The 137786-nt window shown below is 40.6% G+C and overlaps 3 protein-coding genes across 10 annotated transcripts; 2 read left to right on the top strand and 1 right to left on the bottom strand.

Moving 5' to 3' along the window:
- Nucleotides 1-26059: 26059 nt before the first annotated feature.
- On the top strand, nucleotides 26060-100489 carry UBE2E1 (ubiquitin conjugating enzyme E2 E1). Its single transcript, XM_005600899.4, has 6 exons — nucleotides 26060-26272; nucleotides 27404-27588; nucleotides 31718-31768; nucleotides 97115-97247; nucleotides 98589-98736; nucleotides 99701-100489. Exons 2-6 carry the CDS (start codon nucleotides 27437-27439, stop codon nucleotides 99796-99798), a joined length of 582 nt encoding a protein of 193 aa, XP_005600956.1. The 5' UTR covers nucleotides 26060-26272; nucleotides 27404-27436; the 3' UTR covers nucleotides 99799-100489.
- Nucleotides 100490-101436: 947 nt separating this feature from the next.
- Nucleotides 101437-122523, bottom strand: NKIRAS1 (NFKB inhibitor interacting Ras like 1). 5 transcript variants are annotated; one of them, XR_011427340.1, is made up of 5 exons: nucleotides 122231-122372; nucleotides 115947-116057; nucleotides 107954-108195; nucleotides 107605-107813; nucleotides 101437-102414 (listed from the first exon to the last, which is right to left on the bottom strand). XR_011427340.1 is itself a non-coding variant. In XM_070239051.1 (5 exons), the coding sequence occupies exons 4-5, from the start codon at nucleotides 108191-108193 to the stop codon at nucleotides 102172-102174; spliced, it is 483 nt and encodes a 160-aa protein (XP_070095152.1). In that variant the 5' UTR covers nucleotides 108194-108195; nucleotides 113835-113966; nucleotides 115947-116057; nucleotides 122231-122372; the 3' UTR covers nucleotides 101437-102171. The 5 variants fall into 5 exon arrangements, 4 of the variants coding, with proteins under 4 accessions (XP_070095152.1, XP_005600958.1, XP_001917748.1 ...); XM_070239051.1 differs by lacking the exon at nucleotides 107605-107813 and adding an exon at nucleotides 113835-113966; XM_005600901.4 differs by lacking the exons at nucleotides 107605-107813; nucleotides 122231-122372 and adding an exon at nucleotides 122384-122523.
- On the top strand, nucleotides 122377-125647 carry RPL15 (ribosomal protein L15). 4 transcript variants are annotated; one of them, XM_001494613.6, is made up of 4 exons: nucleotides 122377-122628; nucleotides 123272-123453; nucleotides 123892-124028; nucleotides 124842-125647. In XM_001494613.6, exons 2-4 carry the CDS (start codon nucleotides 123282-123284, stop codon nucleotides 125145-125147), a joined length of 615 nt encoding a protein of 204 aa, XP_001494663.1. In that variant the 5' UTR covers nucleotides 122377-122628; nucleotides 123272-123281; the 3' UTR covers nucleotides 125148-125647. The 4 variants fall into 4 exon arrangements, with proteins under 4 accessions (XP_001494663.1, XP_070095149.1, XP_070095151.1 ...); XM_070239048.1 differs by having other exon boundaries at nucleotides 122568-122628; nucleotides 123256-123453; XM_070239050.1 differs by having other exon boundaries at nucleotides 122617-122758.
- Nucleotides 125648-137786: the final 12139 nt, after the last annotated feature.

The raw sequence follows: 137786 nt of genomic DNA, 5'->3' as shown, positions 1-137786 counted from the left end.
CTTGATTTGCATAATTTCAGATTGATTGAAATTACCTGTTTTACTGCAAAAAAAAATTTTTTTAATCACCTAAGAGAATAGAGGCTCAGTTTGTAACAATTTCACAGCAGCTTGGAATAAACGCACTGGTCCAGTCATGTTTTCAGTGCCTTTTTCTAGAAAAGAACTTCATCCTGGCCACCATGTACCTGACAAAAACCCATGAGTAAGCAGCCCAAGGAAGGTGGTCAATGGGTGTTTTCCGTCATTGCTTTTCAAATTTAAAAAAAAAAATTCTTATTTGCTTTCAATCTGCCTTTCCTTAGATCTAGTTACATTTCTAGATCTGTCAGCTGTGATGTAGTTTCAAAAAAAGTTATTATTTTGTACTATTTAGGTCATACATACTCAGCCTAGAAAAGGTAGAATACAGTACAATAAAAATTACTCTTAATTCCTACCCACGAATAATTATATATAATAATTGTATATATGACACTTTTAAGGTATATTGTGTCCCCTTTCATATGGTGAAATAGACATATGTGTAATACACACACACAGTTGATATTTAAGCCACAGCTTTGTAACTGTGCTGTGAAGAAACCAGCAATACCCACAGCAAACGTAAAGCCCACCTTTATCCTGCTTCCATCCTTCCCCAGGCCACACCTCTGTGCAGGTTCTCTGAAGCCCAGCAGTGACGCAGGCTCTTGTTTGGCAGCAAGGACAACTTTTTCTACCTTTTGGTCTCCCAGTGTGTGGATAAGGGGCTGTTCCCTCTGGCCGGTAAGTAGCATCCTCCTTCGACTCAGCCGCTGGGCAAGGGGAAGGGGTACCAGGCAGAAGCCACTGCTTGCTGGTTGCTACCCTGCATTTTTGACTTGCTGCATCTCAATTCAACAAGGTGACAGTGGTATCTTCAAATTTTGGAAACAAAAAACAAGGCACCCGTCCCTCTCTTTAAAGATTTTATTTTTTCCTTTTTCTCCCCAAAGCCCCCTGGTACATAGTTGTATATTCTTCGTTGTGGGTTCTTCTAGTTGTGGCATGTGGGACACCACCTCAGCATGGTCTGATGAGCAGTGCCATGTCTGCGCCCAGGATTCGAACTAACGAAACACTGGGCCGCCTGCAGCGGAGCACGCGAACTTAACCACTCGGCCACGGGGCCAGCCCCCCGTCCCTCTCTTTAGACCCACACGTTTGTGCTGGGGCACAAAGGCTCAGGGACTCCCAAGGAAATAAAAGAAAAGATGGAACTGGAACCAAATATCAGGGCAAAACCTGCTAAGCTGAGTGGTCCCAGTAATAATGGCCAACATTTGACAAGCACTGTAACGGGCCGCTCGTTATGCTAAGAACCTAACATTTTATTTCATCCTTCCTACAAGATAAAAGCTATGATTGCTCTTACTTTTCAAAATAGAACATGAGGCTTAGAGGGAATAGCAGATGCTGCCATTGCTCCACCCATATCCCCTTACCATTTTGGTGTACCCCAGCCTGGCTCCCAATGGCCAGCCCCTGCATCTTTGTGAGAGCTGCCTTTGGGCTGTTGCCATCTACTTAGCCCATGAACATGACAGGCCCGAAATGCCTGGAGTTAACTGCCCCCTTAAGAGGCCTTTAACGTGTGCCTGCCATGTGTGGGGTATAAAGACCTCAGCTCCCTCACCTCTTGGCCGGGATGATTGTGAGCTGTGTGTTCTATGCCGCTTTCTGGAGTTTCCCTGCAGGGTCTTCACCTTCAACCTTCAGTTGCCCACTGTGGTACCTGGTGTAATGCCCCCTTATTGGCTGCTGCTATAGACTAAACGTTCATGTCGCCCCCCAGATTGGTATATTGAAACTTCATCCCCAATATGATGATATTTGGAGGTAGGACCTTTAGGAGGTGATTAGGTCATGAGAGTGGAGCCCTCATGAATGGGATTAGTGCCCTTATAAAAGAGGTCCTAGATGCAAACTTCCAGTTATAAGATGAGAAAGTCATGGGGATATAATGCACATCTTGGTGGCTATTGTTAACACCACCATATTGTATAGTTGGAAGTTGCTAACAGAGTGGATCTTAAAAGTTCTCATCACAAGAAAAAAAAATTGTTACTATGTGTGGTGATGGATATTAACTAAACTTATTGTGGTAATCATTTTGCAATATATACATATATCAAATCATTATGTGGTACACCAAAAACTAATACAATTTTATTGTAATTTGTATCATAGTTTGTTATTGACTACACAATGTCAATTACATCTCAATTTAAAAAAAAAAAAAGAGGCCCTAGAGAGCTCCCTCATGCCTTCTGCCATACGAGGACACAGCCAGAAGACGGCCGTCTGTGAACCAGGAGCAGGCTCTCACAGACACCGAATCTGCAGGTGCCTTGATCTTGGACTTCCTAGCCTCCAGAACTGTGAGAAATAAGTTTCTGGTGTTTATAAGTCACCCAGCCTATGGTGTTCTGTTATAGCAGCCTGAATGGACTGAGACAGCTGCTTTTCCTCCCTTTCCCTTGCCTGTCCCTGTCCCTTCCAATAACTAACTGCCCTGACTCTGCGTCTTAGGGTGGGCATCTGTCAGGGAGTCAACTAAAAGAAAGGTCAAGCAACTTGCCCAAGGCTGCACGGGTAGTAAACAACAGAGCCAAGACTGGAACTGTGAGGTCTCTCCAGAGCCAACTCTCATAACTTCTAAGATGAATTGCTACTCCAACTTGGGGACCCCCAGGGGATCATGAACTTTGGGCTAGCAGGGATCAAAGTGGTGGGCGGAGGAGGTAGCTTTCTCAGGCACTGTTACAAAGGTCCCATTGCTCAGCTCACAAAACTCGCCACCACCTTCAAGGTTACCCCAGCAAAGAAGCCATTCCTCGTCAACCCCATATCACACACTTCTCAGACCACACATTGTCCTTGTCTGTCAAACAAAGCTGCCAGTACTGGCCTTTCTAACCCCACTCCACTGTACATAAATGCCCGGAGTCAGGCAGCCAGAGGGCGTGTGGTGGCCTGAGGCTCACACCTAGGCAGCTCGCCCGCTGCTTGGGACAGGAGCAATGGCTGTCTTTGTTCCCAAACAGCGTTCCTGTTGCCTCAGGCTGGCAGAAGCCAGGGCTTTGCCCTCCATGTGGCAGATGGGCAGAAAGTTTGGGCAGTCTGCACGCCTGGCACGGAGCCCCAAAGGACACACAAATGTCTTTGTGGAGGATGCCAGGGCTGAACTGTGCCACAGAGAGCCATGTGATGTCCTTTAGAAAAGATGAGGCATCTTTCGCTTCAAAGAAAAACCCATGTTTCAGAACCACTGGGGAGTAAGTAGCCAGACAACATGAAATCATTATCCTTTGTCCCTCTGGGACTGAGTATGAGGTTGCAAATTTCCCAAGGAAAGCATGTGATTCCTTTCTGCAAGGCACGATTCATTCCAGAAAAGTCCACTTTGTTCTCCTAGTGACAGGGAATTAGAATCAGTATCTTGAACACACAAACTGGAACAGCATCCCCTATTATCACATAACCAAAAGAATCCAGTTCTGCAAGACTCTGTGAAGTAGGCAGAATAATTGTGTTTAGAGTTTCTTGAACATTACTCTCTCAGATTGTAGGAAGAACAATTTTATGTAAAAATCTCTACATTAAAATCTACTTTAGCCCTCACCCACGGGTCATTACCTGAAATCTGCAGTGCAAGCATGAGCCTGATGGGAGCAGAAGGTAGCTTCACGTGTTCTTCACAGAGGCTCATCTGGATTTGCAGGAAGGACCAGGTCTGCGTGGGGCAGTAGGCTGCCCTCCACTCAGAAGCCAGCATGCCAGGCTGGGCAGTTCTAAGTCCAACCCTCTTCAGGATAACCTTTGCTCAAGGGTACCCAGGCCTTCCCTCTGAGAACAGGCCATCTCTCCTTTACCTCGTCCCCAGGTCCCAATAACTAGACACTTTCCTTTCTTCTCGCCCCCAGCTCCATCCTCTCTAGCTCTTGACGGCTCCTCGCCTCTCAAGCCCAGCGCTGCCTCGCCAGCTTCCCTTTCCTTCTTGCCCCTGTAGTAAAGCCCACGAACCCTGTTCACAGAATGCTTTCACCACTAATTGCAGGGAGAGTGACTAGGAGAAAGAATAGCAACAAATCAGGGAAAGAAGATTTTTGTAAACAATCATAAAATTGCAGAACGGCTATTGTGAGGATTAAACGAGATCATGTAGAAAAAGCACCCAACTCAAGGAAGTAAAAGAAATGGTAGACTTGCAAAGTCCTGACATGGGACATGGTAAGCTGAGCCGTCTCAGTAATAACGGCCACCTCTTAATGTGCTCACGCTAAGGGTCTAACTCAGAGCCGGCCACTAGAAATATAATGCAAACCACATATGTAATAAAATTTCTAGCAGCCAGGTTAAAGAAAAGTAAAAAGAAATAGGTAAAATTAATTTTAATAGCATATTTTTAACCAAATATGACAATTTAAATATGTAATCAATATGAGAAGTTAATGAGACAGTTAAATAATACCATCTTTTTTTTTCATACAAAGTCTAGGAAACCTGGAATGTATTTTAAACTTAGCATGTCTCAATTCGGACCAGCCTCATTTCAAGCTTTGCATGGCCACGTGTGGATGGTGGCCGTCATGTTGGACGGCTTAGGTCTAACATGTCTTATTTTATTTCATTCTCTCTGCAACATGAGAACTACTATTATTCCCATTTTACAAACGAGGAAACTGAGGTAAAGAGTTGTTTGGTAATTTGTCAAAGTGATCCGCAATGAACGGTGGTTTTATTATTAAACAGAATCCTCTTCGAATCCTGGTTGTGCCACCACCTGCTTCCATGACCTCTGGCAGCCTGCTTGAAGTCTCCCAGCCTCAAATTCCGCATAACTGGGGTAAAAGAGAAAAAATAATACCTACTAATAAAATAATGCCAACTGCTATAAAATAATACCTACTATTGCAAGGATTAGAGATCATGTATGTGGAGCCCTATCAGGTGGCTAGCACAGAAAAAAGGCTTAATAAATGTTAGCTATTCTGATAGAAAGGACTCGGCAGAACATCTCTGCTCAGAGTAAGTGAAAAACTGCTTCCCTGGGTCTGTGAGCTAAAGTGGGCACCTCCTCCTCTTGTCAGTCTTATCCTGAGCCCAGCACCTCATGCAACCCCTTGGCTGCCACAGACCCAGACTGTCCAGCCCACCAGTTTCTGCCTCCCAGGCAGCCCCACCTTCCTCCTCTCGGACCTCAGAATCTCTCCTCCATCCTTGTCTTTTTCCCTGTGAGACTTGTTCCTACTGGGTAACTGTTAAGCTACTGGAATCTCAGTATGTCTATTCTAGTTATCTATGACTGCATAAAAATGACTATAGGGGCCGGCCCAGTGGCTCATCAGTTAAGTTCACATGTTCCCCTTCAGTGGCCTGGGGTCGCCGGTTCGGATCCCGGGTGCGGACTTATGCATCACTTGTCAAGCCATCCTGTGGCAGGTGTCCCACATACAAAGTAGAGGAAGATGGGCACGGATGTTAGCTCAGAGCTAACTTTCCCCCAAAAAAAAAAAAAAATGACTGTAAAACTTACTGGCCTGAAACATTTATTCTGCTCATAAATCTGCAACTTGGGCATAAATACAACTGCCAAATTTGAGAGGGGTTTTGTGTAGCTAGTCAGTGCCAGGCTCTAGGCAGGTTCTGTGGACATAGAAACGAATCTGATTGAGTCCCCGCCTCTCAGGAAGCCCAGAATCTGGTAGAAGTCCTTCCGCAGGGGTGCCTGCCTCCTCCCCCTACGTCAGCCATTCTACTTCTCAGGGAGGTCACGACTCAGGAATTCCTGGTCGATTTGCGGGGTGGAAGTTTCAGTCCAGGTAGCATCCGTGTCTGTACTTCCAGAGATCTGTGGACCCATGGTGGGGCAGGGAGGCATACAATGTAGACAAGGGTTTAGGTGGGACATCTGTTTGGGAAATGTGCCAAAAGGGATTGCCACTGAGTAATTTCATTTTAATCCTGAAGCTGGAATTCTTTTTTGTGTGTGTGCTTTTTTCTCCCCAAATCCCCCCAGTACATAGTTATACCTTCTAGTTATGGGTCCTTCTAGTTGTGCTATGTGGGACGCCACCTCAACGTGGCCTGACGAGCAGTACCACGTCTGTGCCTGGGATCCGAACCAGCAAAACCCTGGCCCACCGAAGCAGAGTGAGCGAACTTAACCACTCGGCCATGGGGCCGGCCCCCTGGAATTCTTTTCTTACTTAGGAAAACTTGACTGTGCTTAGACTTTTCCAAAGTACATTTAAGTACTTTTAAATGCTTCCTATTCTACTTTAAATAAAAACAGTTAATTTTAAAAGTTCAACATCTTCTAGGGACTTTCGGTTCATGACAGCTGACTAAGCATGTGTTGAGATCTCTTCCCTAGCTGAGTCCCACTGAAGTAGTAGAAGAAGTATAACAATCCTATAAAGCTGTTGGTGTTGGGAGCTGGGTGGGATGCCACCAAGAGATGAGAGCAGTGAGGAATTCGGAGGTGAGATGAACAGCAACATCTCGTGAAACTGAAGGGCTCAGGCCTATATAACTCAAAGAAAGTGTCTTCCTCTAAAGTGGAACTTGCCAGAATAATCATGGAAAACCCCTAAGAACAGAGGCATGAGAGCTGGAGAAAGGAGTGGGCAATGGGTGCTCAACTTGATAATTAATTAAAGAGCAGCAAAACTAGGCCCTGCTTGTCAGAAGCTGACTCTGGAATTTTCCCCTCAGGGAACCCTGTGAGAACCTGGTAATAAAAAAGGAGGGTTCTCTTCAGGACGCCCCCTGAGTGGGCACTGGACCCACTCCTTCTTGGGTAGTGGTAACCTTGGCCACAGCGAGGAACAGCGAGCCCCATATCTAGAAGACATTGGAAAGGAAAGGCCACTGGCCGCATGGGCTACCTCCTGTTCCTCTCAGAGTTCTTGGAGCGAGAATTTACCTTGTCAGAACATGCGCTGGCTGGCAGGTGTACAAGGGGTGTCCTGTTCAATCCAGACTATCGCGTACAAATATAAACGAAGGACCAAACATTATCAGATACTTGAGGAAAATCAATACCATGGAAGAAAATCATCTAAATTCATACAAGAAGCAGAAGAAAGCCTTAAATTATAGATTGCAAGTCTCCTCAGAGAGAGACAAAGTCAACAGACCAATAATAGACTAGGAGAAAATATTTGAAAGTTATTTAAGAAAGGATTATTATCCATAGTATGCAAAGAGATTCTACAAATCAACAAATGAACAACAAACATCCTAATAGAAAAATGGGCAAAGAATAAGAATAGGCCATTCATTTAAAAAAAAAATACAAGTGGTCTATAAGTGGGAATGCCTAGTTTCATTGGTAAACAGGGGAATACAAATTAAGTGAGATATATTTTTACTAATAAATTGGTAAATTTGAAAGGTTGATAAAATACCTTTTTGGTGAAGATGTGCGTAAGCAGGAACTCTCACGTGTTGTTGATGGTATAAAGTGGAAAAGCTCTTGCTGGAAAGGAATTTGGCAATACCTATCAAAATTTTAAATACTCATAGCCTCTGACCTAGCAATTCTACTTCAAGTAATCTGATCTACAGAAATATTTGCATATATGCACAGAGATACATGTAGAAGGAAGTTTATTGCATCAGTCTTTTTAATAGTAAAAAACAAAAGAATAGAAACAACTCAAATGTCCCACCATACAGCCCTGATTAAGTACATGTGGTACATACATGTACAGTGTCCATGTACAATGCAGGCATATTTTTTAAAGTGGCAGGTCTAATTCTGACATGGGAATATCTCTAAACTGCATTTACTAAAAAATTAAAAAGTCACAAATAAATATACCAAGTGTGATCCCATTTCTTTCATTCATTCAAAAAATGTGTTGATCAGTGGTTATATGGGGACCCTGGAATGGAGGCTTGGGATTCAGCAGTGAAGGTAATATTCTGGTGGGAGTGCTAGACAATAAACAAATACATGAATATATAACGAGACAATTACAGATTGTAATGAGCTCTTTGAAAGAATAAAGTGAGTGAGGAAAGAGAGTGATTGGGGAAAGGAAGCCTTCTCTGAAGAGGTGACATTTCTAAGAGACGCTGAAGGATGAGAATAATCCAGCTAAGGGGGAGCTGTAAGAAGACCCTCTTGGGCAGAGGAAAAATAAGTGCAAAGACCCGGAAGAGGGAAAGGCTTAGTATTTTCAAGCAAGAGAAAGAAGCAACAGAGTGAAAGGAAGCATGGTGTGAGAGCAGGCTGGAGACGACCAGAGATGTTGGTCCCAGAGTAGTATGTTTGAGATTGACATTTAGTGCAATGAGTGGGGCTGCCAAGTCAAGGCTGCAAGCAAGGGAGTGGATACTGGGCAGGGTAGACAAGTTACTGACAGGCTGGGGTACTGAGAGACCCCTGATATGGGTGTTGACCATACCAAGAACGAGGATAGGAGTCAAATGGACAAGAAGACAGTAAACCGGGAGAGAAATCCTCAACAAATAAAGTTCAGCAAGAAGTCAGCTGGTTGATGGCTGCATGGAGTGATGCCAAGGGGTCGAGTGAGCTGTCAAGAACTTCCAAAGTCATTTGGGTCTTTAAGAGAGAAAAAAGGTGAAATGGTTTGCCGGTAGCTCTGGGGAGCAAAGTGGACATCCATTCCCCTTCCTGGCCTTAATGGGTGTTTTTTGTTAATACAGAGAAAATGGACTGGAATGATGTGCACCAATCTAGAAACGTGGCTACTTTGGTTGTGGAACTAGAATTGGGACAGGATTGAAGGGGATTTTCTTTTTCTACTCATATACTTCTGTTTGGTTTGCTTGTTTGTTTTTAACAATGGGTACATATGCATGATTCACCTATTTTTAAAACAATGAAAATAGAGGATAGGATTAGTTGGGAGGTGAGGGGGAGGAAGGAAGCCAGTATACCCATTATACCACCGCCATCACAACTATTAACAGAATAAATTTCACAGACAATAACGGGTCTCAGGGTATACAGGCTGGCATCGCCAGGTTTCCCCAGATCCTATAAAATCAGCCACTAGACTTCTCTGATGGAGGAGCTACACTCGTCTTCCTAGTCATTGTTCTAATACCAGCAATGAGCAGTAGGAAACCATTATGGGTCCAGAGGGGCCATTATAATTGATTGGGTAGTCCTAGATAGTCTCAAATTTTAAAAGGAGTTGTCATTATGAATCTATCATCCTAAAACTTATCTTGACAAGGTTAAGAAATTATCTTTTGAAGCCGATATTCAGAAAAGGAGAGTTTGTGAAATGTCGGATGCTTTCAAGTCAGTCTCTATTAAAGTGCAATGTGTTTGGGGGTCTGCTTCTTCTCAGTCCCCTATCTGTCCTTCTTTCTGGGGACATTCCTTTGTTGGATCCCAGGAGAACATTCCAGGAGAAAAGACTGTCTCCACGCCAAAATCTTTAAGGAGCCATCTCCCTGTGCAGAGCCGCCTCAAAGGCAGCGTTTGTGGTTTGGGCTGGGTGTGGTTCTGGCCTGCAGGTGGTTCGCAATCTAGCAGTGTTTCTCAGCAGGGGCCATGTCACCCCCCTCCCCCCGCCTCCCCCCTCCCAGAGCACCAGCTTTACAAGGCAGCTCTTGGCCTCTCCCCAAATGTAAGGAATCAGGATGTCTGCGGGTAGAGCCTGGGAATCTACACTTTTATCAAGATTCCTCAGGCGATTTTTCTGCAAAGTAAAGTTTGAGAAAATATTGACTTAGGGGCTTGACTGAGGTTGTGAAGGGTCGTTTCAGAGGCATAACTATCAGCATGTGGGCAGCTCATGAAACGCCTTCTTTCCTTCTTGGGTATGTCACTTGACAAATCCATCCGTTAAATTAAATTGCATACTTAAATATAAAGATGTAAAGGAAATTATAGCATTGTCATTGAAGTTAGACAATTTTTTTTTAAGTAAGCTAAACTGAAAGATGGCATATCTGTTATCTTGAGTTTTACATCAAATTAGGGATTTTCAAATATTTTTGAAAAGCTAAGAAAAGCCATCTCTCAAATCCTGGAATGTTCTGAACTCTGACATTTAACCTTTGGAGCCTTGTAACCTGTCCCAAAGTCCAGTGGCCATCGTGAAAAAACAATGCCAGATGTTCTCCTATACACACACTTATGAAATTTGGCCCTCAAAATAAACCAGGAAACTCAGGCACATGAGGCAGAATCAAATCTCGGCTGTTACATCGTCTTGTTTGTGGAGTAAATGAAAAAATCATTGCATGTTTTATTACACTTCAGAATCTATTTACAACTGCTAGTCATTTGAGCTTGGATTTCCCTTTGAAATGAAAAGGCCTGTAATAAAAAAATAATAGAGAGGGATACTGTATTGGAAGAACGGTAATGAAACTGTAAAAAAAAAATAATCAAAATAAATTATACCATTGTTCTTTAAGATTTATTCAATATTCACTTTTTCAAAAAAAGTTAGGATTCAGGCAACATTCTTAGGGATTTGATGGCAGCAGTAAATGAAACTAAACAAGCATCCTTGTTCTCATGGGGCTTTTATTCTAGTTGGGAAGGAGATAAATAAACAAATACATAGAATATCATGTGGGGAGAGATGATCTGAAGAAAAATAAAGCAGGTTAGCGGGTAGAGAGTAGGGGCAGGTTTCTGAGGGGAGGGGAGAGAGTGTTACTCTTTTAGATGGGTCAGTCGCAGGAGGCCAAGGTGACAGTTGACACAGACCTGAAGGAGTCAGGGAGTGAGGCCAGCAGCTAGAGAGGCAGGTGAGGAGGCTGGGGGTGGAAGAGTGTGGATCTGTTCAGGCAGAGAGATCAGCAAGGGCAAAGGCCGTGAGGCAGAAGTGGGTGCATTTAAGGAACAATTAGGAGGCCAGTGTGACTGGAGTAGAGTCCACAAGGGGAAAAGTAACAGATAACATCAGAAAGGTGGCAGGGAATGCCAGCTCCTATAGGGCCTTGGAGATTCAGATTTAGATTTTGCTCAGAGCTGGAAAGCCACTGTGGGGTTTTGAGCTGGGAAGTGACCTGATCTGACTTAGGATTTGTAGATACAGAACAGTAGGGGGCCACAGTGGGAAGCACAGAGGCTGATTAGGAGGCCATGCAGGACTCTAGGCGAGAGGTGATGACAGTTGGACGGGGAGGGTAGCTGTGAAGGTGGTGAGACGTGGTGGACCCCTCTCTTGCTTCCTCTTGATTGTCAACTAAAGAGCTGACTAAGAAAACACTTCTCTGTAAAGACACGGTCTGGAGCAAGCCCACGTTTACTGAGTCACCTTTCTGTTCTGGTGTGACCTCTGCCCCGCTCCATTCTGCTCTTCACTAGCCCTTCCAAAAGAAAAGTCTCCCAATTGTGGGGGTCACATTCTTTCCCATCCCCATTTGGTAAAAATAATTTATTTATACATACACACTTATGTCTAGAGAAAATACTGGAAGGAAATGCAACTAAATGTTTCCAAATTTATCTTAGGATAGTGGAGTTATGGGAGAGATTTTATGTTTTCTTCATTTTCCAAATTTCCTATCCTGAGTGTGTATTACTTCTATTATCATTCAAAAGTAACTTTTTGAAAACCAATTTTTAATCATTGCTATCATTTATATAGTACTATTTACTAAGACTTCAAGAAAGCTCCAGAAAGACATTGAGAAAGCTGCTAAGTTCCACTGAATTCTCAAGGACAATCTTGAGCACATCTTCATTTTATAGACAAGAACTGTGCCTCAGAAAGGTAAAAAACAGGTTCCATGAGGATTAGAACAAGAACAGGTGCTCAGAGCTGCTGCATCCTTCACGATAAAGAGCGGCACTGGGATGTGTACACCAATCGCCCGGGGGCCTTATTAAAATGCAGATTCTAAACAGCCCCTGGTCCACGGAACCACACAGGAGCAGCAAGGGCCTGGAGTCAGAGGCCAGTGTTAGGATCCCGGCTGTAAGACCCATTAGCTGGGAGACATTAGATCCCTTACCTCTCCGTGTTTCGGGGTCCTCGTCTGTAAGTCAGGAATATTAGTTTCTACCTCACGGGGTGGTTGTGAAGATACAATGAGAAGGTGATATCCGTAGAGGCTTCCTGGTCCACATGAGTGCTCAACAAATGGTAGACGTTTTTCACAAACCCAGTACTCTCTCCCCGGGTTACACCACACTCACTCTTCAATATCCGCCAGCCTTACTGGAATCTCTCAATGCCTCTCTTATTCCAAGTGCCCCAAGCACAGTCTCAACTCACCCACACGTAGATGTAAATATTGTCTAAGAGGCCTCTGTTTGCAAGAAGGCCCAGGAAAATACTAGGTCTTTCTTTGCTGCAGAAATTTACTTTGCACTTTTTAAAAAATGTAAGGGATCTTTGGTTGAAATGTTTGCTTGGGGGCTGAGAATTAAAATTTATGTTCCTGAACCCACCAAAACAATTTTCTGTGAAAATTTCAGTTTTAAAAATTAGTGCAAAGAACCTTGGAGGAAGAAAAGAAGAAAGTGGGTATTTTCTTGTGTCACAGACACTTCAAAGGGTTTCCTCCTACCCAGATGGAAGGAGAGGGTGGTGACAGGGAGCAGAGGGGGAGGACAGAGACAGAGGAAGTGAAGAAGACCCAGGGGAGAGGTGCCATTTATTTACAAACTTTCTGGCTCGCTGTGTCGTCCTCTAAGATCAGCTGTTGGAGGAACAGTGTATCCTGTGCAAATGCTAATTGTCTCACTTGTCCAGGTAAATCCCAACAAGGAGGAAGAAACAAGTTAGGATGGATCAAAGACAATTCCCCTGAGTTCTGTTTTCCCCTTTTTTGCCTCAGTAAAGGACGGATGGGCCGGGGAAGGTGGGACGCTGCCTCCTGGTGATTACTGGAACGTGCCCACCTGGACAGGTGCTGAGACTCAAGCCCAGCATCCTTCTCAGTGATGACTGTCTCCAGGGGCATGGCACGGCTTCATTACACAATCTGGTTGTTAGCTGTCAGTCTAGACAGACTCTTGACTGAAGAGCGGTTATGGTGGAGATTGAGACGAGGAAGAACAAGGAGATTTCAAAGGTTTCTGGGGCTTCCAGGGGCCCTTTCTCAAATTCCCTCAAGGTGTGGCCTGGCTGCTGGTCCTCCTGGCTCCAAGGATGCACTGACAGAATCCAGGCTTCACAAAAGTCCTTCTCTGGCTACAGTTTGTTCTGTTCCAGGAAGTGGCATGAGGGCCCCCTGAATTCTCTCCCCAACGCCACCCTTCTTGTGCAATGCATTTAGGTCCCTCCAATTACATGCACAAAGGCTACAAATAGCAGGATGCCCAAAAATGCGTGATGATGACAGCAGGAGAAGGGACTGAACGGTTTACAGAGTGCCACCCCGTGTGACCTTATTTGATCTTTAGGACGACCTGTGAAGTGTGACTTACTAGCATCATTTTATAACTGAGAAAACAAGGTTCAGAGATTAAGTGACTGGACCCCATCACACAGAAAGTGAAGTGTTGAATAATATTGAGGCAACCAAGTATGAAATGTGAAGTAAATAATATGATATCTAATACAGAATAAATAAATAGTCCCCAACTTAACATGAGGTTTGTTGAAATTTATACTCTGGTCAGCCTGAAGCTATTTTAGGCAAACAGCTTACTATTTATGCACCTCTGTGTACTTTTCCATCTGTGACTGGTTTGACAGCTGTTTGCTCATTCACTCATTCATTTATTCATTCAACAAATATTTATTGATTGGCTGCTAGATGAAACCGGAGAGGATGGGAAAGAAGACACACTGCCTGCCAGAACTTCAACAAGGAGGTAGAAAGGTGAGGGGTGCCAGCGCAGCTGCCGACACCAGGGTGGCTGTGCGGCTTCATGAAGAACGCCCACAGGCTGCTCAGGAAGGTGGGGAGCAGAGGGGACCCCGGGAGTGGCGAGAGCCCTCTTCCGCTGCTAGTACAGGAAATGTGAGTAATGTGAGTCTGAGTTCCAGCTTTTTAAAGGTGCATTTTGCAACTGGATTCCCCGTGTTGAGTTGTTCTGGGTTCAACACAAGGCATTCTACTCAGTTATAAGTTTGCATATTCTTAGGGTTTGGAATTCAGGTGATGAAAATTGTAGTCATTATTTATTGTCATCTATGGGCACCCTGGGCTGGTTGAGCTCAGGAGTCAGTCCTGAGTTTGAATTCTGTCTCTGCCTGCTAACAGCTATGTGACTGTTCAAGTCACTTAACCTCTCTAAGCCTAAGAGTTCTCATCTGTAAACTGGGGATAATAAACGCAGCTACCTTACAGGGCTGTTGTAAAGATTAGGACACAGTAAGCAATACATCTCAGCTAGTATTAATAACACTGTGCCATACCCCCGCGCCAAAGATCATTTTTAGGAGCTTTAGAGTGGAAATAGGCTTTGTGAAATTTTCAAGAAACCATTTTTTTCTTTTTATAACCATCCAGGCGTGATAAAAGATAATTATAATTTCTCAATTTTGTGATATAGTTACCTTACCGCAGCTTGCCGAGATTTTGCTGTTCCTTCCCCATATTGGGTTGATGTATGTAGTTTAAAATCTATTTCAAAGATCTCACTGGCTTTTATATAAGTTATAATAAATATTTCCAGGGTTCAGATTATTACAATTACCAAATTAAACATTTTATATTTCTGATATTTGAAGCAACATGGCAAGGCAGGGGAAAAAACCTGGTGACCTCAGTGGCAAAGATCTTTTGAGGAATGCACACAGTTTTTACAGCTATTGTTACTGTGTGTGGAAATAAAATGTGATGGCTGAGGGTTCTGGGGGTTTAAATGTCATTTGCCAAGTATGATTTCCCACCTTGGAGACGACACATGCTCCACTGAGGGGTTTAACCCAGAGGACCCACCGATGCCCGCGCTTCTTTAGATTGCCTTAACCACAGCCTTTAAAAAAGAAATCACATGGTTCTCATGTTTGGGTATGACGGACCAACTCTCTTGATTCAAAAATCCTGAAAAAAAAACACAACACCCAAAACATCTTTTACAGAAACAGCTGAACAGATCCTTCCAGAAATCACATGGTCTGTTAATATTGTTTTAGGACCAAGCGAAGCTATTTGGAAATCAATATTTAAACATTTTTATGAAGTGAGCCATATGTCAAATAAAACAGGACAAAAGGAGCAGGATTGTGAAGAAGAAAACACAGAATATCTGTTTATGGTGCCACTTCATATGGCTGTTTCCCCCAGGCAAAGTTTTTTTATTATTGTTGATGTGATTCCTTTTATTCTGTTGTCAGTACCATTAGAGCAGGTAAGCAATAAATGATTCTGATTATTATTTTATATCCATATTGTATGTCTTCCCCCGTAAATACCTATTCATTTTGCCATTATTAAGTAATAAAATAACATCAGTGAAAGTCTGAAAAAGAAAAATAAAGAAACAAAAACCATCCTCTCAATCCCCTAAGACAGCAACCGGTATTTCTGTCTCAATACTTCGCTTTCGTATGATACTTACGAAGATTTCCTGCACAGGCTCTGCAATCAGGCTGGCTGAGTTCACATTCCGTCTCTCTCTCTTACCAGCTGTTTGACCTCAGCCAAATTGCTTAAACTCTCTGTGTCTCAGTTTCTCATCTGTACAATGGAGATGCTAAGAATAGTACCTCTCTCTCATGGTTAGTGTGAGGATTAACTGAAAGAGTAAATGGAAAGCTCTTGCATAGGGCTTGACGTAGTGATTGCTCAATAAATGGTAGTTATTGGTGGTGTTACAATTATTTTTTCCTGTGGTCCTTTACCACAACCCTGTGAAGTTACAGAGGTTAGTACTGGTTTTGTCTCTCACAAGAAAACTGAGGATCGGAGAGGTTAAATGACATTCATGGTTCTGGCTTCATGTTCAGTGGTGTTTTTTAAGACAAATGAGAAATGGTACATGTTTCTGCTTCTCAAGAGATGCCTTTTAAGGGGCAAAAAGTCATTGCCTCCTGATGTGATGTAATGAGAAGCACACAGTGTCACCTATGACTCAACTGTCTTCCAAAAATGTTTAACTGGAATGAATCACGCCTGTCTATGAAACCTCAAATTTACAGGACATAGAAAGGATAGAGGGGTCATGTTAAATGGTTCTAGAAGGAAAAACAAGCAAATCCAGAGGGTGGGACATTTTGCAATACAAACTGGCTACGTCTCTTCAACAAGTCAACGCCACAATTAAAAGAAAAGCAGGAGGCACGGGCCCCATGGCCGAGTGGTTAAGTTTGCGCGCTCTGCTTCAGTGGCCCAGGGTTTCCAGAAGGACCCACAACTAAAAATACACAACTATGAACTGGGGGGTGCTTTGGAGAGAAAAAGGAAAAATAAAATCTTTAAAAAAAAAAAAAGAAAAGCAGGAGAGGTGGAATAGTTGGAGGACTGTTCCACATTAAAAGAGACAAAACCAACAAAAGCCGTATGCATAGTTTCTAACAGAATTGTGATTTTTTTTAAGGTATGCTTTTTTTTTTTTTGGTAAGGAAGATTGGCCCTGAGCTAACATCTGTTGCCAATCTTCCTGTTTGGTTTTTTTTCCCCCAAAGCTCCAGCACATAGTCGTACATCGTAGTTGTAAGTTATTCTAGTTCTTCTATGTGGTATGCCACCACAGCATGGCTTGATGAGCGGTGTATAGGTCCATGCCCAGGATCTGAACCAGTGAACCCCAGGCTGCCAAAGCGGACCAGGCAAACTTAACCACTCAGGCATTGGGCCAGCCCCTAGAATTCTGATTTAAATCTAAAAGAAAATTAGAGAATTGACTGTTTAGAAAATACTTAGACAATACTAGGGAACTATTGCTAGTTTTGTCAGGTGTGATTATGGTATACGGTTATTTTTTGAAGAAGCATGTTGAAGAATTTAGGAGTAAGTTTTCTTGATGTCTGTAATTTACTTTAAAATGATTTAGCAAAAAAAAAGATAAAGCAAATATAACAAATATCAATTCTTGAATGTAGGTGGTAGGGTAAATACATGGGGATCCTCATGCTAGTCTTTCTACTTTAAGAAGGTTTGAAATTTTTCATAATAAAGAGTAAACAAACAAACAAACAAGGACCTTTTAAGAAGGCAGAAGCTGTGTATTGATGTTCCAGAGATAGCCTAGCACAGTACCATGCCCAAATGTCCACTCAATGATGGTGACCCACAGCACAGCTCTGCCTTCCACATCTTATACAAGTGGGAGTTTCATGTATGTTTCATAAAGGGAGGACACAAAAATCCTATATTAAAAACAAAACTAAACTAAAACACCTTATGCTCCTAAGGAAAACCTCTCTAGCCATCTTATAAAGGGCCAAACTTTAATTATCTATCTGTGTAGCATTTAGATGTGCAATAAGTAAACAATGGGATTGTATCAATAATAATATGTGTTTATAATGTAAACACATGGGCGCTGTAAGCAATTTTTTTTTTCTGGTGAAGAAGATTGGCTCTGAGCTAACATCTGTGCCAATCTTCCTCTATTTTGTACATGGGACACCACCACATCATGGCTTGATGAGCGGTGTGTAGGTTCATGCCTGGGATCCAAACCCATGAACCCCAGGCCACGGAAGTGGAGCACACAAACTTAATTACCATGCCACCGGGCCAGCTCCTGCAATTTTTTTTTTTTTTAGTAAGAGGATGGTTGATGATTTTGGTAAAGATTGATTCATAAGCAGGGACAGAGCTAAGAAAAATCTATAGAATTTGAATTCCCAATTCCGGACTTTGCTCTAAGCCATTCATTTACAAGTGAGAAAGTTTTGAGGAGAGTAAATGTATTCACCTCCAAGTTCACAAAATCTTTATTTTACTTTCAAGCCAAGTTCAAGGAAAATCACAAGTTTTCATTTCATTCTATTGCAGTTTCCAAAAATAACATCTTAAATATATACCTCTTAGACCAACCCACCACCCAAAGGATTTATTTTAAGCTAAGACACAACTGAAACCAAATAAACTCTGAATATTGGAACATAAATCTCAGCGTTAGACAGGATCGTTCTAATCTCCCCACTGATATCACTCAAGGATATATGAGTGCCATAGAGTGACCTGGAGTTGTGGGTGACTGTCTTTTTCACTATTTGAGGGCTTATTGATATAAATCTTTATATAATCATATGAAAAAATCTGTTTTTGAAGAAAAGCTGTGGCTCTCAACCTCTGAATAGAGTAAAAATTTAGAAGTCTAAGATGAGGACAAATATCCCCCCCACATAATTCAGTTCTAAATCTCTTAGATTGGACATAAGAACCTGAATAGCTCATAGATGTTGCAGAAAATGACCTTTTCAAACAAAAAGTGCTAATTATGCTGGTTTTATTGCTTCTGGGAATCCAATGTGCGAATCTTATAGAGGAGAACAAGTGTGTTAAGGAACCCAAACAGTTTCACCAACATTTTCCACCACTTGCCCATATTGTGATTGACAAATTTCCCAGAGAAGCTCCTGGTGTTTTAAACTTCTTTGAAAATCCCAACTTGCCCAGAGCCAGTTTTTGTTTAGAATTCTTGATTTAACACTTTTAAGAGGTTAGACTAACATTCCGTCTAAAGAGAAAGAGAATTAATTCCATGTAATAGACACAAATCCTCTGAAACGATCCTTCACCTGTTAGTTTTCTAAACAATTTAAGTGGAAGTGTCACATACTTGGGCCGGTCTGACTCACTCATTTAGAGAGGAATATTTCTGGGCAAACTCCACATGTTTTCTGACTTACCTGTTTGTTCATGCTCTTTCAGAGGCTCTTGCCGCTGTAACAATCAATCAACAGGTGGTTACTCAGCTCCATGAGATTGTCGTTGGGCTGGAGCTGGTAGAGCGCAGGGGTCCTCCCCCTCCCTTTGCTTGCAATTGCTCAACCGACACGAAGCAACCCAAAATAGCATATAAGCAAGGTTTGGCTGGATGCACTATTCTAATTTATTAACTCTGGAACAGCCAAAGAAAGTCTGAGGTCGCTGAAGTAAGTCTTGAAAAACACATTAGGCCAGGATAAGGTGTTAGATTCTAATGATGATAGCGACCACCTATTGGGCACTCAGGCCATGCTTGGCACTGGACTAAGCATTTTACAGACATTTCTCATTTAACCTTCAAAAAATCTTATGAAGTGAGTTTTATTATCCCAGTTTTACATATGCAGCAACAGAGGTTCAGCAGGTTGAAGAACTTTCCTGAGGTCACTGCTAGTCAGAGGCAGTACGGGTATGGAAACAGGTCTGTTCATTCTCTTAACTGCCCTGAACTATGCTCTTCCCTAAGATGGAGGAGTGGGGAAGAATGAGGCAGTGGGAAAAGGGGGCACGGATACTCCCCAGCTTTCTGCCCCTCTCACTCTGAGGGGAACCCAGTGGTGATGTGAGTAACCTCAGCCACAAAGCCAACTGGTCATGCCCCACCATTTTCCGTCTTCATCAAGATCTAAAAGACTTCTCAAGGTGACTAAACTCAGAGATGAAGAAAGGGATATAGGAATCTTTACCTCTATCCTCAGTCACATTGGGAAAATATCTGTCCCCACTTCATTGTGAGATTTAGGATTGCTTTAAATTCAGTGAGTGTAACTCAGGAAGCAGGGAGTGTGTGTGTGTGTGTGTGTTTGTGTGTTTGAGTAGTGAATCCGTGCCTAACCTAATGCCCACTGCTTAGGGGATATCAAAGACCATGACACAGTCCCGCTCCTTGGAAAGCAGTGCTCGGTGCATAGACCAAGAGCATTTCTGCCTCCATGGAGGTTACCTCTGGCTTCTGTAGGCCCTGGCTGTCGCTCCATATTTGAGGCGTAGAGACGGGGATTCACAAGTCCCCATAAGTCCCCTTTGATTCCTCCGAGGGAAAGGTCTTGGTTCTGCTGCTAACTAGTTGCCTGACCTCAGAAAACGCATCTTGCATCTCTGGACCTCAGCTTCCTCGTCTGTTAATAGAACAGGGTACATTTGATGACTTCTAGACCCCTTCCAATTTGGAATTCTGTAACTCTGATGTCAAAGCTGGGATTCCTTTCCATGCTAGGGTGGCTGGGAGTCATTTCAGGCCTTATCTTGGGGTCTGAAGATACCCCCTAGGTATCTTCCCCTAGGAATAGCATGATTCCCCTAGGAATAGCAACACAGACCCCACACATCCCTTGTCAACCGATTGATGGTGTAATCATGTATATGTACACGACAGACCATCAGAGGAGATGGGAAAGGGTTAAATAGTACTATTAAAGACAAGGATGGTTTTCCTCCCTTACCTTCGTTAATTTTTCATTGCGTGCCTACTAAGTGCCAAGCACTGCTCTAAAATAGTTAGAGGTAAACGTATTCTCTGCTTTCATGGGACTTAAATTACTACAGCTTCAGCATTAAACAGTGATTGATTAAAATAAGCGTGGAGAATTAGGAATTAGGAGCTACTTCCCTAAGCCTGGACTCCTCAATGGCTGCCTCCAGGTTTCCTTGACTTCTTTCTCTCCTTTCCGGCTTTTCTATCCAAGTAATCTTCTTAAAGTACCCTTTAGATGAAAACGCCTCTAATGTCTTTTCCTTGTACCTTTTATCCCATAATGAAATCCAGGTTCCTCAGGTGACCTGGAGCCCCTCTGAAAACTCGAGGTACCTACTTTTCATCCTTCTGTCCATCCACTCACTTTACTGAGTACTTCAGCCAAACTAGTCTATTCGTGGTCTCCCCAGTCACTTCCTGAATTTTTCTGTTAACGTATTTTTTTTCGTTCTTTAAAGATTTAGAGGTTAGATTTTTAAAACGTACTAAAGTAACACACACATTTTAAGAAGTGAAACAACACAGAGGTATGTAATGAGTAAGCAATCTCTCCTTCATTCTCCTCTATTTCATGCCCTCTAAGGTAACTACATTTTTTTCCCTCCAAATTTATAGGAAAGTCACAAAAATGATACAGAGAACATTCCTACTCCCTTTATCCAGATTCACCAATTTATAACATTTTGGCACAATTGTTTCTACATACACACATATTGTTAGTTATTTTTCTGAGCTATTTAAATAGTTTCATACATCGTGCCTTTTTACCCTTAATATTTCAAAGTGTATTTCCTAAAAACAAGAATATTTTCAGTATAGTTATCAACTTCAGGAAATTTAATGTTGATACAATACTTTTGTCTAATCTAATTTCCATACTCTAGTTTTTTTCAGTTGACCCAATTATATCCTTTATAAATTTTTTTTCCATCCGGTACAGGATCTGGTCCAGAATCATATATTATATTTAAATCTCATGCTTCTTTAATCTCCTTTAATCTGGAACTTCAATTTTTCTTCCTATTCCATGCCAGCGACATTTTTGAAGAATAAAGGCCAGTTTCTTTCTTTCAGTTTTTAATAATAAAGCAGTTTATAATTTATATACATATACATTTATATTTTAATAATAAAGTATTTTGAATTGTCTGGTGTTTTTCCATATCTTTTTTAACGTCATTTCAATGCCTGGGAATGCCTCTCCATCTTCCCAAGTCCTCCTTGTCCTTCTAGGCTCAGTTACAAGTCTTTCTGCCCTGGCTCTTGCTGGAGGCCAGAGTTCCTCTGCGATTCCTTTACGTCTGCCACGGCCCCCAGCCCTGTGCTTAGCACACACAGGGCAATTAATAAGTGTTTGTTGATTAATTGATTTGGGGCCGAGACATGAGTACTCTCTGCTGTAAAGACAGAACTCGTCATATAGGCTTAGCAAGTCAAGATCAGTATCTTTGCTGCCAATTGCTTCTGGGGTTTGCAATTATTGAGGTAAATTTTGGATTCAGAACTGGATGCTTGACGGTAGATTGGGCACACCGTGGTACTGTGGGGAAGTTGATATTTAAGACAAAGTTTCACAATGAATTAAGAGTGTGAAATAAAAGTAATTTTTCCCGACTATGTCATTCTTTCAAATTTCAGTACACTGAAGAAGTGTTAAACTCAAGAAAAGGTTTCAGAGACTAACAAACCAAACTGTTGGAACGGCAATCCAGGAGATTCTGATACGGTGTCCTCAGGTTCTCAATGTATAGGAGGCTGAAGAAGGCTAGTTTGTTTAGAGAATAGGCCCTACAGAGGAGATGCAGAAGCGTAAATTGAGAAGAACGTTTTCATACTAAGCACTATCCATTTGTCGACATCAACGAACCTTTTTGCCCTTGCCTGAGAAAGCATTAGACTTATCAAGTCTTGGTAAATTTTGAAAATCACGTGGTTGTTCAATGCCTCCATGTGGCAGAAAAAATAATTTAGCTCCGTCCTAACTTCCTGTGATAGCAACTTTCAGGACCAAGAATGTCTGACAATGCTTAGGGTCCTTCAAAGGGATCAGTGTTTTTTTAAAAAAGGCCTATGGAATAATGACCAAATCGCAGATAAAAGCCCCAGATCTCATTAGGCTTCATAGAATTGACCGTTCTTTGCAAACCTTCCTTATCCTTCTGTAGAAGGAATGAATTTTCCAGGCAAAAGAGCATCAGAAAATAAAACAAGCGGATTGAAATCCACAGTGAGTCCATCTCTTCACAAAACCTTTATAGAAATTCTTTTCTAAATTCCAAACATAAGAAATTTTTTTCTTTTGACAGAAAAAGGAAATCCTTTCTATCTAGCCATAAGGTAAGTTTAAAAACCCCTAACAAATGTTAATTTGTGTGACAATTCTTTGGATGTGAAATTGGCGAAAGAGAATGGTCGCCTTTACGAACTATTTGAAGTTCAGTGTAAGCAAGAAGCCAAAAATAGGAGTGCTCAAAAGTTAGGCAGGGTCTCTTTCTTTTGAATCAACTGTATCATTTCACCTAGGGATCAGTCAGCACCTTGATCTTCAAGTGCTTCTACTTAAAAGGACTTGATACTCTAAAGATGGCTTGAAGAAGAGAGTTGGATCATTCTGAGATCAGGAATAGGTATTAGTAAAAACTGAAGCCCACTTTCTCAAAGCCCACAGATATCACAGTGCTGCACCGCTTGGGCTTCTGTGACCAAATGCATCTTTTAAATGTAAATTGAGCATTCCTATCAAAGCGTCCCGTGTCTATGGATGCATTTGCTTGTGCATGCATAGACTACCACAGAGTTCGGGGGAGGGGCAGAGGGAGATCTTCGTAGCTTAATCTATTCTCTTTAGGATCACATAGCACGAGAATTACCTATTTAAATTATATCCATAAATACGAAATAAATAGCGAGGAACAGTCTCAGAATGGGGTGTAGGGAACTTCAATATCTCTCATCAATTGGTTCAAGTAAATGTTATCAAATCACTTATTCCCTTAACTTGCTTCCATTTTTCCACTTTCCCAACTGCCTTGATTGTTCATATGTTCTTGAAAATATGACCAGAATTCTTTTATATTTAATATACTTCTCTTTAATGTAACTGATGCTCTTCCCCACCCCCTGAATACTGCCAAAACTGACAAAATCGTCTGTGGGCAGCATGGGCTACAGCCACAATTTTGCCACCGATTTACTGCATGACCTTGGACAAGACACACTGACTTTCTTTGCCTTAATTTCTTCATCTGTAACATAAGGAGTTTGAACTCTAAGATATCTTAGGCCCCTTCAAGTAAATAAAATCCTACGATTCCTTGATTCTATCTTTCTCCTAGGAGGGTTCTTATACTTGTCATCAATTCTAAGTCATAACGACCCCGTGTCCTAACAAAATTCCTGAGAAGTAGGATCAGGGTGGGATTATTAATAATTTATTTTGCACAACAGTTAATTAACCATTTTATTGGAGATACACATTTGATCCTTCTAACAGCTCTGCCAGTCAATACAGTGCAGGTATTTTTGCTCCTTATAGAGGAGGAGACTGAGGGTCAGAGAGGTCAGTTTAGCTCCTCAGGCCTTGTAGCTAATAAGCAGAAGAGCTGGAAGGCTGCAAGTGAATTTTTGCTTTTTGATGACTCAGACAACTGTATATTTAAAGAAATCTGACAGAAAGATTAGTCTTTTTAGAGCAGTGGATTCTTTTCTAACCATTTTGAGGTTTTTATTCCCCCTCAGTAGATCATTCCCAAACCAGAAAGCACTAACCAGGGTTAGAGACAAGAAGGACTAGCACACAAGAGGCCGGTATCCTTCCAGACTGGTGGTTGGGCAAGCACTTCCCTATGGAGGAGGAGTCCTTGGATTACAGGATTTACTTCCCCAGGGACCAGTCCAACCCAAGCATCAGCAATGAAATACAAAATATCATGTTCAGTTTTTTTAAAAAAAAATTATTACAGTTAGTATCCAAGTATATGATTTATGCAAAACAAAATTAAAAACTCACCCACCGTCCTAGTCACATCAGCCGTCAAACCTTTTATTTTCCTGTATTCTCTGCCAGCTCTCATCTTTATACATATCTGACTTTTTACTGGTTGTACTCATACTGTAGACATGTATGTTAAAGTATCAGAAACCCAAATTTTCGTAACAGGAAGTTTCCATTTTAATAACTGTCTTTATTTTCATCTCAACTAGTTTATTTCAAGTTTGCTTATTGTTTTCTCTCGAATTTGTATCTTTTCATCAGAAGTACAAAACGTATACAACCTGGTTTTAAGGAGATTGTCGTTTTCCCATAACACGCATCAGGGAATGTCATTATTTTTATATCCTCTACCAGGACTCCTGAAACCAAACACTTATGTCTGGGGATCTTTTCAAAATTTCCATGCATTTGAGTGACTGAGGGATAGCTCTGTCTGGAGGTAGGAGGCTGGAGGCTGAAATGATGACCTTTAAGGTTTTTTCCAGCTTTTGGACTCCTTGATTCTATGACAATTCCTGGTAGATAAAAAGTTCCTGCTAAGAACCGAGCAAGCATCGTGCACAATTACTTTGTGAGTCTTGATAAAGCTGGAGTTTCATGTTGAGGTCTAGAAGGGGTTTAGGTGGGTGGTAAGAACGTTTGTTTTCCTGGTTAGTGGATATGCCATGGGCTTTATGTCTTGTGTTGTCCTGTGGTAACTGAAGCCACTGTTTCCATGGAAAAGGATGGCAATTTGAATGAGATAATTTAGAGTGGCCCATGAAAATCTGACTGGGCGGGCTCCTAAATGTGCCAGATGTTGTATGTGGGACATTACATGTGTCTCTTTAGTTTCCTTCAACCAAAATGCAAGTAAGTGAGAAATTACAATTTGATGGCTTAATCTTAAAAAATATTAGTCTTGACAAAAATGCTAAATAAGGAACAATTCAGAAGAATTACTGAGTGATTAAGCTAAAAATATTATGATTACTTGAATAGTATTTATTTTGTAGTTGAAGAAGGTACAAGAGTCCCCCAAACTTTTAATCAGTTTCCAAAAATCAAACTTTCTTTCTAAAGTAAGTTGACACCAAAAATTCTGAATCCTGTATAATTCAGTAGTACAAGGTTTATTCCCAGTGATTTCCCACATTTGTAAGGCTGTTACACGTTGGCTTTACCTGTCACGAAATCTTTTGTATAACTTTTATAAAACACCACCACTTTCTATTTTAAAAAGTGACTGGAAGAATCTAAAATTGTAAAATTGCACGTGCCTGGCAGCAAAGTCCTAGTTTGGGATTTTCTCACAGGCTGCCTAAACCGACCTCTACTCCTAGCAGGTAAATCGCCAGAGGGAGAAGCCAGTGTCAACCCAAAGGAAAACCCAGTTGTGGGATTTTTTTTCCCCTTAAGCTGATCACTGCTAAAAGGAGTTCCCGCCGCATTCTCTAGTCCAAAGTCCTTGCCACCAGATTACCATCTTTTCGCCCAATCTACCAATCCCCCCCTTTCCAAAAGCCCTTATGGGAAAGAACTTCTTCTCGTGACCCCCTATTCCATACAGTTCCAATCGCTCCCAGCGCCCCCCATCTTGGAACGGCTTCCCTTCTCCAGTCCAGGATCCAGGTCCCCAAACCACTTGAGAGAAAATTCACAGCCCTGGCCCCCTTCCCTGGCGTCCCGGGGAGGCGCTGGGGTCGGGGTGTGGGTGGGGAGGGGGCGGGGGTCCCCGGGGTCCCCCTCGCGCCCCCCCGGAGGTGTGCAGGGGGAGGGGAGCGCGGGTGGGTGGGACCGGGCGGGTGGGGGAGGGGTGAGGGCGAGGAGGAGGAGGAGGAGGAGTGTGTGTGCGAGCGTGTGTGGCTGGGGGAAGCCATTGCCTGTTTAATAGTTGCTGTTGCTGCACTTCCGCTTCTCTCCCAGCGAGAGAGAGACACGAGTGGCCAGGCCCAGCCGCAGCCGCAGCAGCAGCCGCCGCGGCGGCACGGAGGAGCCAGACACAAAGAGAGGTACGGGGATCCCCCCGCCGCCCGCCGCCCCCCGGCCGCGTCGCCGGGCCTCGGGGACACCCCTCGTCGCCTCCCCCGATCCGCGCCGCCCGGGCCGCCGGGCACGGGGCTGCGGGGGGGCGGAGACGGGCCAGGGAGCCCCAGGGGTCCGGGGCCCGCCCGCGGGGGGTGGGCAGGGACCCCGGGCCGCGTGGGGTGCGGGGACCGCCCGTGTCGTGGCCGGGGGGGCCATTGTGGCTCGAACTGTCAGCGCTGCCCCGGGAGCCCCCCACTGGCCGCCCAGGGGGCCGGGAGCGGGGGAGGGGGAGCCAGGGGAGCCCCGTGTCCCCCCGGGCGGGGGCCCGCGGGGATTAACCCCTCCGGGGCGGACGGGCTCATTGTTATTCCTTCGCGGAGGAGGCCGAGGCCCCCCCCCTCGCACCCCCACTCCCAATCGGGGTGGCAATCGGGCGTGTGCCCGGGACCCCCGCCCCGGCCGCGCAGCCCCAGCCGGGCGGCCGAGGGGCAGGCCGGCCGGGAGGGGCGTCGGGGCGCGGCGCTGGGGGGCCTCGGCCTCGTCGCCCCTGCCCCCCCTCCGGCCTCTCCCTTCCCCCACCCGGGCACCCGCTCCTCGCCTCCGTCCCCCCGTTTCGGCTTCCTCTCCTACTCCTCTCTGCCCTCCTCGCTTCCCGACCTCGCCAAACTCCGCGCCTGAGCCCCGCAGTGTGGCCCCGGCCACCCGCCCCCCCGCGACCCCCGGAAAGCCGACACAAACAGCCCCGAGGCCGGCCGCTGGCCGGGACCTTCCCTCCCTGGCCCGTCGAGGCGCCCCGCGCCCCCGCCCTGCCCTCCGCCCCCGCCGCTCGGCGGGTCCCCTCCCTGCCCCGAGGGGAGCCCCGGGGGGCGAGGGAGGGGCCGCTCGCTTTGCTCAAGACTGTTTTCCCACCGCGTCCCCCACCTGGGGCCAGAAATAAACAAACAAGCAGCGTCCGATTGCAAAAGCCTTAATGGGCCTGAAGACTTTGAAAAGCGAGTGGAGGGCGGTGGGCGGCGGGGGTACTCTGGTCAAAGCCCTCCTGACAGCGCCCGAGTTCCGTATTTACACTGGCTGCATGGTTGATGTCTTTCTGTTTTGTTTCTCTCCCCTTGCAGGGGCTGTTTGCGGGGTGGGGTGGGGGGTTCGCTATGTCGGATGACGATTCGAGGGCCAGCACCAGCTCCTCCTCATCTTCGTCCTCCAACCAGCAAACCGAGAAAGAAACAAACACCCCCAAGAAGAAGGAGAGTAAAGTCAGCATGAGCAAAAGCTCCAAACTCCTCTCCACCAGCGCCAAGAGGTACCGTACTCTCTCTCTCTCTCTTTTTTCCGCAGGCTTCCTATTTTCCGAACTGCTGCTTGCTGCATTTGGTCGGCCTCCCAAAGAGGGTAGCTTAAGGAGCACCTCATGGTTTATGTGTTCTTAAAAATGAAAAAAGGGCCTTGAAAGCCCTAATTATTTTTCTCTATTGCTTCTTCTGTTTTTTCTTTTAATCATCGTCCACATGCGGCTGTGGTGACTTGCCTCTTTCCATTTCTTGCTGAAGTTTGTACAAATCCTCATTACTTTTATTAGTGACCCCCAAATCTGATTTCAAATTTCTTGTCCTATTAATCACTAGTCTGTGACCTTTCCCAAGGCTGTCATCCCGCCTAATTACTAATTCCTGCCCAGACAACTCTGTCAAAATGAATTCTATAACCATCCGACTTCCTCCTCACCTGTTGCACAGACATCTTTTTTGAACAGCTTTCTTGACAAATTGCATAAGGAATTACTCATGTTAGCTGGGTGAAAAATTTAATAGGTGGAAAGAGATGTTTTTGGATGGAATTTAAAGAGATGTTTCTGATTTGAAGAGTTGAAGCAAATGAATCAATAAATGATGTAAAATGGTTATTCTAGGTTATTTTGGGGATTCTTTCTTGTTCTCCTTAAGAACTTCAATTTAACAAATTTCAAGGAGATTCAGATTGTTTTCATGCTATTTCCTCTTATGCTGTAAAAATGTTATTTTTTTCAAGTTGAATTCAAGCAGTGGCTCTTTTTCTTTACTCCTTCCCTCTTCTGTCTCTGGAAGAAGCTGCTTTTTATCTCTATTGTCCTTCAGTAATATCCTCGGATCCCCTTGACCCTTAAAATAATCTATAGCAGATTCCTGGGAACCCCCAAACCCTTTCTTAAGTCCTTCTGCTCTAAGGTGGACGGCCGTTAAACTTTGAAGTGGCAAACCAGAAAGACACTAAGGAGTCCAAATGGTGGGTTAGAGAGGGATATCTTTCTAAAAAGAATGTAAAATAAAATGGAACATGAGGCCTTAGAGCTCTTCCACTGAGTTGTGAGCCTGGAACTAGGAGTTTGAAAGTTTGTTCTGTCATTCTCCCTGACTTGAAATTTGAAAAGTTGGTAAAGTGCTTTGGTGACCTAACCATGGGTAGATGGAGTGACTTTAGCTTATTTGAAATAGTGTAGAGGTCTAGAGTTAAGTGGCAAGATGCCTTGACAAGATTTTCAGAGGTTTGGTTTGATTGTGTATCAGCTTCCCAGGAGCTCTCCCAGCCCTCATTGATTAGCCCTATGCTGGTTATCCCAGAGCCTGGCATCTACCCTGCCCACTTTGGATGGGCCTTCCTTAATCTGCCTCCTCTGGTCTCTGTGATCCACAGTGGGTCAACTTTTGGCCTTACCTGACTAAGGCAGGATACTTGCTTTAGCTCGTTGGTGTTTTTGTATTTTGCTGGATATCCCTGGTGTACATGAATATATTAGAGAGGGTAGAGACAGGTGTCAGAATAGTCTGCTTTGAGTCAGCAAATTACAGAGAGGGATTTTTCATTAGAGACAATTTGTCCTTTTATGCTAAGTACGTTAAAAACTTCTTTGGAAATGCCTGGAAAAGAGATGGTAGGTGTAAAAATATAAAAGGTGGGGGCTGGCCCCGTGGCTGAGTGGTTAAGTTCGCGCGCTCTGCTGCAGGCGGCCCAGTGCTTTGTTGGTTCGAATCCTGGGCGCCGACAAGGCACTGCTCATCAAACCACGCTGAGGCAGCGTCCCACATGCCACAACTAGAAGGACTCACAAGGAAGAATATACAACTATGTACCGGGGGGGCTTTGGGGAGAAAAAGGAAAAAAATTTAAAAATCTTTAAAAAAAAAAAATAAATAAACGGTGGGAAGCTAAAATAGTAATTTTACCTGTAAAGTTAACATTAGTTTTAGCTCCCTATCTTGCTGAAAGAGTGGCTGTCAGTGTTAAAGCAGAGCTAAGGTTAATAGTAAAGATAAAAAATGGAGAGGGACAGTGTATCTAGGAAAGAATAACGGGAAAATTGATGTTAGTGGTACCCTGTAGAAGCTGCTCTGTGAAATATATTGATTTGGAGGGTAGGCGTTGCCTACAAAATTGGAAGGGGCATGTATACCAGGAGATAGAATGAAGAAGAAGCCTGAATTGGCAGACAGAAGGTTACGTAACCGCATATTGGAAAGTGATTTCTAGTCCACAGTAGAGGAAAGCCCCCATTAAGAGTGATCTGGGCTAGAATTACTCTATGGAACATAGATATGAGTTACTTTTATAAATCTTTTGCCAGTGCTCTGGAAATGGTGCAGATGTTTGTTGGAGAGATGAAGTGGATAAAGCTGTGTGGTATGACACTTCTTAGGTATTAAAGAAGCAACTACTGTTTCAGGGGATATTTTATAGTAGAGGTTGGGTTGGCAAGAAGTGAAGTCACTATGTATTTTTATACAAGTGTGCTCAGGGGGAGGATATTTTTGCCTATGTACATAGGTCTGAACATGCAGTCATTCTAATAGATACGGGTAAAGAATCAGGAAACCAAGGTTCCAAACTTTTAGTCTAACGTACAATAATGAGGCAACCTGCAGGGCTGTGAATGTCCCAGAACTGAAATGCTTCGTATTGGTAGTGACAGAATTTAGCAGAACACAGACAAGTAGATGTCAGTAGAGATTGTGAGCAAACCCCTTTCTAAGATTGACCAGATTTGTAGGGGACAGGAAATGTCCTCCAGTGGGAAGATTTAAAGAACTTCCCCAATCACCAGCCTTAATTTCTCTTTACTTATATATGGAAAAAACAACGCCTTCCAAAACCTATGCCCCATCGCAGCCGGCCAGCCTATCTTCCTAGCCTCAGAAAACTTTTGGAAAGAGAAAAGCATCCATTGTGATTCAGATTGCCTTTAGAATGTGTGTGTTAGTTTTTTACTACTGTGCTGCCTCGGTGAGATTTTTAAGTTGTAACTTAGCCCTTTAGGGCTTTATATGATAGGAGCAGGAAAGGTTATAAAAATAGAAGGCACCGTTTAGAAGGTTGAATAGGCTTAAAGGCCTTAAACTTTGTAGTAATTGATGCTCCAAGCGCCTAGGTAAGCAGAAGACAAAGGCCGGGGCTTGGTGTGAACTGCCTGGTGGCGTCGGCCTAGGAGTGGGGGAGGGGGCTCTTTGTGAAGTCGTGGGTTGGTGCGGAGATAGAAAACTGGGGTGGGGGTCCGGGGTTCTGTGTCAGTGAGGGATGGAGAAGGAAGGGGACAGACCCAAAGGAAGGGAGAGGAGGTCCGGGAGAAGCCGGTCCGGAAAGGTGGGCCGAGGGTCCGAGCGAGCGTGCGGGACCGAGGCTGGCCGGGTGCACCTGTGCGGGCCGCGGCCGCCTGCCGGAGGCCGGCCTCGCCGGAGGGGCGGGCAGCGGGCCGCAGGTTCCGGGGCGCGGGCGAGGCCGCTGGGGAGCCACCAGCGTCCCGGCCCGGACTCGACCCGCGCGGCCGGCGTGCGCGGCCCGAGCCGTCGGGCGCGCGCGGGGAGGGCACCCGCGGGCGGCGGGGTCCACCTTGGGCCTGCGCCACCCGGCACCCCGACGGCAAGCAGGGCAGCCTGGGCCCGAGGGGCCTCGCGGGGAGCGGCCATGTTGGCTTCGTCACGGAGGACGCGGGGCGGCCCCGGGTGGGCGTGAGGACATCGGAGGTGCTGGGGTGACCCCGGCGGCCCCGAGGGGCGGAGACTGGGGCGCGTCCTTCGCTCCCGGCCGATGGGGAAGATGACGGTGTCCCGACACTTTCTAATACGGTGCAGAAAAGTAGTCCGCGAGTGAGAGGCTTTAAAATTATTTCCGAAATGGAAAACACCGAGAAATAGAAGTGGCTTAGGGTGCGAGGCAAGATTCGAACCCAAACCTGAGACATGATAACAAGAGACCCCGGAGCGGCAACTCACCGCGTCGGTGAAAAAAGTTTTCCCTGAACTACAGACCTGCGGCTTTTGATGTGTAGACTCCTGCTTCCTCGGTAGAAGCCAGTTCTCCTGGCCGGCGGTTAGGTTTGTCTGCCAGACTTAGACACTGCAGGTGGGAGGCTCCCAGCGCCTTAATGTTTCTTGTGTTTCTCTCTCTCTCTTCCCTGCCTCCAGGATTCAGAAGGAACTGGCAGACATCACTTTAGACCCTCCACCTAATTGCAGGTGAGCTTCTTTTCAAATTTTTTTCTTCTTCAAGTTCTTTTAACCTTTAGCTTTTTTTTTCTTTTTATTATTATAAACTTTTGCTTTTATTCTTTCGTTAATGCTTGTTTTGGTGCTCACATCAAATAACAGCTGAAATTAATTACCCTGAGTATGTTTTGATGCGCCTCTGACAATTTCAGTACTGTGTTGAAGAGAAGTAATGGATTTGGAGTGGACAGTTTTGCTTATATGAAACAAAACTGTAAAATGAATTTCAAGATGCACGCTTGCTTATTCGCGGATCTTTGATATTTCGATAAGGATGATGTAAAACGTTTTAGATGCTCGGGTAGATTTTGGTTTAGAAAATTGCTTTGCTATCTTAATCTGTTCTTCAGGCTCTCTACTGAGCTAATAGAGCATAGAGTTAAATCAAATACTCGGTCCTCAAACTTACTTCATTATATGTAAAGTTTGTGTTGGACTTTTGGCAGGCTAATTCAGGAAATAATTGGTGACTTTGATAAAAAGATTTTTGTTTTAAATTATTTTATAGATTTAAACTCTTCCAAAGGGGTGTTTTTCTTGGAGGGTGGTTTACTCAGACTGTATGGATTTTTCAGTTTGAAAACAATTTGATATCAGCTTGTGAAGGGTTTGTTGATCACTTGATTTATTTAGAATAGCCATTTTGTTACTGTTGAGTCAAGGTGGAATACTTGATTTTACTAAATCAACAGTGGAGTGAGGAAGGACTTAGTATATGTTATAATAGAGCCATTTATTTAAGGGAGATTAATTGTTAGGTTCTGTTACTCCCCTAGTTTAAAAATTAAGTGTAGCGTTTAACCTGATTCTCACTTCTCAGGATCAACATTGGAATGACCTGTGAGATTTCAGAAGGGTGCTACATTTATGGGTAGAGGTAGAAGACGTTATTGAGAAGAAAATACTCAGTGGCATTTTGCTTATTAACACTGAACTTTCTAAACTGTGGTTAATGGATTAAATGGAAACGTTAATATTGCCATTTTGGTTACATATGTTCTTAATGTTGGTCAGGTGGGGGATGATCTTTGGTAAAATGTCCTATTTTGTGAGGAAAGTCATTTTGAGTTTGAAATGCTCTTAAGCTGTGGTTTGTAACTGTACTGCTTAATCATTCTTGAGGATTTCTCTCATGGCTATTAAGAATCTTTTCAGACAGTTGACAAAGTGGAGAAATGGATATGGCTTAGAGCTGTGATATTTGCCGTTTTTATTTTACTGGAGTCGTTGTTCACATGGAAGCCTGTAGCTTCCCTTGGTTGGCTGTGTTGAACGCGTGGGTATTCCCCCTGGTGGATTTGTGCTACGTAGTTATTGCTCCGGTTTGGTCTCCTTTCTCTTCCATGTGTGTCTTTTGTGAGTGCAGACAGCTTTAGTTGATCAAATTATAAAGTTTTTTAAAGCATGGTTTTAAAACTGATAACATTTATCAAAACGTAAATGGCTTTCTTGTGAATAAGTGCAGGTTTAAAATTGTAGACAGTTTGAAGGTTTTCATGGGGTTAATCACTTTTAAAAAACAGGATAAGTACACTTTAGTTTCACACCATTTTAGCTGAATTTACGTGTGAGAGATTTATGCTGCTGAGCATACAGACCTTTTTTTCCTTGGAGAACTCTCATAATTACCCCTCCAAGGTGAAACCTTTGAACATTACCTGTGGTCAGGTGAAGCACCCAGATGGATGGCTATTGGGTAGTTTGTGGTAAGAAGACAAACTTTGACATACTTAAGCATTTTGAAAAAATATCTCCTTGATTTCAAAGAAAACACCAGTCATCTTTATTTTGCAAGAGAATGTATATTATGTTGACTTGTGAAAATAAAGACTGGTTTATTTTCTGAAGACATTTTCTACTAGGGCTGCTTAAGTAATATGAATTACAATTCCTACTTTAGGTTGGCTTACTAGTATTACTGACTTAATGGTATACAGTAGTCCCAATATTCAGCTAACTTAAATGAGTTTGGTTTTATGTTTTGTGTTGGTATCTTATGGGATTGAATTTTTAAATATTGTAACTTACATTATTGTTTGAGATGGAAATGGATCATTTAGTTTGGGGACACTTTTTGAAGTCAGCATCCAATTCAAATGTATGAATTAAATGATAATACTGAGTGCATGCGTGTTTATTTTTTATAATTTTTAAAATATTACTCAGCATGCGAGCTCTATAGCTTCGTTCTTAGGAAATTGCAGTTTCATCAACTATCACTTATATTTTGAATGAGTTAATTGGCTTTCAATTAATGTATCTTGTGTAGTAATCCCTTGTTGGACTGCCCTTCTTCAATTCGTATCCAGTGTATGGTTTTAAATTTAAGCACATTACTAAAATGTAGCAGTTGGCACATAGTGACCTCTCAATAAACAGTTGATTATTGCAAATCAGTGGGAGAATCACTTCTCTTGAAGGTTCACTGCTTGTGTTCAGTAATTTTACCACTTTACTTGGCAAAAATATTTGGATTCGAAGTTACTGAGCTTCAAAACTTGGTGAAATGCAATTGTTAAATATGTTATTATGTATGAGCACATAAAGTTAAATCCTCAATGTTGTATATTATGTTGAGTCGATTTCTTTAGAACAAAACGCAGTTTATATTCAATGACCAGGTCAAGAGTATTTTAAGTGAATATTTTTAAATTGCCATGTAAATCAAATTCTTTGGTGTCTCTGAACTATTTGGTTATGTGTATATACACAGATGAAATAGTCTCCCACCTCACATACTGTGCATTTGGTTAGGCTTTTTCCCCTGCCTTTTGGCTCTATTCATTTGGGAGAAAAATACTCTCTCAACTATTGTAATGATTTCTTAAAGCTTGCCCTGTCTTGGATTGTAAAATTATGCCTTTTAGATAGCTAGTGAACTCTGGGCCACTAGAGTCAGTTTTGCAGCTGTTATTTATAGCCTAGGCCTGAAGCTTTGCTAAATTGACTAGTTATAGCTATGTAACTAATCTGCAGACATAAAGGCCTGTAGTCAGTATGTCTGCACATAATAAATGACATATTTTGCCCAAGTCTTTTAATCTTCAGGTTTTACTTAATGGATATATTAATATTATGAATAAACTCCTCATATGGTGACTTGAAACCCACAAATTCAGATTTTGGGGGAGTGCTGTTTTAGGATAAAATGTCTTTGAGAAGTCTGTAGACATTTCAAGCATGGGGGAAAATAATAAATTTTCCTTTTATGTGACTTTATTACATTTTGACCATTATTTTTCTGTTTCCTAAATATGTAAACCCAACTAAGTCACTGCTTTTTTTTATTCTTCTGGGAGAGCTGTTATGTAATCAGATACAGTTGGTTTTAAAGTTTTACAGCTAAATCATACCTTTTTTGAAGATGATTTAAAGGCTAAAATGAAAAACATTTTAAAAAAATGTAATGCATTTGTCTAAGAAGTTAAGTTTTCTTAACCTTCTTTTCCTCATTTACTAAAAGGGCCATATACCTGGCTTACCTACCACATAGTGTTGTAAAGTTCAAATGAGATTAGAGTTTTCTGTATGTGTTAGATGGTGATATTATTAGAATTGCCCATTTAGCTCCCTTTAATAGCTCATCTTTTTTACTAACATTGCCTTTTATTGCTTAAATTTTAAATACACTTTTAAGCTATTACACAGTAATGTAAGAATGCATATTTTTGAAAAGTTGAAATGCAAAAGTTGTGGAGTAAAAAGTGAAAGATCCCCCTCGTGGCCGCTTCTGATCCTGCCCCTGCACAGAGATGCTCCAGGTTAGCCCTTTGTGTGTATCCTTCCAGGTAGTTGCTGTGAATTTACATTTTTACAAAACCTTCTGGAAATTGGTGGTAATAGTAATGATAACGTCAGTTTAGAAATCCCAGGCTGCTAACCTTGGCATGAAAAAGAGCTCCTTTCCATGCAACAGTAAAGGCTTATACATCTTGTCCAAGTTTAGTGTGTTTTAAATGGTTGTTTGGGTATAAGAAATGAGTTCAACAGAAGTCATCCTTTACAAAATCCTATATTATCTTACTTTCTGAAAAATATCCTTCCTTTTATGTATCTTCCTTCATCTGATGTTATTAAATGCCTTAAGGATATAAATTTGACTTCAATATCTGAATGATGCTTAGTCTCATCCTTTTCATTTGGAGAGTTTCCACTGCAGTGTTGCCTTTCTTTATGTGTGTAAAGGCAGGGTTGAAGCATAGTGAGAACCGCGATACAGGAGTGTCAATACAATCAAAATAGCACCCAAAGCAGGGTCGGGTTCCTCGAAACTAGATCATCACCTGGGGCCTGAGTGGGTAGGAAGGAAGGAAATCTATCCAGAAGCACATTGTTTGCTAAAGGAGATTCTTGTGGCTGTTGTGTTCACCAAACGACCACGCATCTGGATTTTAAAACTATACTGCTATTGTTCCTCAAAAAGCTAAACAGAATTACTATATGAGCCAGCAGTTCCACTCCTAGGTATACACCCAAAAGGATTGAAAACAGGGACTCAAACAAATACTTGTCAGTGTTCATAGCTATTCATGATAGCCAAAAAGTGGAAGCAACGCAAGTATCCCTCAACAGATGAATGGATAAACCAAATGTGGTATATACACAGTGGAGTATTATTCAGCCATGAAAAGAAATGACGTTCTGATACATGCTACAATATGACTGAACCTTGAATATGTTACACTAAGTAGAATAAGCCAGACACAAAAGACAAATATTGTATGATTCCACTTACATGAAATATCTAGAATATGCAATTTTTTTTTTCTCTGAGGAAGATTAGCCCTAAGCTAACATCTGTGCCAGTCTTCCTCCACTTTATATGTGGGTGGCTGCCACAGCATGGCTGATGAGTGGTATAGGTCCGTGCCCAGGATCCCAACCTGTGAACCCCGATGGCCAAAGCAGAGCAAGCCAAACTTAACGACTACACTCTGGGGCTGGTCCCATAGAATATGCAGAATTATAGAGACAGAAAGAAGAGGTCCAGGGACTTGGGGGAGGGGAGAATGGGGAGTTACTTCTCAATGGGTACAGAATCTCTGTTTGGGGTGATGAAAATTTTGGAAACAGATAGTGGTAATGGTTGCACAACATTGGGAATGTAATTAAAGGCACTGAATTTTACGCTTAAAAAATGGTTAAAATGGCTAATTTTATGTTATATATTTTACCACAAAAAAGGTTTTAAAAAAACTATACCACTGTTAAAATGTTATCAGTATTTTGAGGAAAAATCCTTGTAGCTTAGGAGGCAACATTTCAGTTTGTACGGATTCTTGTAAAGATACTAATGTTAAATTCCTGTCGCAAACCGTGAGTGCCTGTTACACATGAAAAGTCAGTGCCTCCAAGGAGTTCATTGTTTAGTAGGGGTGGTAAGAAATGTACGCACACGTTTTGGATAGTACTTGGAAGCATGATTATTTGGAAAGTGATAAACGCACATACCATGTCATAAAGGTTCAGAGGAGTGAGAGATTACTTTGACCTGGGTGTGAGGGGTTGTGGCTGGAGCACTTCGTGATCTGGGAAGGCTTGATGGAGGAAATGAGAAGTGGGGTGGGGAAGAGTAAGGGCCACCTGCAGAAGAGTAACAGTGTAAGCACAGACATACCAGAGGAAAGGCAGACAGGCCCCTGTTGGGCAATAGTGAGTAAACCTGTGGCTGAAGAGTAAGAACGAGTGGGAGAATAAACAGAAGGAGAAAACTCGTGTTCCTCAGGCTCTGAGTTTCATGGTATAGATACTGGAGAGTCATTGATACCTTCTGGAGCTGGGACTGTGATCTAATTAGAGCCGAGTATCTGGACTCAGACAAAGCCAGGGCTGAGCGGAGCTGGGGGGAACCAGGAGGCTTGGAAATTACTACAGTAGTCCAGGTGCGACGCCAGGTGGGCCTTGGGGACAGGTGGCAGCCATCAAAGAGAGAAAAGAGGCAGAAAGCAACAGGATCCAGAGAGCTTGCCCACTGATTTAGATATGGAGTCCTTGAAAGGAGTCGGAGGTTGTTTGGGTGTTGGGGAAGATGGTGGTGACATTAACAGAAGTAGATGAGGCAGGAAGATGAAGTGGCTTGAGGGAGGCAGAGAGATTAGCTCCTCCTCCCAAGGTTTAATTATTTGCTTTGTTGACCACGTACAATGCTTCGTATATTGCTGCCACTTAGTAGGCCCTCAGTAAATATTTGCAGTTTGATTATATATTTAAGTTTATTATTCATCAGTCATTGAACTCCCAGATCTACCTGGCCTACTTTTAGATTAGATTAGACAATTAAATAGATTATAAACTCCCTAAAAGGCAGGAACCATGATTGCTATCTTTGGTTCTGATCCTACGTCTTTGTTCTCCCAGCTTTTTTGGTCTGAAAAATTTCAGAGCTGCAGAAGAGTTGAAAGAATAATGCAGGGATCACCCATCTTTCACCCTGAGGCATCAGCTGTTAAAAGTTCACCATATTTGCCTTGTCTGTCTCTTATCTCTATGTATTTCTTTTGCGGAACCATTTGAAAGTGAGCTGCAGGCAGCACGGGGCTTCCGTGGTTTAGGTTTGTGTGCATTAACTCTGAGCTGGGCTGGCAGGGGTGCTGAGGCCAGAACTGGCTTTGGGAGTCCACGTTAGATTTGAACGTTTGAATGATAAAGTACAGCTGTTTGCTAAGGGGAGGAGGAAGATTGAGAATTGTGCTCTGACGGATGTCCAAATAAAGGATGGGAAAATGAAGAGGACCTGGAGAAAAGGGAGCGGAGTAGGAGAGCTGCAGGCCCTAGGGGAGGTCAAGGGAGTTTCCTCTTTGGGCTTTAAAGTGTAAAGCTGAGTATGCTTTGTAGGCTGGAGGGAAGAGGCAAGTACAGAGGAGAAAGTAAAAATGCTTGTGTGAGGGAGGGCAATGTATTGTTTTGCACATAAAATTGTAGAGAAGGTGATAGAATATGGAACTGATGTCATAAGTAGAGAGTGTATATTGAGAAAGTCTGGTAGCCTGGAACTTTATCTGTGATGAAGTGACAGTTTCTAGAGGGCTGGAAGTGTTTTTGGTCCTTGAGTAACACTCCAGCTGCTTGAGTAGAACTGAAAAGCAGCAGCATCTGTCCTCAGTGTTACTTGGTTGGTTCTTTCCCGGGTAGACTTTAAGTTCCTTGAGAGCAGGGATTATGTCTTTGCACCCCTGCATTGTCCAAGAAAGAGTGGATACACAATACATGTTTGTTAAATTAAAACACAAACACAAAAACCTAATTTCGGTCTGATGGTTTAATGGAACGTCTTCATTACCCTCTTCAGAAAATAACAGAAAGAGCTGGGTTTGCCGTCCCATTTTACAGCTGTCCATTGCTGGCATTCTTTCTGAGTTGTCACCCAAGCAGTTCTGGCAATTTTTACCTTCCCGGAATCATAGAGGAGCTCTTGGCTGCAGTGTGATAAAAAGACGGGGTCAGTGCTGCAGGCTAGGTTGAGAAGATGTATAAAGAAACTATCAATACCTTTGATTTGCATGTTTTGACTTTACAAGATTATTGTTTGCCAACAAGTGAGTGTGGGTTTAGGGGTGGTAACTAAATTGAGCTTCCTAGAGATGTCCTCCCAAATCCTAAAGCTATTCCTGATAGTTGGTTATGTTAGAGATGCTGGCACCCGCCTGAGACATCTGACACATTCCCCATCATCAGTGGGGTGGAACAGGGTTTCATAATAAGCCCATTCTTAGTCAGCCTCTTATGCAGCCATGCTCTGAAGTGAAACAAAAGACCTGGTAACTGGTGTCAGAATAGGCTTCTAATCCTCTGGGAAACTTCCTACTCTATAGGCTAAGAAGCTCATCAAAGCTCCTTGCTTGAGGGGCTGGCCCCGTGGCCGAGTGGTTAAGTTCGCGCGCTCTGCTGCAGGCGGCCCAGTGTTTCGTTGGTTCGAATCCTGGGCGCGGACATGGCACTGCTCATCAGACCACGCTGAGGCAGCGTCCCACATGCCACAACTAGAAGGACCCACAACGAAATATACAACTATGTACCGGGGGGCTTTGGGGAGAAAAATAAAATCTTTAAAAAAAAAAAAAAAAAAAAAAAGCTCCTTGCTTGAGAACTGTAATCCAGGACCTGCTGTATGCTAATGGTTCTTTTCTTGAAACTTAGGCAAATGATTATGGATTCCTTCATAGAGTCCTTGCTACACTACATAGATAATAACCCTGTGGAAGGCCAAGGTGATGTCTCACCCTCGTCAGGAAAGTCCTGTAAAGCCAACAGTTTTCATATGCACAACGTAATTGCAAGTTGTGACTGCATTTTGCTACCTAGGGCAGCATACTGTTCACTAATACTTTAACAAAATAGTCAAAACTGAATTCTGTCTGCTTCCTGAAGACTCTGAACGTGATAAAGTGAAATGCCAGGCCAAAATAAAGGGACTTGATTATCCAGCTCTTACATGGCATTCAACAGTACATTTGCCACAGGTGTCACATTTGACTTGTCTATAGTGACCTGTGTCAGTACTAAAGTTTGAATAGTAGTAATCAATGGAGAGGTTCCAGTGGGGCCTACCAGCATTGAAATGACGATCATTATGTGTAATCCCGGGACATTCGGTGTTTGTATCTATTTAAGTTGATAGATGGGAAATTGATGTGAGATGGACCCTAATAAGTTCTATAGAAAAAGATATTGAAGTACATTTTCAAATAGCAATAGATAGAGCAGCTTGGAATGATTATACTTACTGAAAAATTTTAGATGGGATACAGCTCAGAAAGTCAGGATTATAATCAAGAAGCAGTGTTGTACAAGATTGATAGCAGCATGAGTAAATCAGATCATAATCATTTAAAGTATTGGAGTGTCCTCTGTGTGCTAGGTTCTGTAAGTAACTAAAACAGACCTGGCTTCTGGCTTGTGGAACTTAAATTTTAGTAGGCAATACAGACAGCAACCCAGTAAAAGGATTAGTAACTACAGGTTGTGTTGGCGAGTAGGAGAGAAATTAACGGTGCAGTGATGGAGAATAATTGAGGCGGGGAGTTACTTAGAGAAGGCTTAAAAAGACATTAGGCAAAGACCTGAAAGATGAGAAGAAAGGAGATAGCCTTGTGAAAAGTCCATGAGAACATCCCAGACTGAGGGATGCAGGAACACAGAGGCCCTGAAGTGGGGAGAGCCGCGTGATGCAGGATGATGGAAACTGTGGTAGAGAGTTTGGATTTCATTCTAAGAACAGTGGGAAGCCATTCAGGCTTTTGAAGCAAGGAAGTGACATTTCAATGATGGTTTAAAAGTCTTTTCCCCGCTCTCCTTGCTGTGTGGAAAATAGCTGGGAGGAAGGCACGAGTGGAAGAGGGGAGACCAGGAAGGAGAGTATTGTTGTCTTCCAGGCAACTGGTGATGGTAGCTGGGATTGAGGTCGTGGCAGTGGAGATGGGGTTAGAACACCTGGACCTGTTTATCGATTGCAGTGGGAGATGAGAGAGGACCAAGAATGGCTCCAAGTTTCTGTGGTTTTAGCAATTAGGTAGATGATGGCAACATTTTGCTGATAGGGAGGAGACTGGAATAGGGCCTGAGTGGGTCTGTGCTTTGGGATGAGGGCAGCATTGAAATTGCGTCCTTTTTGGATATGTTAGATTTGAGATAGATGCCAATGAGGCATCCAAATGAAGGTGTCAAATAGAAGTTAGATACAGGTAATTGGAGCATAGAGGAATATTTTGCACGCAAGTACATGTAAGCTTGAGATACATGTGCATTTGGGAGACATCACTATATAGAGGCTCTTGAGTGTCTGGAGGATACCTCTAGCTCACCTAGAGAGGAAAGGTGTAGCGAGAAGAGGGCCCAGGATGGAGACTTGGGCATGTTGCAGTTTGAGGTTGTGTGGTCTGAAGGAGAAATTAGCAAAGGAGACTGAGAGAAGGAAAATCAAGAGAGTGTGGTGTCAGAAAGAGCGAGTGCAAAGTGTTTTGAGGTAGTGTGATCATCAACTCTGAAATAATACCATGAGGTGGATAAAGATAAGACCAGCAAGTAACTGTTGGGTTTTACAACTTCAAATTTGTTTTTGACTTTCATAAGACTAATCCAATGTAGAGGAGATGATGCGAAACGGGATGATTTTCAAGAAGGGGAACATGGTTATTTGTATTACTTGTCCCAAATAGAAAATTTCATTGAGTTTATCCAGGGAGGTGATTTAGTATCATCAGATTCTTATATTTTTAGGACAGAATTTCTCAGCATTGTGTATCGTACTTTTCTCGCAAGAGGCTTTATCATTTTCAGTGGCTTCTCAAAGGATTTGCGTCTCCCCCCACCAGAAGAAGTGAACTTCTGCCTTACTGGATTCAAGTCCTTTGTGATCTTTGTGGCTACCATTGTAGTATGGATGCCATATGTAAGTAGTGCTAGGTTCATGTATTACATCTTGATAAGTTCTTTTTGCATGGCTTAGTTTGAAAATAGTAGGCAGTGAGTAAATTAAAGTCAGTCAATTGCTGCTGCCATCCTTAACGTTTTTTTACATGCTTTGATTTGCATCGACCTTTTGTACTCTTCCTACTTGTGAATGCACTAGAATGAGTGGGTACATGGGTTTACTTTTAACACTGCATAAGTTACTCATCATATTCAACTTTTTGATCCTTTTAAGATTGGCTATCATGTTAATGTTTTACGTTGACCGTACCTGGAACTCTTGAAGCCTCATGTAAACATCTTTCCAGTCATCTAACGATCACATTTTATTAATTTGTTTCAGATTATCCTAGGTACTCTTGGTCCTGTGTAACTTGATGATTGAGATTGTCTTCTGATTCTGAGATTGGTCTTCTCAAGACACATACATGTAAATTATACACAGTAAGCCAAGGGGCAGTAAGATACAGAGTAATTGCTGAATGCAGTTAATAGTTTTATAGAAGAAAATGTCCTATGATGCAGATGTTTATCTTAGCACTTCCCATCAGAGCAGTATGTGTACATAGCTGCTTGTGTATAAAAATGCAGATGCCAGATTCCCATTCAAATCTGGCGCATAGGGGGCTTGGAGGAAGTGCTGCACAAACATCCTAAGTGACCCTACTGGTGTCTTTTTAGTTATATCACCAAAGTTATCAGTTTTAGTCTCAAAACTATGGTATACTTGACGTTACCTTTGTTTAAAAGTAGGTTCTTTGGGTTATGATTGATATTTTTTACATTTTCAAACAATTAGAGGTTTTCTTTCAATATCCCCTTACATTAAATAAGTATTTGGAGGAGAAACTATTTATGGTATCTCTTAAGCAAATAACTTTGAAAGACTTCTGAATTAAAATTGATGACAGAGAGAAATTGTTTTTCTTTGTATAATGTGAAGCTTCAGACTTGAATCCTCGTGCCAGAGGTCGCTGGGTGAGATGGAGGCAGCCAGTGGATGGTGTTGCTTGAGTAAGTCGGTGACTCACTGTCTGGTAAAGGGATAGCAGAGTTCTGGGAGCGCTGAGGGTAGAATTAAGAAATGTTCAGGGCTGGGAGACATTCTTCTAGTTCTGAGTGTTAATTGGAATCACAAAAGCATTAGGTGCTGCCAGAGGGAAGCAAATGATAACATGTGGAACCACAAGTGTTGTGGCTACATAGGAACTTTGCTCCCCAGAAATATAAATTTCTCCTACCGCCACTTGTAACCTTTCCTCCTCTTTGGGAATCCATCTCAGTTTTTTAAGGTAATTTATTCGAATTGTCCTTATAAAATTTTATTTCTTAGCAGACTTTGCTAGAACGCATTTATCCTAAAGAAAAGGAGATTGTTGAATTGGTGTACAAAGACTCTAAAATAAAAGATTTGTTTTATAACAAGCACCCAGGAGGATTTTTGATAAACGTGAAAGATAACTTTCCTCTAGCCTAAGTAAATATTTCAAAACAAATGTATGTTTGTGATAATAGTAATGTGTGAGCAGAGACTGGCAGTAAAGATATCACTATCATATATTACTTAATAGTATATGATGCTGCTTTGCCTTGGTCCTTCTTCTGAGTAATCCTTTCTGTGGAAGTCCTCAGAGTGCTAGCTTCATTCTTCAGCTAGCCTGGCGGCCCTCCGAAACTGTTGCTTCTTTGTAGCTTGGGATCCTGAGATGTTTTCACATCCAAAGTGTGTTTATTACATGGTAAACATTGTTGAGTCATATGGACCAGTCCTAAAATAATCCATATGTCGAGGACACAATTCTTGTTAGAACTGAAATTTGAAATTGGTTTCCATTCTGTCTGGCCATACTACTGGATTGTGTGTAGACTTAGGGATTTTACTGTAACTATTTACATTGTATATATTGGGAGGGAATTCTATATTGTAGTACCTGTGAGTTGAAACACGTGATTGTGAAAAAAAGTAAGAAGCTGTTAAGATCTTGGAGCCCAAATTAGTTTTTATGATGGAAATTTTGCATCTAGACGGAGTGGATGCTCCATTCTCTGTGTTCTCTTCTCTGTCTCCATGTCCTATTTTTATGAGGTGTATATTGACAGGTGAATTTTTATCCATTCTCCATTCTGCCCCCAGATGACTGGTGCTGTGTTCTCTTTCTTGTTTTCTAGAGCCAGTCTTGAAACCTTTCTACGTTTCATGCTTTATTATAGTCCAACTCTTTGTTTTCCAAAGATTTAAACTTCCCAACCTGGTAAATAGCCCCTCCGGAGCAGTCGTCTTCCAGTTCTGAAGCTTCTCTCCTGTCCCCCAAGCCCCTCATGCAGTGCAGGTTTGGGGAGGATGACATTTACTGATTGTCATTTGGCCTGGAGGTGCATAAAAAGAAATGCCGTCTCCTTGTTTAATGGGCTAAGTCAAATCGCAGGACACCTCATGACATTCCTGCAGGCTTACTTTGTGTTTCCCATTCTGGTGGAAATCCTCATCAGTTCATGCTTGCATTTCTGGCTTTCTCACACCCTGGGGTGTTCCCTCCCCGTTTTGTCCTCTCAAGAAAAAAAAGGTTAGCGCTTTGGGTGAAGTTTTCTCAGAAATTTCTTCTGGACACGCTCACTTGAGCCAGAAAACAATTTGTGACACTTTTCAAGGAAGAGATAGAGATAGGATTGTGTGTATCCAGCCTGTATATGTGCGTTGTTATTGGCCTAAACTTTGAAGGTGTGATCGAGTCCCCAACAGGTATTCACCAAGCCCAGTAGTGTAGTACTTCTGTTCCTTGAATGAGTTTTTAACATATATAACATAGTGAACACACGTCATTTGCATCGTGAGAATTGTCTGTATTAATAACAGATTTTTGTTTGTTCCAGTTAGATCTTATTGCTAGTTTTGCAAGTGGACTGAGGCTCGGCAGGATTGTCTGTGACTCGGCTGGGGTGAGTGGGGCAGTCTCCTCCCTGCCCCGCCTGTGTCCTCTGCCTGTGACCCAGGCTAGCAGTACAAACCATTGACAACAGTGCCAATACTTTGGTCAGGCCTGCCCTGGCTACTCCATTGTGTGGCCCTTCGACTGATAGAGCTGTTACCAGCTGCTTCTCACCAGTCAGTCACTCAGGCTAACGTTTTTTGGGCCTTTCCTGTTGTGACTGGTACTGAACATAGAGCAGTGAGAAAGACAATGTCCCTGCTCTCATGGAGCTTATGTTCATGGGGATGGAGGCACAATTAAAAAAAAAAATGTACTAAGTAATTTCAGGTAACAATACTAAGAAATTAAAATGAGGTAATGGCATCGTGAGTGATAGCAAGTTGGGGTGTTGGTAGATGCCATTTTGGGGAGATGGCTCTGAATGATTCAATGACAAGGACCCAGCCATGAGAACGGCATTTTAGGCCAAAAGACGGAAAATAGAAAGGTGCTGCATGGGGAAGGCCTCCGTGGCTGGGCATTGTGAGTGAGGATGAGAGAGGTAGGAGATGACATAGGCGGGCGTCAGATTTTATTAATTTCAGTAGAAAGCCATTGGAGAGTTTTAAGTAGAGGAATGGTATATCACCACGCTTGGCCTTTTCTTGAATATCTCACATAAAATTTCTGACGTGTAAAAGTAGAGTTTATGGACATACTCTTTGTAAACAGCTTTCTTTTTGCCTTATGAACAGATTCACTGACATTTCTTTATATAGCATTTCTGTTGTATCTAGATATAATAGATATATCTATCATACCTGTGCTTTATATCTAGATATGTGTCTATTTTATCTAGAAATTTTATAAAAATTAATGACATGCTACCCCGAATTTGTGTGTGAACCTGTGCAGGGAAGTCTAACAGCGCTCACCTGGTCTTGACATATGGTGGGTGCAAGTGCGAGTGCTTTGAAATGCGTCTGTCTGCCTTCACAGCTGTGGAGACAACTTCGTTGTCTTTCTGGTCTGCTCGCCTGGCTTCCTGACTGCCCACCTGAAGTGAAGACAGCCTGAGCCGGCCAGTGTGGAAGCATCGAGAGTTTAGCCTTCTCCCTCTTCAGAGCAGGAGCAGCAGATGTGGAGGGACCCTCAGGGGTCTGGGAGGCAGCTTGCTGGATCTCCTCCCAGCCCTTACTTGTTTGCCTGTGATATTTAACAGATTTACCTAGAGTGTGAAGCCCCAAATCTGTGTGATATGACTGTATAGGGAGAGGGCTTTCCAGTTTTCTCGATTTGGTAGATGCTTCGCTAGAGTAATACCTTTGCCATAACTTTTAGTTATGGTAGCTGAAATATTTGGACTAAAAGGGACGTGTAGGTCAAACACAGATTGGAGTAGTGATATTATCATTCTTAGGTGTATATTTGAAACTTTAGTTAGTAAAACTTCGTTGATTTGTTTTTTATGCTATAGTGACGACTTATAAAATGAAATGTAATTCCAGCATATCTTAAACGATTACAGGGTTTGCATTGATAAGAAATTACATCATTTCTTACTGAAAGGTAATTTTTTTTATTGAAGGGCCAGTTTCTCATGATTTTTTTCCCCCTAAGCTAATAATAAACAGCTAAGAATGGGACTCCTAGGAAAAATTATTTTCACTTATCTCTTACAGAAAAAATTGTAAATCATTCAAAATTCTTAAGGGGACAGAATTTCAGTGCAAACATAACATGGGTATTTGCCCAAAGGGAAACACCACCAATAATACAAAATAATCAAAGTACAGAGAACCTTCAAGTAATTTATATTTGACTTTGAAATGAATTTTGGTAATTATATTGTAAAATGACATGAATGTGTCCAATATTCTGGATATTCAACTTTATACAAAATAATGAAGGAACAGTGGAAAGCCTGATTTATGGTATTCTGGACAGCTCTTTAGACTTAACATACAATCTTAGCTTCTTTTTGCTTCATATTCTCTGCTGTGGAGATTTTTAAGATAGAATAAAACTTAAAGTTAGCTACTATCATTACTATCTATGCCCGTATGATTGTTATTCTCATTTTACAGATGAGGAAAGAGAAGCTAAAATGGTTAAGTAGCTTGCCCCAGGTGGCTCGGCTCTGAGATGGTGAGGCTGGCGCTGAGCCCTGGCCTCCAGAGCCTGCGTGCCTCACCGTGCTCTGCTGCCCCTTGGAGTAGCTCTGCGAATTGCAGACCTCGCTTCAAGCCACTGCCTGTTAAATTTTACTCGGTAAAACTGTATTTAAATTCTGAAAGACAGGCTTCTTTCACAACTTAGCTATATTGTTTCATCAGACTGGCCGTTTACTTCTGTATGTTCTCCAACGTAGGTCTGATCATCATGGCATTCGTCTTTTAAAAATCTAAGGCCTCCAATTGCTCTAGAATTGAGTGCCCCACGTTCTTTATATGACATATGAATCCCTTGCAACCTGATTCCAGTCCGCTATATCCCCATCTTGTTATTGTTTCCCCCATAACTTACTATAGTCTGTTCCCTAGAATGTTCTCTCTCCCAATTTCTATCCTTACTATTCTTTAAAGCTCAGATGAAAATGATTCACCTCACACAGCTGTCTCCTGTGTCCCCTGGCATTTCATACATACGTCTTTACAACATTTCTCACATTAAGTTATGATCATTTGTGTTTGTCACTCCAACACACTAAGTTCTTTAAAATCTGATTGTTTTATTTTTAATTCTTGTGCCTAAAAAGTTTGAATAGCCACTGAAACAAATGACAGCATTTGATTAGTAGGCGTTGTGTAAGTGTTAGCAGTGCATTTGTTTAGATGTTGACATTAGTCACGGGGAGACTATAGTCAAGTTGAAGTGATTAAACCACAAATAAAGTCAGTTTTAATCTTTTGTTGGTAACAAAACAAAAAAATTTCTGCTATTTTATGTGAATGTAATATTTATCCTTAAGATTTTAAGTATAGGCTTAACTTTAAAGAAAATATACAATAGACCTAGTGATTTAAAATTTAGATAAGTTTTCAGATCATTACCAACGCTAGTTGAAGTATTTGCTCGTAAAGGTGTTGCAGCTGTTGAATTATGGATAGATGTAAGTTACTTTTGCAATAAAATATTAGAGTAACATCCACTAGCAGAAAAAAAGGCTGAAAAATTTTATTTGACTGAAATTGTAAGCTGAGCATTTGTGTGTGTCTGTGTGTGTGCATAGCACCGAATTTGATTGTGTGCAGATACAGAAGTGTGATAGATGCTCTCAACATAAAATGCCGTGAAACAGGTCGTGAACAAGACACTGTGTTTCATAAGTCACCTAAGATTTAAATTTATGATTTTTATCATAATTCCCTTTCATCTAAACCTTAGGTCATGTGACGGCCGTGATTTCCAGTCCTTGCCCGGTCCTGGCACACCTGAGGCAGAGAGAAGCCCGTGTGTAGCTGGGGCTTCCTCTCAGTGATGGGGTAGAGGAGAAGAAAGGTTGGCAGGTTTCCCTGGGGGCTGGGGAAGGGGGCACCAAAGCCCTCCATCGATTCTGATAAGCCTGGATTGGGGTTGGTAGTAGCCTGAGGGGCAGAACCTCTCTCTTTTCTTCCTTGAGGTGAAATGGGGGAAGAAGTGCTGAAGTGGGAGGGTGTACAGGTTTAGGGAGTAGAAGGGAGGGGAAGAGGCCTTTCAAAGATGGGAACTGATGTGATGTGAGAAGATGAAGAAGGGAAAGGGGGCTAGAAGAGAGAGTGTGGATTTCTGGAGGTTAGAAATGGGTCTTGTTTGTTTTTTGCCCACAGGCTTAATTTGCTACTTTGTACAAATAAGAAAATCTGAAAGAGAAGCAGAAAAAAGGAGAAAACTCCTCCAGAGTTTGTGACAATTTGCATGGACTGATTGGCCCTGCTGCACCTGAGTTTCTAGGAGAAGGAGCCCCCAAGTTTGCCATTATTTCAGAATTTCTGTAGAGAAGCCTTGGCATTATAAGAATACGGACATGCTACGTGTTTCCCTTCATCCTCCTCTCCCCCCCGCTTTTTTTTTTGGGGGTGAGGAAGATTGGCCCTGAGCTAACATCTCTTGCCAGTCTTCCTCCATTTTATGTGGAATGGCACCACTGCCTGGCTTTAGGAGTGGTGCTAGGTCTGCATCCAGGATCCAAACCTGCAAACCCCAGTCTGCTGAAGCAGAGTGCATGAACTTAACACTATGCCACTGAGCCAGCCCCTCTCCTCTCCTTTTTGTTGCCCTGCTAGCTACACGCCTGGAATTTTGGCTCTAAACAATGTAAAAAATATTTTTTTTGCCAAGAAAATATCTTTGGAAAAAATCATGTATTACATGATTTTTTAAAAAATACTTCCTGGCCCTTTGGAAATCTATTTCTTTTCTTCTCTTTTGAGGTATAATTGGTACACAACATTATATTAGTTTCAGATGTACAACATAGTGATTTGATATTTGCATATATATTTCAGAATGATCACCACAGTAAGTCTAGTTAACATTCGTCACCATATATGGTTAGAGAATTTTTTTCTTGTGATGAGAACTTTTAAGATTTACTCTCAGCAACTTTCAAACATGCAGTACAGTATTATTAACTACAGTTGCCATGCTGTACATTACATCCTCATGATTTTATTTATTTCATAAGTGGAAGTTTGTACCTTTTTTTTTTTTGAGGACGATTAGCCCTGAGCTAATATCTGCTGCCAGTCCTCTTTTTGCTGAAGAAGACTGGCCCTGAGCTAACATCCATGCCCATCTTCCTCTATTTTATATGTGGGACGCCTGCCACCACATGGCTTGACAAGCGGTGTGGAGGTCCGCCCCCGGGATCCAAACCGGGAGACCCTGGGCCGCCAAAGCGAAACCTGCAAACTTGACTGCTGCGCCACCAGGCAGGCCCCTGGAAGTTTGTGCCTTTTGACTCCCTTCACCCATTTTACCCACACCTCTACCTCTGGCGACTACCAATCGGTTCTCTGTATCTATGAGCTCTGTTTTTTTTAGGTTTCACATGTAAGTGAGATCATACATTATTTGTCTTTCTCTCTCTGACTTTTTTCACTTAGCAGAATGCCCTCACGGTCCATCCATGTTGTCACAAATGGCAAGATTTCATTCTTTTTTTTTTAAAAGATTGGCACCTGAGCTAACAACCGTTGCCAATCTTCTCTTTTTTTTTTTTGTGCTTTTTCTCCCCAAAGACCCCCAGTACATAGTTGTATATTATAGTTGTGGGTCCTTCTAGTTGTGGCACGTGGGACGCCGCTTCAGCATGGCCTGATGAGCGGTGCTGTGTCCGTGCCCAGGATCTGAACTGGCGAAACCCCAGGCCTCCAAAGCTGAGCATTCGAACTTAACCACTCGGCCACGGGGCCGGCCTCAGATTTCATTCGTTTTTTATGGCTAAATAATATTCCTCTGTGCCTGTGTGTGTGTGTGTGTCTCTGTGTGTCTGTCTGTCTGTATATCACATTTTCTTTACCCATTCATCCATTGATGGATACTTGGGTTGTTTCTGTATCTTGGCTATTGTAAGTAATGCTGCGATGAATATGGAGGTGTGTATATCTTTTTGAATTAGTGTTTTCATTTTCTTTAGATAAATAGCCAGAAGTGGAAACCCTGAATCATATGGTAGTTCTATTTTTAATTTTTTGAGGAATCTTGATACTGTTTTCCATGGTGGCTGTACCAATTTACATTCCTACCAACAGTGCACAAGGTCGAACCCTCTATTTCTTAAATGCAGGTGCTTGATCTGGGCTGTATTTAGTCCTAGTCAGTGAGCCTTTCAGGGTGGTGGTCAAAATTTATTCTAAATCCATTACATGAAGTCTTCTAATTTCCCCTTGAGAGGACTATCAGTGGGTGTAGGGAGTCTTGGTCCTTACATATTATAAATAGATTTAGGGTTCACAAATGTCAGCAGCCTTCTTGCCTAATCCCCATTACACACAAAAATAAAAATCACAAATAGTGAAGAATTGTAAGGTTTATACCAGTAACGAGTAATGTTTTTGGCAAGCTGAAATCATCTGTTGAATCTAAAAACATGTAAAAATCTTTAGGTTTAGAAAATGACCAGAAGACAGCAGTGTAACTAAATCCTGGAGTGGGGGCAATTTGGGGCTTTGGCTGTGCAGAAGCTCCTTATGAGCAAACAGTGCGATGCCTGGAGCCGTGCATTACCCCGCACTGCCTTTTTTCTCTCCCTTCCCTTATTACTGTTCTCCATTCACTTGGATGCGGAACTACCCCTGCTCGAGAGTGGCTTTGCCTTTGCCCCCTCCCTGTCACACCGTGGGGAACGTGGAGCCAGATGACTGGTCATATAGTTGGAGCATCAGCAAATCACAGGATTAGATCCCCCGCCAAGGTGTTGGTAATGGAACAGCAAAAGCAATAATAGCTAACTCTTGTTAGGCCATTATTATGGGGCAAGCTTTGTTCTGAGGTTTTTAAATGTAGAAACTCACTTAAAATTTAAACCATCCCTATTGATGGGTACTGTTACCCTCAGTTTACAGATGACGAAATCAAGGCATAGGTGCTATATAGCTAATAAGTGGAGGAGCCCAGGCTGGCTCCAGGGCCCGTGCTCTCAGCCACTCCACTTTGGGGAGAGTTGGGGAGTTTCACTCTGATACCATTTAGTTAAGACTGTTGATGTTGCATGTAACAAAGTCTAATTCTAACTAATTTAAATTAAGAAGTGATATTATTATAAGGATATGTGAGTGTGTGATTGATAACTCAAGAAGTGAAATGTTCTGTGTAACAAACAGCAGAAGCCAGGGGTTCCTCCCACCTCTCATCTCTGCTGCCGTCTGCAAGTGTGCTTTATTTTTTCTCAGTTGCAGACTGCTGCTGGCTGCCCCACAGCCTGCCTTGAGGGATGTGACCACAGACACCCAGACAGAAACTGACTTTTTTTTTCCAGTTCTTACTCCTAGGTGAGGGGCTAGTTAGTGCAGCTCGATTGACTTCTGGACCAACCAGCTAGTTTGGTAATTAAAGTGAGAGGGTCCGAATGACACTAATGTGGATAGTTCATTTAACAAAATGAAGATTGGTGTCTAAAGGAAGAAACCTTCTTCCTTTAGCTTTTAATAACCGGCCATTTGAGTTTCTTCAGTACTCTGAGCTCTGCGAGAATAGGGACCATGCCAGCCCCCTAGCACAGTGCTTGGAAAATGGTAACTGCTCAAAAGTTTACTGAATAAATGAAGGAATAAATGAATAATTTTCCTGAAAAAGGAACACTTATAAAAATAGAATTCAGTTTTCTGATTGTTGCCCAGGGCATGGGATAACTACAAATAGTCTCTTGGAACAGAACAAACATTTTTAGCAAGGGAGAAGGGACTCTGTTTTTCCTGGGCTATGGAGACCTATAAGGAAAAATACAAAATTTTAAAGTTTATTTAAACTATAGAGCACCACATCTCCTTTTGTCTTTTTTACTGCTTTTCTTTTTTCTCCCCTTTTTCCTCAGTGTCTGTATGTTTTGTCTCTCACCACTTCTGTTTATCCTCTGTGATGTTTTTAAATCTCTCAGCAAAGTATAAAATGGAGATATTTATTTTTTATTTTGTATTTTTTAAACAAAAGTTTTGTGCTGCCTGTTCCTAACCTAAAAAATGAGTGGTGTGGGGCTGGCCCCGTTGCCGAGTGGTTAAGTTTGCGCACTCCGCTGCAGGCGGCCCAGTGTTTCGTTGGTTCGAATCCTGGGCGCGGACATGGCACTGCTCATCAAACCACGCTGAGGCAGCGTCCCACATGCCACAACTAGAAGGACCCACAATGAAGAATATACAACTATGTACTGGGGGGCTTTGGGGAGAAAAAGGAAAAAAAATAAAATCTTTAAAAAAAAAAAAAAATGAGTGGTGTATGGAGCCAGCCCTGATGGCCTAGTGGTTAAAGTTTGGCACTCTCCACCTCGGTGGCCTGGGTTCGGTTGCTGGACGAGGAACCACACCACCTGTCTATCAGCAGCCCTGCTGTGGCGGCAGCTCACATAGAAGAACCAGAATGACTTACAACTGGGACATACAGCCATGCACTGGGACTCGGGAGAGAAGGGGGAAAAAAAAAAAAGAGGGAGATTGGCAACAGAATCCTTTCCTGCCAAAGAAAAAAACAGTGGTGTATGGTATGTGCCTCCCTTGAAAGTGAACTATTTGATAGTCATATATAAAAAAGTAGGAATTACAGACTGTCCCACTGGGGAAGATTTGTTTCCTAGGCACATTGGGAAGCAGCTACGTCAATGAATTTAATTTGGCTTACTATTTTAGATAATAAATTGTTTTCTCCCATTTTTAGAATATTAATAGAGAGTTAGGTTGGAAGATACAAATAAGCGTGATTCAGAAAGCCACATGTGGTCTGAAAGCCATCCTGAAGCAGTAGTTAAAGTATTAAATTTAATGCAGTAGAGAAGGATGTTGGAAAGCAGTGGCAACGTTAGCAAAGCCACAGGGAGAGTAATTTCTTGTGTTTTAAAGCAACTTTTGTTGTCTGTATAAAGCAGTTGTAGGGGCGATGTGAAGAAAGAGGCTGATTCAAGATGCCAAAAGTTTTATATCAGAAAAGTTCACCTTTTGGTAGATGACTTAACAGGTTACCTCTTGGTCCACATGCAGAATTGTTGGAAATGTCTTCGGGCAAGCCCTTTACAGCTCATTTATGAGCCCACACAGCTTCATTACTGTGTGGCCATGCAGTTACCTTTGCTGTAATAAAAGCTTGGTTTTGAGTCTCACAGATGTGAATTCAAATCTTAACTCTGCTTCTTACTAGTGCTTGAACCTTGGACAGGTCACTTAACCTCTCACAACTTTATTTCCTCACCTATAAATTGGGGATAATAACTCCTATCACGTTCTCCTTCAGAGGGCAAGTATTTGTCACCATTTAGGGCAGTTTTTCTAAAACATGTCAGATTATTTTACTTTCTCACTAAAAATTCTTCCTAGCCACTTTAGAAACCTCTGTAACTCTTCTGTATTCACCACTAACCTTCCTTCCTCCAAGTCGGCCGTTCACTTTGAAATTAGATAATTTTTTTTCTTACAGTTTTATTTTACAAATGTTTTAAGTTAAAATATTTATATAATGGAAGAATTCAGTTTGGGGAAAATTTCTTTAAATGTGATAATATCTGGATGCACACTAAATATAATGCCCACAGCTTTCTGGTTGTGAGTCAGTGTGTCTTTACCTAATATGTAAGTAGAAAAACAGGCCAGGGACTGTAGCTGTTTCTTTTCTAACTGTGTAGTATTTGAGGAGGACATATTTAAAACACACAGTTTTGAGGGGTAACTTACATGGTGTAGTTCGCCGGCTTTGGGTTTCCTAAAGACTTCAACTTCCGCCCAGTCTCTTAGGAGCTTTAAAAAGGAGACACCTGCTCATCCCCTTTCCCTTCCCTTAAGTTAATGGAATTTCTTTTTACAATTCAAGTGAGTGTATATTGAATTTTGTTTTAAGGCTTGTGGTGTTCCCTGGAATGCATACAAATCAGTGTGTGGAATCACTGCTCCAATTGATAATATTTAAAATTTACAAAAGGAACATAGAAAAAGATCCTGGGCTGGTTGTACAATGTTTCACCATTTTCAGATTTTGCATATTGAGGTACTTACTTGAAGCACTCACTTAAGCAGTGAAGCATTAAGTGTCGTATGCTTAGGGCAGTGGTTCTCAGCCCTGGCTGCTGCCTCAGGTATAGACAGATTTTTAAAAAGGACAGATGCCAGGGCCCGCCCCACTGAGTCATCACCTCCAGGGGGAGGCTCAGGCATGTGCCTTAAAACAAAATGCAGACGCCACGGGTGAGAACCAGGGGAGTGCTGCATACTTTGCACACAGTGTACCTCTGCTCTGAATTTCTGTTTTTATGACATGACCATAAATTATTAAGCAAAACAAAATAGAAAGATGGTCATTCAACTTTAGAAACTTTTTTTTTTCATTTTTCAGACTTTTAGAAGGAAAACCTTGGGGTAAAGATGACTACTTTTATCAATTCATAAATTATTGTTTGAAGAACCCTGGTGAATTGAGACTGCATTAAATTTCAGTGTGTTATTCTGTGCATAATCTACAGAAATAATCCTTGGAATAAAAGGTTCATTTCAACATGTAATAGCTTTATACTTAAAGGCATTCGGAAGCAGGGGAAAGGCTTCAGCATCTGTTTGCTCTGAGTCGTAAGCTATTTCTAATAACCTCTTTTCAGCTGCTGCTTTTATCGTCTTGTAGCACAGACAAGATATTTCAAAAAAAAGTTTTGAGCTTTTACTGCTGATGTTAAGATTACTTTTTGTGTTACGTGGGCGTTTGGGGCACAAAAGCTGTTTAGGGTATACACTGGTGAAATATATTGAAACAGCAAGAACTACAGCGTTGTAAAGTCTTCTTAGTAAGTCTTTAGAGCACAGTTTTTGTAACTGTGATTAGAAATACCTAAAATGAATATTCAGCTAATAAAATTAGCCATCCATTTATGGAATTTAGGCAACAACTGATTTAGAGTGCTATATAAAAAGTACTTTCTCGTTTCACTTATTGCTCACAAGTTTTCACCTATATGCATTCACTCATTAAACACCTGCCGTCTTCCATGTGTCACGTACTGGACTGAGGGAGTGCATGTAAACGGGACAGACTGGGTCCAGGCTCTCCTGGAACTCTCAGGCTGGGGGAGCAAGGGATTTTGAACAGGAAATAAAACTGTTACCCTGAAAACTGCAAGGTGTTTTGATTCTACTGGTCAGAGGCAACTCTCTTGTTCTTTCTCCAAAAGAGCAATATAGGCTTTTCTTAGAAATTTTACAGCTGAAAGGGAACTTAGATCTCGTTCAGTTCCTTGTTTTACAAATGAGAACACGTAGGTCTAGGGAGGTGATGTGACTTTTCTAAAATGGCAGAGCTGAGGACCAGTATGGTTGAGGATAGAAAACCAGTCTTCTGAGTCCTAGCCATGTGCGGGTAAGTGACATATGACGAACAGCATCATGCCCAGACTCTGCTCATTCAGCAGACTTTCATTGATCTGCTTTATGCTCTCTTTGTGCTAGATGCTGGGATTACTCACAATGAAAAAGATAGAGGCCAGCCTGGTGGCACAGTGGTTAAGTTTGCATGCTCCACTTTGGCATTCCGGGGTTTGTGTGTTCAGATCCCAGGTGCAGACCTACACTCTGTTGATCAAACCATGCTGTGGCAGCATCCCACATACAAAATAGAGGAAGATTGGTGCAGATCTTAGCTCAAGGGCAATCTTCCTCACCAAAAAGAAAAAGAAAAAAGATAAAGCTCTTATTGTTAAGTAGTTCAAGACAAGCAATTGTGAAAAAAATCTGTAAAGGAGTTACTTGTTTAGCATGTTGATTAAGATGATAGGTTCTGGAATCAGACTGAGTTGAAATCCTAGCACGCTACTTTGTAGATACATAGATTTGGAGGAACATAAATCTATCTACTTCAGTTTAGTTATCTGTAAAATGGAGATAAGAATACTTACCTCAAAGGTTTTTAGGATTGAAAAATATGTTGTATGTAAAGCACTTGGAACAGTGCCCTGTTCATAGTTAGCACTGAATACCATAATAGCTATTATTACTATAAAAAACATTCTTTGAAAAAAGTTACACTGTTCTTTTTTCCCGGTTTTACAGATGAGGAAGTTGAAACATAAAGAAGTTAAGTAACTTGCCCGTAATTAACACAGCTAGAAAGTTTGGGAGCCAGGATGTGAAAATGGGGAGTCTAACCAAGCGCTCTGTTCAGATGGAGGGCCTGGGCCGGAGGTGTGTTCTAACCCTCCACCAACAGTAGAAAAGCGCTCCAAATGCTAAGCATCCCAGGATATTGGGGTCACGAAAAGACAGTACTGTGTTACCTGTGACGTATTTAGTGATGCATGTGCTTTCTTCTGAGGAGAGCAGGGACTAGATTTGGGGCATGTTGCCCACTCCATCCAAGTCCACTTGGCGTGTATTTTTATTTTTAGCTGTTGGCTGATGCCAACTTGAAATTCCAGGGTTTCGTGATGTATTAAAAATCACAGGTGTCTTGCTACATTTGTAAAGCATTGGACGTGGTGTTTGGTTGGTTGGTTGGTTTTGGTTTTGGCTTTTGTTTTGTTTTTAGTTAGAGGAGTAGCCTATATCTGAATTGCGGGAGAATGGTTTGTTTGATAAGTAGCATTTTTGCCAACCTCAACCTTTTGAGGAAATTTTGACGTATAGAGAATTAAACAATATGTGGTATATACTTTCGATAGAAGACAGACTCTGGTAATATGGAGAATGTTATTCTGTTGAAAATTTCCCTTTCGTTCTACCTCATTTAAGTTCCTGCAGGAGAAGCTCTTCATATTGATGATGACAATGTCTAATAAGTGGTAGCTGGTATATGACTTTTTAAATATTTAATATGGGTTTCTTTTAGTTGGGACATGCTTCTCCTCCAGTCTGACAATCTTGGCTTTTAAATTGGAACGTATAGACCCTTTATATTTACTGTTATTGTTGATGTGATTGGGTTTATATCTAGTGTCTTACTCTTTGTTTTATATTTGTCCCATCTGTTCTTTATTCCATTTCCTTTTTTCCTGCTTTCTTTTGCGTTGAGTTGAGTTGAGTTTTGCATTAATCATCAACTTTTTGTTGGATTACTAGCTAATTTTGTTTTTTAGCGGTTGTTTTAGAGTTTATAGAATTTATCATAGTCTATCTTCAAGTGATATTATACCCTTTATATAGTATAAGATGCTTCAACATTTCTTCCTCCCAGCCGATGTGCTATTTTGTTGTCATAAATTTTATTTCTACATGTTATAAACCCCTCAGTATGTTGTTACTATTTTTGCTTTAAACGCTTATCTTTTAAAGAAATTTAAGAAATAAGAAATTTGTATTTTCCACAATTTTGTTACCTTTTCTGTTGTCCTTTATTTCTTTGTGTAATTCCAGATATACACCTATTACCATTTCCTTCCACCTGAGAGATCGCCTTTAACATTTCTTACAGTCAAGTCTGCTGGTGATGAATCCTTTCAGTTTTTATATGTCAGAAGAAAAATCTTGATTTTACCTTTGTCTTTGAAACATTTGTGCAGGGTATAGAATTCTGGGGTGACAGCTTTTTCTCTTTCAGTACTTAAGGATATTGCTCAATTTTCTCTTGCTTGCACTGTTTCCTTTAAGAAGTCTGCCATAATCCTTATCTTTTTTCCATTTGGCTGTTTTTAACATTTACTCTTTATCACTGGTTTTACACAATTTGATTATGATCTGCCTTGGTGTAGTTTTCTTCATGTTTCTTGTGCTTGGGGATTGTTGGGGTTTTTAGATCTATGAGTTTATAGTTTTTGTCAGATTTGGAAAATTTTTTGGCGATTAATTTCTTCAGATCTTTTTTCTGCCCCTTCCTCTTTTATATATTAGGCTATTTGAAGTTGTTCCACAGTTCACTGATGCTCTGTTCAAAGTCTTTTTTTTTTATCTGTTTCATTTTGAATAATTTCTATTGCTTGCTTTCAAGTTTGTTCATCTTTTCTTTTGCAATATCTAACATACTGTTAATCCTACCCAGTGTATTTTTTTCATCTCAGACTTTGGGGTTTTTTTTTGTGAGGAAGATTGGCCCTGAGCTAATATGTGTTGCTGATCTTCCTCTTTTTGCTTGAGGAAGATTGCCATTGAGCTAACATCTGTGCCAGTCTTCCTCTATTTTATGTGGGATGCTGGGTCCATGCCCGGGACCTGAACCTGTGAACTCCAGGCCACCAAAATGGAGCGCACGAACTTAACCACTACAGCACTGGGCCTGCCTCTCAGGGTTTTTTTTTGTATATCTAGAAGTTTGATTTGGGTCTTTTTATAATATCTGTGACTCCACCTAGCACACTCTGGCATTCATCTATCATTTTGAACTTACAGAATAGTTGTAACAACAGTTTACTGTCTTTGTCCATTAATTTTATTATCTGTGTCATTTCTGGATCTGTTTCTGTTGATTGGTTTGTTTCTCCTCATATTTTCAACTCCTTTCCATATCTCGTAGTTTTTTATTAAATACCAGACATAGTGAGTTTTACCTTTTTGAGTGCTGGATATTTTTGTATTCTTAAATAGAGTCTTGAGCTTTGCAGTTAAGTTACTTAGAAGTAGTCTGGTCCTTTCGAGACCTGCTTAAGCTATGTTAAGAGTAATCAGAACAGCTATTAAGGCTAACTTTCCCCTCTGCTAAGGCAATACCATTCTGAGTATTTTACGCAATGCCCTAGGAATTAGAGATTTTTCTTCTCTAACTAGTGGGAACACAAACTGTTCCTAACCCTGAGGAAGCCCAGGAGATTGTTCCCTCTGTTCCTTCTGCATGTTCTTTCCCTTGCATTGGGAATGTTGTGTCCAGTTATGCAAGTGCTGATCAGTACTCAGCCAGGGACTTGAGGGGGACCGTCCACAGACCTCTGGAGCTCTCTCCTTGTGCAGCTTTTTCTTTTCTAGTCCTTATGAGCTCTGGCTGCCTGGGTTCTCTCTCCCTGCACCACAGGGACGGTTGTACCTCTCCCTCGATTCATTTTTTTCTTTCTCAGGAATCACTGCCTTGAGCTGCCTGATGCTCAGTGTTTAGATACTATTGGTTTGTGTGTGTGTGTGTGTGTGTGTGTGTATATATATATGTATAAATGATATAATGTGTATATATATTTTTTTCAGTTGTTTTAAGGTGATGGGGTAAATTTGGTCCCTGTTATGCCATCTTGGCCAGAAGCCGAAGTGACTTACAAGGCCCATAACTTTTTTTTGTATGTAAAAGTTAATCATTAGAAAACAGTACTTTTATGTTATTCCAGCTTTTATACATTATAATGATAATATTTACTTTTAGAAATGTAGGTGAACTATTTGCATTGTTACAGATTACATTTCTACTTTCCACAAATTTCTGTTGGATTTGCAAATGAAATATTTTAAGTCTAATAGGGAGAAAATGTAAGTGTCATATATTCATCTCTCATACTTTTTCATTTTTAAAAATTGCCTTTTCTAAACCAGTGCCATTCAGTTCTGGGATTCTGGAGCCACGCAGGTAGTCACCATTAACCGGAAAAACCACATGACTACTCCCTTTGAACACAGCATCGTGCTCTCGTATTCTGGCACAAATGTGAACTCGTGTGGGTTGGTGAGTGAAAGAGCCACGTGCAGCTGAGAGTCCCAGTTTTATATCATTGTCCTAGATCTTTCTGTTTTGTGGAAGTGTGTCTGGGTGGTAGTGGTTTGGAGTTCTGGTGGGAGAAGGTGAAGGCATTCTGCTGGGGGGTGAGGGAGTAACTGCTGTTGGAGGACAAAAAAGCAGAGTCCCTTTTTAAAGACTTTGGGCACACCATTTAGTGGTGTGATTATTCTAGTGATAGTTACACTGGATCAGAAAATTACCTGGAAACATTTGTAACTAGATAAAAGTAAATATGATATAACTTTTAGTTTGTAATGGGTGATAAATCTCAGATTTAATAGTCTTTATGTAGGATCAGGTAAGTAGGTAGGTTTAACTATTTCATGCCCCGTTGAGGGGTTTTTTTGGTTTTGGGGTGTCTTTTAGAATAAACCTCTTCATTTCAGTATCTTACACCTGCTTTAAATATTACTAAACTTTGTCATCTTGAGTTGAAATAGTGAGGCAAAAGATATTTTAGCCCTCCTTTTCTTATATAAACTGAATTCAGAGCTTAAGGAAATAAATCTGAGTCTCTTCTTATGTGCACTTCTGTGTCAAAACTTAGTAGTTTTTGTGACACGAAATCTTATTACCATAAGTTACAAGTATATTTTAGATTTTTAAAATTTTTACCCTTGAAGTCATACATAAGATTTTATATTTATTGAGGGGATGAAGATTCCTCATTGTAGAGGAATATGGAATAGACACTAAATGGAATAGATGTTTACAACTTATTCAGACTCTTCAATTTTTCCTTATTTGGTATCTTACTATGACCTCTGAGGAGAGCAATGGCTTGTTTTATTTAAATAAAGAACCCTATCGCAGTATAGTTATATCATAACATAAAGTGTTACCATGTATTACTATAATATAGTATATATACCATACATATAAAAATATGCACAAATATATACATAAATATACTATATGTATAACACTATTTACTACTATAATACACCATATTATATATCTATATATATAACATATAAACATATATTATAGTAGTATATAGTATGGCATAAAGCTGTTTTTCTGGCAAGAACATAGTTTGAGGACAACTTCCTTCAGATTTCTAAGATTAAAATTGACTTTCTTTGGAAAGCCATCTATTACCCCCAACCAGGTTTTGTTGGGAGTGAAGAGGGGTCAGAGAGGAGCTGTTAGGTGACCATAATACCTTGACTTAGTTGCTGTAATTATGAGGTTAACGCTGGCCTTGTTCACCACAGGCTGTGCAATTCCTAACACAGTACCTAGCACATAACAGGTCTTAAATATTTATTGACTGACATTCTGAACTGTGCATAGTATTTGCTCTTAATAAAAACAAGTCAGGGCCACTGAATTGCACTACTGTATGGAGCACCATTCACATAATGACACTCTCGATTTTCTCAGTTCTGTGTTTGCAGAAATTTGTGTTAAATCTTTGGTGTCTACTGCCATTAGAGCAGAATATGATGGTGTTTGAACACAAAGTTGTGTATTTAGTTTCTAATATACATAGTTAACTTTCAATAAATGAGAGCTGTAATAGTTTACTCCCTGCCTTCTCTACTCTCACCTTCCACAGTCATTTCCCCCTCTGCTTCCTAATGGTTTATTTTGTTTTAAACCAGGACATTTCCACTTTGCCCAGAGCATCCGTATCACCAGCACCATGTAGATCTTCATGCCACAGTCAGCTTCAATAACTGTGGCAGTTAGAACAATGGACAATCCACGTTACTCTCGTTATCTCCAGCCATCCTTGACTGCCCTCTGGAGTCAGTGTTTTCTGCCAAACACTGGAACTTAACAAAACATGTCAGAAACCTAATGCTTTTCTTGTATTTCTTTATCTCTTTAATAGTATCATATTTTTTACCCAAGTTACATTGCCATCTTTATCTTGCATTCTCGTTGTAACAATTCAAGATGCCGTCTTGATATTTCTTTCACCATTTATAATTTTTTATGTGTAGGGCTCCTTTAATGAAGGCCTGTTATATGTAAAACTGGAGTATGTAAAAATAATCAGTGGTGGAGCTGTGTGTGTGTGTGTGTAGGCTGTAGTAGCTAGCATGGTGTTTGTTAGCATTCCCCCCACCAAAAAAAAAATTGGGACTGATAAACGAGGTTTCTTTTTCTCCTCTTTCCTACTTGCTTGTTTATTCCATTTTTTTTAAACAATTTTTTTTTTCCTGCTTTATCTCCCCAAACCCCCCCATACGTAGTTGTATTTCTTAGTTGCAGGTTCTGGTTGTGGCATGTGGGATGCTGCCTCAATGTGGCCTGATGAGCAGTGCCATGTCCACGCCCAAGATCCGAACCGGCGAAACCCTGGGCCGCCGCAGTGGAGTGCGCAAACTTAACCACTCAGCCATGGGGCCGGCCCCTGTTTATTCCATTTTATCCTCACTTTCCACTGCTATTAACTCCCAAAGCACCCATTCTAATGTGTTTCAAAATATTTGTATGTGTTCTTGCTGGTGTATTGTGTGTTTGTATTTTTGTCTTACATGAATGATGTTAGCTTGTTTTGTTAACTAATTTTTTACTAAGCACAGTGTTTTAAGCTCTCTCCCTGCAGAGGTCTAGTTCATTGCTTTGAACTGCTACATCGTATTCCATGGGGTATATCCATTCTATCTGCAGACGCCCAGGTTGCTTCCACCTTTCCGTCACCACTGGCAGAGCAACAGCGAGCATTCTAGTGTATATATTTTTATGGACTTCAGTAAGAATTTAGCCAAATTGCAGGGGATCATTGGGTTTGCTTAAGTTTAATTTGACTTAAGTTGTGCCAGAGAGCTCTCCAAAATGTCTCTACCCCTTCTCCATGCCCACCAGTGGCAGAGCATGAGAGTTCTTAGATCCGTGTGGCCCCTTGGCGTGTTCTGATTTGCTAATTTTTGCCGGTTCATAGGTGTAAAGTGGTACTTTGTAATTTGATTTTCATTTCTTAGATTATGCCACTTGTTAGCCTCATCATATACTTGTTACAATTTTGTGTATCTTATTCTGTATATTGCCTAATCATATATCATTTACCTGCTTTTCTATTGGATACATTAGATATTAAACCTTTCTTTGTTCTAGATTTTGCAGATATCTTCTCTGTCTCTGACCATTGTCTGTTAACTTTTTAGTGTAAAGATGTTAATTCTCCTCGTTATAAATTTAATTCAATCCTAATCTAAATTCCGGTTGGACTTTTCTTTTTTGAGGCAACTGTGTAAACTTATTCTAGACTCACGTATGGGGTTTATGTCCACGACTAGCCATGTCAGTCTTAGAAAAAGAATAGGTTTGGGTTCGGGTCTTCTTGCTTTACCAGATGAAGATGTGCCCCAGTACACACTGTGTTTATTGCCCTGGTCTTGTGATAAGGTAAACCAACCAGTGAAGTAGATTTATAATGCTCAGAGATAGATACATGTACACATAGGATTTTACTCCAGAAAAACAGCGGGGGAAAGGATGCATTGTTTAATAGATGGTGTAGGGAAAACTGACTCACCATACGTAGGTAAATAAAACTGGGTTCCTGCCTAATACCATATATGAAGAAAGATCTAGATGGATTAAAGGCCTATGTGTGAAAGGTAAAACTGTAAAGTTAAAAAAGAAAATGTGATCCATAGACTGACAAGGACTTTTTAAACACAACCTACAGAAAAGCACAAATCTTAAGGTAAAATGAAATTAAAGTGTTCTGTTTAATGGACTTTTTTATTTTTTATCTCAGGATCTAAATGTCTGGCAGTGTGTGTTGGGTGCTCTTGAGGGGAGGGGAGGCGAGTATGGCAGTGCATGTATGTACTGTTTTGGCAGAAGGAAGGAAGCCTGTGTACTAAGTTGCTCCTGTCTTACTCAGCTACGAAATTAGAAGCTTCCACATGACAAGTCTCCCTTTTCCCGAGCATCTGTAGAGGAACAGAGTCTAGATCAGTGTTTTCAGGATATGCTGTCTACAACAGAATTACTTGGGATTGTTGTTAAAAATGGAAACTGCTCTTTTCTCTCTCTCTCCCTCCCCCATTGTTTCAGTATCTGGAGTGGAGCGGGATCTGCCTTTTTCTGAAGGCCTCGGGAGCAGGGGTTGGCAGGCTCTTTCAGTAATGGTCCAGTAGGCTTCGCAGGCCGTGTGGTCTCTATGACAGCTATTCAAGTCTGCCTATAATACAAAAGCAGCCACAGACAATACACAAATGAAGGAGCATGGTGGTGCCAATGAAAGTTTACTTATGGACCCTGATAAAATATTAATGTCACAAAATATTATTTTGTTTTTTCAGTTATTTAAAAAATGTAAAATTTACCATTCTTAGCTTGCAGACTGAACAAAATGGGCAGTGGGCCTTAGGCAACTGAAGTTTGAAAACCAGTGCTCTAGATTATCTGATATAATTGTTATTCTTTATATTATTTGGGGAAATTTCTTGTTTCATACTAACAAGAACTTCCAGTATCTATGGGGAAAGTAGTTCTTGATGCTCAGGAAGGACTGACTGAACAAATGCCTTACAGTCTAAGGGGACGTTTGATTTTTTTTTTTATTGCTTCTTAAACATGTTCAAGAATGGATAATGGAAAGGGAAACTAGTATGTTTAATCTGTATTTACTACGTCCTGAAGTATACCATTCAAGATAGAACTGTTAGAGATGAGAAATAGAAACAGCCTTTTATTTCCTTGTTTGCTATCTAAAGTACTGATAGAGATCTAGCAATTTTTTTTCCTTTTAAATTGATTTATCAGGATGAATAAATAACTGCTACTTTGAAATATTCTAAGGGCAGGGAACAGGTGTGCTGTGAGAGATCAAAATGTTAATCATGTTGTTACACCCTTCTGGAAACTTCCAAAAGAGGAATTTACTATACAACAATGTCATAATTTCTTGCATAAGTTGGTGGGTTGGTCTTTCTGATTGACGTTACAAGAAGACTAAACATCTTTTTCCTTTGGTTCGTCAGTAGGATGACCAAAAATTCTCATCAGTAATGATGTCAGTGCAGTAGGTGTGTACCAGGATCACTCTGGGCAAACCAGGATGTGCAGCGACCTTGTTCACCAGGCACATGCAGTACAGTTACAATAAAGGATGGTCAGACTTTCAGCTTCTTAGGTGAAAAGAAGACATCCGTTAATGTCACGTTTGAGTAGAACATGATGTCGTCAAAATGAGCACTTTCTTTGAAAAGAAAGTAAGGGTGGTGATAAATATTAGTAAGATAACTACAAGTGAAATACAGTTTATTTTTATCCCCAAGGGTAGAAATACTCTGTGGTATTAATATTTTTTTTAAAGATTTTATTTTTCCTTTTTCTCCCCAAAGCCCCCCAGTACATAGTTGTATATTCTTCGTTGTGGGTCCTTCTAGTTGTGGCATGTGGGACGCCGCCTCAGCGTGGTTTGATGAGCAGTGCCATGTCTGCGCCCAGGATTCGAACCAACGAAACGCTGGGCTGCCTGCAGCGGAGTGCGTGAACTTAACCACTTGGCCATGGGGCCAGCCCCTGGTATTAATATTTTTAAAAGCATATTTCATCTATCTGTGTATGTGTGGGTGTGAACACATAATTTTTTTTATTTTGGAGGTAATGAATGCACATGATAGACAATTTAAACAGTAGAAAAGGGTATATAGAAAAAGTAAGTTTTCCCTTTTCCATCCACAAAGGCAGTTGCTGTTGCCAGCTTCCTGTGAATCCTGTGCACGTTACTTTAGGTATATTTAATCTATAGAAACACACACACATCACCTACCTCCATTTTTTATAAACATAAATGGTAATATCTTACACACTGTTCCATACCTTGCTTTTTTTACTTAAAGATATTTTGGATTTTTCCCACTACATTCACAACAGACCTTTATAGTAGTATCCTGATTTATAAGTGAAGAAACTCAGGCTTAGAGTTTAAAACTTGTTTTAAGGTAATGTGTATTAAGTATTTAGCTAAGCCGTTCCTTCATAAATGTTAAGTCCCATCATGTTCCCTTGCCCAAATATGTCCTTGTCCTTAAGGAGCTTGGAGGAAGATAATCACAGCACAACTTCAGGAAAAGTAATAAGAGTAATTAATTAAATGTCCAAATATGTGATATAATCAGTAACTGCCCGGGAAGGTCAGACATGGGAGAAATCAAAATGTAGTAGGGGAATACTTTATAAATGAATGTAGGGAGATTGGAGAAGTATCTAAACAGAAGGCCAAAAGGGGTAGGACAGTTAAGAAGGGAAGAGAGGGTGGCACCAGCAAGAAAGTCCTAACTGGAGCCAGTTGGGGGAGGTGTCGGTAAGATAGGGGGTCTAATAAGCAGTGGAGTGCCATGAATGTTCATGTGGATTTTTTGTGACTGGTTTCTTTCACTTAGCACAAAGTTCATCCATGTTTTGGCATGTATCAGTACTTACTTTATTCCTTTTTAATAGCTGGATAATATTCCACTGTAGGGATAAATACTACATTTTGTTTATCCATTCATCATTTGACAGATATCTGGGCTATTTCTACCTTTGACTGTTATGAATAATGTTGCTATGAATATTCATGTGCAAGTTTTTGTGTGGACATACGTTTGATTTCTCTTGTTTATATACCTAGAAGTGTAACTCGTGGGTCAAATGGTAACTATGTTTAACATTTGGAGGAACTGCAAAACTGTTTTAGAAACTGGCTGCACTTTGTATAGCCAGTATTCCCATCTAACCAACACTTATTATTATCTTTGTTTTATCAGAGCCAACCTAGTGGGGGTGAAGTGGTATCTCATTATGGCTTTGATTTGCATTTTTCTAATAGCTAATGATGTTGAGCATCTTTTCATATGCTTATTGGCCATTTGTATATCTTCCTTGGAGAAATGTCTGTATGAGATACTTGGCTCATTTAAATATTTGGTTCGTCTTTTTATGACTGAGATTTAAGAGTTTTTTATATTCCAGATCAAAGTCCCTTATCAGATACGTGATTTGCAAATATTTTCTCCCATTTTGTAGGTTGTCTTTTCATTTTCTTGTTGGTATTGTTTACAGTACAGAAGTTGTAATTTCAATGGAGTACAGTTTATCTGTTTTTTTGTTTGTTGCATGTACTTTTGGAGTTGTATCTAAGAAACCGCTGTCTAACCTAAAGTCACAAATATTTATTCATTTATTTCTTCTAAGAGTTTTGTAGTTTTCGTTCGTACATTTTGGGTCAGTGATCTGTTTTTGAGTTAATTTTTGTATATGGTCTGAGGAAGGGATCTAGCTTCATTGTTTGGCTTATGGCTATCCCGTTGTCCCAGCACTATTTGGTAAAAAGACTGTTCTTTCCTCATTGAGTGGTCTTGGCATTCTTGTTGAAAATCACTTCACCATAAATGTAAGGGTTTATTTGTGGACTCTCAATTCTGTCCCATTGATCTGTATGTCTGTCCTTAGGCCAGTACCACACTGTCTTAATTTCTGTAGCTTTGTAGTAAGTTTTGAAATTGAGAAATGTGAGTCCTCAACCTTATTTTTTTTTCCAAGATTATTTGGGCAATTCTGGGTCCCTTGCATTTTCATATGAATTTTAGGATCAGCTTGTCAATTTCTGTAAAAGATCCAGCTGGAATTTTTATAGGGATTGCATTGACTATGTAGAACAATTTGGGAAATATATTTATCTTCCTGTTAAATTTCAATCTGTGAACATGAGATGTCTTTTCTATTTATTTAGGTCTTGTTTAATTTCTTTCAATGATGTTTTATAGTTTCCAGTATATGTATTTTGCACTTCTCATATTTTTTCTTAAGTATTTTATTCTTTTTGATGCTATTATAAATCGAATTTTAAAAAATTTTATTTTCCGGGACTGGCCCTGTGGCCGAGTGGTTAAGTCAAGTCCATGCGCTCCACTGCAGGCGGCCCAGTGTTTCGTTGGTTCAAATCCTGGGCACGGACATGGCACTGCTCATCAAACCACGCTGAGGCAGCGTCCCACATGCTGTAACTAGAAGGACCCACAACGAAGAATATACAACTATGTACTGGGGGGCTTTGGGGAGAAAAAGGAAAAAATAAAATCTTTAAAAAAAAATTTTATTTTCTGATTTCATTGGTAGTGAATATAGAAATACAGTTGATTTTTGTATATTGATTTTATACATTGCAGCCTTGCTCAGCTCATTTATTAGTTCCAGTAGTTTTTTAGTGGATTCCTTAGGGATTTTCTCTATATGAGATCATGTCATCTGCAAATAGAGATGGTTTTACTACTTCTTTTCCAATCTGGATGCCTTTTCTTTTTCCTTTCCTAACTGCCCTGGCTAGAACTTGCAGTACAACATTGAGTAGAAGTAGTGACAGTGGACATGTTTGTCTTGTTCCTGATCTTAGGGGGAAAGCATCCAGTCTCTTAGCATTGAATATGACGTTAGCTGTGGGTTTTTCAAGTCTTTTTTTTTTTCTTTTAAAGATTGGCCCCCGAGCTAACGTCTGTTGCCAATCATTTTTTTTCCCTTCTTCTTCTTCTTTTTTTCCCCAAAGTCCCCCAGTACATAGTTGTATATTCTAGTTGTAGGTCCTTCTCGTTGTGGCATGTGGGGTGCCACCTCAATGTGGCCTGATGAGTGGTGCCATGTCCACGCCCAGGATCCGAACCAGTGAAACCCTGGGCTGCCGAAGTGGGGTGCGCTAACTTAACCACTTGGCCATGGGGCCAGCCCCTTCAGTAGTCTTTTTAAGAGCTAAACTTTTTTATTTTCCTGAAGTCCAGTTTGTCAGTTTTTTCTTGTATGGTTCATGCTTTTCATGTCCTGGGAATTCTTTGCCTACCCCAGGATTATAAAGATTTTCTCCTATGCTTTCTTCTAGAAGTTTTATAGTTTTAACTGTTAAATTTAGGTCTGTTACTCATTTCTGTTCGTGATTCATTTTTAAGATTAAATGCATATAGCAGACTTGGCAGGGGAAGGGAGGCACTTGCCGCTAATTACTTGTTTCTTGGTAATGAGTAAATTGATGAGAATAACTATATGTAAACCTGTTGCCCTGCTTTGTACAATTTTTGCATTTGATGGTCTGCCAGTGCTCCTCAAAAACCCAGGTGGTGGTTTTTTTTGTTTTTTGTTTTTTTAAGATTTTATTTTTTTCCTTTTTCTCCCCAAAGCCCCCTGGTACATAGTTGTATATTCTTAGTTGTGGGTCCTTCTAGTTGTGGCATGTGGGATGCCGCCTCAGCATGGCCTGGTGAGCGGTGCCATGTCCGTGCCCAGGATTCGAACTGGCGAAACCCTGGGTCACTGCAGTGGAGCACGTGAACTTAACCACTTGGCCACTGGGCTGGCCCCCCAGGTGGTGGTTTTAGAGGAACACTACCCTATGACCATCTATGATGGTCATATGTTATTTGTTCACCTAACATCCCCTCAGGGTACCAACACTCGTTTTATAATCATCCTTTCCATTCCATCAGGAGTCTGCCCTTACCCCCCAGGAGTGGTACATGATTCAAGCCCAGCCACTGGAGTTCTGCATCCTCCGAGCAGCAGCGATTGTTTCAGAGCAGGGTATTTGGCCTGGTCTGAACTGGCTGAAGCTGTGGCAAAAGTACTGGGGAGGACTGTTTTAAAAGGTTATCCCTTTTCCTGAGGCAGCGGTTAGTTGGATGTGAGTTTTAAGCTTCTAATATCCATCTGTCTTTTCCAAGCCATCATGTGTGGAGAGCCTGTCTCAAAATGAAGTCAACTCTGAGTGTTGAGGTGAGGAGCTTATAGTGACACTGTGTATCCATTTGGGTCCATCCTTGCCTGAAGCCCTCCCTTGGCCTTTTCAATGATGAGGGCCAATAAATTATTCTTTTGGCTCAGGCTCATTTAAGCTAGGTATCTGTGCTTGTAACTGAAAAAGTCCTCACTAATAAGATACTAATCTTCTCAAATAAAGGTCTAATATGTAGGAATTTCAATTAAGTTAGGATCTATTTTATTAATAGATAGTAAAGGAATGGTAACTTGTGTGTATGTGCTGTGGGAGGAAGCAGCTCCTTGTGGTTTTTACAAAAGCTAGGAAATGCTGTGAAATACCTAGGATCGTGATACTGCTTTTGTGAAAGATTGAATTTAAGTCCTAAGGTTAAATGAGAATTAACTGAGAGGTATATCTTTAAATGTCTGCTTTTAATGAATATATGGATTAATTATTCATTTGACCAACTTCTCGGTGGTATTTTATGGGAGAATTAAATGCATAATAGAGGCTTCACATTTATGAAGGCAGATAGTTCCCTGAGCAGGTTAGGATTTTCAAGTGTAATTTTTATTACTTTAGAGTAATTATTTTGTGAGATTATTGCTTTGAAATTAAAATAAGGAATATCTTTCAACTTACAGATTCGCCGACCAGTTATTTCAGGTCTGTATCTCTAATGCAAAAATATAGAGTTCATTGTGTAGTGGTAAAATAAAGCAATCTTAGGGCTTAACAAGTTAGATCCCTAAAACATCTCTTTTTCCTTTTTTGGTTAACTAGGGCCTACAAACATGCAACCTTCTATAGGAAGCACTTCCACCATTCTTACTAGTTTATGTTTTAATTTTAAATTTTATTAAATTAGTACATATCTTAGTAATTGATATGATGTAAGTTATTTTTGTATTTTTTGATTTCAGTATAATACCTTCATTAATTATGTGGAATTTTATTGTATTAATTTTTACCTTTAAAATGAAAAGATTAACTTGATTATTGGAAAACCAAAATGTAGCTTTAGATTTTTGTTACAGGTTTAACTCAAGTTGAACCTTCTGTGGACATGGAAATGGCTTCCAGTGTGTGCTCCTCTCGGGAATGTGTCTGAGTGACACAGGTGTCACTGGGCCCGGAGAGGAGGCTGGGAGCCTGAGGACAGTTGAGAGATGCTGGGCCAGTTGAGCCCCAGGCTCAGGACCAGTCCTTTGCTCTGTGGAAACTGCTACGGCAGACAGCAGCAGGGCTAGAGAAGCGCTTGTCACTACAGTGGTCACTTTGGAATTTCAACACACAGAGGGCTGAAACGGGGCTGCTAATCGTGACTTGCAAGGACATTGAAAACAAAATCACCATCAACTGTCATCAGCATTTAACAGAAGGGAGGATAATTTTTTAATTACAAAATAGGAAGAACTTGATATCAGAATGAAGAACAGACCTTTATATTGAGTAAATTAAAATATGAAAAACATAATACTTTATCCTTTTTCCCTTCTTCTTTACCATTTGGTGAAAACTTTGCCTTAGACTTTATGTAAGAACCACTGACGTACATCACTGAGGTGTTCATTTTGGGAAACTTCTGAATACTTGTCTTCCTTTTAAATACTTGTCTTTCTTTTCCCCACTTCACAAGTGAGAGAAAGGGAACTCTTCTTGGGGTTGAAAGCTGCTGTGTTAGCATGTCTGTGTGTGAGAGGGAAAGGGAGAGAGGATTGCCCATAGGAAATTTCTATATTGGGCCCATTTCTAAGCCACCCTCACTTGAGCTCACATCCACTCCGCTTTCCCTTTCCCCATCTTCTAACAATTTACCTTGTATTTTAATCATTTGTTGTTGGCCCCTCTCTTAGGTGAGAGTTTTATGAGGGTAGGCACTAGCTTTTACCATTTTTGTGAATCTTGTAAGAATTTTGTACCTAGCATAATATTGAACAAATATTAAGGTCTAAATAGGTATTTTTAAATTGGTTTATTGTATTATCATAAAACACATTAGGATTTTTTGATACTCTCATTGTTCCGTGCCTAGCAGCCCCAACTGCCAGAGCCACTGAAATTTTCCTTGACTTCCTTTTGAGGAGGCCATTCTTGTCCAAAACCACGTCCTGGGTGTTGTTTGCACAAAGCAGAGTGTAAGGGTCTCTTGAAGCGAGGATGGCTCTGACTGACATCACTGTCGCTGAGGGAGAAGGGCATTGGGCTCTGCCAGGCTGGCACTCAGGCTCTGTCCTGCTCGCGCAGCCGTGTGCTCCGTGCGTCAGTGCGCTCCCCTTGGCCAGGTGCCGTGCGCGTTGTGCCTGCTCCGGTCGCCGTGGGGTGGGGCTGGGACCCGTGCTGCAGCTGCAGCTCCGCCAGCGCTAGTGACTGCCCCCACTAACTGTGTTGTTTTGGTAAACAAATCTTGACTGCTCTGATTTTATCTTTTTAGCAGTATCTTAGTTGGTCTGCCTCCTCATGGCTTTGTGTGGTACTCATTGTAATGTAAGCACACGTTAACAAAACACTAAAATGGCTAAATATTGACAGTGCCTTTGGTTAACATTCTGGGAGAGGTGTAATTAGTGGTGAGAGTGCACTGGATTTTAGTGGTTATCCCAGGAGTGTGTTAGTATTCTTTTTACCCCACGCTCATGTGGTCTTCAATGTGCCCGATCTTGAGTCTTTAAACTTGTGAGTCCTGGTTCCTAAAAGAAGCACAACCCAACCAAGCTGCCAGATAAACTGATTAAAAGTATTCACTTTGCTTAAATGTGTTTCCTTCCAATATACTTCCACCTCTGTTTGCTGTAAAGCCATTATGCCATTTAAATAGTTTTTAAAAGAATATTAAACCTGATATTTTTTAACTTCTTGACATCAATCTAGACAGTACCTAGAATAGCATGTACACTGTATTTTTAAACTATTGCATATAACAGCAAACAAATCAATTAAGCATATAGTTAATGATAAATATTTTCTGAACTAAAATCAGGATACATGGTTTGATAGTTTTTTGACATGTTAATATATTAAACATACAAGATTATATACATAAACTCACACTTTGTTTATTTAGCAAATAATAACATAACTAAGTGCTCCAGGGTAGTGCTTGGGATGCCTGGTTAACAGTACTGCTGGGAAACCGGGCAGGCCAGGAGGAGACTGTTGGGGTTCTTTTCTGCTCATTGACGACTGAGTAGATGTCTTATTTGTGTATGTGTCCGTGTATTCAGAGGATCTGTGGTTTATTGATAACTCCTTAGGATCGTTACCATGAAGTACTTATGACTTCCCCGGAGACAACTGTGTCCTCACTCTGTCTCTGCTCTAATCCAGTTGGTTAGATCCGGAGCCTCTTAATTGGGCTCTCTGTTTCATTCATTGAAGGTTGAATGTGTAGCTTCCTATTTCTGAATAGGTTGATGCTTTCAGTGTTTGGGTTTTCCACTTCTTAAAACAGTGATTTTTTTCACTTCACTCCTGTAGGCAGTGCAAAGCTATTAAAATCTGAATTGCTTGGTAGGCATGTAAGGTCTTCTGTGATGTGTTCTCATTTTGTCTTTCCAGTCCATTTTCAACTACATTCCTGCAAGAGACCAATCTGTGTACCAAAAGTTCTTTGCAATTTTGGTCACCCCCTCCCCCGAAAAAAGCCTATTTGGCTCTCAGAGCATAATTTAGATACTATTACACTATGAAAGATTCCCAGTTCTCCTTAGAATAAATTTCTGTACCACGTCTGTTCCTGTTTTTTTTGGTTAACATTTTACTTTGCATTGTATTATATGTAGTACAATGTGCAATAGACTATGTGTAGTGAATCCATAATTTTAGGCCAGTATTTTATGCTTAATTTCTGGAAACCAAGTGGATGACCCTTTGGAAAGATTGCTAACACACTGTTGTACTTGAGGAACTTGAATTGGTAAAAGGAGTTGCATCACATGGTTTTAAGATGTTATCTCTGTTTTTCCTTTCCACCTTTTATTTTTTTTTTATTTTTTGAGGACGATTAGCCCTGAGCTAACGTCTGCTGCCAATCCTCCTCTTTTTGCTGAGGAAGACTGGCCCTGAGCTCATATCCATGCCCATCATCCTCTACTTTATATGTGGGACACCTACCACAGCGTGGCTTACCAAGCAGTGCCATGTCCGCACCCAGGATCTGAACTGGTGAACCCCGGGCCGCCAATGTGCACACTTAACCGCTGCACCACTGGGCTGGCCCCAACCATCTTTTTTATTTTTATTAAAATTATACACCGACATAATTTAAAGAATCTAATATTTCTTTAAGATTTGTTACAAAGAAACAACTTGTTCCCAGCAGCCTTCCCCACATTTTGCTCTCTAGGGGCAACTACTTGCATCTCTTTGAGCTGATTATTTTGCTATTGACCTCCCTGTTTCCAGGTAGCACATCCGTGTTACTTGCTGTTTCAGTTTTTGGCAAAGTTACTTGATTCACAACAATGAATGATTAAGATTTAGTTATTTCCTCCCCAGGTCCCCTCCCCCATACTATTTTTGTTTATATTACTGTTATATCACTGTTTGTATTATGTGAACATTACTCACAGCTGTACATAGTATCATGGTACTGTGTACCACAGTAGCAAACTCTAATTTCTTTTCTTTTCCTGCATAGCTTTTTTTTCTGCCTCCGGAGTTAATTTTTCTCTCTCCTTTTCTCTTTTTCCTCTCTCCTTGCTGCGTCCCTCCCTTTCCACCTCATAGTTTTCTGTACTTATCACTAATGTAACCTCAGATGCTTTCACAATGTCAAAAGACATCCAAATGCATTGGGTATTAAATGAATTTCCTATTTTTTGAAGAAATCTCTCCTGGAACCTTCTGACCTGTGACAGGCTGGATAGAGTACCACTAAGTCTATACACAGCTGTCATACTAGGCTCTCTTTACACTGTCTTTTTGGGGATTCTCTCTACTTGCCAGTGAGTCTGGTTTCCTTTCTCTTTTTTTTTTCTTGATTTATGCCCCTGTTTTGTAGAATGCACCCTCCAGTAACTTCCTGAAAAAGAATTCTTGGAAGATAAATTTTTAGAAACTTCAAATGTCTGAAAAGATATCTATTCTCCCCTCACTCTTAATTGATGGTTTGGGTATGGAGTTTGTGTTGGGCATCATTTTGAAGACATTGCTTCAGTGCCAACTCACTCCCAGTGTTGCTGTCGAAGTCCAAAGCCAAGCTGATTGATTCCGTGTACATTAGCCCTTTCTTCCTCCCTGGAAGCTTGGTATTTTCCTCCAATGTACTGTGCCCTTTCAATCTGGAAATTTCTATCCTGGGAAGTTTTCTTAAATTACTTTTTGGCCTCTCTGTTCACCCCTTCTGAATCACTGCTACTCTTCAGATCTGGGGACCTCTTATGATCCTTTAGTTTTTGTATATTTTCTCTCCTATTTTTTATCTTTCTTTCTACTTTCTTGGGAGATTTTTTTACTCTTCATTGAATTTTTGAAATTTTTTTGGTTTGCTTTCATTTTTAATTTATAAAACCTCCTTTTTTTTCTTTTTCCCTCCCATTTTGAGATACAGTTGACATATGACATTGTATTTGTTTAGGGTATACAACATAATGATTTGATATATGTATATGTTGCGTAATGATCACCACAATAAGTTTAGTTAACGTCCATCACCTCACGTAGTTTTTTTTTCTTGTGATGAGAACTTTTGAGATCTGTACTCTTGGCAACTATGAAATATACAATACAGTATTAACTATGGTCAGCATGCTTTATATTACATCCCAGAATTATTTATCTGATAACTGGAAGTTTGTACTTTTTGACCACCTTCAACCATTATCCCCACCATCCCACCTCCTTTTTTTCTGAATGTTGTTTTGTTTTAGCCACATTCTTGTGTCTGTCGATCGTATCTGCTATCTAGCTAAACTTGATGTTTATTTTGAAATTTTCTTTGTAATTTCTATTTTGTCTAAGTAGCCATCGTCTAGTTTCTTTTGATCTTTGTTTGCCATGTTAGAGAGGAACTGTTTCTTGGTTATCTGTTACTTACTTAGGGAGCCTTTAATGTCAGTATGTTGAGGTCTTTCCTCTGGGCGGGCTGTTCATGTTCCCCCGAAGGAGACTGCCTGGAGGGTGAAGGCCAGGCTGTGTTCTGGGAGCTGAGGAAGAAAACTGGGGATCTTATTGTCTGGTATGCATAAGCTCATTTTCAGTACAGCACCTCTGCCCTCATCCATATTAATGTCTTCTGGTTCAGAGACCCTCAGTTTTAACCTCTCCAGAAAATAAACCTCAGTCTGGCGTGATTTCTATTGCTGTGTAACAAATTACCACAACTTCAGCAGCTCAAAACAATACACACATTTAGTATCTACAGATAACGTGGGTCAGGAGTTGGGGCACAGCTTAGCTGGGTCCTCTGTTCAGAGTCTGTCAATGGTGCAGTCAGGGAATCAGCTGGCCTCTGTGCTCATCTGTCGCTCAGGATTCTCTTCCAAGCTCACGTAGTTGTGACACAGTTCACTTCATTGCAGCTATCAGATTGAAGTCAGCAGCTCCTAGAGGCCACCTGCAGTTCTTTAGCCCTATCCACAGGCAGCTTACACGATGGTAGCTTGCTCCTTCAGAGCCAGCAGGAGAGTCTCTTCCTCTAGTCAGCCAAGAGCGAGTCTTATATAACATTTTATAGAAAACATAACTTGATCCAGGGGGTGGTATCCCATCAGCTTTGCCTTATCCTCTTGGTGAGAAGCCAGTCGCAGCTTTTGCCCACATGCACGTGGAGCTCACACAGGGTGTCATATTAGAGGGAGGAGATCGTGCTGCCTGTCTTAGAATTCTGCCTGTCACAGAGGGGCTTAGAATTTGACGGCTGCTTATACAAACACTTTTAACCAATCCTCATTTTAGAACCTTCCCTACCTTATTTTCAACTTTCACAGGTACCTAATTCCTATTCCACACATTTCTGAGTTTTTTAGAGGGATTATGTGGTTTACCTGCACTCCATCTTTTAAGAAGAAAAAAATAAGAGATTAAAATTTTGCAACTTCATTTTTCCCATCCTTCTATTCTTTAACCGTATTTTCCAGTCATGTATGTGGGCTCTAAGCCACATTCTGTACCTCTAAGCCAAACTCCTCACCTTAGGCTTGGAGCAACTGCCACCTTTGCTCTTCATCAGAACTTTTGCCTTTTGCATTTTCCATAAAACTTATCCTGAATAGGGATATACCTTAGCAATTAGTTCTCTGAGAGTGTGTTTCATTTAAAATTGGAAATTACTAGCTGACCTTTTTTATTTTTTTGAGGAAGATTAGCCCTGAGCTAATATCTGCTGCCAGTCCTGTTCTTTTTGCTGAGGAAGACAGGCCCTGAGCTAACATCTGTGCCCATCTTCCTCTGCTTTATATGTGGGACACCAACCACAGCATGGCTTGCCAAGCAGTGCCACGTCCACACCCAGGATCCTAACCTGTCGACCCAGGGCCGCTGAAGTGGAACGTGCGAACTTAACCACTGCGCCACCAGGCCGGCCTCTCTAGCTGACATTTTTGGTAGTCAGGACCCTTTATTGTTTGGGGATAATGCTTTACACTCCCTTTGGTATTAAATATTAAATGACTATTAGAATCATTTTAGGAAGCACCTGATAATAACATGAGGTAGCATATGCACTGCATGTATTAATTTGCAAGCCAGAATGGTAGCTGGCCAATGCCACTTGTGAAGGTCCTGTGTGTCTGCTTACTAGTCCCAGTAGTAGACTTGTTACACTTGGGCGGCTGTGAAGTGTCACATGTCAGTGCTCCAACTTGGGCCTCTTTAGCAGCTGCTGCAACACCTAGCTTTCTTAAAGCTGTTGTCTCTACTGCTTAGCAAGAAGGGTTTGTGTAGACAGCAGGACAGAGATTTGGTGATGAGATGTAGCAGTGAGAAAGAAGCCAGTCCCTCCCCTCCAAACCCAGCCCTGTATTTGACATACAGGGCATAGCCTCAGTCATTCAGTCTCTCAGCCTTTTGCAAATATAAACAGCCTTCTCCTTTCTCTCCTAGCCAGCTGGGGCTAAGAAAGAAACCAATGACTCTCCAAGTGCAGTAAATAGCTCTCCTCACCTCCTGACCCTGTGATTTCCTGGTGGTTCTGAATTGGAGATGCTGCAATGGAGAGGGAGGGAACAAAGAGGTTGCAGAGGCCTCAGCTTCACAGAGCATTGAGCAGTGGGTGATATTGTATCCTCAGGCAGGGGTTGACCTCCATTTCAGTGCAGGTCATTCCAGTGATTGCTGGACCTCCCAGTGCCACTGTGAACTAGAATGGAATGGAGTGGAGTGGATCTGAATTCCTGGACTATGTCTGGGACCAAACTAACTTCTGAGCTGGGGAAATAGGTATCATGTTCTATACCTGCTTTTTAGCCTTTTACCCCCTAGAAAAAATTCTTGTTTTTCTTGTTCTCTTTGCAATTTAGGAGCATAACATTTGGACATGTATTCAGTTGAACTGATACTAGCTTCCCAAAACCATCTTTGGTTTTCATTAAGCTGGGGATTCTCATCATTTTTGGAGTTGTCACGTTATTCTTGAAATCCCTTCTCCACACTAAGTACTCTGTGTGGTATGTGTTTATTTTCTGTTAATTCATTTCTATAAATAAAGTGGATCAAATTTTGTTCTAAGAAATTTTAATAATACCTCTTAGCAAATCACAAGATCTTCTTGTTCTGGTTTAATTCCAGCTTCCGTCCAAATGTGAAAGAGAAATGAAATAATAAGGTAGGAAAGGCAGACTAGTAAATGTGATTAAATAAAGTTGGTGGTGAGTCCAAAGGCAGATAATTTTATTGGAAGCTCCATGGATGTAGTGGAAAGAATATCACTGTAGGAAAGACTGGATTGCATTGGCCAGAACTGTGACTTCTTAGCTTTAGGACTTTGTACAAACATATCATTTAACCTCCTGAATCTGTTTCCCCATCTTCAAAATGGGGATAATTTAGGTTTCCTGATATGAAGGATTTGGGTAAAGATCAGAAAAGTCAAAGTTTATGAAAAAATTCTGAAACTATGTTTCCCTGCAAACGTTTAGGGTATTTTTCTGTTTTTGATTTATGTTGGTTCTTGGAATATTTTAAATGTACATATATTGGGTCAGAACAAACTGATACCTAATAAATTCTGGAGAATTGAATTCAAACTTTATTTTGCTTATACTTGGATAAATTTTTATCTGCTTTGTTGAGGTAATTTACATACAATTAAATTCACCTACGTCAGGTCTTTCATGTTTTGACTACTTAGATAAATTGAACAGATCATCTTAACAGTTGGTATTTGGTACATATGTCTGCTGAGTAGGCTGTCAGATCCCCCTGCCTTGTTTTGAAAAGTATTTGCATCTTCTTGTTGGAGTGAACTTGAGCCTCCTTGATTTATACTGTTGGAGGGTTTGCAGTCTCTCCATGTATTCAGTCTGTCTCTCAGAGACTCCACATCTCCTCTATGGAGTATCTCCTGGAGATCTTTTGTACAGACCCCATGGTAACAACTAAACAAAAAATCAGAGCAGAGGGGCCTGCCCAGTGGCACAGCGGTTAAGTGCACATGTTCTACTTCGGTGGCCCGGGGTTCCCTGGTTCGGATCCCAGGTGCAGACATGGCACCACGTGACAAGCCATGCTGTGGCAGGAGTCCCACATATAAAGTAGAGGAAGATGGGCACTGATGTTAGCTCAGGGCCAGTCTTCCTCAGCAAAAAGAGGAGGATTGGCAGCAGCAGGGCTAATCTTCCTGGGCGGGGGGGTGGGGAGGGGGAATCAGAGCAGAGCCACAAATCATTAATAAAGAGAAAACTGAGAAAACCACCAAACTGAAATGACAGTCAGAAATAGAAAATGGCAGTATTAAGCCCTCATATATCAATAGTCACTCTAAATGTAAATGGACTGAATTCTCCAATCAAAAGAGACAGAGTGGCTAGATGGATTAAAAAACAACACTCAACAATATGCTGCCTCCAGGAAACAGATCTCAGCTCTAAAGACAAATATAGGCTCAGAGTGAAGGGATAGATGACAATATCCAAGCAAATAGCAAGCAAAAGAAAGCAGGTGTTGCCATACTTATATCAGAGCAGACTTCAAGATAAAAAAGACAGTGAGAGACAAATAGGGGCAGTATATAATGATAAAAGGGACATTTCACCAAGAGGACATAACACGTATGAATATATATGCACCTAACACAGGAGCACCAACGTATATAAAGCAACTGTTAACAGACCTAAAGGGAGAAACTGACAGCAATGTGATAATAATAGGGACCTCAACACCTCACTTCCATCAATGGACAGAAAGTGAACAAGGCAACACTGGCTTTAAATGAAATACTAGACCAGATGGACCACATAGATATATACAGAGCATTGCATCCCAAAACAGCAGAGTGCACATGGAACATTCTCAAAGATAGAGCATATGTTGGGAAACAAGGCAAGCCTCAATAAATGTAAGAAGGCTGAAATCATATCAAGCATCCTTTCTGACCACAATGCTATGAAACTAGAAATCAACTAAAGAAAAAGGCACAAATTTGGAAAGTCACAAATACGTGGAGACTAAACAACATGCTGCTGAATGACCATTGGATCAATGAAGAAATCAAAGGAGAAATCAGAAAATACCTGGAGACAAATGAAAATGAAAATACAACATACCAACTCTTATGGGGTGCAGGAAAAGTGGTGCTAAGACAGAAATTTATAGCAATACAGGCCTACTTCAACAAATAAGAAAACTCTCAAATAAGTAATCTTAAATTACATTTAACAGAACTAGAAAAAGAAGAACAAAGCCCAAAGTCAGCAGAAGGAGGGAAATAATAAAAATTAGAGCAGAAATAAATGAAATAGAGACTAAAAAAAAAAAAAATAGGATCAATGAAACTAAGAGCTGGTTCTTAGAGAAGATAAACAAAATTGACAAACCTTTAGCCTCTCACTAAGAAAAAAAAGAGAAAGCTCAAATAAAATTAAAAGAGGAGAGGGGCTGGCCCCGTGGCCAAGTGGTTAAGTTCACATACTCTGCTTCAGCGGCCCAGGGTTTCACTGGTTTGGATCCTGGGCACAGACATGGCACTACTTATCAGGCCATGCTGAGAGGTAGCGTCCCACATGCCACAACTAAAAGGACCCACAACTAAAATATGCAACTGTGTACTGGGGGGCTTTGGGAAGAAAAAGCAGGAAAAAAGGAAGAAGATTGGCAACAGTTGTTAGCTCAGGTGCCAATCTTTAAGGAAAAAAGAAAGAATAGACAAGAAATTACAGTGGATACCACAGAAATACAAAGGATTATAAGAGAATATTATGAAAAGCTATATGCCAACAAATTGGATAACCTAGAAGAAATGGATAAATTCTTAGACTCATACACCCTCCCAAAACTGAATCAAGAAGAAATAGAGAATTTGAATAGACTGCTCTCAAGTAAAGAGATTGAAAACAGTAATCAAAAAAACAAAAGTCCAGGGCCAGATGGCTTCTCTGGAGAATTCTACCAAACATTCAAAGAAGATTTAATACTTACCCTTCTCAAACTATTCCAAAAAATTGAAGATGGAAGGTTTCCTAACTCATTCTGTGAGGCCAACATTACCCTGATACCAAAATTAGACAAGGTCAACAAAGAAAATTTACAGGCCAATATTGCTGAGGAACATCAACACAAAACTCCTCAACAAAATATTGGCAGATCAAATACAGCAATACATGGAAAGGAGCATACACCGTGATCAAGTGGGATTTATACCAGAGATGCAGGGATGGTTTGACATCCCCAAATCAATCAATGTGATAGACCACATTAACAAAATGAGGAATAAAAATCACACGAACATTGCAATAGATGCAGAGAAAGCATTTGACAAGATCCAGCGTTCATTTATGATAAATACTCTCAATAAAATGGGTATAGAACGAAAGTACCTCAACATGATAAAGGTGATATATGACAGACCCACAGCCAACATTCTACTTAATGGTGAAAAACTGAAAGCCATCCTTCTGAGAACAGGAACAAGACAAGGGTGCCCACTCTCTCCATGTGTATTCAACATAGTACTGGGAGGTTTTGGCCAGAGCAATTAGGCAAGAAAAGGAAATAAAAGGTATCCAAATTGGAAAGGAAGAAGTAAAACTCTTGCTGTTTGTGGACAACACGATTCTATATATAGAATATCCTAAAGAATCCACTAGAAAATGATTAGAAATAATCCACAACTAGAATCCACAATTCGAAACAATCCAGCAAAGTTGCAGGGTACAAAAATCAACTTAGAAAAAATCAGTTGCATTTCTATGTACTAATAATGAAGTAGCAGAAAGAGAACTTAAGAATACAATCCCATTTACAGTTGCAACAAAAAGAATAAAATATCTTGGAATAAACTTAATCAAGGAGGTGAAAGACCTATATACTGAAAACTATAAGACATTATTATTGATAGAAATTGAAGAAGACATAAAGAAATGGAAAGATATTCCATGCACATGGATTGGAAGAATAAACAGTTAAAATGTCCATATTACCTAAAGCCATCTACAGATTCAACGCAATCCCATTCAGAATCCCAATGACATTCTTCACGAAAATAGAACAAAGAATTCTAAAATTTATGTGGAACAACAAAAGACACTGAATACCCAAAGCAGTCCTGAGGAAAAAAGAACAAAGCTGGAGGTATCACAATCCCTGACTTCAAAATATACTACAAAGCTATAGTGATCACCACAGTATGGTACTCGCACAAAAACAGACACAGAGATCAATGAAACAGAATTGAAAGCCCACAAATAAAACCACACATTTATGGACAGCTAATCTTTGACAAAGGAGCCAAGAATATACAATGGAGAAAGGAATGTCTCTTCAAGAAATGGTGGGAAAACTGGACACATGCAAAAGAATGAAAGTAGACCATTATCTTACACCACACACAAAAATCAACTCAAAACAGATTAAAGACTTGAATGTAAGACTGAAACCATAAAACTCTTACAATATAGGCAGTACACTCTTTGACACTGGTCTTTATTAGCAGCATCTTTTCAAATACCATATCTACTCAGGCAAGGGAAACAAAAGAAAAAAGAAACAAATGGGACTTCATCAGACTAAAAAGCTTCTGCAAGGCAAAGGAAACCATGAACAAAACGAAGAGACAGCCCACCACCTGGGAGAAAATATTTGCAAATCACGTATCCGACAAAGGGTTAATTTCCAAAATATATAAGAACTCATACAACTCAACAAGAAAAAAACAACCCAATCAAAAAATGGGGAGAGGGCAGACATTTTTCCAAAGAAGATATACAGATGGCCAACAGGCACAAGAAAAGATGTTCACCATCACTAATTATTAGGGAAACGCAAATCAAAACTACAGTGAGATATCGCCTTACACCTGTTAGAATGGCTATAATTACCAAGACAGAGAATAGCAAATGTTGGAGAGGATGTGGAGAAAAGGGAACCCTCATACACTGCTAGTGGGAATGCAAACTGGAGCAGCCATCATGGAAAACAGTATGGAGATTTCTCAAAAAATTAAAAATAGAAATACCATACGATCTAGTTTTCCCACTCTGGGTATTTACCCAAAGAACTTTAAATCAACAATTCAAAGAGATCTATGCACCCCTTTGTTCATTGCAGCATTATTCACAATAGCCAAGGCATGGAAGCAACCCAAGTGCTCACTGACTGATGATTGGGTAAAGATGATGTGGTATATATACAATGGAATATTACTCAGCCATAAAAAAGACAAAACCATCCCATTTGCAACAACATGGATGGACCATGAGGATATTATGTTAAGCGAAATAAGCCAGACAGAGAAAGACAACACTGTATGATTTTCACTCCTATGTGGAAGATAAACACATGGATAAAGAGAATAGATTAGTGGTTACCAGAGGAAAAGGGGGGGTGGGTGGGGGTGGGCAAAAGGGGTAAAGGAGCACATTTATATGGTGAGAGAGAAAAACTAGACTTGGTAGTGAGCATGATGCAGTCTATACAGAACCTGATATATAATAATGTACACCTGAAATTACAGTGTTATAAACCAGTATGCCCTCAATAAAATAATTCTTTTTAAAAAAAAGAAGAGGTTAGGAAAGAGCACTTGAAGAGAGGAAGGAGGAGGGGGCAAGACAGGGCAATAGTGTCCATTCAGTCTAGGTATTTCCAAATTTCCTAATTAAATGTCAGCGGAAGCTTTTATCCTAGGGCCAAATCTGTCCTTTAATGTGACCACAAAACACCTTAACCCCCCTAGTCACTCAAGGCTTTCACAGGGCCATAAGTTGGGAATGGGATCAGTCATACTCATTTCCTATGAGTGGTGGTGGTAGATTTTCACCCAAAGATGCAGTAAATCGGTGGGTCACTATTGAAAATGTACTTGGGTTCTGACAGGCAAGAATGAACTTGTAGTCTCCCCTCCGATCCTTCGCTACTCTGTTCTAAATCACAATCTATGAAAACTTGGCTTAAATAGCCCAGACTGATTACTCCCCATCCCCCTGAGTCCTTAATCGCTGGCTTTCTAGTCAGAAGCCCTGCTTACCCCAAGGTAACCACAGTTTCTGTTACTTTCTCTATTAGTTTACTTTCTCTATCACTAGGTGGATTAGATTCCATTGGTTCTACCCTTTGTTTTAATCTCCAGAATGAAAATACATTATTACAAAAGTTAAACATTATTATTTTTTAAAATCCCAGTAATGTAGATCTGTTAAAAGGAGAAAATAAATCCCCTGCATCCCATCCTGCATGTATAACCACTGTGAACAGTTTGCTTTTATGGTATGTCTTATAAAAATGAGGTGGTTTTGCATACTGTTATGGAAACAGCTTTTTTCAGTTAACGGTACATTAATAAAACCCTGTTCAGTACGCATACGTCATCTAAGAGCTGTTGTATGGTTGTACCACAATTTATTTAACCTATCTCCTACTGATAATTTAGCTCATTCCAAAATTTTTTTCATCATAAGGTCCTTATAAATATCCTTATACTATAGCCATGTGCATGTGTCCAATTATTTCCTTAGGCTAAGTTCTGAGAAGCAGAATTTGTGTGTCACAGGGTCTACTGGATTTATATTTGAGTATCTTATACCTAATTGCATTCTAGAAGGACTGCTAATTTACGTTCCCACTAGCAGTGGAAGAGAGTGCCTCTTTCCTCATACAATTGACACAGAAGATTTTCAGTTTTTTTTTTTTTTTTTTTTAAAGATTTTATTTTTTCCTTTTTCTCCCCAAAGCCCCCCGGTACATAGTTGTATATTCTTCGTTGTGGGTCCTTCTAGTTGTGGCATGTGGGACGCTGCCTCAGCGTGGTCTGATGAGCAGTGCCATGTCCGCGCCCAGGATTCGAACTAACGAAACGCTGGGCCACCTGCAGCGGAGCGCGCGAACTTAACCACTCGGCCACGGGGCCAGCCCCAAGATTTTCAGTCTTTTAAATTTTTGCCAGTCTGGTAGGTAAAATGTGCCTCAGTGTTTAATTTGCATTTCTCTGAGTAAGACTGAGAATTTGTTTATTGGCCATATGGGTTTCTTTTGAGAAAATGCCTGCATACTTTATCCATTGTTTTTAGTATAAAGTTTTTTCATGGTCAAGATATTAACCCTTAATCATGTACTTGCAGATACCTTTGCCCTACCCTTTTTTTTTTTTTTTTGGTCTGCTTTATCTCCTCAAACCCCCCCATACATAGTTGTATATCTTAGTTGCAGGTCCTTCTAGTTGTGGGATGTGGGACACCGCTTCAACGTGGCCTGACAAGTTGTGCTATGTCTGTGCCCAGGATCTGAACCCTGGGCTGCCGCAGCAGAGCGCACAAACTTAACCACTCGGCCACGGAGCCAGCCCCTGCCCTACCCTTTTATTAAATGTTCATGATGTCTTTCTCTTAAGGATTTTAAATTTTCATACAGTCACATCTGTTCATCTTTTCCTGTATGTGTGTATTTAACTTCAGCGTTGTCTCAGCTTTGGTTCCCCCAGAAGGAGACTCTTGAGATGAGAATTCGAATACAAGTAATTTCCTTAGTGTAGGTCGTTAGGAACAAAGGCAGAGAAGGGAAGTAAGACAGGGAAGGAGGAAGGACTGTCAATAAAGGATGCCTTACTAGCTGGGCCCCACAGTGAAAGTTGCCTGGGGAATTGGGTAAAACACTTGCCTCAGAATTGTCCCAGCCAACAGTCAGCTATTGGTTGAGGGCTGCTCTTAGAGAGTGTTCTAGTTATTTATGCTGCCTTACAGAACCCCCTAAATTAGATGGTATAGAACCACCACCACCATTTATTATAACCTCTTTTATGTCTGGGGGCTGACTGGGGCTGGGATCTGATGCAGTTACAGGGGCTGGGGCTGGAGTCATTGGAACAGCCCCTCACAGGTCTGGCACCTGCACTGAGAAGACTCAGGTGGCTGAGGGCTGGAACACCTGAGGCTTCTCAGGCATCCCTCACTCCCTATATGGTCTCTCCATGTGGTCTCTCCAGTGTGTGGGCTGCAGGGTAGTCAGATTTCTTATGTGGGGTTTAGGGTTTCCAAGGTGCTTAGAGAGAGACAAGAGACAGCTGCACTTGAGCCAGGGGAAAACCATCTCACCTTAAAAATATAAAAAGGACCTAGCTTGGGAAATCACACTGCATCACTTAGATGTCATTATGACCAGCCCATATTCAGAGGGAAGAGAATTAGACTCTACCTCTTAGAGGAGTGTCAAGAATCTGTAGATTGTTGTACACTCACCACAGGGAGTTAATTTACCCGCACTTCTTGCCTGTTGCCATGGACAGAGCAGCTTTTAGACACAGAGATGCAGATAGGGGCAGCTGGCTGTTGACAGGAGCGTGCTAGAACCTTGAGGCCTGAGGGATGTGGATGAGGCATTGACAGCCTCTGCTATAGGTTGTCAAGATAAGAATGGCTTTCCCCATCTCCAAAATATAAAATTGTCCACTTTTCTAGTTCCTGTTTAAAGCATTTAGTTCTATTGTTTTTTAATATCTGTTCTAAGTAAGAGTTGAAAACTTCATTTAATGGCCAATTGTGCTAATATCACTTAAAAATAATCTACGTAGCATTTGTCAAACTTTTTTGTTTCGGGACCCCATTACACTCTTAAAAATTATTATGGACTCCAAAGAGCTTTTATTTATATGGTTAATTTGGATTTTTACTGTATTCAAAATAAAAGCTGAAACATTTAAAAATAAAAAGATGTTAACATATTTTTAATGAAAAATAACTCTCTTTTCCAAGTCTAAAAATCTTAGCAGAGTGGCACTGTTTTACATGTTTGCAAATTGTTTTCAATGTGTGACTTAAGACAGCAGGATTCGTATCAGCTTCTGCATTCAGTCTGTTGCCATATCACATCTCGTGTAGTCTCAGGAAAACTTTACAGTACAAACATGAGAGAATGAGAGTAAAAAAGGCAAATAGTGGGGCCGGCCCAGTGGCGCAGCGGTTAAGTTCGCACGTTCTGCTTCTCGGCGGCCCGGGGTTCGCTGGTTCGGATCCCGGGTGCGGACATGGCACTGCTTGGCAGCCATGCTGTGGTAGGCGTCCCACGTATAAACTAGAGGAAGATGGGCACGGATGTAGCTCAGAGCCAGGCTTCCTCAGCAAAAAGAGGAGGACTGGCAGTAGTTAGCTGAGGGCTAATCTTCCTCCACAAAAAAAAAAAAAAAAAAAGGCAAATAGTGCTTCAGAATTATGAAAACAGTTTTGACCTGTGGCCTGGATGAAAGGGTCTTAGGAGAACCACTGATCTAGCCTTTCCCTGATGATGTGAAAGCCAGCTTTAGCTGAAGGTGTCTTTATCCTCCAAATCCATGTTCCGTACTGAGGGAAGTTGTAGGAAGCTGGACCTAGGATGAGAGACACCTTCTTGGAGTGTTTACTGAAAGCCATGGAAGGAGGATGCAGGTTGAGGACCAAGAATAGCAGGACTGCTAGAATTAAAAGACTGGCAGGGGGGCTGGCCCTGTGGCCCAAGTTCAGTGTGCTCTGCTTCAGTGGCCCCAGTTCAGTTCCCAGGCACGGATGTACACCAGTTGTCTGTCAGTGGTCATGCTGTGGCGGTGGCTCACATATGAAAAGAGGAAGGTTAGCAACAGATGTTAGATCAGGGCAAATCTTCCTCAGCAAACAAAACAAAACGAAACGAAAAACTGGCAGGGGAGTTCCAGGCTGATTGGGTAGTACAGGAAGGTGTTTTGAGATCCCCTCATAAGTAGGTTAACCATAATAACATCCAAATTGGAACACTTTTAAGAGCAAAGAAGGGCAATAAAAAAATTAAAATTATTATTACTAAATAAAAGCTTTATCAAACAGTAAAATAATTATAGAATTCACATCACATAATAAGTGACCAAAAAAATCACTGCAGCAAGCTATTGAGACAACTCTTTCTCTGTTCTGTGGCAAGATGTTGAACCCATTTCTTGCGCATTGACACCTAATGACACTTCCCACATTTTGGACTGCCCCCGCCTGGACTGCCCCTGCCGCCCTAGATGCCCATGCCTGCCCACCTGCAGTCTGCGACTGGCAGCAGTTGCAAGGTGGAGCCTGCACAGGAGGGGAGTACGCGTGAATGGGAAACCTTTAACTCTGGTAAGTTCATAGTCAAAGATGCGTTCCAGAATCTTTTCTTAGAATTGAGTAAAACCTGGTAAGTTGTTTTTTGAGAATTTTGGAAACCTTTTAAATAGCTTTTCCTTGTGACACTATTGCTTTTGACGACCAGCACTATAAATGTATGGAGGGTACAGCTGCACCGTATCTCCTCAAAAAGGCTAAACAAGATAATCTCCTTTTCCCCCAGCTGCCTCTCATTTATCCACACTGCAGTTATTTTGTGCTTCTCAACCAATAGAAGAGTTAGTTGTGCTTAGTATTAGTAGGCCCTGTGAACTGATTACTGTAAGAACCAGAGACTGATTACTGGTTTCTGTTTGCTCACTTAGATAGCAGTTTTATATGTGCCAACATAAGCACCGCCACTGAAAAATCAGGACTCTACCACTGGACTCTAAGGCAGATACCCTGGCTCTGGATTAGCTAGTGGGAGTAGAAGAGTAGCCACCGTAGAACTTGATTCCGCTCTGACTCCTGTTTTTCTAACTTCCTTGTGGAAAGAGCAACTTAGAATTGTTCTAAGTCAGGCTTGTGTAGTTCCTGCGGAAAACAGCTATTGTCTGATCCACCTTTGTCCTGAATACCTACCTATGCAACCTTGTACAGGAAAATGACTTTTGAGATACAAGGGATGTTGAACTTTTAATTCTGTGTAGTTGGTCCTGTCATCCCCCCCGCCCCATACCCTAGTTTCTTTTAGGGCTTGACATGGGACTAGTTCCTCATTTCACTTGCTTGCTCCTACCATCCCCTTCTGTACTGATAGTCCTGAAGTTAAAGCAGGATTCTTAGCTCACTTTGCCAAAAACTCCCATTTCTAAGCCATCTGTAGTTGAGAGTAAGGATCCCCTGATGTCCGTGCTGTCCTTTCGCCATCCCTACTGGAGTCTCTTTCAAATTATCTTGAGAGTAATTTTCTTTTAAAAGTTGTGTCCTTGCTCTATGTGCTTCTGATTTTTTTTAAATACTGGAAAGTAAATTTCCAGAAGGGATTGGTTGTTGCTTTTTTCTGAAGCCACCACAGATGAGAGAAAACTACAAGTGAATGGCTGGCTGGGCAAGATTGAGCTTTTGTGGTGTTTGGTTATTTCACCTAATTTGGAAACATTGTCGTGTAATTCTAAACAGGGTAATATTTTGACCAGCTAATTGAATATTGTTACTATTATGCCCAGCCCTGTAGGGTGTGTGAGAAATTACTAATCTCTAGAGGTTTAAAATCTGATGCAAGAGAGACTGTGCAGCCACATGACTATAGCATGCAGTGTAAATATCTTCAGACAAATCATTTCTTTTTCTGGTTTGGAACATATTTCAAAAAAGAACTTGACAGCTTCCATAGGTCTCAGATCAGTCTCGTACGTCATGAAAAGTTATGACTTTCTGCTGGAGGAAGACAGTAGGCACCACTTCCTCAATGGGGCATAACAGGACTTTTGGGGGCTTTGTGGGAAGGCCACTCTTAGTGAACATGGATCTTGTTATATAAATAGATCTTAAGTGGCTGAGTCTCCTTCCCATATGTAGGAAAATGTGCCCCGTTTGGGCCCACCCTGTTCCAGTGGACTTCTTGGATATACTGGATACCATTGATGGAAATTCTTATGTGGGCACCAGCTTTTCTGGGGAGTCCTTTACGTTGGCTCTTGGCCTAACAGTTCTTTCCAAGGGACAGTAACCTGAGTGGTACATGCCTAGCCAGTACCACCTCTGTATGAGGAGGCTTCTCTAACTTTGGTGTTAGGACTCTGGCAGTGATTGCCCCACTTTTTAATAGCATTCACCAAGCCATGTCACTAGCCTGTCACCTTAGTGAGGTTTTCTGATAATTAAAGTTCCTTCTACCAGTCACTTCTAGGTTACAAATGGCTACTGTTTTATGAAGGGATGCTGAAGACAAGAAGTTGTTTGTTTTTATTTCCTATAAAATGCCTCCGGGTGTGCTAAGCAGATCTCATGGAGAAGGCAGCTTTCATTCCCTACACTCTATCTAATGGGAGATCATTGTGGGATATGAGGATTCCCCTTGGGATATTGCTACATTCATCTATTTTATCATATTCTCTTTGAGTTTCTTAGCAAAAAGAACAGTAAATTAAGAATGAATTTTTAGTAGTATGTATGTTGTAGGGAATATAGATTTGATTGCAGATCTCTTAACTATTAGTGTTTTCTAAGTTCTGTGTATGGTATTGATTTTAGTCTTAACAGAGCTAAGCATTACCAAGGTTGATACTTGTTTCTTACTGCAAAGAATTATAGACAGTGAAGCAGAGAGCTAGGTAAGACAAATGGTAATTTTAATCCAGAAGATTAGAGAGTAGAGTTGGTATTCAGTGCCACTTAATGTCCTCTATAGCTCACTTCTCAAACTTTAACGTGCATAGGAATCATTTGGGGATCTTCTTAAAATGGAAATTCTGATGTATTAGGTCTGGGGTGGAGTGAGAATCTGCATTTCTAACAAACTGCCAGGGGAAGCTGATGTTGCTTTGTCCAGGGACCACATTTTGAGTAGCAAGTCTATAAATTTAGGGCATATGCAAATCTAACTTTTAATAATAACCACATATATTGAATTTTTTCTGTGCCAGGCGCAGAGCAGTAAACCAAAGATAAGACGATGGGCACTGGAGTCTGACGACAGGGATTCAAACTGAAGCTCTTTACTAGCTCTGCTTAACCTGGAGCAAATTTTGTCTAAGGCAGGATTCTCACACTTGACACTATTGACCTTTTGGGCCGAGAGAATTCTCTGTTGCGAGGGGCTTTCCGGTGCCCTGTAGCATGTTTAACAGCATCCCTGGCCTCTACCCACTAGGTGCCAGCAGCACACTACCTCCTAGTTGTGACATCCAACAATGTCTTCACATGTTGCCAAATGTCTTCTAAGGGGTATCATCCCTTATTGAGAACCTCAGCTCTAAGGCTACTGTTGAAATGTGGGTGTTTTGGGGATTTTGTGATGTGAGTAATGTACTTTATATAAATAACCAGGGTTTGGTTTTGTTTTAAATCGTGAAGCTTCTACAAAGATGAGAAGGAGAATAGACATGGACTAGCCAATCAGCAGTCTTTGTCACATCTGGTTTTCTGGGGATAATGATAAAGCCTACTCCAAGTGCCAGTTCTTTATTTTTATGAAACATAAGTCATTGTACTGTGGGATAATATGAGGGATTACTTGCGGTTTTTAGGTGGGTAGAACTGAGCTGCTAATTCAGTTGATCCTGAGTTTTTACCCTTTTTTGAAATATGCCGGCACACTTGCCTAACCTGTCCCTTTTCTCACTCTCATTCCCTGCTGCTGCTGCCTGTCCATCCAAATGCTCATTAGCACGTTCCTTATTTTTCCATCTTCCACCTCTCATCCCTCCCTTTTTTCTAGGGTATGAGACCAGATAACTAAGCTTTTTAGAATTATGCCTAAAATAACAGCTGAATTAGGGTTTTCTATGTTTGTAAGCAAGGGTCATCTGTCCCAATAAAAATTTTAAAAGTTGATCAGATAGAAATACAACTTTTTAAAAAACTGATTATAATTTTCACCTTGCTTCCAGGATGTTGTTTGTAAGAAATCAGTGATACTATTTGAAAATTGAAATGCAACTTTTTTTTTCCACTTGTTGAAACGGAAGGCTAGTAAAGCAGTCTGTATTGAGGATGAAAATAGGGGAGGAGTCACAAAAAGATGATTTTAAAAAAAACAAAAGAAGCATAAACATTAGCTTATTTGGTTATTTTGGAAATTTTTAAGTCAATCCAGAGAGCACACCAAATTCTAGTAAGACTGCCCTAATGACAGTTTTTAAAATTGGTTTTATTAATTACAATTTATACCCTAAATGACTTATACTGATTACATTTTATACTGTTCAAATTCTGGTTAAAACCATATGTGTTAAGCAGAAATTACTACCAATTGATAGTTCTTTGCTTTGTATAATTACCAGTATCGTACTGCTGAGGCATAAGAACTATGACCTGTAGCAAAGGCTGTTAGAGGTGAGAGTCCTTGTCACTGAGTTTACTCAATGGAGACAGCACCTATTAGTCATCAGACAGACCTTCCTGTATTGACAGGAGTGTTGTGGTTCATGACAGTCCCTGCTCCTAATGTTAACCTATCTGTATAAAGTCAGAAACCATTATAGAAATAAGAAAATGTGTCAAAAGTAGAAATGACTATTAAAATGTTTGCCACAGCTATATTTAGTTGACTAAAGGGAAAAAATACTAAATTAAGGGCACAGTTCTTTTTTCTTTTTGCCTTGTATAGAGTTCTGTATTAGACTTTTATTTTGAAAAGTGTTTTTGTTACAAATGACCTTAAATTTCTAACATAAACCTGAAAGGCAAAGGCATGGTCTCATTTTGCCATCTCAGTCTCATGCAAAGAATCTTCTCACATTTAGTAACGTTTCAACCTCTTCAAACCAAGGATATGTATTTTTTTTGGTTCCCATCTTTCCTTAATACCTTAATTTCAACCTCCCCATCTCCCAATTCAGAAGTTTCCATACTTTCTGATCACTTAGATTAATAATTTAACTAAATTACATACCATTCTAAAGTATACTCAACCGATGTTTGCAGTTGAAGTTATATTTCTTATTGTGGAACCCAAAGTATCTTTCGTTAAAGGGAGGGGACAGAAGGCTGGTAGACGCACACACTGACCTGAGGGTAAACTAGTTAGGTCATTTTATGGGGAAAAATGGGTAGGTTGCTTGAACAGACCCTTCTTGAACAGCTCATGTAGATTCTCTTGTTCCCTGTTCTCCTTGACAGTGGCCTTCTGAGAGTTGTAAACTTGTGCTCTGACACCTCCCCACCTCCCCCTCGACACATACACATACCCACCTTCTAGACCAGTAGATCCTAACTTTTCCAGTAAAAAAAACTTGAAAATAAGTTTTGCAGGCCCCTGTATCATAATTTTTGTTTTATTCTATGTTGAAGAAAATGCATATGACAAAAAGCTACATGAATTCATCCAATAACAGCTATAGTGAGTATCTAAAGTTTTTATTCAGGCAGCAGTGCTTCATCTTTCCAGTGAGTTCTCAGACCCTTCACAGTAATTCCCAAGCCCCCTGGTTGAGGACTCAACGGGTTAGGGATCCACACTATTGAGTCTTCTCCGGGATTCCTGTTTCATGCTTTAAATTTCAACTGTTTGATATTATTTCACTTATTTTTATAACTCACCTTTAGTCTCCATTTTTGAATTTAACAGCAGTGTGGTACATTTTTTCTTTCTTGTTATTACATGGTTATGTTTCTGTTGTGTACTTAATTCTTTAACTCCTTTCTGCATACTTTTTCCTGAACTTTCAGAAAAGTTTACAGCCAAACTGAAAACTGATTACAAACAAGTAGCAATCTTGATTTGGATTTCCTAGTTATATCACAGGTGACAAGCTGTAAAATGTTAAAGCTTATGTTCTAAACTGCTTGTCCTACTTCCAGTCACCTGTACGAGTGGTTCCCCAATGCATACTACCTGCTTTAAGATGACCAGGGGAGTTTTTAAATGTATAGTTTCTTGGGTCCCCCTCTGGATATTCTAAACTCAGTAGGCCTGGGATGAGGGGTCAGGAATCTTTTAATTTTTAAAGTTCCATAGGTGATTTTGATGAACAATGAAATTTGGAAACCAATTTTCTGTACAATCCATAAAAGCTGCTTATAAGTGGCATATTGTTAAACCTTTGTTACCTTTTTTTTTTTTTTTTTACTATACCAAGGGGCCAGCAGAAGTGGGCCCATGCCAACATGTCACCCCTAGGTTTAGACTGACTGTACTGTTATTTTTTTCTGGGTCTCTTTCTTGGCATCACCAAGCTGACTACAAGGAAAACAGCTGGCTACTGATCAGTAGTGTTTGGGGAGGCAGCTTGGAATGCTGCCAATACTGGATTCTAGGTGGCCTGCCTAGCTTCTCCTCTTGGCCTTGGTTCCTCATTAGTAAAAAGAGGGCTTTAGACTGGATGATAGCTGTTTGCTTTTTTAAGTCTTAGATATCATGAACTAGATAAAAGATAGTCCATCTTTTTATCTGCAGCCTCTGTACGTGTTGTCTTCATCTACTTAGTTCACTTTTCAGTTAACTCCAGTCTGGTAAACAAGTTGTCACAACTGTATCAGCCAGTGTCTATGGACTTTCTGCCCAAGTACATATGCTGGATGCACACATGTAGGCAGGTAGGCAAACTTCAGATGACCAAGGACAAGTTCTAACCTCAGGATATGAAGCAGTAACCAGGGTGGTATCCTTTCTTCTAGGGAGGTTACTGCACGTTCCTAAAGGGCTGATTAAGAGCTCTCTCTACATCCCGGCTTGTGAAAATTATGGTCAGGTGTCATGTAAAAGTAGGAAGTCTTTTTTTTTTTTTTAACTCAAAGATGGTCTCTGCATATGACTTCATATTAGAAACAATGTTAAATTAAATGACCTCTCTTTCCATATATATCCAATCTAAAACATACTTTTAGTAGTTTTTGGGAATACCCATCACAAAGAGATACTAAAGGACCACACTATTTGAGTCAGTGGGGATAATTACTAAGAACAGCGATCACTGTCATTTAATGAGAGACTAGTGTGAGAGTCTGTTGCTCTGCACAGGTTTCCTCCCCAACTCGTTATTTTAATTCTCAAAACATTCCTGAGAGATAGGTGGTTTAGGGTTAGTAACTTGCTCAAAGTCACACAGCTAGTAAGTGCTGAAGTCACTGTCTGAGCTCTTCCTGCCTCTTGGCCAGTTTGGGCCCTACTCTTCCCATGAGCCCCTTTTGTCAATATTTTCTCCCTCCTTTTTTGCCACATCATGTTTTCTTCTCCAACTTTTGTTTCTTTATGGTTTTCTTTTGTAAGCTCGTTCCCCTAACCTACGTTTCTGTTGTTTCTCCCACTCTAAATTTCAGACTGAAAGAAAAAAAGTCGAGGGTGGGTTTGAGGAAAGTACAGAGCCATGGGTAGGTGTTTGGGGGTTTTTTCCCTATTATTTCTTTTTCCTTCTCATCTCCTCTTTCTCTTAAATGAAGGAATTGAACCTCATCTCTAAACAGTTAGCAGAGGGCATCTTGAAGACAAGGAATTTTTATCATCTTCATTATCAAAACCCCTGACATTTAGCACTGTGCCTAGTACATGGGCAATTCAGTAAGTGTTCAGGTGAATGAAACCAATTCACACCATACATTTATTTAAAAGAGCAGTTTTGCCTGCTCTGTAGAAATTATTCTGTGTATGGTCTGGGGTACACAATTCTCTCCCAAGTAAAGACCTTTTTGTTGTTTGGCTGACACATATTACCCTTGAAGTTAAATGGTTAGGTTTGAGAAATCGGAGATGAAAATATGTAAGTTAACCACTCTATGCCATTACCCATGTTATCGCCATGCTGTGGGAAGGTCTTTTCAAATTAAGCAACCTAGACCATTTCCCAAACTTGTCTTCTCTCTTCTCAATACCAGAATACTCTACTTACTTGCTTGGGCGAATATATTAATAAGCTCTTCATAATCTTGGAGTTGGAGGGTAAAACTTGAATACAAAGCACTCTGTAAGCCAACACAATGCTTAGGAAGGATATTATGGCCAAATTATGGTGTAACTAAGTGTGAATAACAGTGATTTAACAGGCAAGGGATAGATTAATGTCCCAACTATAATATTTAGAGAACCTGATTATAGAATACATTGAAATGAAAACTGAATAACTTGTAATTGGATACTTGTCATTCTCCTCCCACCCCACGTGGCTTATAATGTAAAAAGTACTGTAATCTATTGGATTCCTTTTAGGGTGAGATTATGGAGATACAAGAGCAAGGAAGAAGAGCCCCAGTCATTGGGTCAGAAACAAAACTTTTATGCTTAAAATGTCATCAGAAATTATGTAGCTGTGAGCAAAAACTGCTGTAATTTATCACTAATTAAATATAATTCTGGGTGCTGAGAAGTGTTTCTCTTTTTTTAAAGTACTGTTTACATTTTTCTTGTGTCAAGGAGAGGTTTCAGAATTGAGGAGTTTCTTGCTTATTCTCAGCTAAGCAGGCTTAGAATGGTTTCAGCATTCTTTTCTTATTCAGTTTACCGGATGGAAGGTTGATGAGTTTGTTGTAGTCCTGCATCAGATTGTGTCTGAAAGATACTTCCTTTTTGTTTAATGTGTAGTTCTCTCCATGAAACAGGAGAAGGGTGGTAATCTTTTTCCCTTTTTTGATACACTGTAAGAATCTGGGATGATGCCACCTTCTACTTATCTTTTGATATATTATTTCACAGTGCTGGTCCCAAAGGCGATAACATCTATGAATGGAGATCAACCATTCTAGGGCCTCCAGGATCTGTGTATGAGGGTGGTGTATTCTTCCTTGATATCACTTTTACACCAGAATATCCCTTCAAGCCTCCAAAGGTAAGAAATTCCCCTGATGTGTGCCAAAATGTACATACTCCCATCAGAGACTATTAAAGCCTTAAACGTTGAGTTTTTAATCACAAAAAGTAGATTTCTGTTCTATCTTTAATCTCCAAGTATGTTTGAACTTCCACAGAACACTTCTTTGGGTCGACTTTGCCTTATCTGGCAGACACCATTTCTAGGAGTAAGTGCTTTGTTTTGATGGCACTTAAAATCCTGCTATTTATAGTTACATATCTAGCAACCCAGAATCCCCTATTTCCCATTCAACAGAAAAAAAGTTTCTGAACAGTTAAAAATGGTGTCAAAACATCCATGCACTAAAACAATTACAGAATCAGAATCTACCAAAAGCCTTCGATTCTGCTCTTTGTCATCTTTTGGTCTTGTTCAAATCCTTACCTCCAGGCTTTGGTTTTCTCATCTAGGATGGGTGGGTATTGCCCAAATCATCTATCTCCTATAACACTCAACAATTTATGATCCTCATTGCCACTGTCAGAAGGAAAACCTCTTCTTGGGGATGGGCTGGCAGATTGCTAGAGGTACTACAGCAGCAGGAAGTGACTGAAAAGTCTGTCATTAAAAAACAAAAAGTGGTATAGAGGTTTTTTACTCTGGAATTGTTCAGTGTATTTCACAAATAAAAATTAAAAGTTAGGAGACCAAGCAAAATAACCCAGGCTTATGTGACTCGTGTTGATTTGTCTCCTCCTGTGGTCCTCACCCATTTCTGGCTCCTCACCTGTGGAGACTCCATTATAGTGAATTCTGTGATTTAGGTAGACAGGATATCTACAGGATCGATGTAAAGGTCAGAAAAAGGAGAAACAAATCTCATCTTCAAAATTTTCTTTTATAGCTTTTTGGGTGTGTTTGCTAAGCATTTTGTTTAATTGTCTTTCTGCACCCAGTATGTTGTTTGAATTTATGATTCTAAAGCTTACTTTGAGGCCATGTAGTACTACCAGCTAACACAAGAGGTCAGCAAACAATTAGCTAGTCAAACTTGGAAATGTTGGGAAGATATTTAAAACATTAAAACTGCCTAAGATGAATTCGAGAAATACTGGTTACCTTGCCTTTTGTTGATGGATACGACTTTTCAATGAAACTGAGAGTCGCTGAGATTGTATCAACGAACACTTACTAATCTCATTTATTAAATAGTCTTTTAACCTCTTAGCAGGTTTAAACTGTTACTTTATTCACCTTTTTAAAAACTAAATTGTCTGTCTAAGAGTTGTTCATTAGGATCACTCAATTGAAAAGGTAATTTAGTAACAAGTTTCATTGTTTGCTGTTTAAACTTTGTTTAACACTATCATTTTTTAGGTTACATTTCGGACAAGAATCTATCACTGTAATATTAACAGTCAAGGAGTTATCTGCTTGGACATATTGAAAGATAATTGGAGTCCAGCATTAACCATTTCTAAAGTCCTCCTTTCTATCTGCTCACTTCTTACAGATTGTAATCCTGGTAAGGTTAATAGCTCTTTACCTTGTTTTATTTTTCCCCACCAGAAAAATACTTGTTTTCCACATAAACTAAGATTTTTCTAAAGATTAAGTACAGATTTTATTTTTCTTAGAGGTTTCAAAGGACAAAAACTAATTTTCCAAAGAAAGCTTTAATCAAGAGAACCCCGATCTACTAGTTAAAAAATGCAGCAACTTCATTAATTGATAGGTTCTAGGAATAAGGTGTTCTAAACTGAAGACTTACATGTTTGCCTTAGCTTACGTTTTCAATCATTCTCCCGCCTCTTTTTTTCCTCCCCTTTTGCATATTTCTCATACAGTTCTCTTAAAACTAACCACATACTTCTAAATCTGCCTGTCTGACCTCAGTTGTGCCAGTGGGTTCACTGAGCACCTGCCCCACAGCCAGTTACTGAGGTGATGGTCAATTTTGAACGTGATATTTCTTTGCTCAATACTGAGTGATCACCAGACTGTGATTTGGGGGTAAGACTTAATTAAATTTTCCTAGATAAACTAAATATACATTTAATTATTAAAGATTCTATTTAGGTTTGAGAGAAACACTATACTTAATTGAAGGTCCAGGTTTTGACCTGCAACCTGGCTCTTTCTAGATAAACAGCATAGAGGTAAAAGATGTTACACTGCAACAGCCTCAAGGACTTCAGAAGGATGTGCATTGTAGTCTGGAGCCTTGAGCACTCCACTTTCTATTGAACTTACCTCCAAATGGCTGATGTTTTTTGGGAGAGAAACGAATTCTATTGTGATAAGAATTTGCCCCTCTGCATGCTATGTTTCTTAAAGTCTAAAAGGAAGAGTATCCATATTGATGGAGTAGTGTTTCAAAGATGGATTTGATCACAAATACTTGGTATATTTCTTCCCCAAACTGTCACTAATTCATTTGCTAAAACTTTTTTCCTTTCTCCAAAGTAATCTATATTCTTTTCTTCCAGCCGACCCCCTGGTGGGAAGTATTGCCACTCAGTATATGACCAACAGAGCAGAACATGACAGAATGGCCAGACAGTGGACCAAGAGATACGCTACATAAATTGGGTTTTCACAATTCTTACATTATTTGTCTGTCACAGAGAGAGCTGCTTATGATTTTGAAGGGGTGGGGGAGGGTGGGAGTTGGTAAAGAGTAGGGTATTTCTATAACAGATATTATTCAGTCTTATTTCCTAAGATTTTGTTGTAACTTAAGGTATCTTGCTACAGTAGACAGAATTGGTAATAGTACCTTTTAAAACTGTCATTAGTTCTGCAATATTAGCTGAAATGTAGTACAGAGAAGAACAGACATTGGGTTCAGTTGCTTGCAGTCTGTAAATTTAAAATAGCTTAATTTTGTACAGGTTACACACATGGCCATTTATGTAAAGTCCTTCCAAGACTACACACCTTTTTGTTTTAAAGAATTGGAATTTGTTTCCCCTTCTTGGAAGGGAACATTGATATTTAACAGCTGTTTAGAGACTGTCATCTCATATATGTAAAATGGACACATGACTATAAGACACCCTATAGGAAATGAGTAGTTATGTATTTTATTTTATATGCCAATCTACTTCATTGTGAAAAGGTCAGAGGTTTAAATCAGGACTTGGAAAACCTGTAGTAAAATACCTTAAGCTGTTAACTGTAAGGCGTGGAATAGGAGTTGCTCAGTGGATTGGTTATATGTTGTGGACTACTTAAGTCTGCATTTGTTACTGTGCTAATAAACAATATTAAAACAACCATCTAACAACTGTTGTATTCATTTACTTTCTTTTGCATTTGTTTGTAGTTTGCAGATTCGTTCTTCTGAATTTGATAGATAGCTGCTACCAAAACAACCTAGAAGTTAATGCAGACTAAATAAATTCCTATCCATTATCAGGCACCTAGGTCAGGATTGGTACATTACTCTAATTTATACAAAGCTTTGTAGGACGAATCTTTTCAGGTGTCTTAGAAAAGGTTAGACTATCTAACCCCTCATCTTTCCAAGATGAACTCTACTGCATCTTTTTAAAAGCATTTTGTAACTTGCACATGCTGTGGTAGCAAGTTCACGAGAAATGGGTTCTCTCATGGATCAATTAGTATAGCCACATTAGAGGGCAATGTGGCAGGATCTAGGTGTACACATCCTATAACCCAGCAGTTCTGTTTCTTTCTATCTCCTCCAGAGAAACTCACCCAGGTGCAAAGGGTAACGGTACACATACATTCATTAAGCATTTAAAAAGAATATGGTAACTGAATACTAACATAGATCTAAGTTGCGTTGAGTAGAAAAAGCAAACTGCAGGATGATCTAGTACATTACTTATTTAAAAATAATTGTAGAAGTATTTATCCAAAATACATAGGAAGAAAGCTAAAAGATCGGCACTCACTGATTGGGAGAGAAGGCAGGGAATGACTTAATCATATCTGAGTGATAATTTTTTTGACCAAAAATATATATTTGTGATGAGAAATTTTAAAGAATTATACGGTAGTAGCACTAGCTGATTTATATAGTTAACTGCTTTCACGACTGAAACCACTAAGTAGCTTGTTGCCTACTTTTAAAATAGTTGCAGTATTGTCAACTTGCTAAATACAGTTAGCCCCATTGCTCACATCTTGCCAAAATCTGCAAAGAACCATAGCACAAACTCAGATATCTAACTTGAAGACTGCCTATAGTCCAGTATTTTTATGATACATTTTTTATTCCACATAACTACGTATCCAGAAAACTATTCCAGAAGGTATAGGATTCCTTGTGGAAAATGGAAGCTTTACTGTCCTTAAGTGCTTAGCAATTTTCTAAAGAAGAAACAGTTTGAACGTATTTACACCAGCTACAGGCTCAAGTCATGCTAAACATATAATTTGAACAAAGTTAAACCACAGGTTTTGTTCCATTTAGCAAGATCTCCACAAGATAAAATTCAGCTTACTTAGTATCCAAATTGTTAGTTTGTGATCTAACTTGGACATACAAAAAATGTCATTTTATAATCCTAAACATGAGATGATTAATAAACTTTAAGTTATGTTTGAGCTAAGAAGTTTGCATAAAGTTACAGAGAATAATAACTTGTGAAACAAGTTAAACCAGGGGGAAGCTACTCATAGGTACATTTGCATACTAGCCCAACTTTATTTTTACTGCTTTGACAAGTCCAACAAGTATAAATAACAAAGGTGCTAATTTCAGGGACAAGTTTCAAACAATGAGAATGCAAATATATTATCTCATTTCATATCAGGCAATAATAATAAACTCAGCCCAAATAATTTAATTATAACCTAAAGTGTATTAAATTACTTCCTTAGGGGTTTCCTAAGGACCAAAGATAGATACGAATGGCCTATTTTAAATATGTTCACAGACACTTAAAGGCAATCACTATTTAAGAAACAATTGTGGCATTACTGATTTTTAGTTCTCAGAGTTAGAGTTCCCTTTGTTTTTCCTCCCAGGCAAAGGAAAGCTCGATTTGCTCTGGGGCTGGGAAAGTTTGCTGGCTAACAGAGTGAATGGTTCAATCAGAGTTTTCCGATCTGTAACTGTTACCTCCCACAGTCGCACTTTCTCACTTTTTGCCCATTGCTGTGCCACTTCAGCGTCCACTTGCCTCTGCTCAGAAAGGTCGATTTTGTTTCCTAATACAACAATTGCTACCTGAAAGAAAAATGGATAAAAAGATCACAATCTGCCAGCATCAGTTCTTAGGCAAAATGGAGAAATAAAGAATGCTGTCCCCTTTAACAAACTGCTTCATCAAAACTTAGTCTCAGATGTGACTGAATAGGATAGGACGTTAGCCTCGCTCCTCCTCAACGCACTTCTGTTAAAAATACAGATACTCTACAGGGTGTCAACTATGAAACATTTTAAATTAACAACAGATGAAGTTACTCAACTCAGGTATGAATGGAAGATAGACTTGGGGAAATTAACAGGTAACGGTTTCACTGAAATGTGTCTGCACTTCATTTAAGCTATACCTGCTGTTTGGGAAATCTGCAGCACGTACTTCAAAATAGAAGAGGAATTCTGGAGCTGTGAGAGTTCTGCACCCCTAGAACCTAAGTTCCATGAGAATAGGAACTTCTGTTCACATTATTCCTCATCAGAGAAGAGTGCCTGATGCAAGCACTAGATATCTGCTGAATGTCTGGACCAACAGGAACATTTTACACTAAATGGAAGGCAAACACTCACTTGAACCTGAAGGCTTACTACATACCAGGCAACATTTCAGGTGACCAGAACACAGCAGGCCCAAGCGGAGAGGGAGGGAGGAGAGAGAATATTTTTAGATAGTGACTGTAAAGAAGACAATAAACAGGCTGACTGGAGAGTGGAGAAAGGGCAGTAAGAATTGTCAGACAAGGCCCCTCTGAGGAGCAGCTCTGAACTAGGACCTTTGAGCCTTTAAGTTGAGGGCCCTGTGCTTTATCCCTGGCAGAATGGAAGAGCAGGCCCCAGAGCTTTGGTTTTCTTGGCAACTATACCCCTCCATTTCTTAGCAGGAACTACCCCTTTAAGCCCTCATGTCATTCTTCATCACCCAGATTTTCATCTTCATGTATGTATATCACCTAATCTGACCTCCATCTCCCCCTCCCCAATTGCAGAAACTTCCACTTTGCCCCTAGAGTTCAACAAAATCCCCTCCCTATTGAATGTTCCCTTCGCCTTCTTGCCTAACTGAAAGTTGGCTCAGCCCTGCAGTTCTCACTACGCTAGGGGATGGGAAAGGATGTAAAGTGTCCTCCTTGTCCCTCAGTGCTGCCTCCAACAATATCCTACCCTAAAACTGAAGGCTGGTGCTTTAAGTATGTACTATCTGCTCCCTGCCCCAACTTGCTGCTCATTACAGACCTGGCTCGTGGTCACTACCACACTACTTTTGTCATAATTCCTAGTGATTTCAACTAGCCATGTGGATGACCTTCCAGTAACCTTATCCCTCACTTCTTTGGTTTCTGCAAAGATCTTAATCATGCTCCTGAACTCAGCCATTCACTCCCACGAACACATCCTAGCTCTTGCCATTAGAACTGCTCCTCTTTATGATACCAATTCCAGGAATCCCACTCTGACCTCTGCCTTCCTAGTTCATGCCTAACACGCTGAACGCAACGATTCTAAACATCACAAGGACCTACAATCCATTGACTGTACTGCCTTTATCACTGCTTCAGTCCCTCTCATGTCTTACGTACCTCACCCAGCTGAGATTCCTTTAATTTACTCCCTTGCTGTCATTATCCTATTGTATCCACCTATACTCTTCGCCTACACCACTTACTGAATGTGGCTAGAGGAAAAAAAATCCTATTGGCTGGTCCCAATTCATAATCACTGACCTCAAGCAAGGTGGTGTTCTCCACCAAATATAATACATTTCCTCCATGTACTCTGTAACGAGACATCTCCTACCTTGGCCCTCTTCTCCAACCTCCAGCATTTCTTCTTTCCCTCACTTACTCTCAGTTGATGTCATACTATTTCAATAAGAAAATAGAAGCAATCAGAATAGAACTTTCATGTGCTTCCAGCACAACATCTGGCAACCTACCATCTTCCAAGCCCATGTACCCATCTTCCAGAACCCATCCTTTTAACCTGGACAATGATGTCACTCCAGCAATTATCCCCTCTCTCTCCTGCATCATCAGTTTTCTCCTCTCTACTCAATCATTCCCATTAGCATACAAAGACAATGATATCTTCCATCTAAAAAAACAAACCTCTTTTTGTACATCCTTCTCCAGCTCCTCTCCGTTCCCCTTACCCTTTTACTCAAAACTTTCAAAGAGCTGTGTTTGCTATCTTCAAGTCTCTCCTACATCCAGTCCAATCAGACTTCATCTCACTGTTCTACTAAAACTGTTTCTAAGACCCCCCCAAGTTACTAAAGGCTGCCCACTTCTTCCTGTTTTTTGACCTATCTGCAGCACTTGACATAGTGTGAAGTGCTTTAAAAAGTGATGGCTTTACTTGCCTCTGGGACACCTTTATCCTGGTTTTCCTCCTATCTCCTGGCCACTTCTTAGACTCCTTTGCTGGTTTCTCCTCAACTCTGCCACTGGTAAATGTTAAAGTGCTCCAGGGCAATAAAGGTTCAGCTAAACTCCTTGTTTCTCACCTTGTCCCCCAAATGTCTACTGTCAACACAGCAGCCAAAGTGATCATTTTAAAATAAGTCAAAAGATACTCAACCTCACTCATACTAAGGGAAATGAAACTATTAAAATATGATTTTCACCCAAAAGACTTACAAAATCCTGAAGTTTACACATTATTGTCAAGACTGGAAAAACAGGCATTTATTGTTATACCATTCCTATGGAAGGTAATTTGGCAATATATTTACCCTTTGACTCAAGAACCCCATTTCTGCTAACTGATCTCACAAGTAACTGTACCCTAAAACATACAACATAATCAATGTATAAAATTATTCATGGTAGCATAGTTCATAATAGCAAAGGACTGGAAATAACCCAAGTGTCCATCAATTTGGGACTGGTTAAGTAAGTATGATACATCTACGACCACACAATGAAAACTATGCATGAGTTCAAAAAAAACGGGGGGAGGCCCAGCTCCATGGCACAGTGGTTAAGTTTGCCCACTCTGCTTTGGTGGCTCAGGTTCATGGGTTCAGACCCCAGGCATGGACCTACACCACTGTCAACCCATGCTGTGGCAGTGACCTACATACAAAATCGAGGAAGACTGGCACAGATGTTAGCTCAGGGCTAATCTTCCTCAAGCAAAAAAAGAGGAAGACTGGCAACAGATATTAGCTCAGAGCAAATCTTCCTCACCAAAAACAAAACAAAACAAAAAACAAACCCAAGGAATCTGAGTACTGATATGGAAAGGACTCCAAGATGTATTACATGAACAATATGCAACTTTCAGTGCAAGAAAGAGAAAAATAAAAAATATGTATGTTCCTATTTGCTTTGTATTTATATAAAGGAACTTTGGAAGGATTCCCCAAAACTAGCAAAGTGATAAAATATTAAAAAAGCATGCTTGAGGTAGAGGAACTCATTGGTTGAGGACAGTGGTGGGAAATAGGGTTCACTATAGTCCTTTTTATATGTCATTTTTATTTCTGAACCATGTGCAAACATTACCTATTTGATTTTTTTAGAAACTAACATGCAAATAAATGCAATCTAAGTCCAGGTCATGTCATTCCTTTGCTCAAAACCAATGGCTTCTGATCTAAAATGTTGCCCTCGTCTCCTACCACTCTCCTCCAGCTCACTCTGGCCTCATGGCTGTTCCTGAACATGATGAGCAAATTCCTGCCCCAGACCCTTGCATCAACTAGTCTCTCCACCTGGAGCACTCCTCCTCCAAACATTAGCTTGGCTCCCTCCCTCTTCCTTCAGATCTCTGCTGAAAGTCACCTTTTGAGGCCTTCCCAGATCACCCTACAGAAAACAGTACCCTCACTTCCCACTCTGCTTCACTTTCCTACATAGCATTACTCTTTGTAACATATATTTGTTCCTTGTCTCTCCCCCTCCCATCCCCAAAACAGAAGCCTTATGGGAACAGACTCCATGTGGTTGTCTTGTATTCCCTGCACCTCACCTAGAACAATGCCAGGCACAGAGAGGTTGCTCAATAAGCATTTGATGAATGGATGTGTTTAGATAAATCCCCATTACAACCATATGAGGAAGGTACTGTTATCATCTTCATTTTACAGATAAGGAAACTAAGGCAGAAAAGTTAAGAAGTAGAGCCAAGATTCAAGTATCAAGTATATGAATGTTCACTGAACTATACTTTCACTTTTGGGGGGCAGGGAGGGGAATCTGGAGGATATTGTAGAAAATAACAGCATTTATCTGTTTAGGTGGGAAAGATGGGAAATAGGTGGGAGGGCGCATTCATTACTTGCCTTTTTATGTCTTTTGAAGATGGAACCTTGTGAATATTGTTATCTATTCACAAAGTAAGTACTCAAAAGAATAAAAAAAAATTACAACCCAGATGTCTTTCAACAGGTGAATGGTTAAACAAACTTTGGTACATACATATTATGGAATACCACGCAGAAATAAAAAAGGAATGAAATACTCATAGGTGCAAGAACTTGGATGACTCTCCAGAGAATTACACTGAGTGAAAAAAGCCAAAACCAAAAGGTTACATACTGTATGCTTACATTTATGTTAACACTCTTGAAATGACAAGGTCATAAAAATGGAGAAGAGATTAGTGTTTGTCAGGGGTTAAGGAGCGGGTGGGGATGGGAGGGAAGTGGGTGTGGCTATAAGAGGGTAACATGAGGGACCCTTGCAGTGACAGAAATACATTCTGAATCTTGACTGTATGAATGTCAGTATCTTGGTTGTGATATTGTACTGTAGTTCTGCACAATGTTAGCATTCGGGGAAACTGTGTAAGGGATCTCTTTCTTAAAATTGCATGTGAATCTACAGTTATCTCAAAATAGAAAGTTTAACAGAAAAATAAATAAAATACCAAAATTGAGGTTAAGAAAATCTAGCCAGTGCTGTTAACCAGTACATTATATGGTTCCCTCCATGATGATGAGTCAGCCATATGAAGATCCGGACAAGGATCTTGATAAGAGAGTTCCAGGCAAGGGAACCAGCGATTGGGAAGGACTTAATAGGGGAACAAAATTATCATGTTGGGAAAACAGAAAGTAGACCAGTGTCACTGGAGTACAGTGACAGAGGAACTGAATGATAAAGATAAGATGAAAAGGACAGGGATGGGCCAGATCCCAGATCATATAAGACTTTACAGACCATGATAAGAATCTTATTTTTAAGTGGTAAATGGGTAGAATTCAATACTTACTAGGTTTTTTTCACTTTTCTTTTTTCAAGACTGAAGACAAGAATCCTATTTACCCAAGAAGATAATAAAGAGACCCAGGCCACAGGGATCCCAAACAATATGAAATGAACTGTGTGGTACTTGAGGTATGGAGTCATTAAAATTCAACTTGTACACAGTAACAAGCAAAGGCAGAAAGTCAAATGCTGGTCCTGACTGTATTTCCTGAACTAAGAAAAAAAATTATGAAGATTACAGATACTGTGGATACAATTTAGCGCTTTTAAAATATTTTAACTGCCCAGAAGTCCATGCTACAACTTAAACAGTATTATAATTCACATTTGGCATTTTTCACATACCCACTTACCTCTTTTTTGTCTTTGAATTTATCAATTTCTTTTTTCAGAAGCTCCACTCTTTGAAAGGATTCAAGGTTATTCACACTGTACACAAGAACAAAGCCATCAGCAAATGAAAAATAATGCTTTGGCAGCTCCACACCTTCCTGTAGGCCTCTGGTATCATAAAGATGTAACTGTTCCTTTACTCCCCGATCCGTTTCCACTGAAGCCATATACACATCTTCCATTGTTTCACAATCTTCCATTCCTGGGATTAAAAAGAAATTACTTTTATATATACAAATATCGAATCACTACATTGTACACCTGAAAGTATATGATGTTATGTCAATTATACCTCAATAAGAAAAAAAGAAATTACTTTTTGGATAACTCAGTACTAACTGCTGAATATTTTCTTGTCATTCAGCAAGTTGGCTTTCTATGTTCCCTATATACTATATATAAGAAGATTCATTTACTAACTTCCTTAAAGTGAAAGGTAGTACAGTAAATGACCAACATGCTTTTTAAAAATATTTCTTCTGGATAGAAATAAAAGTAGAAATAAAAATTTGGCAACAAGATTTACTATTACATATTTTTAAAAAGTATTGTTATAAGAGTCAAAGAACTTAATACCTAAATTGGAGAATTAAAGGCTGATTTTAAAAGTAGCTTCAACAGGGGCTGGCCCAGTGGCGCAGCAGTTAAGTTCGCACGTTCCACTTCTCGTCGGCCCAGGGTTTGCCGGTTCGGATCCTGGGTGCAGACATGGCACCACTTGGCAAAAGCCATGCTGTGGTGGGCGTCTCACATATAAAGTGGAGGAAGATGGGCATGGATGTTAGCTCAGGGCCAGGCTTCCTCAGCAAAAAGAGGATTGGCAGCAGTAAGTTCAGGGCTAATCTTCCTCAAAAAAAAAAAAAAGTAGCTTCAACAACTAAGTGGCCCCATTTTCTTGTCCATCAGAGGCAAGGACAAGACCTGGGGGAAATTTGTTAGCTTTTTTTTGTACAACTTCCACTATTTCCAGGGTCTGTTTACAGGACTCAAAAATGTACATGTCCAGTCTGGGCCTGAGCACCAGGCCTTAATTCCCAAGTGCCTACTTTGCACTTTTATGTGAATGTCCTGCAAGTACTTCAAACTAGCAAAACTTACTATCTTTCCTCCCTACACCTGTTCCTCCTCCTTGCCTTCTTCCCTTCATCACCATCCACCTGGGCAGTCTTCAAAGTTCTCTTTGAAAACTGAAAGTGTGAGTGAAAGTTATAAATCAGCCACTTTACTGCTGAAACATCTGCTCAAGCCACTGCCTCCTTTCATTCCCATTGGTGTATCTTCACCTGAACTACAGCAGTAGCTCAGTTAACTCCTAGTATCCTTTCCAGACTCTTCTGAAATGTCAGCTCTGTGGGTCCTCCTCTCCTGATTAGCCCCTTCCCTCCTTTCTGCTCCTATTGTGCCGTGTACAGGCAATACCATTTTATTTATTTATTTTTTGAAGAAGATTAGACCTGAGCTAATATCTGCCACCAATCCTCCTCTTTTTGCTGAGGAAGATCCCTGCCCATCTTCCTCTATTTTCTATGTGGGACGCATGCCACACTGTGTCTTGATAAGCAGTGTGTAGGTCCATGTCCAGGATCTGAACAGGTGAATCCCAGGCCTCCGAAGCAGAGTGTGTGAACTCAACTACTATGCCACGGGGCTGGCCCACAATACCATTCTATACTTAAATCTTTCCATATCTGTCCCCTCTGAAGCTGGAGTATAAACTCCTTGAGAGCCAGGACTGTGGCTAATCTATCTTTATAGCTCTGAGGACTAACAAATTGACTTAAAAATTGACCTAGAAAGTCCTGAATAAATGTTTGCTGAATGAATGAATGAGCTCATAATTGATGTCCCAATTTCAGTTCCCTTCTTGCCTGAGTGATCCTTTTAAAATGCATTTTAGTTTGCTCCATTTGTGCAGGTTTTGTCTCTTCAACTAGTCTATAACTTCCTTGAGAGAAATGAACTATTCTGTGTACACAGCATGTATTCAATAATCATTTGTGGATAAGGGGATTAAGGGGAGAAGATTAACACTTGGAATTGTAATGAGTGCTAGAGGCATATGATGAGAAAGGTATAGTATGGTCCCTGTACCCACTTTCATATTTAAATATGAGCTATATCCAGAGGTAAAATCATATGGATAACATCCTATACCAATAAAGCATACTATATTATAGGTTTTTGAAAACTATGGCAAGAGTTTTAAACAACCTAAATACTGTAGAATGATTTGTTACAGGTGCCTTACATGAACTGTTTATAAGTATTAAATAAAATCTCCATAAAGTATTAAAAGGAATAATGATGTAATGATAAATCGATTGGACCATGAGAAACCAAAAATTCACTTTTATCAGCATAATTATTTACATTAAGGAACGTGTTCAATGTTTAGTAAGGGAAAATTACTCATAGGTTTGAGTATATATCTCATGCTGTGATATATTAAGCTACCTGACGGAAATTAAAGCTTATTCTATTAAGACACAAATTTATTGAGCTTTGACTACAAAATAATTTCAAGGCAAAAACTATTAAGACTTTTGTCATAGTGGATGTTTTATCCACCAAACAACAGTCTGGTTCCCCTCCTTGCCCCATTAAGCTTAAACCTTTTGAGATTTTGTTACTCTATAAATCAACCAAAGTCATGGCTCTTCCATTAGCTCCCTAGATCCACTCTCCCACTCCATGCCATTGGGCAACTACCACTCCTCCATACCTGCAGAAGACTAAGGGTGCAAGCTCTAGAGAGGGTAAAATAGAGGATGCCTGGACTGTGGGATAGAGGGTCTGAGTTCCATAGTGAAAACAGGGGGCAATTAAGTGTCAACCTCCCTCTGCTCCCAAACCTTTAGCAGCCAGGTCTTTATCCTCCAGGCAGAGGAATTTGGGGAATCTGGCCAGCAAAATAGGAAAAATCCTAAATATGCTAACATCTAGGGTTGCTCAACAAGGCCCCACCCAGATCACCTTACAGTGAAGTTCAAAGTCATGAACCCTGTCCACATGCTTAGAGCTTTTGGTTAGCTTTTTAGTTCTCCACTCTTAATTATGAGCAGACAACCAAGGACTACCAGATACCTGGAGGAAAGGAGAGACCAAAAATCAGAAACGAGCACCTTAGAGGGAAAAGACTACAAAGAAAAGAAAAACAAAAAAATTACTCAATATTATACTCAGAGAGAGAAGACAGTGCATCCATGAAAAGAGAACAGAATAATAAGAAGTGAAACCTCTGTAGAAGGGCTAGAACATAATGATGTTAACTCCCAAGAAGTGGAACAAAATATTAAGAGTGGAAAATAGAAGAGGAGAAATAAAAAAATTAGCGAACTAGTCCAGAAGTCTAGCTTCCAAAAAGAGAGTTCCAGAAAGAGAGAACAGAGAACAAAGAGGAGGGAAAGCATCAACAAAATATTTCAGAACTGAGGGGCCAGCCCAGTGGCACAGCAGTTAAATTCGCACATTCTGCTTCAGCAGCCCGGGGTTTGCCAGTTCAGATCCCAGGTGCAGACCTACATACCACTTGTCAAGCCAGGCTGTGGCAGCAGGCATCCCACATAAAATAGAGGAAGATGGGCACAGATGTTAGCTCAGGACCAGTCTTCCCCAGCAAAAAGAGGAGGATTGGCGGCAGATGTTAGCTCAGGGCTAATCTTCCTCAAAAAAAAAAAAATTTCAGAACTGAAGACAAACATTTCCATATTGAAAGGGCCCACTGAATGCTCGGTACCATGGATGGAAACAGACTAATCCTATGATACACCACTATGAAATTTCAGAATACTGGGGACAAAAAAAAGAGCCTACAAAAGCTTCCACATCCAAAGCATCAAGAATGATAATGGCTCCCAGCATCTCAAAAGCAACACTAGAAGCAAGAAGATAATAGAATCTGGTAAAACTGAGGATAGACATCCTCTATGAAGCAGCAATTTCACTCCCAGATACACCCCCCCCAGAACTTGCCCACATAATAGGTGGCATATATGTCCAAGACTGTTCACTACAGCATGATTTCTAACAGCCCCAAACTATAAACAGCCCAAATGTTCATCAAGATAGAAGAGATAAATAAATTGAAGTGTCTTCATACAACAGATACTATAAGGCAATGATAATTAAACCACAGCTACCTACAACATGGATGAGTCTTACAGATGTACTATTGAGTGAAAGAAGGCAGACACTGAAGAATTTATACAGTATTATTCCATTGATATAAAGTCAGTAACAGGCAAAAGTAAACTATATCCTTTAGTGATACATACATAGGTGGCAAAACTATAAAGGAGAGAAAGAACTGATTGACCAAAAGTCAAGGGAAGGGCTGAGTTGTGATTGGAGAGAGGAACATGGGAGGCTACTAGAGTGCCCTCAAGGTTCTACTTTTTGACCTGCATGGAGATTATGCAAAGGTTTCTTTTATAATTATTCATTAAGCCGTCTATGTGTTTTATGCAGTTTTCTATGTATATGATGCATTTTATAATAGAGAAGGATAAAAGATGATAACGGAGCAACGCTTTAAAAATACTGAAAAGGAATTATTCTCAACCTGGAATTCTACACTCAAAATTATAATTCAATTGTGAGTGTAAAATAAAGATATTTTCAAACATGTGATGCCTGAAAAAATGTATCACATACATTTTCTCAGCAAACTGAGGAAGCCTCCATCGAAATTAGCATGTAATCATAGAAAGAAGATGACACTGGATCCAGAAAACAGAAGGTAACACAGGAGTAAATGGAATCACAGGGACCATAGTAAATATCTCTACTTAGAAGCCCCAAGATTAGTGCCATGTGCCAGGCATAGAGGGCATTTTGAGGACTACCATCACCCAGTGCCCCATTCCATTGTACAATCTTTTCAACCCCAAAAAAAGTACAGTCATGAGCTGCATAATAATATTTTGGTCAACAATGGACCGCACATACAATGGTGGTCCCCCAAGAGGAGTACTATACAGCCTACGTGTGAAGTAGGCTATACCATCTAGGTCTGTGTAAGTACACTCTTGTGATGTTCGCACAATGACGAAATTGCCTAATCACACATTTCTCAGAACATAACCCCACTATTAAGTGATGCATGACTATACTGGAAGATATGCTCCACCAAAAGAAGGGCATAAACCAAAAGATGATAAGACATCTAGGAAGCAGGGAATCAAACCCAGGAAGAAAGAAAGGTAAAGGGAAGTTCCACGGTGACATCTGTGCAAAAGGCCTACATAAAAGGATTGCTTGCTCCTGGAAGGGTACCTCCAAGAAAAAAAAGGATTAACTGATTTAGCTGACCTCACGGAAAACTGAGAAACATCTGGACATGTGGAAAAATTAGCCAAAGGTATAAACAAAACTAACGAAATGACAAATAAAGCAAATGTTAGCTTCCATAAAAACAAAAAGAAAAGAAACAATCATAGTACACCATACTGCTCAGCTGAGAATATTTACATGTGCCAGTAGCTCTCTGTGTAGATCTGTAGATCTGTGTGGTCTACAGATCCACTGAGGTCTCCTTTCAGGGAATACACATGGGCAAAACTATTTTCATAACAATACTAAGACATTTGCCTTTTCCACTGTGTTGACATTTGTACTTGATGCAAAAGCAACGGTGGGTAAAACTGCTGGTGCCTTAGTACAATCAAGGCAGTAGCACCAACTGTATTAGCTGTGTTGTTCACCATCTCATACTTGCAGTTAAAAAAAAAAGCCAGTTTCAGGCCAGCCCGATGGCGCAGCAGTTAAGGTTGCACATTCCACTTCAGTGGCCCACCGATTCAGTGGTTCACCAATTCAGATCCCGGGTACAGACCTACGTACCACCTGTCAAGTCATGCTGCGGCAGGCATCCCACATATAAAGTAGAGGAAGATGGGCATGGATGTTACGTCAGGGCTAATCTTCCTCAGCAAAAAGAGGAGAACTGGTAGCAGATGTTAGCTCAGGGCTAATCTTCCTCAAAAAAAAAAAAAAGCCAGTTTCACTTAAGAAATGTCCTTGATGAAGCAGTAAAAATTACTAATTTTATTAAACCTCAATCCTTGAGAATACATCTTTGCATCTTTTTAATATTCTATGTGATTAATGGGAAGTAGGCATAAAGTATTTCTGCATAACAAATTATGGTAATTGTCCAGAGGAAAAACTCTTGTGTTTGAGTTGCAAGCTGAACTAGCCACTTTTATTAAAAAAGATGGAATGACAGAAAAACATGTTTATTCAGGGTATTTGACACACATTTTCTAAAAAATGAATAAAGGCAACCTATCATTTCAAGGAAAATAACTGACAGTATTTGTTGTCAATGATAAAATTTGAGCTTTTAAGTGAAATCAGAATTGTATCCATCACCATGAACTTGACAGCTTCCTAATACTGATGAGACTGGGGATGATATCAATAATTGTTAATTTGGAAGATCTGCTCATCTCAGTAAACCAGTATTTTCCAACTGACCAATTCAGGATGTTAAAAAACCATGTTGGGTAAAAAACCCATTTAAAGTGCAAGATAGATCAATGAGATTTTAATGTAATACAGCAGGAAAAGGTCACTGATGTGGTTTCAGATTCCACATTGCAATAAGCTTTAAGTAACCATCACTTGTTGAGTTTTAGTGAAATATCAAAGAAGAATATTCACAATTATCTGGAAAGGCTACTAAAATACTCGTACCTTTTCTAACTATATATCTGTGTAAGGCCAGATTTTCTTCATGTATTTCAACTAAAACAACATATCACAACAGATTGAACATAAAAGCAAGTAGATATGATAATGCAGCTGCCTTCTATTAAGGTAGACATTAGATTTTCAAAAATGTAAATCAATGCTCATCTTCCAAGTTTTTTGATAATATAATTATTTTTCATAAGAATATGTTATCTTAGCTGTAATAAGTTTACTGTTACTATTTTAAGTAACAAATATTTTTTTAATTTCTAATACAATAAAAATATCAAAAGATATAGCCAACATAAACAAAAGCTATTTAGAGTTTTAAGAGGGTAAAGGGATTCTTTTCTTTTTCCACCCCCAGCATAATTTATTTTTTGCACAGACATAAATTAGTATCTGGAGGCAAAACATTAAGAGCAAGATTTGTGACAGGAGGGATTCTGAAACCAAAATGTTTGAGAACTGCTGGCACAGGCATCAATGATAAAAACTCAACGTGGATTTAACCAAAATTGTTAAATATTATTTTGGGAAGGTGGAAGAGAAGCAGAGCTCATCAAAATGATTAATAAAAGTAAGATAGAAATGCCCTCTAAGCTACTTGCCAGAGATAAATACTTCAAAGATCTAAGATTCTACTTCGCTCTCTAACATAAACCTCATTTTATGCTAAACCGTAACGTCTGTCTTCCTTACTAAACCATGACCTCCTTAAAGCCATGGACGCCGTTGTCTTCATTTCTGTATCCTCACAAGGCCTCATCACAGCCTGTATCATATAGCAAGTATTTAATAATTGTTTAACTCCATGAATGAATAAATGAATGAGATAATCCAACTCATAAAGTTAGGTCACACTGCAGCAAACAGCTGTTTCTTCCATTTTTAAAACCTATACAGTAGTACTGGAAAGTCATGTTTGAAATAAGAACGAGAGATCATTCAGGATATTCCTAAGTGACTGATGCTATGACTCCAAGACCACTATTCATTATGTAAATATACAGGAAACACATATATACAAACGAGAGATATATACAGTTGTTTTCTTAACTGTTATAACTTACAGCAAACACTCTTGAATTTCAATAACATAAAAATGTTTTTTTCTCTCCCCCATTTTTGCCCCCCTCAATTTTTGTTGACTTCTATGACCCTTTTGGTCCCTCTAGACTACACCTCACTTTCGTGTACCACCACAGACCCCTAACAGTTCCCAGAACCTACAGAGAAACGAGAGAAAAACAATCTTACCAATAGTATGATTCCCATAAAGGAGCTGCTCCAAAATTGCTGTTTTCCCCACAGATAGCAAGCCACAAACCACAACCCTGCAGCCCTTTCCCATCCTGTCTCAGGATATCACTGTGAAGAGAAGAGAAGATCTTTAAAATTGTATACTGTTGAAATCAACCTTTTCTTTTTCTTTCTAAGTTTAAATTTAATAAGCCATACATACATGACAAGAAATTTCAAATATAAAAAAACATATATAGAATAAGGTACATCCTTCCAAACTCCCTTTCTAGTCTCCCATTTGCTCCATTAGAGCAATCAGTGTTACCAGTTTCTTCTATCTTTGCCGAGGTAATCTAGGTAAACCTAAGACTACACATATAGATGTGAATCCACGTTTGTTTTCAAAAATAACAAATACATTTTATACAAAGAATATTTCAATACTAATTGAGTCTATAGGAATTCAGATAGAATCCTAGATGAAACCAATCCTTGAAAGAAACTGCCTGCTTGTCAATATTTACTTGAAAAAATAAACATTTAAGCAAAAGTTTAAGGAAGCATGAAGATAAAAATCTGGATAGAGAATGGACATGATTTTTTTAAAGAAACATTACTGCTATTAATGCTACTGTCAGTCTTTTCTCAGGAGAGTGGGAAACTGGATTTTGGTAGCCACATGGGTTCTCTTAGTCATACTTTGAGTCATACTTCCTGATGCTAGAAAAATTGCTCAGGCACTTTAAACCAGTAAGAAAAGCAAAACTTTTCCTAGCTTCCTAACATATCCAAGGAAAAGCAAGAACAGGTAACATTTTCTTCAATTTTTTCCTCAGAGGTTTTATCTTCCAGAAGGCAAAGTAACAGCAGCCAAGGCAGAAATGAAAAACGGCTCATCAAATACAACAGAATAACCTGGAAAGAGAATTTACATTTCCACATTGCCTTTGCCATCTCCCACCACCTCCTTATTTCCCCCAATTCTTCTCATCTGGAACTGCAGAACACGCAATAACTCTGACTAAAAGGGATACCACAACTCCTTTAAGTCAGAAAACAACTACGACAAGAAAGTTCAAATCAGCATTCACATAAAATGAATACCAGGTATCCTTCTGTGTATGCACGTGTGTTGTGCATCACTACTGGTTGGTTTGTTTTCTTACCAACACTGAAAACATGAAGCAACAAATGAACTTCCCATAAGTCTTCTCTACTTAATTTTTTCAAAGTCTGTAATTTTTTATGACCCAAATCAGCCAAAACACTAGTCTGCTGACAGGAAAAATGTTAAGGCTAACATTATTGTAGTGCAGTAATAACACAGCACTCTTTCTCAGAGCCATACACTACATTTTACCAGTAGAGAAATAATCATCACTTATGTGATACAACCATTACTTCCTGGGTGGTATGCTTGGAATCCTTCTAAATCTTATCAAGAATAATCACTTGCTTCTAGGAGAGCCACTGCTCTTAGGGCACTTTCTTTTCTTTATATTTTCAACATAACTGCAATAGAAAAATTCTCAGGCTTTATTTATAAGGGCACAGCTTTGTGTCACATTGATCATCCATGGTATGGTATCTCCTATGTCAGCAGCTATGGCCTATTTTAAAAGGTTTTCTACACGTACCTCTGAATTTATGATTAATTTAATGTCATCTCATTTATCATAGGATTCTATTCTCTCTGCATATTGTGGTCTCCTGTAAGTTATGACACCATTGAATCAATCTTTCAAAGGGTTTTTAATGATAATAGTTAAAATTTAAAGGAAGTTGCCACCTAACCACATGAGAAGAGGATGAAAAAGAAATAAATCTGCCAAAAGATAAAAATGATGGCAGCACAGAACAATTCTGTTGTCAGAAAATGTTATTCTTGGAATCTAAATTCTGGTTTTTGTATTGTTATTTCCCTTCCTCTAAAAATGTCTTAGCCCCAGGAGAATTTCTAAATGCCAATCCTTACCTCCTCTCCCCTTCCTGTTCAATCAAAAAACTGTCACTTTACCACACATTATACCAATCTTCAAGAAAATTCAAGTGCTCTACAGGGGCGGGTACACGCTGTACTTGGGTAAAGCAGGCAGTTATAAGAAAAAAACACCCAGTGATTAACAGGCCTCTAAAAAGGGGAGGCAACTATGAGCGCTGGAGACTGCAGCAAACTGGAGAAATGCTGAAACCAATAGAATCCTGAGAAATTCACAAGTCAATTATTCCAAGAGTCTTTGGAAGTGGTCTTAATACATCTGCTTTAAAAGTGGTATGCTACAATTGTACTTTGATCACTCATTGATATTAGGATGAGCAGATAAAGTCTGTTAAAAATATGTATTAATTTATGTGTGTGTGTATAAATAAATAAATTAGGGGGTTTGTTTTGGTATATCAGAGAAGTCTCCATCAAGGGCAAACAGTAAAAGTAACAGAATAGAGGTAACTCAAACACTAGGTAAGGATTTTAAAGTATTTTAGAAAGGAAAGAGATGGGAAGAGGTAAGACAGAATCGGCCGTGTTAAATATTTTACACTGTCAAAAAGAAAACAAAGATGAAAGGGTATGTGTGATTAACCAAAGCAGAGCTGAAACATTCTAGGTTCCTTGTTCTTTTCAAACGGGAAACAATACTACTACATATAAAACTGAAGATTAGTGACCTGGCACCATCAATTAAGAAGTCTGAGTTCTGGGGCTGGCCCTGTGGTGCAGCCGTTAAGTGCCCATGTTCAGGTTCGGCAGCCCAGGGTCCACCGGTTTGGATCCTGAGTGCAGACATGGCACCCGCTTGGCAAGCCATGCTGTGGTAGGTGTCCCTCACATAAAGTAGAGGAAGATGGGCACAGGTGTTAGCTCAGGGCCAGTCTTCCTCAGCAAAAAAGAGGAGGATTGGCAGCAGATGTTAGCTCAGGGCTAATCTTCCTCAAAAAAAAAAAGTTTGAGTTCTTTAAAAAGTTAATATCTAAGGTAAGATTTTGAATGAATTACATCAAATACACATACAAAAATACTTGAGTTTCCAAATATGATCGTGACAGTGGGGATTCACATTATGCATAAGGAATGGTTCTCATGCTTACAGATATTCAGATTTATACATAAAAACTACTAAAAACTTAGTTCTCTAAGCATTATAATATTTCATAATTCCCAAACAGAATAAATATACACCATTTCCTTCCAAATTGATAAAGGAGGCCATCTGCAGCATCTGAACAGGAAATGAACCACGTGAACAGATCCTGCAGGTGGCCAAGCCTCCAATGTAAATCTAGGTTTCAAGAGTCTGAAAGGCTCCAGAACAGATGAAGGACCTTTAAGGTTCCTTCTAACACTGTGATACTGTGAGAACAGAAACTGCTTACCCAGAAACTGCATCAACACTGAGGTTAATGCAAAATGCAGCAGTCAGAGCTACTTGTTACAGTCCCTACCCTAAGAAACTGCTGCACAATAAAATTCAATCTGTGACGGGGCCAGCCTTGGTGACCTAATGGTTAAGTTTGGCACACTCTGCTTCAGCACACTTGGCTTCAGCAGCCCAGGTTCAGTTCCCAGGCACTGACCTACACCACTCATCTGTCAGTGGCTGTGATGTGGCAGCGGCTCAGATATAAAAATAGGAAGACTGGTGGCAGACGTTAGCTCAGGGTGAACCTTCCTCAGCAAAAAAAAAAAAGAAAAAATCAATCTGTGACCTATTAATCTTCATCTGATGTATATGACTAAGAGAATGTGCTTAACAGACAAAATCCAATGCAGTTTTAAATACATATTGCTTTGCTTTCCAAATCAAATCTAGTGTTGCTAGAGAATAAAAACATGACCTGGTCAATATTCTCTTTGAAGGGCCATCAGAAACAGCTCCTCCAAATTGTCAGTACTTCTGTTCTTCTATCTAAAGAACTGTTTATGCAATCGGAAAAATATTAATGTTGAGACACTGTTAACATTATAGAGAGATATTATAGATAGATCTTATTATGTAAGCATCACATGGGGAAAACTTCTACACTGTGTATTTATGTAAACACCATGTACTGTGTGCAATACTTTGACTTATCCATATATAAAGACATTTTACATAAATACATAAACACACATTAAAAGGGTTTTGCAAATAATAGTGAACATAATAAAATATAATAAGCTGATTCCAGCTTACCATTCTTTTATTCATCCAGTAAATATTTACTGAGGGCTTACCATAATGCCAGGCATTAGGGAAAAACTAGGGAGCAAAACCAGAAATGATCCCTGCCTCAAGAATCTCAAAAATCAACTGGAAATACCAATCCAAATCTTGCAAAACTCCTGAGAAACTGCTAACGGCAAATTAAGAAACAAAACCACAGAAACTAAGAAATTAGCAGTCATTACTCACATTGCCAGAATCTTTTTTCTAAATGATTTGTAGTCAATCATTCTTGACCCATTTTTCTGACACCCCATGTCTGATCCATCAGTAAATCGTCTACCTTGAAATACATCCAAGGGGGGACCACTTACAACCTCCATCACTAATGAAGTGGTCCCAGGTACCATCTTCTCATCTCCTGCTCTCTCAAGGATGTCTGTGTCAAAATTCCCAAAACCTATGAGTATTTCACTTTACATAGTAAAAGGGATTTTGCAGCTGTGATTAAATTAGGAACCTTGCAATGAAGAGATTATCCTGGATTAGCTGAGTGGACCCAATGTAATCACAAGTGTCTTTTTATGAGGGAGACAAGAATGTCAGAAAGCAAGAGAGAAAGACCGGGATTTGAAGATGCTATGCTGCTGGCTTTGAAGATGACGGAAAGGGTCAGGAGCCAAGCAATGCAGGTGGCCTGTAGAAGCTGGAAAAGGCAAGGAAATGGATTCTCCCCTCTCACCTCTAAAAGGAATATGGCACTACTGACAACCTGATTTTAGCCTAGTGAGATTTCTGACCTACAGAATTATAAGACAATAAATTTGTATTATTTTAAGCCAGTAAATTTGCTGTATATTGGTACAGGAGCAAAAGGAAATTAATAAAACCTCCTAACTAGTCTCTCTGTTTCCACTTTTTCTGTTCTTCCGTTTAGCCTCAAAGCTGCAATCCATAAGATCCTTTAAAAATGTTAAGCCACAGGAAGTGACCCTTCCGCTCAAATTCTTCCCATTGTTTCCAATCTCAGGCACTTTGAAAACCCAAAATCCTCATAAGAACCTTGGCCTCTCTGATGTCATCTGCTAGTTTCTCCTATGGCTAATTCCAGCCACAATGCCTCCTTGCTGTTCCAGGCATACTCCAGCTTTGGCACTTTTCCCTCCGCGTGGAATCAGTGCCCACTTCTCCAAGGCTCACATCGTTCATGTCTTTTCTCAAATGTTACTCATCAAGGAGACTTACCATGAACATTCTGTCCAAACTTTCGACTCCCACTCCAACACTCCCTTATCCTTACTCTCCTCTTAATGTTGGTCCTTAGCACTTACCGCCTAACATAATACATGTCTTACTTAAGCCTGTTTCCAAGAAAGCTAGAATTTCTGCGTTGACCACTGCTGCATCCTCAGCAGTTGGGACACTGCCTGGCACATATCAGGCACTTCATAAAGGTTCGTTGAATGAATCAATGAACCATATGAGGATTCTTACAGTGGTAAAGCTGTGACAAAAAAAAAAAGGGAAAATAGGAAATGAGGGGAAAAATAACCAAAACAGCTAATGATTTAGAAAGTAAACAAGATTCTCTTAAACCCTGGCCACACTTAGAATTTGTTAAGAGAATTAAACCACATGATTGCATCAAAAATGAAAATATTCTGGAGACGCAAAAGACGTAGTCACCTATTTTTCCATAACGAACGCAACACAAAACGCCAGCATTTTCTCGGTATTTCTGCCCGAAACATTCGCACTTGCCAACCAGGTCTTGGCAAATAAATCTAAAAAACTGTGGTTCTGACGTACCAATCTGGGACCAAATCCGTAGGCAGGAAAGGCACGGAAATGGAAAAGCGCCAAGCCGCCAGCGCTCTCCCTCCCCACGGACCCTTTTTAGTGCAAAATCCCTGAGCTGGGGCCTGCGGGGGCTAAAGCGGAATCGACCCGAATGACCCTCCACCCGCGAAGCCCCGCACCGCAAACGCCTTCTCTGGCGGCTGGGGCGGCGTCGCGGGGGACCGTCCGAGCCGCCCCGGGTCCCGGATCTCTGCGCCCGTCCGGGGTGAGAACGGGGACGGCACCGGGAAGCCACAGCCACGCCGCAGGCGAAGACGCTGCCTCGATGAAGCGGCCCCCACTCCTCACGACACAGACCTGGACCCCTCCGCAGACGCCGAAGAGAGCGGCGCGCCGGCTGCGCGCCTCCACGGCGGACCTCGGCCACGGGAGCCCCGCCCCCACCTTGCCTCCTCCCGGCGGCGCGACTGTATAGGATGCTCGCCCGCCGAGGCCTCGCCGCGGACTCACCAGTTTCGGGTTGCCCCTGCCTCTCAAACTCGAATCCTGACGAGCAGGGGGCGGGACAATAGAGGAGGCTGCACCCAATCCCTGCCGAACTCCGCCCACCAGGCTCTCTGCCGGAACTACATGTCCCATGAGGCTCCGGGTGGCCGCAGCTTTCCACCGGAAAGAGGCTTGCTGAGGTGGGGGAGGAGCCCAAAAGGGATTGTGGGAGAAAGGCTCTTTCCTTTCCGTCTGGCGGCAGCCATCAGGTAGGCTGTGTTGGAGTTTTTCAGTAGTCCATCCGCCGCGGATCTCCCTTTGCCACGGCCATCCAGGCTCGGGGACCCTGCGTCCTCGGAGTTTCTCCTGCCTTCTGTGCGGCGCGAGTTCGATCAGGATGTGGGGCAGCCCGGGCGTGGAGAGGCGGCCCCCGGGGCGGGCTGTGGGGGGGATGTTGTGATGGCGGCGCGAATTCGAGCTGGGCCTGGAGCGTGAAGGGAGGCATGGGGCCGGGCCTAGGGCGTCGTAAAGCCAGGCCGGCGGGTTAGGTAGAGTAAGTGCTTTTTCTTCGAGAGTTAAGTTGGCGGCGGCGGTAGCGCCTTCCCCTGTGGTGTCGGCGAGGTCTCTGCAGGCCGGGCCCTGGGGGACGCCGCCTGCCGCAGTCACCCGCCCCTCAGTGCCCGAGTCTGGCTCCATTCATTTCGTCTAGCAGAAATGTGCCCGAGGCCTGCCTGCGCTGCTGCGCGCTGGCGGTCGCAGAGGTGGGATCGGGGCTGGCTTTTCCCCGCGCTGCGTGCAGAGCCATTTTCATCCTCAGTGGTTTCCTTGTGGTTGATGAGGAACTAAGATGGACGGACGGGGTCTTGTTAGACTTTAAAGGGATATGTTTTTAATAGGCGGTTTATCTCAAAGGTAAGCCAAGATGGGCGCTTACAAGTACATCCAGGAGCTATGGAGGAAGAAGCAGTCGGACGTGATGCGATTTCTTCTCAGGGTGCGCTGCTGGCAGTACCGCCAGCTCTCGGCGCTCCACAGGGCGCCCCGCCCCACCCGGCCCGATAAGGCGCGCAGACTGGGCTACAAGGCCAAGCAAGGTGAGTGGTGTCTGCGTGGACGCCTCGATAAAATATTTCGCAGGGCAAGCTGGAAACCGGTGATGAGGAAGAGCTGCCATCGCGCCCATGTCTGTCTTCACATAGGGCTTTGGCAGAAACCGCCTTCAGCTGCAGCGCATAGAGGTTGTTGGCCGGTGGATTATGTGCTCCCAGTTGTCTGAAGTAGCAAGTGTGTCGTAGATTGCAAATCGTGTGAGTCTAGACTAAAGCAAAATAACAGTGTAGAGTGAGAAATGACTCTACCTCTGTGATTAACGTGAAATGAGTCTCAAACGGGTATTAGTTTTGCTTACATTAGAGGTAACAGTATTTGACGTGTGGTGTGAAATATAATTGATGTTGGGGCGTAAGTGACATGTCGTTGGATCTTCCACCCTTACGGCTTTTATAAGACCCTTGTAAATTTTTTTCGTACAGGTTATGTCATATATCGCATTCGTGTGCGCCGTGGTGGCCGCAAACGCCCCGTTCCTAAGGGCGCGACCTACGGCAAGCCTGTGCATCATGGTGTTAACCAGCTCAAGTTTGCTCGAAGCCTTCAGTCTGTTGCCGAGGTGAGTGGTTTTGAGTAGCAGTTGGATTGGCACCTCCTGGGGTTGGTGGAGAAGGATTTCAGCAGCTCTCCTGATTAGCTTGTATGCAAGTGAGTCCTGTGGGGTTTGTGATTTTTTTTTTTTTTACTTAACTAATCTTGGTAAAGAGTTAACGTCAAAGACTTTGTCTTTTGTTACTGATTTAATGTCTCTGCTCACATATTGGAAATTGTGTTTTATGATTAGCGTAGACCTCTGGAACCGAAGCTATTGAAGGGCAGTAAACTTTGTCTCAGAGGGCACATTTCCCCCGGTGTATAGAAACTGCATTTATTTGTATCACTGATTTTTCTGTGGTCAGTTATAAGCTTGCTTTCTGGGTTAGTAAATAAGCTATGCTCTGTTGTAGCGGTTGGCAAACAAGGGCCCATGAGCTAAAAATGTTATTTTTAAAAGAAAAGGCAAAGAGACCGCTGTGACTGGCAAAGCCTAACATAATATGCTAAATATTAAAGTTTTCTGTAAGTTTGTTGACCTCTTTATTAGGAAAAGATGAGGTTCCAGAATCCTAAGTTTTAACATTTATGCCTTAGTTGGGGGGGCAGGTAGTAAGAGGGAATGGTTTCAAATCTAAGGATGTTTGTGTGTGCTATTTTAGTAAGTCTGCTTTATCATACTTAGGGTCCCAGCCTCTGGGGAGATGCTTGATAAATATTTGAGCAGCTAAGTAGCCTAATGGCCTCAGTCTCACCTAGTGGTGAACTAGAGAATTCTTCCTGTTTGATACTATGGGAAGTGTGGGAGGCTGACTTTGGGCCTTTTTTCCTATTCTAGGAACGAGCTGGACGCCACTGTGGGGCTCTGAGAGTTCTGAATTCTTACTGGGTTGGCGAAGATTCCACATACAAATTCTTTGAGGTGATCCTCATTGATCCATTCCATAAGGCTATTAGAAGAAATCCTGATACCCAGTGGATCACCAAACCAGTCCACAAGCACAGGGAAATGAGAGGGCTGACATCTGCAGGCCGCAAGAGCCGTGGCCTTGGAAAGGGCCACAAGTTCCACCACACTATTGGTGGTTCTCGCCGTGCAGCTTGGAGAAGGCGCAATACTCTGCAGCTTCACCGTTACCGCTAATATAAGTAATGTTTGTAAAATTCTTACCTAATAAACAATTTAGGACAGTCATGTCTGCTTAAAAGTGTTCTTTAATTTGTCTGTTAAAACTAGTTGTCTGCAGTTTGTTTCATGAATGCATTGTCAAATTATGAAAGTTAAAGTGCAATAATGTTTGAAAACTATAAGTGACGGTGTATCTTGTTTCTAATAAGATAAATGCTTTCATCTTTGCTTTATCTTATTAGGGAGTTTATATGTCAGTGTTTAAAATGCTGTTTGGTATAATAAGTGTAAAATAAATTCTGTAACAGGAGTGCAGAAACTAGCCATGTAGATTTGTTGGTGCATGTGATGAAACCTACAGCTTTATTGGGGTGATGCAATGCTCTCCTGGATTACTCTCAACTGGCTGTTTTTGGAGTTTGGCAAAGACACATTTTTTAAATGGATTTTGCTTGGAAATGTGAAGGATATCCTGATTATCATATGCAGAAAAATAAACTTGTCGAGGGTCCACATTTTTAGGTCTTAATATTTCATTTATGTAACCACTGCTTGTGAAAGGAGAAAAGTTTAGAATGCCACCATTTTTAGGAGAATTGAATAAACCTGTTGCAAGAGGGTGCTCTTACAAGTTAAAAATTTTGGTTAAACAAAATTACCTTGGGCTCCACAGTGCAATTGAAGTTCACATAAAAGGTGGAGACTTCTGGTTTATTCCCATGACGGAGTTGTAGAATACTGAATTTTGTGCCAAGTATTAACGATATTTACGCTGGTATATGTTGAAACTGATGCGAATTGAGCGTTAGGTGAATGACAAGGGAATTAAAGTTGAGGTTTGTAAGCTAGTCGTCAGTGCTAGGACTGGGAAACTGGTGGCCGTCAGATAGCTTTCAAGTGTGAGGATAGAAAAAGTCAGCTTTGATGAAAATTTTAAATGCTTTGTAGTGCTGAAGTGACCATTATGAATTCTTTAGCCACGTTAGGGGAAAAATGGTTGGCTTTAAAGATAACATTGTTGCTCAGTCCAGTCAGTCAGGTAATCTTGGGTCAACCCACTTTATTCATTCCCATTAGGCTACTGAGAAAAGTTGGTGTTGATATGAGTTCATGGTTTCCAATCTTGTGTGTTTACAGTTATTTTCTCATCCCTGCTCAAACTACTCTCAAAATCCTTACCATTCCACAAACTTGCCAGGCCATCAATTGTGCCCAACTTAACCCTAAGCATACCACCACGTTCTGTTTGCATCATGTCTTCCAGTAGACTGGGCTTCTGTCTCCCAGGGTGAATTTGAGTGTATAGGAAATACAGAAGAGGAGTTGCCCCAATTCTTTCCAGTTCTGGGTTTGCTGACTTAAAAATAGGCAGTTTGATTTCAAAATTTAATTGCTGGTTTCCTTAAACCAGTTTTTTGCCTGTTCAGGGGTCTTAGGTTCAGTTAAATGATTTCTAGAAAACGTGTAGCAGGCTCATAAAACTGCTTGAGAACTAAATTCCTTTCCATTCAAAAAAAAAACTTAAACCATATATTTTGTGTGTAGAGGTTGTTCAACTAAAGGAATAAATGTTTATTAAACTAAAACAAATGGGCCTTCTGTTATCTTTTGTCATCAAATACTAATGTGCTTTAAAGCACACCAAATACCCTAACCTGCCAAAATGTATTAAAACGTGATGGCAGAAACAGTTAACAATTTGAGGGGAAATAAAATATGTAGTACTTAGTCTTTAGAGATTTTCTCTCGGTTCTTTGGTCCTTGCATGAGTTAGAAAAACTCATTTAAAAGTTTTCAAACTATAATGGATACCAGTTTGGGAAGGGGAGGGAGGGTTCAGGCAAAAAGTCAGCATTACTTAAGGGCTTGCTCCTGCTCTTACTACCCAGGGTTCCGTCTCCACACAGCAGCTAGAGGGATTGTGTTATGTCACACCTTTGCTGGGAACTAAAGTCCTTGGAAATGAGTTTCTGTGATCTTCCCCCACTCCTACCATGTGACCTCATGTCCTACTGCTGTCCTCACTCAATTTCATCCCAGCTTCCTTGCTGTTCCTCAGACACACCAAGCACTTTCTAATGCCTTTATGATGAGGAAACTCCCCAGAGCCTAAATGTCACATTAGAGGCTTTCCGTGATCACCCCACAGACTGTTCCTGTTTGCTTTATTTCTAGGTCAGCATGTGATTCGAACACCCAAATTGACTAGAATTTTCTTTAGGGCTAGAGCAACCGCTTTCTCAACAGCCCCACAAGAGGTAGGTACTAATATTAACTCACTTTTGCTGATGAGCAAACTAAGACATAAAAAAAGATGAAGCAACTTGTTCAAGGTCAAACGGATAGTGGCAGTTTGGATTCGTATCCTGTCTAAACTTAATTTAAAATTTTGATTAGGTATTACATTGACATGGCTAAGAATTCAAAAGATACAATAGGGTCCACAGTAAAAGTCTCCCTGCCCCCTAATTCCTCTTTTGGAGGCAATCAATGTGATCAGTTTTTTGAATTTTCATCAGGAGATACTTTCGTAAATGTATAAACATAATACATGTATTTTTTCTTTTTTACCTAAATGAAGGGATATTGTATACATTGTTGATTTTTTCATTTAGTTACATATCTCAGAGCTTTTTCTATATAGTTCACGAAGAGATTCCTCATTCTTTTTTTATGACTGCAGGGTATTCCATCATATGGAAGTACCATAATTTAATGTGGTCCCTACTGATGAATATTTAAGATTTTTTCCAATCTGTTGCTTTTACAAAAAATTTACCTATATCTTAGTTTGTCTGTAGGACAAATTCCTAGAAGTGGAATGGCAGAGTTAAAAATTATACGTATTAGGAGAGAGATTCTGCTCTGCCAGTCTGATAGGGAAATTGTATTTCCTAGTTCTAGTTTTCACTTCTGAGTGTGGCAGGGGCAAAGCCATGTGCACACTATAGCTTTTTTTTCCTGGACATACAGCTAAACAATGTTTTCCTGGTCTCTTATATGTTTAGGTAGAGGTCTTATGACATTCTTATCACTAGAATGGGAGCAAAAGTGATATATTACTTCTCTCCAAGACAATCAAGAGTTGGTAGGCCAATGGAGGCCAAAGATCCAAATAGCATGGCTACAAGATGGAGGAAAGCTTCTCTACCCTTAGCAGACCACACAAATGAGAAATAAAACTTTATTGTGTTGAAGAGTTTATAGTTTGTATAGTGTATATATTGTGTTTATACTTGTGTTCGTTCTTATGGCAGCATAGCCTAGCTTGACCCTAATTCAATAAGTAGTCAAACATCATTTATATATTTGAGTCTTGTGTTTGCTTTACAATGACCTTCCATTATAATCCTTTGTCCATTTTTCTATCAAAATCCGTACACTCTTAAGCACCATGCTATATTAAATGAATTGTAGGGTGGTTGCTAGCTCATTGCTGCTATGCTTCGTCGTTTCTCTGCTCTTGAGATTCTTAAAGGTGACTTTATGTAGAATAAGTTTTTGAAATTTCAGCTGTTTGTCTTTTCAATTCTAAGCTCTGATTCCATCTCTAAATTCTGAAATTCCTAAGGGAAATTAGTAGGTGTATTGTATCAGTCAGGCAGACTAGATTACACTACAGTGACAAACAACCCCCAAATCTTAGTGGCTTAAAATAATAAAGGTTTATTTCTTGCACATACTACATGTTCATTGAGGGTTGGTCATGCTTCTTACTCCAGAAACCAGGCTACAGGAATAGCTGCTATCTGGAACATTTCCAGGTGCCCCTGGCAAAGGGCAAAGAGAGCATGGTACAGCATGCTCTGGCTTTTAGAGCAGCTGCTCAGAAAGTTGTCCAAAGTAAGTCCCATGGATAAACCTGAGTTCAAACAGTGGGAAATTGAAATCTTACTATGTGCCTGGAAGGAGAGAGAGAACCAAATTATTTGTGAACAGCTCTATTGGCTACCACATACCCTAATCCATTTGATTTTCTTTTGTCCTTATACATACTTAAGGTATTGTGGAGAACGTTTGTATACCAAGGGGAGAGCAGGAACCAGTACATTCCACACTGGCAGAGAGGAGTACTTTATCACTGACATTGCTTAGAATTGTCGGCATATGATGGTAATAAAAACAGACAGACTTTTAGTTGGCTTTTGTTGTTTTTAAATTCTCTACAGACAATGCAACCACCTATTGAGCTGATTCATTTGGCAAAATAGGGTTATCCACACACTACTCTGCAACCAATTTACCTGTCACTTTACTATGTAACATGGCTTCTTTCCTGTAAACCACACAAATATTTACCAAAAAATACTTTAGAATAGCCCTATCCAATATGGTAGCCACTAGTCACCTGTGACTTAAATTTAAATATAACTAAAAAGTCAGTTCTTCAGTCACACCAGCCACATTTCAAGTGCTCAGGGGCCACATAGGCTACCATATTGGACAGCACAGAAGACATTTTGACCATCACAGTAAGTTCTATCACACAGTGCTGCTTTAGACCCTTGACATTCTTTTCTCCTTTTTTGTGGTACTTCTCAGTAGATAAAGATGAGGCATCTGAAGTCTAGTTTCCCCATACAAAATGTGTCCAACATATAGATTTCATATCAGAATAGTATTTGTTGCTACAGATTTTTAAGGTGTATAATTACCACTTCCATTGATGGGTTGATATTGGGTTTTTGAAAGTTTTGACAAGAGTTTTATCCCAACAGTACTAACTATAAAGAAGGAACTGCTACAAGACCTTTTCTAAGAATAAAGATTTTGATCTAAAAAGATCTTTAGTTTTCCACTGACTTCAATTTGGCCTGCGTCTTTTGCTGTGGTGCTGGAAACTCAAAATAAGTTTTATAAATATTTATCATTTGGAGAAAAAATAATTCTTTGGACTTGTCCTGGAAGGGTCAAGCTGGCCTGACATACCAGTGAGGTGAGGTGACATGCAGCCACAAGCTACATTTTGACCACTTCCCAGAGACTCACCCAAAGTGGCAGTTTTTACCCAGCAGTCCTCTCCTCACAGCCCCATTATCACTGTCTAGTTCACTCTTGGGAATGTGGCTGGACGTTTAGCTTATTCATAGATTTTAGCTATTGCTATTAATGCTGCAGAGAACAGCATCACTATATGTATAGTTTTCAACCTATTTATTTATTTATTTATTTTGAGGAAGATAAGCCCTAAGCTAACATTTGCTTCTAATCCTCCTGTTTTTTGCTGAGGAACTCTGGCCTTGAGCTAACATCTGTGCCCATCTTCCTCTACTTCTTTATGTGGGACGCCTACCACAGCATGGCTTGCAAAGCGGTGCCATGTCCGCACCTGGGATCCAAACTGGTGAACCCCGGGCCACCAAAGCACAAGGTGCGAACTTAACTGTTGGGCCACCGGGCCAGCCCCATCAACCTATTTATTTTTTTTGGTGAGGAAGATCGGCCCTGAGCTAACTCCTGTTGCCAATCTTCCTCTTTTTGCTTGAGGAAGATTGTTACTAAACTAACATCTGTGGCAATCTTCCTCTATTTTTTTTGTATGTGGGATGCCACCACAGCATGGCTTGATGAGCAGTGCACAGGTCTGCACCTGGGATCCAAACCCACGAACCCTGGGCCACCAAAGCAGAGTGCCTGAACTTAACCACTACACCACCAGGCCAGCCCCTTCAACCCATTTTTTTTTTTTTTTTTTTAGTACTTTTTTTTTTTTTTTCCTTTTTCTCCCCAAAGCCCCCCCGGTACATAGTTGTGTATTCTTCGTTGTGGGTTCTTCTAGTTGTGGCATGTGGGACGCTGCCTCAGCGTGGTCTGATGAGCAGTGCCATGTCCGCACCCAGGATTCAAACTGACGAAACACTGGGCCGCCTGCAGCGGAGCGCGAACTTAACCACTTGGCCACGGGGCCAGCCCCTTCTTCAACCCATTTTTATATAAGAAAAGTAAACTTAAAATTGAGGCTCTTAGTGGGAAACACTGATCAAGTTTCCTTAAAAAAGTCTGCTGCAAAGGTGGCATAGTTGGCCTGTGACTTTAAAACTCAAAGCATTCAAATTTAATGAAGCAGCTAGAACACACACTTCAAAGCTCACAAATCCTGGTAAAGAACAACTCACTCCGCCAAAATTGATTAAATCGTTTCACTTAATTGGTATGCTATGAACATCTGAGCTCATTTGCTTGCAATTCTTTTTTTTTTTCTGCTTTTTCCTCCCCAAATCCCCCAAGTATATAGTTGTATATCTTTTTAGTTATATGTCCTTCTAGTTGTGGCATGTGGGATGCCGCCTCACTGTGACCTGATGAGCAGTGCCGTGTCCGCATCCAGGATCCAAACCGGCAAAACCCTGGGCCACTGAAGCGGAGCACGCAAACTTAACCACTCAGCCATGGGACCTGCCCTGCTTGCAATTCTTATTGTCATTTAAAGAGAGGTTTATTATTTAGCAATCTTAGTTAGTTTAGAACAGTAATTGATGGGTAATCTAATTATCACTCATCTAATCACTAAACTTCTATGAGATTGTAAACATACTATTCAGTTCCAAAGGTTATTAACTAAGCTGGGAAGTTTCACTTAGAAAGGAAAATTCCAAAAAATGATCATCCACATTAAGGAATTCTGTCCATTGGCCCCCGGTTGGATTCTGTGCATAGGATCTGTTAGAATCCATTGCTGGCAGCACATCCAGCGTTAATACTGTGATTAGAATGAAAAATTTTTCAATGCTCTGCCCCCCTCCCAATTTAGTAGGTCTTTGATTTGTTCATTCTTACTTAGTCTTTGTATGGTATATGTTGGTAAAATAACTGCTCATAAATTTGCTCCTCTATGTCCTAACTCTACTCTTGTTCTTCCCTCTTATAGTCAGTCAGTGAAGAGACAATTGGAGCTCCCCAAATAAGAGCAATAACAAAACCTAGGGACAATATCAAGAAGTGCCAACCTCAGATATAGAAACCATCACTGAAGATGTTTGCTGCCAACTGAAAAGTTTTCCTATGTAACCCACCCTACAATGTCACTGTAGAAGTTAATATTTTTAAGGCCACAATATCGTTGATTGTTTTTATGTGATTGGTAAGATACTTCTGAAGTTGTGAAAATGCTTTGAGCAACAGCATTACCATTGTTTTGGAGTAGTGCTCTTCCTCTCATTACTCTTCATGAATGTCACCAGATGTTAGAAAAACCACTGCCTTTTTAAATCAAATAAAGCTTTCATCTCAAGGTCTTGTAGATTTGGAACAGGCTGCAAGTGGGTTTGGGTAGCTGGACTATCCAACATTCCCTTGACCTTCTAGGGCTTAGTGGTCACCACTCACACCACCACGACCTCCCCTTAACAGTCTGTAGTGTAGCTGGGACCAGGAGAAATTATTTAAAGTGGACTTTAGTAGAATCTAGAGGGTAACAGGAAGGAAAGAAACAGGCGTACATCCAACTAGACAATCTAGTTTTATAAGATAACGAATACTCTCTGGGACTCTGATCCTTCAGGCAAGCTTCTTAGTCTCTCTTGTGCCTGTTTCTTGTGCCTGTATCTCCCATTATAAACACGAGATAGAATGCTGCGCATTATCAGGGCAGTAGTTAAAGGCAAGGATGCTGGAGCCAGATTGCTTGTGTTCAAACTCCTGCACTCCCATATCATGGCAGGAATCATGGGCAAGTAGCTTTAGGTTTCAATAAGTCTAAATTCTCTTATTTGTATAACAGGTAAAACAATAAACCCAGGGGTTGTCAGTATTTTTCCAATCCTACCTGGGGAGAAGGGGTACTCTGACAGCCTGCACGTCTAGGTCAGACTTTTTAGAGAGAAATATTTCTATAGTGGAACAAAGGGATCTATTAGGTCATGATGGCTCAAAGGAAATTTCTCTTAAGAGCCAATTCTCTTCCCTCTAATTCTGCACTTCTCCAAGAAACCACTTAGTCAATAATTTGGTCTTCCAACTGGACCAGCAATAGCTCTTTTTCTGCAGACCATAGGTCTGGATTGTCAGTTTATATATCATTGATATAAAATGGTCTTATCTGAATACTATTAGTGCTCATTAACTCTCCAATCCCTAATAATTTCTTGGTGAATTGGTAACATTAAGTTTCTAGATACGTACGTAAAGAGTATGTCATATTTGACGTATATATAAAAATAAATCTGTTGCATCTTGACATGATCTAGAAAAAAAATGTTTATACTAACATTTTTCCCTAGAGAAGTTGTAATTTGAGATAATGCCATATATAGAAGCTGACTTCAAATCAGGGACTCCTATGCTAGTGGTTTGTCACAGAAGTGCTCTCAGGGAAAGTCGACAAGGAAAGAGAAGCCGAGGCACAGGGTCAGTCTTACAGGGGGTTGTTTCTGCCTGATCCCACAGGGGAATCCTGGAATGTAAGATGCCTCAGACTTCATCCCAATGCATGGCGAGGAAGCCAGGCTTTCACATTATTGCACTGGTCAGTCATGGGCTTCCGGCCACCCTGGGAGAATGCAAACTCCCAGGTGCTAGAACATAAACTAACAGGCAAAGTGGCACCTGGAGCTCAAGAACAGGCTGTCCATGAGTGTCACAGGTGCAGGCCATTAGAAACAAAAGCACACAGAAGCAGAGGAGGGCAACAGGGAAGCAGTGAAAAGATCCAAAGGGATCTGGCTGAGCATCGACGACGCCTGCCTCACAGTCACAGTGATTTCATTATCTTCTCTCCAGTTGGGGTTTTTCTCTGAAATCATATTCATTATCAATAATTTCTTTGGCCAACATTTCAAGTATAATAAAATCAGTGAACAATTTTGCTTGGATTACCTAGCCTTGGATGTTTTGGAGCTGTTCTTAAAATTTAACGAGTTCTAGGTAAATATTTAAATGGGGTGTTTCAAAACACATTTGCACCACTACTGGGGGCATAATTATTTAATTACATGTAGTCTCTTCTATATACAATGATTTTCTAATAGCCAACTAAATATTGTAATTTCTAGGCCAAGGATGTTCCAAAAAATCTCACATAGCTTAAAATAAATGACAGCATTTTTTAACAAGCTTACCCTGAATCACTTTTAATTTTGAATAAGTAGTAAACATATGTTTGACATACTGGCTAATCAACCATGGAGATTATTCCAAGGAATAGTAAGTTGCTTTAAACTTTTCACATTATTTAATGGAATAGTTAAGATGTAAACTAACGTAATTCTAAAAACCATGTTCCAGGTGACCTATAAAAATTATTTCTATTTTTAAATATGCTTACAATTTGTGGGACTCTTAAACTTCTTAAACATAATGCTAATAAACAAGAACTCTTTTTTTTAATTACAGAAAATTTGGAAAATGCAGAAAATAAAAAATTACCTGAATTCCACCACACAGGGAGAACCATGTAATCATTTAGGCTGCTTTTCTTCCAGTTTCTGGTTTTTTTTTTTAATTAAAAGAAATTATAAAATTTCTGCCTTTCATAATGATGGAATCCATAGTTGGCAGAAGAGGTTATCTAGATAAACTCTTCCTCTGAGGGTGACTAGAAAGGCAGAATGACTAACAAGGCAGAATAAATGCAGACATGTAAGTACATAAAGCAAATAAAGTATATAAATATATATACACAGTAATAAAATAGATTTTTGTTTTTCCTCTGTAAAGGTGGCAAGACATTTGAAAGTTGTGTTAAACACAGGACAATTCCTCAGTGAGTGGGACTTTCCCACACATTTTCAGGATTTCTGGTAACCCTGGTCCCACCCATGAAATGCCAGTAGCACCCCTGACATCATTGTGACAAAAACACCCCCACCAATTTTCACAATGCCCTTGAGACAAAGGAACCACTGCCTTTGAGAATCACTCCTACAGTGACCTGGGGCATAGTTACCTCCCTGAGCTCATTTCTCACTACATCTTTCCTTGCTCCTGCCTCTGCAGCCACATTGGCCTCCTTGCTGTTCCTCAAATTCAGTTATGCATGCTCCAGCTTTAGGCTCTTTGCAATGCTGTTCTCTCTACTGGGAATGCTCTTCCCCCAAATACAGAGATGGCTCACTCCCTCACCTGCTTCAGGTCTTTGCTCAAACATCACCTTCTCAGTGAGGCAAACTCTTTACTGAAAATCTCAAGTTCCCTCATCCTTGCCCTTGGCATTCCTTCTCTCTCGATTTACTTTTTCCTGTAGCATCACCATCTGACATTCTCTGTGCTTTATTTATTGATTTATTGTTTATCTGGCCACCTTCCATCCCCAGAGTCTTTGAGCCCAGTGCAGTGAGGCTTCTGGTCTGTTTTGTCCACTACAATGCTCAAGAAACATTAGTGGGAAGGAGGGGAGGGCAAGGGAAAAGGAAAGCGAAGGGAAAGGAAGGAGAGGGAAGCAGGGAGGGAGGTGGGGAAGAAGAGTGCGCTTCAGGGAGTAGCAAAGGGTCAGGAGACCCAGAATCGCCTCCTCACCCTCAACCAAGCCGTGAGTTCAGAACCCATTGGCTGGTGGTTCCTTGCCCCAAACACTGTCCCATTTTCCCTTTTTCTGGGAATGGGGCAGAGACGGGGTGTTCTATCTAGTCTTTGCCTGGTGCTTTGATGTTTATTATTAGTCAGCAGTGCGTGTCGTTGGGTTTTGAAGTTTTTGTAAATGGAGAGGTTAATTTTGAGGGGAGAAATAGGTAAGAACCTCTATAAGTTATTACACCACCAAAGCCAATTGACTACAGGGGGTTAGAAAGGAGTGTGGCTTAGACCCCTTGATTCTCTTTATATGGACCTGAAAACTCACAACGCATCAGAAGTGATTACAGATATGGCAGAGTTTTTGAGGAGTGTTTTGTTAGTCACGGGACCCAGCCTTTTTTTTTTTCAATAAGGGAGATTCACCCTGAGCTAACATCTGTGCCAGTCTTTGTCTATTTTGTATGTGGGTTGCCACCACAGTGTGGCTGCTGATGAGTGGTGTAGGTCCACACCCAGGAACTGAACCCAGGCCACCTAAATGGAGTGCACCGAAATTAACCACTAGGCCCCGGGGCTAGCCCTGAGGCAGCCTTCACATAATAGCTATTGTGAGAGTGCCTAGAAAATAGGATTCAATGAAAGGGTATTCAATAAACAAAGAAATTATACAATGAAATTTGAGTCATTTGTGTATACTGCTACACCAAACAATATCTGGAAGTCCCTGTCTTAACCTGCGAGATTTCATGAATTGAAGTGTATGTCCTTAACAGAACAATCCCATGTGAGGGCTATGTATTACTGCCTGCCACAAAATAACTTCTATTGTTTTAGAAAGAAACTGGCAGAGAAGACTGCTGGTGCCTCTTGTTGGAAACAGCAGGAACCAGCAATGTGTTTCATTTTACTTCTTTCCATTCCTCCAACACAGAGGTTTCCATGCTGGAAGCAGTAATGCCAACATTATTGGGATCATTCCATTTGTATTTGTGTTAGGCAGAATAATGGCCTCTCAAAGACATCCAGGTCCTAATACTTGAATCTTGTGAATAAACTAAATTACTAAGCAAAGGAGAATTATGGTTGCAGATCGAATTAAGATTGCTAATCTGCTGACTTAGAGACGGAATTTTCTGGGTGGGTCTAATGTAATCACAAGGGTCCTTTAAATATTAGAGGGAGGCAAAAAAACACGAATATCAGAGACGGCAAAGTGAGAAGGATTCCTCTGTTGACATTGTTGGCTTTGAATATGGAAGAGGGGGATAAACCAAGGAATGAGGGGCCTCTAGAAGCTGGAAAAGGCAAGAAAACAGATTCTTTCCTAGGGTCTCCAGAAAGGGGCACAGCCTTGCTGACACCTTGATTTTAGTCCAGTGAGACTCATGTTGGACTTCTGACCCATAGAATCATGAGACAATAAATTTGTATTGTGTTAAGCCACTAAATTTGTGATAATTTGTTACAGCAGCAATAGGAAACTAATACAGTGTTGTTCTGTTGTCTGCATTTGTCATTTAATCTCACATACAGAAGTTATTCTCTCTCCCACCCCATACTTTGAGAAATTTAGTCCTCTCCATGCATGCCAGTATCTTGTAAATCACTTTATGTCAATGGTGCTCAGTGGAGGAAATTTTGCCCCCAGGGAACATTTGGCAATGTCTGGAGACATTTTTGGCACATTTGTCACAACTAGGGGTTGGGGGCCTTGATATTGGCATCTAGTGGGTAGAAGCCAGGGATGCTGCTAAACATCCTATAATGCATAGGACAGCTCCCCCACAACAAAGAATTATCCAGCCAGCCCAAAATGTCAATAGTACCACTCTTGGGAAAACCCTGCTGTGCACATATATCAGCTTATACAATATATGGAGTTGGAGGATAAGTGCCTACATTCAGAGAATTCCTGTATTTCCTCTCCCCTTCCCGCCTCTGCTTTTGTTTTTTTTTTGTCTTGCTTTATACCATGCATTTTCAATGAGGTAGGCAATATTGCCCCAAAGGGGTGAAAACTGGTTCTTGAGGTGCAAAAAAACCAGATATTATAGTAATTTGTGGCCCTCCAGAACTCAATCCCATCTGATAAAATTATATTTCTTAGTACTTTATTTCTCCTATTAGGGAGAATTTAAATGATATTTAATTTTTTTTCCTTAGGTGGGGGATTTTTCATTAGAAAAAAGTGAAGAAACACTCCTT

This window comes from Equus caballus, chromosome 16, assembly GCF_041296265.1.
Source record: "Equus caballus isolate H_3958 breed thoroughbred chromosome 16, TB-T2T, whole genome shotgun sequence".
NCBI classification, from domain to species: domain Eukaryota; kingdom Metazoa; phylum Chordata; class Mammalia; order Perissodactyla; family Equidae; genus Equus; species Equus caballus.
Note: the sequence above shows the minus strand (reverse complement) of the source record. Positions and strands in the feature narration are given on the sequence as shown.

Bases quoted from the DNA above. Each gene is read 5' to 3' on its own strand.
- NKIRAS1 (XM_005600901.4), bottom strand. From the start codon at position 116,040: ATGGGAAAGGGCTGCAGGGTTGTGGTTTGTGGCTTGCTATCTGTGGGG. The intron at 108,196-115,946 runs GTAAGATTGTTT...TTTTAATCCCAG, and splicing joins TTATGGGAATCATACTATTG to GAATGGAAGATTGTGAAACA. The intron at 102,415-107,953 runs GTAAGTGGGTAT...TTTTTCTTTCAG, and splicing joins AATTCAAAGACAAAAAAGAG to GTAGCAATTGTTGTATTAGG.
- RPL15 (XM_001494613.6), top strand. From the start codon at position 123,282: ATGGGCGCTTACAAGTACATCCAGGAGCTATGGAGGAAGAAGCAGTCG. The intron at 123,454-123,891 runs GTGAGTGGTGTC...TTTTTCGTACAG, and splicing joins GGGCTACAAGGCCAAGCAAG to GTTATGTCATATATCGCATT. The intron at 124,029-124,841 runs GTGAGTGGTTTT...TTCCTATTCTAG, and splicing joins GCCTTCAGTCTGTTGCCGAG to GAACGAGCTGGACGCCACTG.
- UBE2E1 (XM_005600899.4), top strand. From the start codon at position 27,437: ATGTCGGATGACGATTCGAGGGCCAGCACCAGCTCCTCCTCATCTTCG. The intron at 27,589-31,717 runs GTACCGTACTCT...CCCTGCCTCCAG, and splicing joins CTCTCCACCAGCGCCAAGAG to GATTCAGAAGGAACTGGCAG. The intron at 97,248-98,588 runs GTAAGAAATTCC...ATCATTTTTTAG, and splicing joins ATCCCTTCAAGCCTCCAAAG to GTTACATTTCGGACAAGAAT.